Source organism: Perognathus longimembris, chromosome 28 (genome assembly GCF_023159225.1).
Source record: "Perognathus longimembris pacificus isolate PPM17 chromosome 28, ASM2315922v1, whole genome shotgun sequence".
In the NCBI taxonomy this organism is placed as follows: domain Eukaryota; kingdom Metazoa; phylum Chordata; class Mammalia; order Rodentia; family Heteromyidae; genus Perognathus; species Perognathus longimembris.
Window position 1 is genome coordinate 61546803 of NC_063188.1, and position 143853 is coordinate 61690655.

At 44.7% G+C, this 143853-nt stretch overlaps 3 protein-coding genes and 1 non-coding gene across 11 annotated transcripts in view; all 4 read right to left on the minus strand.

The window, feature by feature from the left end:
• Positions 1-32905: 32905 nt before the first annotated feature.
• Positions 32906-95409, minus strand: Dlg3 (discs large MAGUK scaffold protein 3). Of its 6 annotated transcripts, XM_048335854.1 has the most exons (21): positions 95053-95409; positions 92006-92059; positions 91696-91746; positions 91173-91297; positions 90789-90958; positions 90338-90474; positions 89838-89982; positions 89039-89198; positions 87354-87510; positions 86865-86967; positions 65204-65318; positions 44511-44687; positions 44203-44278; positions 41110-41155; positions 39220-39261; positions 37727-37777; positions 37035-37136; positions 35928-36100; positions 35412-35521; positions 34993-35084; positions 32906-33278 (listed from the first exon to the last, which is right to left on the minus strand). In XM_048335854.1, exons 1-21 carry the CDS (start codon positions 95407-95409, stop codon positions 33172-33174), a joined length of 2550 nt encoding a protein of 849 aa, XP_048191811.1. In that variant the 3' UTR covers positions 32906-33171. The 6 variants fall into 6 exon arrangements, with proteins under 6 accessions (XP_048191811.1, XP_048191812.1, XP_048191814.1 ...); XM_048335855.1 differs by lacking the exon at positions 39220-39261; XM_048335857.1 differs by lacking the exons at positions 39220-39261; positions 92006-92059 and having other exon boundaries at positions 89838-89963; positions 90376-90474.
• A 12553-nt stretch (positions 95410-107962) lies between these two features.
• On the minus strand, positions 107963-119447 carry Gdpd2 (glycerophosphodiester phosphodiesterase domain containing 2). Its single transcript, XM_048335826.1, has 16 exons — positions 119128-119447; positions 117310-117423; positions 116724-116827; positions 116335-116428; positions 116084-116143; positions 115731-115829; positions 115295-115388; positions 114997-115142; positions 114792-114874; positions 114332-114482; positions 111657-111878; positions 111292-111440; positions 108916-109063; positions 108694-108776; positions 108414-108442; positions 107963-108310 (listed from the first exon to the last, which is right to left on the minus strand). Exons 2-16 carry the CDS (start codon positions 117412-117414, stop codon positions 108258-108260), a joined length of 1620 nt encoding a protein of 539 aa, XP_048191783.1. The 5' UTR covers positions 117415-117423; positions 119128-119447; the 3' UTR covers positions 107963-108257.
• Positions 119448-126208: 6761 nt separating this feature from the next.
• The window catches only part of Kif4a (kinesin family member 4A), a 100283-nt gene continuing 82638 nt past the window's right edge, over positions 126209-143853 (minus strand). The window contains exons 23-31 of one of the 3 annotated variants that reach the window (XM_048336237.1): positions 143447-143576; positions 141484-141654; positions 140897-141004; positions 139843-139920; positions 139060-139155; positions 138329-138532; positions 128053-128169; positions 127128-127250; positions 126209-126903 (exon numbers count right to left, since the gene is read on the minus strand). In XM_048336237.1, coding sequence (XP_048192194.1) covers positions 126703-126903; positions 127128-127250; positions 128053-128169; positions 138329-138532; positions 139060-139155; positions 139843-139920; positions 140897-141004; positions 141484-141654; positions 143447-143576 — 1228 coding nt within the window. In that variant the 3' untranslated portion in view covers positions 126209-126702. The remainder of the gene's footprint in view (positions 126904-127127; positions 127251-128052; positions 128170-138328; positions 138533-139059; positions 139156-139842; positions 139921-140896; positions 141005-141483; positions 141655-143446; positions 143577-143853) is intronic. The other 2 variants (XM_048336238.1, XM_048336239.1) reach the window with 2 other exon arrangements.
• LOC125344428 lies at positions 142737-142857 on the minus strand. Its single transcript, XR_007209542.1, has one exon. It is a non-coding gene; the product is annotated as a small nucleolar RNA SNORA26 (small nucleolar RNA).

Consider the following 143853-nt stretch of genomic DNA (forward strand, 5'->3'; position numbering starts at 1 on the left):
GTAAGAAGTGGCTTTCAGCATGCCGTGTTCTTTCCCCCACATGTAGAGAGGCTCAGCAGGCACCAGAATATGTGTCAATAGACATAAATATATATTTTAGCCTTCCAAAAAGAGCGTAGTGGGTTACATCAGTCTGCCAGATAACATTGGGCTTTAGGCCTCTGGGGTTAACCCCAGGAGATTGCAGGGGAGGGACTTGCAGGAAGGGCATACATGATTTGCAAGTCCTTATAATCTTTTTTAAGTCTTTTATAGGAATTGAAGGAAATCTCTGATGTAACCCTCTCCAATTTAAATGAGTATGCTCATGGAGTCCTTAGGCCATTTGAAGGTTTTGAGGTTGTACAATGGCCAGAGATATAATGGTTCCATTAGTGGCCAGCTGGTCAGCCATACGATTACCTTGTGCCAGGTCCCCAGGCAATCCTTGGTGTCCACGAAGGTGCTGTAAAAATATAGGCTCACCCCGCTCTTTTAACAGAGACCTGACTTGGATCATCAGAGGGGTGATTGGGTTTTCATCTAATTTAATGTATGAGAATACCAGGTTGGGTAGCAGATTAACCACATACAGACTATCAGAAAACAAGTTCATTGGCTGTTTGACATGAGTCAGTGCCAGGGCGACTGCATACAATTCCTTAAACTGCGCAGATCCAGTGATTGCTTCAAAGTAATGGGTGTTTTCTTTCCCACCGGCAGGGGGCGAGGCGGAGCGTACCACTACGGCAGCCCCTGCTCTTCCCCCATCTGTAAACACATTGGCAGCATTGACAAGAGGCCTGGTAGAGAAAAGTACAGGAGGTGTCCATTGTAGCCTGGAAAATGTGGTCACCCACCTCGAGGTGCCATAGTGGCAATCTACCTTTCCCATATAGCCCTCCAGGGCACTGGACACACATGTATTATTCCTTCTGACCCATTCAAAATCTGACAACCGGTAGGGAATGGTTAGCACATCGGGATCTCTCCCATAATGCCTCAGGGAAGTATCCCTGCCCTTAATTAGCAAGTCAGCTAGCTGGTCTAGCTGGGAATAAACTCTGGGAGCTCCTCCCACTGATGTGTGCACCCATTGAAGGGGCTCGCCTGATTGGGTAATAGCGGCTGAGTAAAGCTCAGACCCGGGGAGGATCCAAAGGCAAAGTGGGCACTCAGGCTTGTAGCGTGCCAGCTGTGCCATATTTAGGGCCATTTGGATTTTCTGGAAGGCTGTCTGAAGTGATGGAGTTATTGTAATAACATCAGTGGGCGCTTTGCCCTTTAAAGAGTCATGGAACAGAAGCAGCTCCTCTGTAGGCAGGTGAAGCCAGGGTCTTAGCCAGTTAATCTCCCCCAACAGTCTTTGCATCTCCACCAGAGTATAAGATGACTGGAAGGATAACTGGGGCTTAAGGGGGCACACAGAGTCTAGTTTAAGTTCTGTCCCCAAAATCTTAAAGGGGTATACTTTCTGAACCTTGTCACTGGCTATATGCAGTCCTCCTCTTTGTAGGAGTGTTTGTAGCTTGCTACAGGCAAGGTCTAGCACTTGAACATCTGCTAATCCAATAATAATTTCATCCATATAAACATATAAAATAATATCTGACTGGTTCTGAAGAGGTTGAAGAACTTGTGACACATAATGTTGGCAGAAAGCAGGACTATTAACCATGCCCTGAGGTAAGACTACCCACTCATACCTCTGGTCTGGCCCCTGATAGTTAACTGAGGGCACAGAGAAAGCAAACTTCTCACAATCCTGGGGGTCAAGGGGAATGGAAAAGAAACAGTCCTTGATGTCAATTATAATGAAATTAAGATCCCGAGGAATAGAGGGGATCCATGGCAGTCCCCGTAAAGGAGTGTCAGCGGGGATTATCCGCTCATTAATCTTTCTTAGGTCCTGTACCATCCTCCATTTACCTGAGGCCTTTTGTACAACAAATACAGGGCTGTTCCATGGGCTCAGCGAAGATCTAATATACCCTAGGGACAGTTGTTCTGATACTATTTCCTTTAACTTTTCTAATTTGTTTGAGGGAATAGGCCACTGTTCCACCCAAATTGGGGCACCTGGGTGCCATCGAATGGCAGGGACAGTAGGAACAGTGGCCATTAGGATTGGGGGTGAGGCCCTGTAGAAAAATTAGGAGCCTCCTGCCCTGAGGCCTCAGAGGGAGGCGCTTTTTGGCAGCCACTTGGGCCACCTGACAGGTCCTGGCCTGTGATGACCGCGGCCTTAATTTTTCCCAAGATATCCCATCCCAACAGGTTATCTGGTGAGTCTGTCATTATTAAGGGACGCACTACCCCCTTTCCACCGTTCATGTCATCCCAGGGAAGCCAGTCCCTGGTTGTTTTACTCTCAGCTGTGCCTCCCACCCCCGAGGCCTGGGGTCCGGGGATTAGGTCCCACCGTGGAGGCACTAGTTCCTTCTTTAATATGGTCCAATCTGTTCCGGTATCAATTAAGACTCGGAACTTCTTTCCAGCTATGATAATTTCTGTCTTTGGCCTCATCTCCAGGACAATGGGGACTGCGCAGAGGGTCTTGGCCTCAGGCTGTTTACTGGGCCTGTCCCGGGATTGATCACCTCCTTCGGGTGACAGGGCTGGAGGGCGCCCCATTAATCGTTTAAAGACCTTCCCTTAGCATCAAATCTGGACCTACACTCTCTTCGCCAATGAAATCCCTTTTAGCAGCGGGGTGCAAAGTCTTTTGGGTACCTCCTTAGCCATCCAGCTTGGGGACTGTCCCCTCAAGGTGCCAGATCTTACAGGGCTAGATCTTACAGGGTTAGAGGGACAGACCCTCTTAGTGTGACCCCAGCCACTGCATATGTAACAGTGCTCCCTGCCTGCCTCACTCGTGGGGGCAGGGGCGGGCTCCTCAGTAAGCAGAGTGGTCAGCAGCTGCGCCTGGCGGGCTCGCTCGCTGATGCCCCAACAAGCGTAAATCCGGCTGTCCACAGATCTCTCCTTTACTCCTGCACAAGCCAATCTGCATTCTGATGTCATCCCTTCCCATACCAGGGTCCTTAGAAATTGATTTACCTGGGACCCACGGAACTGTCGGTGGAGATTGTCCCTCACTCGGCCAACGAAGGCAGCAAGACTCTCATTGGTTTCTTGGGTAGCTTTTATTGCCGGGGACTCTAGGGACCCCTCTCCCAAGCCACGCCATGCGGCCAGTCCCACAGCCTGTACCTGCTCCCGGTAGGGGGCAGGGAAGGCAGCCCGTTGGGGGCGGGTGGATCCAAACAGCATGCCAAAGGTTATGGGGATTGGCGGATCGGTGGCCTGATTTCTCTCCGCCTGAGCATAGCACTCATATCTGAAAAGGGAACACCACTCCTCATACATTGTTCTATCAAGCAGTGACTGGGCCAGGCTTCTCCACTCCTGAGCGGTAGAAAACCGGTGGGCCATACCCTCGAGTAGGCTCTCCCCCAAGCGGGTGTTTGGTCCCTCTTCCTCGAGGACTATTATCCTGAATTCTCTGAAATCTTGTATCTCCTGGGGCCGCCACGAGGCTGAGATGGCTACCAGGTTGAGATTTGCTGAGTTGTCTGAGTTCGGTGAATGCGTACAGCCACTGGGCTGCTGCTACCCCTCAGCCGGGCTCCTTGAATCAGCATATATATGGAGCCGAGCCGGGCCTCCGGTGGGGGAGGGGTAGCGGGCCGGCATCTGTGTGTGTCTCTCAGCTGCCACAGGAGCGACGTCTGGATTGGGGTCCCGGGGGTCAAGCTCGCGCTCGTCCCTGGGCCTCTCAGAGTGGGGCGTCAGGGCCCTCTCCGGAACAAAATTCCCTCCGGCTGCCCTCTCCTGAGTCCAGGGACTCTCCCCTGGGTCCGAGGAGAAGCAAGCCTTGAGGGTCTTAATAGCCTGCAGGGCCACGAGTGGGAGTTCTTCTCCCCATTCTGCCTCCTCTAACTCCCGCTCTAGTCGGTCCCATGTTTCCCACGAGAGTGGGTTGGCCTCAGCGAACCACGGGACCCTATGGGTCAACTCCTCCCAAACTCGTGTAGCACAGGGTTCCAAAATACTCATTCCCGTGTTTTGGAGGGTGAACCTCAGGATTTTAAGGGGTGAATTACTTCGCCGGGTAAAAAAAAGACAAACAACTACAAAAGCAATACTTGCAAAACTGTTTGGTGTAAGTGAAGTGAACACCTCGGGGGGGGAAGGGAAAGGGGGAGGAGGGAGGGGGGTATGAGAGACAAGGTAACAAACAGTACAAGAAATGTATCCAATGCCTAACATATGAAACTGTAACCTCTCTGTACATCAGTTTGATAATAAAAATTTGGAAAAAAAAAAAAAAAGAAAAATGAGAGGAAAAGTGAGTGAAGAGCACTAAAAGATTGGTACGGGCTACTTAAGATTTTAGGTATGAAGGAAATTTGGCTGCAAGAAAAGAAAGAGTAGTGAATGATGAAACAAAGAGGGTATTTGACAGTAAATTTTTTCAGAAAGTGTATAAGGAATTTAAAGCGATTTCTTGATCATTGTTCAGAGTAAAAATTCAGAAGTAAATTTATTTGCTGAAACAAAAAAGAAAAATGTAAACACTAAAAACTATATGAATGCTAAAACAACTCATCTTAAAAGACAATAACATATAATTCCAAAAAAGTTGGAAATTGACACATATACTTTTGTATGTTGTACATTTACATTTGATTGGGGAAATTTACTTTTAAAAATCGTATTTAATAGTTTGATAACTTATTTCAGGATATAAATAAAATAAAGTAAAATAAAAAAACACTGTCTAGAGAGTACCACTGCTGCCTTTGTTCACCCTTTGTGCCTCCATTTGTGTGCCCCTTTACCTTTCCAAACACAGATAAATAAACAAGCAAGACAAAAAGAAAACAACAATGGAGGAGAAAACCTCTTTTCCATTTCTTGGAGTTCATTTTGATCAATATTATTTTATATGATAAGATGTATTGCATCTTTGTGTTCCTCCCCTAAGAATATCTTCCTTTGGTCTCAGTGTGTATGAATGCCTATAGTCATTGTATTTGATTTGATCTTTAGTTTAGAGACAGTCTTGCTGTGTAGCCCAGGCTGGTATTGAACTCTGGATCTACTTGCATCAGCCTCTTATGTGCTGGGTTATGTGCTCCGTTTTCAATCTAATCCCACTGTATTTATTTTTGCCCTCTCTCCTTTTAGTATTGTAACTCAGCATTGAGAAACCTAGTCTTCATTAAGCTGAAATATTTGCTTATTTGTCCATTCTGTCCATATGACCAATCTCCTGGGCATACAGCCTGTCTCCTCAATCCTAACCCTACCATCTTGACCAAGAGGCTTGCCCCTTTGGATGAACCTCAGAGATACTCTGGCCAAATCATCTCAGAGCCCTGAGCCCCAGTCCAGAAAGCAAGCCAGACAAACCCCCACCTCAATACTGAGCCCCCACCTCAATACAGCCCCTACCAAGGAGAACATCCTAGGGTCCAATCTAGCATTTAAACAGGCACTTCATTTTCTGGTCTCTTTTGAACTGCTGTTTACCCTCCTCAGTCTTCACCTGTGTTTCCCTCTTATCTTTGGGAAGGCAGCTCACATGTCAGTTCTATAGAGCAACCTTCCTTCCCCGAATAGGTCCAATTTCTCTCTTTCAGTATGCTCTCAGCATTCGATTTGATTCTTCACTTTGTGAATATACATTTGTCTGTGGAATAACTTGATTAATGTCCATTTCCTCCAATAATTTTTAAACTTCAAGAGGATAGACAATTTTCAATAGTGTCTAGTGAGTAGCACTGCTACATTTTTTCACCCTTTGTCCCTCCATTTCTGCGCACCCCTGTTGGGCTCTGGCTATGGCTTTAAGGGGCGGTCCTGAGAGACCTGCCTCTTCTTCCCCCCTGGGGCTGCGTGGCTGTTAGCCACTCCTACCCTCTTCCGGGTCCAGAACCGGAAAGGGTGACTCTAACCAGCCCCGCCTCCCACCTTGGACCGCGTGTATGCCAAGATGGCAATGGGCGGAACCCAGAGGGCGGTCCTGTGGGATGTGACGTTAGCCCATGGGGGAGGTCCTAGGACGTCACTCTTGGATGGACAGCTTATATCAGCCTATCACTGTGCCTAGTGAGCCACTCCAAATCCCTCCCTTTCCTGCCGCCATTACTGCTATATAAACCCCGCCCTGAATTAAAATCTTTGGATTTTTGCGCGACGTGATCCCTGAAACACCTGGCATCCTGAGTCCATTATTTAAATGTAAGAGGACTGGGTGGGCATATTCGCAACTACACACCGTCCATAGCTTCTCACACTAGGGCACTCCCCAGCTACTCTACCCACGGGATGGGAGAGGACACGTGAGGGAGCGAGGGCCCTGCATACCCCCTTACCTTCCCAAACATAGATAAACAAAACAAAAAGAAAAAAACAATAGAGAAAAAACTCATATTTCCATTTCTTGGAGTTCATTTTGATCAATATTATTTTATATGATCTGATGTATATAGGCATTGCATCTTTGTGTTCCTCCTATATTCAGAAAGTGCTGCCTACATGAATCAGCTAGCCTTCTAGTTCATTCAGAGACTCTGGCACTTATAATATTGTTCAAAGAATTACTGAAAATTCCCAAGACTATTTTTCACATACACTGCCATTCATTAATCTTGCCACTTTTTTCATGACGTAATTAAATTTATCAGAGGCCAGACACTGTAGTACACACTTGTAGTCCCAACTCCTCAGAAGGCAAAGACAGGAGGATTGCTAGAACTCAGGCTTTTGAGATCAGTATGGGCAACACAGCTAGACTCAATGGAAAAAAATAGGAAAGGGTGAAAATAGTCATAAAAACCAGTGCATGTTCTACAAAATTAAGGGAATTGAGGAAATAAGTGAGGTTGAGAAGGATGGAGGAGTATTATGGAAGGGGGGAAAATGATCAAGTTTCATTGTATTCATATACTTCTACTTTGCTGAATGGCAATTCCTTTGTACAATTACAGATAAAACTAAAATAGGTGTTGTTAGGGCTGGGAATATGGCCTAGTGGTAGAAGTGCTCACCTCGTATACATGAAGCCCTGGGTTTGATTCGTCAGCACCACATATATAGAAAAAAGCTGGAAGTGGCACTGTGGCTCAAGAGGTAGAGTGCTAGCCTTGAGCAAAAAGAAGCCAGGGGCAGTGCTCAGGTCCTGAGTTCACGCCCCAGGATTGGCAACAAAAACAAAACAAATAAAATAGGTGTTGTTTTTGGTTTTTGCCTGTTTTATTTGTTCTTTTTCCTGTCTTTTGAAGGGGGCACAGGAGCACAGAAACGGAGGAAGGAAGGGTGAAAAATGCAGACATGGTATTCACTAGACACTATGTGGAAAATGAACTATGGGACTTGTGGGCAGTGACAGGAAGGGGAAACTGGGGGAAAGCGAAGGAATGGATGACATTGTTCAAAAAGAAATGCACCTCATAGGTGGGCTCCGGTGGCTCACACCTGTATCCTAGCTACTCAGGAGACAGATCTACGGATTGTGGTTCAAAGCCAGCCCAGACAGAAAAGTCCCTGTGAGAGTAATTAAACACTCAAAAACCAGAAGTGCAACTGCGGCTCAAGTGGTAGAACACTAGCCTTGAGCACAGATAGACTCAGGGACAGCACCCAGGCCCCACAACTGACAAAAGAAAATTTAAAAAGAAATTTACTCATTACCTGACTTATGAAATAACCCTTCTGTATAACACTTTAATAACAATAAAATTATTTTTAAAATAAGAACGATTTAAATAATAAAAATAAATTTAAAATAACTATGTCAGTATGGAATTGCACTTGCCAGGGGGTCTTTTGGATAATATCTATCCTTAGTATGATATTATCTCTCTCAAGCTCATTTATCTGCATTTGTGCTCAGTATGCCAATAATGACTTGAACTGAATATATATATATACATATATATATATATATATATATATATATATATATATATATATATATGCTGAATAGGGAGCCAGTAGTTCACAGCTGTAATCCTAGTAACTCAGGAGACTGATATCTGAGGATCAAGGTTCCAAGTCAACCCAGTGAGGAAAGTCCAGAAGACTCATTGCCAATTAATTAACCACCAATAACTCTGGAGGTGGAGATGTGATTCAAGTGGTAGAGTGCCAACATTGAGTGAAAAAGCCACGTGCTCAGGCCCCATATTCAAGCCACAGGACTGGCCAGGAGGACTGAGCAGGAGAAGGATAGTTCATTCATGCAGGCAAGCACTTTCTGAGGTTCCCCTACAGATCAGGCAGTGGTATTAAGCAGAGGAAAGACAAAATCTCCCCTTCCAAAAGCTTATGGTCTAATGGGAACAACAGAGAATAGGCCATTATACAAGACAACTCAAAATTAGCAGACTTTGGGATACTACTCATTTGCTTACTCAAAACTCCCTGCCTGATGTTGGTGGTTCACATTTCTAATCCTAGATACTCGGGAGGCTGAGATCTGAGAATCATGGTTCAAAGCCAGTCCAGGCAGGGAAGGCTATGAGACTTTTATCCCCATTTCAACACCAGAAAACTGTAAGTGGAGCTATGTCTCAAAGTGATAGAGTGCTAACCTTGAGCACAAAAGCTCAGGAACAGCACCCAGGCCCTGAGTTCAAGCTCCATGACTGACAAAACAAAAATACAAAGAAAAACATTCTCCCACCTTCCCCAAGGATATCAGCAGTGATTTGTCAATGACCTGCTGGAGCGCAGCTACACTGCTTCAACCTTCACCAACTTTTCCATCTTCCCTGAGTTACTCAGCTTAACGCAAGCTCAAGGATTGTGTAAATACCTTATACTCCTCCATTCTCTCATATAAACCATCCCTCCCAGTCACATATTCTAGAAACTTATCTGAGATGAAGATCTAACTACCTGTCTACAGCTTGTGGAAATCAGCTTCTTCTCTTTAGAAAAGGAGCATATTAAGCTGGGCATTGTGCTGCATGCCTATAATCCCAGCACACAAGGAGGCTGAGACAGGAGGATTCTGACTTCAGCCAGCAGGGGTTACACAGTGAGTTCCAGTTTCAGAAACAAAAATAAAATTAATAATTATTATAATAGAATAACTGAAAAGATTAAAAATAAAATAATATGTCTTTCTCTGGGTTTCTAGTATCTCTTATTCCCCAATTCCTAAAGGTCACAGAGACTAGGTCAGAGCAGCTTCTCCCAATACATCCATATGATGTGACTGGGCCAAGAGGCTCTCAAAATCCATTTCCACACGTGGGCACTCCCTTGCAATTGTCTTCCCAAGTTCATCAGCTGCCTCCATCCACAGTGTCTCCAGCCTAGTGGACAGTATGAATGACAAAGAAGACTAAAGCTATGCAGATTAGAGAATTACAGTGCTCTTTCTTGGTTGTCTAGTAAGCATGACAGCATTTTTTTGGTGTCTGCCCTGGGGCTTGAATTCAGGGCCTGGACATTGTCTGTGAGCTTTTTTGCTCAAGGCTAGAACTTTAGCACTGGAACCACAACTCTACATCTGGCTTTTGCTTGTTAATTGGACATAAGGGTCTCATGAACTTTCCTACCCAGACAGGCTTTGAACTATGATCCTCATATCTCAGCCTCCTGAGTAGTTAGGATTACAAGTGTAAACCACCAAGTCCAAGTGAAAGATAGCATTTTATACCTTGTGTGGAATTATTTTCCTGCTGTTTAGAATTGAGTTTACTTTTTTGAAAAAAATTATTGCTATTATAAAACAGAGAGGTTACCATTTTATAAGTCAGGTAATGAGTATATTTCTTTTTGTACACTGTTGTCTTTTCCTTTATTCTCTCCCAGTTCTTCCCTTCTGTCACTGCCCACAAGTTGTGTAGTTCATTTTCAACATAGTTTCCACTAAATACCACTGCTGCACCTTCATTTTTGACCCTGCTTACTTCCCAAAGACAGAAAATGAGCAAATAAGATAAAGAAAGAAAAACCTGTTTCTATTTCCTGAAGTTCATTTTCATAAATATAATTTTGTATGATCAGGTACATATGGTATTTTGCCTTTCTCTTCCTCTCCTAAGAGTATTTTCCTTTGTTCTCACTACTTGTGAATGCCTAGAGTCCTGTATAATTTGGCATGTACTTTAGATCTAGTTTTCACATATGAGAGAAAGCATGCACAATTTGTGTCTCTGAGCTTGACTTATCTCACTTAACAGGGATTTGTTCTAGGTCCATCCATAGTACTATTGGCTGTGTAACACTCCATTGTGTATAGGTACCACATTTTTTGGGTCCACTCATCTATTGTATCATCTGGGCTGTTTCCATATCTTGGCCATTGTGAATAGTGTGGCAGTGAACATGGATGTGCAAGTGTCTTTATGACATCCTGGCTTATGATGTTCTGGGTAGATGCCCAAGAGTGCTATGGTTGGGTCTTAGGGAAGATTTATGTTTAGTTTTTGGAGGAACCTCCAGATTACTTTTGAGAGCAGTTGTATTAGTTTACATTCCCACCAACAGTGCACCGAGGTTCCTTTTCTCCCACATCCTTGCTGACATTTCGTGTTGCTCAAATTCACAAAGTTGGCCAATCCAACTGGAGTGAGATGGTATCTTAGAGTTGTTTTGATTTGCATTCCCATAATGGCCAGGGATTATGAGCATTTCCACATGTGTTTCTTTGCCATTCTTTTTTTTTTTTTTTTTTTTGCCAGTCCTGGCGCTTGGACTCAGGGCCTGAGCACGGTCCCTGGCTTCTTTTTGCTCAAGGTCAGCACTCTACCACTTGAGCCACAGCACCTTCTTCTGGCCTTTTCTATATATGTGGTGCTGAGGAATCGATCCCAGGGCTTCATGTATACAAGGCAAGTGCTCTTGCCACTAGGCCATATTCTCAGTCCTCTTTGTCATACTTAACGCTTATTCTGAGAAGTCTCTCCTTAGTTCCTTTGTCCATTTAGTAATCGATTTACTAGCTATATTGGTGGTTAGTTTCTTCAGCTCCTTGTATATTTTGGATATTAGGCCTTTGTGGGATGTATTTTTCATCAAAATCATCTCCCAGTTTGTTGGCTTCTTTCTTAGTTTAATAACTGTGTCCTTTGGCCTAATATCCATCATCTACAGAGAGCTCAAGAAACTAACCCCCTCCAAACCCAGTAAACCAATTATTAAATGGGCAAAGGAGCTAAAGAGATACTTCACAGGAGAAGAGATAAAAATGGCAAAGAAATGTTCAACATCCCTGGCAGTAAAGGAAATGAAAATAAAAACAACCCTGAGATACCACCTCACTCCAGTTAGAATGGCCTATACTCTGAACTCAGGCAACAACAAATGCTGGAGGGGGTGCAGGGAAAGAGGAACCCTTCTCCATTGTTGGTGGGAGTGCAAATTAGTACAACCACTTTGGAGAACAGTATGGAGGTTCCTCAAAAAGCTCAATATACACCTACCCTATGACCCAGCCATACCACTCCTAGGCATCTATCCTGAACAACAGGTCCCAAGATATCAAAAAGACATTTGTACTTCCATGTTTATCGCGGCACAATTCACAATAGCCAAAATATGGAAACAACCCAGATGCCCCTCCACAGATGAATGGATCCAAAAAATATGGTACCTATACACAATGGAATACTACACAGCGATTAGGAATGGTGAAATAATGGCATTCGTAGGGAAATGGTCAGATCTTGAACAAATAATGTTGAGCGAGACAAGCCTAAAACAAAGGCACATGGTCTCCCTGATATGTGGTTGTTGGGGTGGGGGGTGGAGAACAGTAGAGAGATCATGTCTGTAAAATGACAAACTTCTTTTCAAATGGTATTTCCACATGTTTTGGTCAGTGACTTTACATCATGTCTATAAAACCAAACAATTACTAAATAACCATAAAAAAGGTCTAGGATAGACCTATCAGAGGATCACAATAGCTCAACAGTTAAGTACGTATGATTATATAAGATGAGGCTAAGCAAAACGAATTCCAAGAGACAGAAACAGGAGGACTTTATTGTTGTCATTATGTTTAATGTAAAAGGTGAATTTTCTTTGGCGTACCCCCTGTGGTCACTGTATATGATTTTGGTACACTGGATATATATGCTTATCTGATCTAGGGAAGGGAAAGAAAAATGAGGGAAGGTGTAACAAATAAGACAAGAAATGTACTCACTACCTTATTATGTAACTATACCCTCTCTGTATATCACCTTGTCAAAAAATTTTAATTTAAAAAATAACTATGTCCTTTGCAGTGCAGAAACATTTTATTTTGATGTAACCACATTTGTTAAGTCTCTCTCCTATCTGCTATGCCCCTGGGCCTCTTTTCAAAAAGTGTCTGCCTATGTCTATAATGTTTCTCCTACTCCCTCTTGCAGTAATTTCAGAGTTTCAGGTCTGACGTTGAGGTCTTTGATTTACTTTGAGCTGATATGAGTGTATGGTGACAGACAGGGATCCACTTTTAGTTTTCTGCATATGGATGCCCAGTTTTCCCATCACCAGTTATTAAAAAGACTATCTTTTTTTCCACCATACATTTTTTGTTTCCTTGTCAAATATCAGTATTTGGTTTTATTTCTGGATCTTCTAGTTGGTTCCATTGAACTTTGGGTCTATTTTTGTGTCAATATCAACCTGTTTTTGTTATTGTGGCTGTGTAGTACAGCTTCAGGACTTGGATTGTAATACTACCAGCATTGCTCTTTTTTTTTGCCTAAAATTCCTTTGGCTATTCAAGATCTTTTGTTGTTCCATATGAATCTGTGCATTGTTTTCTCTATCTTAGTAAACAATCTCATTGAGATTTTGATGGGAATTGCATTAAATTTGTAGATCGTTTTTAGCAGGGGCTATTGGAATTTTTTTTTAATTAGAATTAAAGCATTCTCTCTGCCCCCGTCCTTAGGCTTGCAGGCTTCCTTGATTTGCTCTCAATGTAGCAAAAGCATCAACAGGGCCCTTGCTAACTCCTGCAATTCACTCCCTGTGATGAGACCTTCCTGACAGGACTTGGGACTTGGGACTCCCATTCAGCCTCACACAGATGCTCTCCTGGCACATTGTTTTGGTGCTGCAAATCAAACTAGGGGCTGGCGCTCACACATATGCACCTTGCCAATGCATTCAGGCCCTGGGCTCCCTTTCCACATTTTTAATGGTTCATCATTGAAGACCTGCATTTGTATCATTCTCTTCACATACTTCTCTTCATCATTACGATTCTATGGTCAGAAGTTTTTAAAGGGTCTTTCAGATGGGGGCTGGTGGCTCATGACTGGAACCCTAGCTACTCAGGAGGCTGAGATCTGAGGTTCACAGTTCAAAGGCAAGAAAGTCTGTGAGACTCTTATCTCCATTTTACCATCAGTAAAACAAGAAGTGATGCTGTGGCTCAAAGCAGTAACCTTGAATGAAAAGCTCAGGAGCAGTGTGTCCACACCTACAGCACCACGGCCAACAACAACAAAAGTCTTCCAAGCCAATTGGGAGGGCAGCTAAGTAGAAACTGCAATACAATTGACAATGAATAGTTAACTGCTAAGCGCCACACATATGCTTTGTCAAAACTGTGAACAGGTGAGAACATTCCTTTGTTCATTTCATTCTCTCCTCCCTTCCCATCCCTCCTCTCCCTCTCCTTTCTCCCTCCATTCACCTCTTTCCCTCTCCTTGCTCCTCTTCCCTCTTGGCTTCTCTCTTCCCTCTCCCTCTCTTTTGCCCTCTATTCCTCTATCCCCTTTCCTCCCCTCTCCTCTCCTCTCATCTCTTACCTCTTCTCTCCACTCCTCTCCTCCCTCCCCCTTCCCCTCCATTCTCCTCCACACACTCCTTCTACTCCTCTCCCTACTCTTCCTTTTTTTCTTCTCATCTTTCTTCCCATCTCCCCTCCTCCTTCCTTCTCTTCCCCTTTTCTCTTCTCTCCTCTCCTCAATTTCCCTTAATTTCCCCTTCCACCCATTGTCTCCTCTCCCCTTCTCTCTTCTCCCCTTCTGTTCCCCCCTCTCCTCTCTCTCTTCTTCTTTCTCTATCCTTCCTTTCCCCCCTTTCTCCTATTATTCCATGAAATCTGAAATTTGTGTAGCTTAACCAGAGAAACATGGCTCATCCACAGCATCACTACCATTTATAGTCTGATCTATCAGAGCCATGTTCTTTCTTTGCTTCTATGTTTCCTTTAATAATCGCTGAACTGTGGTAGAGCAGACTGCTTGAAGTCAAGGCCACATCTAGCTTTCTGCTCTCATATTCTCTGACAGAAAATGGTCAATCTTCAAGTTTCTACTTCACCCATCACATATTCATCATGAGTCAGATTTAGGGACTGTATTAGCAATACTTGTTGATTTCTTTACTTTCTGAAATGTATTATAGTAAGGGATTTCTAAGTGTGCTACTTTTAGGCAAATGAACCTTAACAGCAACTTTAAACAAAGTCACTCATTGCTGTTGAATCCTACCCTGTGCCAGTTTTTGTGATTTATATCCATTCAAATGTCATTAGCCGTTTGTGACATTCCATAGGGTGGTAGCAAGTGATGTGCTTCACCGTAGAGCTTCGCTTCCTTTCTCTTTGGAACTACCAATACTCTAGCCTCACCTTCATGGAGGCACAATGCCACTTCTCATTCTAAAAGATATCTTCCTTTGTATTGGACTCAAGGCAATGTTCTCTTGCTTGGCTTATTTTCCCTCTAGGCTGGAGTTCTAGGACTTGAGCCATACCGCCACTTCTTATCTTCTTAAATATGTAGGTTTTGAAGAGGTTTTTTTTTTCCTTTTCTTTTTTGCTGTTTTGTTTTCTTTTTATTTTTTCCCTTGGTCCATTTATATGATTTTGAGGTATAAGGGAAGCACAGAAATGGAGGGACAAAGGGTGAACAAATGCAGCAATGGTACTCACTATACACTATGTTGAAAATGAACTATACCACTTAGGGGTGGGGTGGGAGGGGAAAACAGAGAGAGTAGGGGAAGGGGTAAATTGTCCACAAAGAAATGTACTTCTTTATCTGACCCATTACTGTAACCCCTCTGTACATGACCTTTACACTAAACACAAGATATTTAAAAAAAATAATGTGGATTGTTTTTGTAGCATTGAGATTTGAACTTGGCTTTGTGCTTGATAGGAAGGTACTCTACCACTTCAGTCATGCTTCCAGTCTTTTCTTCTGGCTACATTTTTTAATGCCAGTACTGGGGCTTGAACTTGGGTCCTGGGTGCTGTTCTTGAGCTATTTTGCTGAGGACTAGTGCTCTACCACTTGGGCCATGGTTTCACTTCTGGTTTTTTGGTGGTTAATTGGACATGAGAGTCTCATGGACTTCCCTGCCCAGGCTGACTTTAAATACAATCCTCAGATCTCAGCCTTCTAAGTAGCTACGATGGATGTGCAGCCACTAGCATCTGAATCTTCTGGCTAGTTTTGAAATAGTATCTCACTGTTGAAAACAGGATCTCCCTGGATGGGAATGCTCCCATTTACACTTTTTGCCATAGCTGGGATGACAAGCAAGCAGCATCACATCCAGCTTTTACTGTCTACATGGGTGTCTTACAAACTTTTGTTGCCTAGGCTAGCCTCAAACTATAATCCTTCTGATTTCCACCAAGTAGGTGAGATGATAGGGGTGATCCTGATAATGTGCTTCCTCTAATGCCAGAGTCTAACTGTAAGTTGCATTCCTCCAAGTCTTAGTGGCTCCTGTTATCACTTTTTTTACTGGTAGGCTGAATCATATGAAGGTTCTCTTTTTCATTCATTTCTTTATTGTCAAAGTGATATACAGAGGGGTTACAGTTTCATACGTAAGGCAGTAAGTACATTGCTTATCCAGCTTGTTACCTCCTCCCTCATTTTTCCTGTATTCCCCCTCCCTGTTTGCCTCCCCACCCCCTGCCATGAGTTGTACAGTTGGTTTACACCATATAGTTTTTATTTGTCTTTTCTTTTTTGATACTGGGGATTGAACCCAGGACGTTGTACTTGCTAAGCAAGCGTGTTGTCACTGAGCTACATCCCAGCTCTACACCATATAGTTTGTCCTTTTATCTATTTTTAGAGGTCAAAAACTGTTGAGTGTTGGCAATTTCTTATGATTCAACTTAATGTATGTGCAGTATCTTTGTACCAGTCCTGGGGCTTGAACTCAGCTCCTGGGCACTGTCCCTGAGCTTCTCCACTCAAGGCTAGTGCTATTAACCCACAACTCTACTTCTCTGGCTTTTTGGTGGTTAATTGGAGATGAGAGTTCCATGGATTTTCTTTCCTGGGCTGGTTTTGAACTGTGATCCTCAGATGTCAGTCTTATGAGTAGATGTGAGCCACCAACCTCTGGCTGTGCTATATTATCCATTAATATAGAAACAGCTGAAGCTGTTCTATTTGTGACTTTTCCCAGGCATATTCTTCTGTGTCTTCATGCCCCTCCCATGCTGCTCTTGGTGTTTTATCTGATATCATCCATAACAATAAATTTTAATGTTATCAGGTGCCGGGCCTCACTATACCCCCCATCTGCGTGGAAGGGGGTCCTGGGCTTGTCTGTCTCTTCCGTGTGGGATCCATTCTCGCTCTCTCATGCCTCCTGGCCAGTGGAGGTTAATCGCGGAAACGGGGTCCCAATGTAGCCTCAGCTCACCTGTGGTTGCAAGACCCCATGCCCGCCAGCCCAAGGAAAGACACGGGCACGTGGGAGTCTCGGAGAAAGCCTCTGGGGCATTCTGTTTACTCAAATGAGGAGCCAACAGATATACCCCCAAAGGTGGGCACAGGAGAGGAACTGCTGGTTGGCTACAAGGGCTGTCCCTCAAGTGATGTCAGGGGACTTCTTCTATGGGCGGAGACCCAGCCCCCCAAGGCCTGGGTTCTGGGGTCTCGGCCATCATACACGTGCTCGACCCCAGGGGCGGGGGCTTCTCTTCCTGTTAAAGGTGGAAGAAGAGGAGATGGGCTAAAGCCATCTGTGGCCTCTTAAAGGCACAGCTGTCCCCAATATCTGCTCCCTTTTTTTGTTGTTTTTTTTTTTTAAATTAGCAGGGGATGTTGTAAACATATAGCATATGTAGGCATAAGGCAAATGCTGACATAAGACATATATATATATATATATATATATATATATATATATATATATGGCCTTTTCCACAAAGGGAAGGGGTAGGTAAAGTGGCCATTCATTTGGCTCTGTCCAGAGAAGTTGGAGTCCTTATCCGGTTTCTGCCATTCAGGATAAGTGCAGACATCATTCCTCTTTCGGCGGTGAGGTAGAAGCAGGCTTAAGTTCTGGCATCTCTGGTAGTCCACCACTAGTAACTTAAACACACATGTGGTTAGTAAAACATTCTTTTTATATAAACATTGAAGCGAAGGTGCTAAACCTTTGTGCTTACTTTTTAAAAACATTTTTATCATGAAACTTTGAGGTTGAGTGTCAAAACCTTCAGCTCCTACTTCCCTCTAACGGGATCCCCCTAAACCAAACAGTAGGGGGAGAGGAGAGGAAGAAACACGGTGCAAAATTTCTTTAGTTTTTGTACAAAACTGCAAGTGACATTGCCACAGCGAAATATTGTGCCACGAGAAACGCCCAAGGAAGAGTTTAGAAAGCAAACAAGGAAGGGAAGCTGGCTGCTTTTTTACTGCTACCAGTGTTGTATGCGCTGTTGTATATTCTCTTTGGAAGAGCAGAAGAAATCCAGTATGGTCCTTGTTTTCCTGAAGAGAACAAGAAGAGACATTTCTCCAGAGCAAGTGCTCTGGGTTTAGTTTCCTAATCTGTAAAGGCATATACAAGGCTCTTTCCCACTGTTTTGGGAAGATTTAAAATTTCTTAAGATATTTAATATAAGCATAGCTATCCTTACCAATCATGGGGGCTACTTCCCCCTCTCTCCCCCTTTTTTTTCAATTTTTATTTTTATTTATTTATTTATTTTTCCTTATGACATGGCAGGGCACCAGGCTGGGCTGGAGATAAGGGTGAAGGTCTTTCTTCTAGAGCTACTTCCTGCTGAAAGGGGGCGAGGTGGTCAAGGGCCCCTGGCCAGCCTGGCACCGTCCAATGTGGCTGGAAAAAGTTCCATCATTACTACGAGAATGGAATGGCCATCCGTGCCAATGGGTGTCCTGGTCTCCTCTGGCCACCCTGTAGCTTGGCACAGCAGTATGGAAAAGATGATGGCCTTGAACCGCAATTTTCCAGGTGGTGACTTTAGGGAGATGTTACTCTGTTAAAAGAGACTTTTGAAAAGATCAAGCAAAGTATTGACAAGTTCTCAGAGCTGGTTGGCATAAATGACATAAAATATATCCTGGGCATAAGCTAGAAAAGTAGACTGGTTAAGGATATTTAAATCCCCCAGCATATTTTGGTTGGTTTCTGAGTATTCCCTGGCCTTGTAGGCAGATGCCCTTTTGGCTTAAGCAGGGTAATGATTTTAAGAGATTTTCCTAGTTATAAAATCCCAAGATAATTCTGTGGCTTTTAACAGCTACAGTGCCTTTGATCTGGCAAATGTTGGCACTTTGATTGTTTAAATTTCCATTTAGGAATGTACTTTCAGGCCTTTGTCTTAGCCTTGTTTGCATCCAAAAGACCCTGAACTCAAATGACAATTTTCTTAATGCAGGAATCATAATTACAAATTTAGAGGCACTTATTCATTTAGCTTTTTAATAAATTAGTGAGAACCATTAACTTATTTTGCCATACTTTTATATACATACAGGGTTAACGAGAGTTTACTCTTATCCCCATAGTTAATTAAACATACTTTAAACGCTTGCCTGATTATATATAACTCAAGATAGGAGTCTCACATGGAAATTTAGTATAGACTGACAATCCAAGATAACTTAATCGTGTTTACCAGGATTTAAACACAAGGGATTTTGGCCTCAGCCTTTTGCTTTTTCTAATATCTCCAAATTACAAGAGTATCGCAGGATCAAATCACTTCAGGCAAGCAAACTTTTTAACCATCCAGAAAAATTCTTTCAATTTTTAGTATCTCTGAGCTGGTAATTACTTACAGGAAATCCAACCAAATTACTTATTGCTGTACCAGAACTGTTGTTCGCCTTAAAATATCTCCAATTACTCCATCTTTAGTCAGAAATCTGGGGCTTTTTCTTGTTCTTCTCTCACTTAGCCTGTAGCTGCGAGTTTAACAGAGAGAAACCGTGCAGGCAGACCCCAGCGGGTTTTTTTTTCACAGACTGGACAGCAGGCTCTAGCCCCGGCCAGCTGCATCAAAATCGTTGGAGGGAGGTCTGTCAGTCTCTTCAGTCCCTGCCCAGCTGCGGTGGCGGGAAAATTTGGAATCTCTTTTGTCTGTTAACCAAGTTTAGAATTTAGCCCACAATCTCAGAATTAACGAATCTCTGACTAGCGAACATTGACAAAAAACTGAGAACCCCTTTGTCTCCTTTAAAGCAGATTATCCAGCCTTCCCAGGCCTCAGAGGCGGAGGGAGGGAGCCAGCATAAAGAAGTTTCCGCCAAAACCGCCGCACGCCCACCAGCAAGGGTGGGGTGGGAAGGAGATCATCTCGACTTAGCAAGCACTGATAACAGAAATCTAAGATCCTGTCTCTTTTTTCCAGCAGCCACACAATCCAACCCAGTAGGTTTGGGGCCGGCTTTGGGGGTGGAGAGAGCACACGAAGCTCTGCGCCCCAGGACGCTGCCGCGCTCAGTGCTGCCCACAGCTGTCGAGGGCACCAAGCTGCTCCAGCACTCGCGAGCCTCCGCCGGGCCGTGCTACTGCCGTTCTTGTTACTCGGGCGCAGGCGCCAAGCCGCCGCTTTTGGCGGCCCCCAGAATCGGGAAGAAAAGCAGGGGCTGGTGTGAGGGCAAGCTGCTCCAGGCGCCCCGCGAGCCTCTATGCTCGCCATGTCTCAACATTGCCGGGGCCGCGATCTCTCGCGGCGGGTGCAGAATTAGCGCTGCTTGTCCCGGGCCCCAAGCATGAAGCTGCCGCTGCCGCTTGGCGCCCTGAGACGTGTAAGACTGCGTGCCGCTCCGTGCGCTGCAGAAATCTCTCGGCCCTTGGCCCGAGTATCCCAAAAAATTTGATCCGTTCTCTTAGACACAGATTAGTTCTGCCCCACCTCTTTCTTTCAGTGGGGACCACATGCCCGGAGAATTCATTTTCTCCAATTTTCCCGAGGGCTACCGACAGCCGCGGACTTACTCCCATGGGCTCTGCGCCCCCACGTTCGGGTCGCCATTTGCCGGGCCTCGCTCTACCCCCCCCATCTGTGTGGGAGGGGGTCCTGGGCTTGTCTGTCGCTTCCATGTGGGATCCATTCTCGCTCTCTCACGCCTCCTGGCCAGTGGAGGTTAATCGCGGAAACGGGGTCCCAATGTAGCCTCAGTTCGTGTGTGGTTGCGAGACCCCATGCCTGCCAGCCCAAGGAAAGACACGGGCACGTGGGAGTCTCAGAGAAAGCCTATGGGGCATTCTGTTTATTCAAATGAGGAGCCAACAGATATACCCCCAAAGGCGGGCAGAGGAGAGGAACTGCTGGTTGGCTACAAGGGCTGTCCCTCAAGTGATGTCAGGAGACTTCCTCTATGGGTGGAGACCCAGCCTCCCAAGTCCTGGGTTCTGGGGTCCTGGCCATCATACACGTGCTCAACCCCAGGGGCGGGGGCTTCTCTTCCTGTTAAAGGCAGAAGAAGAGGGGATGGGCTAAAGCCAGCTGTGGCCTCTTAAAGGCACAGCTGTCCCCAACATCCAGGCACTTTTCTCCTTTCCTCCTGTACTTTCAATTTCAAGATCTCTTTATCAGATCAACAAAGCTCTGAGAAACACATTTTTCTAGTTATCAAAGAAAGACCCATCCATAGCCAAGAGCCCCACAACACTGTATTTTAAACCATGATCCAGACAAAACAAATCCATGTTAAAATTCCATCACTACCAAAAAATATTTTGAGCTAGGTACAGTGGCACCTAATCTTAGCTGTGTTGGAGGCATAGGTAGGAGGACTGTAGTCTGAGGCTGACCATGGCAAGTCTTTGAAGCTGTATCCAAACAAAAAATATCTAAAGCAGACTGGGTTGGGTTATGGCTCAAGTAGTAGACTGCATGTGCCTAGCAAGCACGAGGCCTTGAGTTCAAACTCCAGCACACCAAAAATAAAATAAGAAGACAGCTATTTCATCTTCTATATATTATTTATTATTCCAGAGTGCCCATTTTATTTTGTAAGAAAAGAAAACAAGGTGGAGCATAAACAGTACATGCTTGGAGCCACAGTACTGGAGAGGTTGAGGTAGGAGGACTCCAAGTTCTAGGACAGCCTGGACTACACACTGAGACCTTCTCTAAAAAAAGGGGAAAGGGATCTGGGTGCTACTCAGGAGGCTAGGATCCGAGGATCAGCGTTCCAAGCCAGCCAGAGCAAGAAAACCCATTACTCTTGCTTCTAAATAAATACACAAAAAGCCAGAAGTGGCGCTGTGGCACAAGTGACAGAATGCTAGCCTTGAGCAAATAAGCTCAGGGACGCGCCCACGCCTAAGTTCAGGCCACTGACTGGCACACAATTTTTTTCAAAAGGAAAGGAGAAACAAAACATTATCTGGTCCCCTGAAGTCCTTGAATTTATTTTTACCTACAAGTCCATTGTCCTTGAGAATTATTTCTATCTCCTTCAGTGAGACTACTCAGGTTGGTGAGTCTACATTTGTTAGAATAAGAAGGGGAAGAAAGTGGCAAAGAGGAGCATGTTTGATTTGCTAGCCTCGCCTCAAGCCCTCTGTGGAATGGCAGTGGGAATACATGATGTATGGTGACACTTGTGGGTATACAGTGCCTCAGTCCCTCTGTATCATCAGTCAAGAGAAGTTGGTGATGATTCATCTGCACATTTATTCTTCTGTCCCTCTATCCAATGAGTGACTGGTTTAGGTCTGGATCTTGCCTGCAGTGAGCTTATGGTCTAAATAGGAGAAGAGATTGGGCCTTTATTTAGTGGGTTAGAGCCAATACAATATTTAAGAAAATGAGTGTTATGACAGTGAAGAAATGGGCTAGAGGCATGGCTCAGTGATACAGCACCTGCCTAGAAAGCATAAGTCCCTGAGTTCAAACCCCATTGCCACAAAGAAAAATAAATTAACTTAAATATGAAAATATCTGAAAAAAAGTCTGAGATGCCAAAGGGAGACACTGGAACGAACATGCTTTGTACAGAAGAGTGAACTGGGCTTCAAAGCTAGATGATTTGAGCCAAGCCTGGTGGTGCCCATCTGTAGTCCCAGCATTCAGGAGGCAGAGGCAGGAGGATTTCTAATTCAAGGCCAGCCTGAGATACATAGTAAAACTGTCTCAAAAAAGAAAATAGGAAAGAAGGGAAACGAATACATATACATACATACATGCATACATACATACATACATACATACATACATACATACACACATATATAAGAGTTGGACTTATAGAATTAGGGAAAGGGTTTTCCCAGGAAGAGAAACATCAGGATAAGGGCATGTGGTCCTTCTTCATGGTAGACAGTGAATAGTTCAGAGTGCTTACAGTGGAATAGTGAAGGAGAGATTGTAAAGGTAGGCTAGCACATGTCTACTATCTGACTATAGAGGTATGGACTATATTGCATAATCCCTGAACGTTTTTCCTTTTATTAACATGGTCTCTCCATGCTGCCCAGGATGGCCTCAAGCTCCTGATCCCAAGCAATCTTCCTGCTTCACCCTCCCAGTTAGTGCACACTTTGACCTTAACTATTAAAGGAATTTGAGCTGGAAGTGACCTAGGTCAGAATTGGCTCCTAGAAATGTTGGTCTTTCTCAGTTTTTTGGTATTTTTTGCCAGTCCTGGGGCTTGAACTCAGGGCCTGAGCACTGTTCCTGGCTTCTTTTTGCTCAAGGCTAGCACTCTACCACATGAGCTATAGCGCCACTTCTTGCTTTTTTTATGTGGTGCTGAGGAATCGAACCCAGGGCTTCATGTATATGAGGCAAGCACTTTACCACTAGGCTATATTCCCAGCCTGAAATGTTGGTCTTTTTGTGTGCATGCTAGTACTGGGGGTTTAACTCAGGGCCTCATGCTCTCACTTGCCTTTTTTACTCACAGCTAGGGCTCTTCTACTTGAGCCACTCCTCCAGTTCATGATTTTTGCTGGCTACTTGAAAATAAGCCTCCCACATTTGTCTGCCTAGCCTGGCTTTGAACTGTAATCTTCAGATCTCAGTCTCCTGGGAAGCTAGGATTACAGGAGTGGGCAACTGTTCCCAAACAGGAATGTTCATCTTGACCACAGCAGAGAAACAGGAGAAGGAACATGGATTTTGAAGTCATTGTAATTTCCACATTTCATCCTTGAAAAAAGCCCCAGGGTTTCCATCAACAGCACTTATCTGTAAATAGAATTTATTTGTGTGATTGATTGCTACCATATGATTCACCTCTGAAACTGTGAGTGGTTTCAGGGCAGAAACCAAGTCTGTTTCATTCCCCATTACTCCTCCTCCTTGCCTGACACACACTGCCTTGTTTGGGGAATAGATGACAATAACTGGAAGACTAAGCTGATTGTAGTGAAATGATGGGCAGGGAAGGTCAAGGCAGTTGTGGGGACACAGGAATGTTGCAAAGGTTTTGAGTCTGGGTGAGGCTTGAAAGTTGGAAATGGTCAGTGCTTTGAATGTGAAGAAGAGCAAGAATGAATGTAACAAACATTTAAGCAAGGAGGTAAAAAATGAATTACAAGAGGCAGAGAAGGAGAAAAAGGACGTACATGGGAGAACCAACAAGGTAGCATCACTGTCACAAAAGCCAATGAGATTGTAACTAGTAGTGGCAGATATGCAGAAAGGGTGAGGGAATGAAGTCTGTGGCAGTGTGAGATCTAGTAAACATGGAAATCAGTATTTTTGTGTCTGCCGGTTCTGGGCATGAACTCAGGGCTTTTCTACTTAGCTTTTCTACTCAAGGCTCTGCCACTTGAGCCATACCTCCACTTCTAGCTTTTTTTTTGCTGGTTATTGGAGATGAGAGTCTTACGGCAGGAAAGCCTGAGCTGGTTTTGACTCACGATCCTCAGATCTCAGCCCCCCAAGTAGCCAGGGTTACAGGCATGAGCCACTGGCGCCAGCTGGAAAGTCACTTTTGAGAGCACAGTTGTACCAGTATGGTGAAGGAAATGTAAAATTTCCGGGAAAACCAGAGCAGGAGAGTGATAGCAGAAGAGGTTTTCCTTGTCCTGCAGCAGAACCGTGTGTTCGCCCGACACAAAGACAAAGCTAGTCATCACTCACTGCAGGACATTAGGCAGGTCCTTCACCTAATTAGTCTCAGCCAGTCTGCCACCTCCTCGCCATCCTCCCACCAGATCGATAGCCCCCACTCACTCAGACTAGGGAGGTACCACACCTTGCTGTAAGAGGGCATTTTGGGCACTTTCTGCACTTCCCTTCCCCTTTTTCCACAGCACCATTTCTTGGTCCAATCTCTAAGAGTTGGTTATATTCCAGTTTCCTATTTTTTTCAGGCTGTCCTGGAATTCAACCCCTCTGTCCAAGTGGAAAAAAGGTTATTTCCTTCTGGTCCCACTAAAGGCATGTCCCAGGGATTCTTTGCTCCCTCGCTTCAGGCACTAAGCCTGCCAATTCCTAATGTTCAATTGTGTGGAACTGAATGTGCTCATGTGCCATGTTCTTTGGCAGCTGTATTGAAGCCTTTTATGTCATCTGGCTCATTGTTATTTTTTTGTAACTGCAAATTCACAAAAGGCATGAACTGTCATTTTGCAAAGAGAATTGCATAGAACGTGTGCTTTAGAATTCAATTTTGTTATTAAATAAATGTTAGAGTTGGGAGGGGGCTGTGGACAGTGTTTGCCCAGTTTTATCATGTTTTCAAGTAAGACAATGGGGGGAGTTGGACAAACATTTATGGAGCATGTGCAAGGCATGTATTAGCTACTATGAAGGATGGCAAGACACACCAGATATGTGTTTTAGAGTGGCTTCTAGAAGCCTGACCTTTTAGAAGCTGTTTGTCTACCTGGAGAAGAATATTATGGGCCAACAACCACCATGCAAGGAAGAACAGAGGATGTTCATGTAATCACTTGCATGGTGCAAGAGGGCAGAGGAAGTCTTCCAGAGTGGTCAGTGAAATCATCGTGGAAGTGTCATTTCAGCCGGAGCTTAAACAGTTTCATTAAAGAAGAGCTGGAAGTCAGGCACCAGTGACCCATGCATGTAATCCTGGCTACCAAGAAGGCAAAGATCTGGAGATTATAGTTCGAAGACATCCTGGGAAATGTCTTTGAGACTCTCATCTCCAATTAATCATCAAAAGGCTAGAAGTAGAGATGTGGCTCAAGTAGTAGAGCACCAATCTTGAATTTAAAAAGCCAAGTAAGAGTGCTAGGCCCCGAGTTTAGGCCTCAGAACTGGCACAAAAAGAAAAGAGAAACAAAGAAAAGAGATCGTATGAGAGGTCTTCCTTCCTGGTAAAAAGACCAACACTTTACTCTGGCTAGCAGAAAAAAAATATCAGGAGCCAATGGTATGAGCCAACTTGGCCAGGTGCAGTGCAAGATGTTTCATATGCATCTATTCATGTCCCCTCCCTCCCAGGCTGCTCCCACAGATCCTATAGATCTCAACCTGAATGTCAGCTCCTTCAAGAAGCCCTCCCTGGGAGCCTTATCTAAGCAGATCCCTATGGCAGTCTGCATCTTGCACATTTCATCTTCCTCATCTTCACCCTAAGGTATAATTCTGACCTCAGTCATTTACTTCCTTGGTGCTCCCTCACTAGATCCTAGGTAGGCTCATTGGGACCAGTAAAGGACTACTTGAAGATGTAAATAACTAACCATGTTAGTAGAGTGTAAGTGGTGGTTTATAAGGAGACAGATCAGTGTTGGGGGTGGAGATAGGACAATGACACTTCCTGAGAGGGAAGGATCAGATCAGAGGTGGAGGCTCAGACACCCCGTGGAAGAGGACAGGTGGGCATGGAGAGAAATGAAGCAAACAGGGAATGAAGGTCACGGCATGTCTGTTTCTAGACTCCTTAAATTTTCGGCCGGGAAGGTATTAAAACTAGGAAAGTGAAAGGGAATACCAAAATCAAGAGACACAGGATAAAAAGACAAATGACTACAAAAGCAATACTTGCAAAACTGTTTGGTGTAAACCAACTGAACAACTAATGGGGAGAGAGGAATGAGGAGGAGGTAACAAACAGTACAAGAAATGTATCCAATGCTTAACGTATGAAACTGTAACCTCTCTGTACATCACTTTGACAATAAATAAGAAAAAAAAATTCTGCTGGGAAGGTAAGGTCTGATCCTCAAGAACTTGCAGATGCCCATAACCTTGTGTTTAGGAGAACAGAGAAGTTGGACAGTCAGGTCGGGGCAAGAAGTGACCAGAATGAAAGCAAAGAAAAGGACCTAAGTGGGAGTTGAAGGAGAAAGGGAAAGGAGGCAGAGGATGGAGCTAGATCCAAGAAAATAAAACTAGAACTACCACATGATCTTCCTATACTGGGCATATATCTGAAGGAATGAAAGTCAGCATACAGCAGAGACCCCTGTACACTCAACCGCACTGTTCACAATAGCCAAGCCATGGGACCAGCATCTAGCCTATCACTTGATGAATGAAAATGAATGTACAAATTTTTAAAATACAGGGTATCTTCTGAGCACTGGTGGGTTATATCTGTAACCCTAGATACTCAAGAGGCTGAGATCTGAGGGTCACAGTTCAAAGCCAGCCCTGGGCAGAAAAGTCCATGAGACTCTCATCTGCAATTAACTACCTAAAAGCCAGAAATGGAGGTGTGGCTCAAGTGTTAGAGTGCCAGCCTTGAGTGAAAAAAGTCAAGCAAGAGCTCAAGACCCTGAGTTCAGGCCCTAGAATTGTGACAAAAAATACACAGTCGAACTTTACTGAGCCATAAAGACAGAAAATTACATCATTTGCAAGAGAATGGATGGAATGGGAGATCATTATGCTGAGTGAAATAAACCAGGTTCAGAAAGACATTTGCATATGCAGAATCTAAATCTAAAAAAAATGACAAACTTGAGTGCTGGTGGCTCATGCCTCTAATCCTAGATACACAGAAGTCTGACATCTGAGGATCTTGATTTGGTATCAACCCAAGCAGGAAAGTCCCTGAGACTCTTATCTCCAACTAACCACCAGAAAACCAGAAGTGGAGCTGTGGCTCAGTGTGGTAGAGCACTAGCCTTGAGCAAAGCTTTGAGAACAAATTTGGGACAGTGCCCAGGCCCCAAGTTCAAGCCCTATGACTGACAGAAAACAAACAGTGATATGAACATAAGAGTGAGAGTTTGCGAGGAACTAGCAGGAGCTAGAAGGGTAAAGGTGAGGATTATCGAGGAAGTGAAAATGATCAAAGTACTCTATATGCATTACGAAAATAGAATGAAACCCATTAAATGTAAAAAAAGAGGGAAGTGGGAATAAAAAGTGTAATAGAGGAGGTGAGTTAGATCAAAACACATAATATGTATATAGAAATGTTAAAAGGAAACCTCTTCATACAATTTTTGCCAATTAGAGATTTTTGTGTGATCTCAGTTTAAAGAGTAAGGAGTGTGGAAAAGAAAGCCATGCAGTGAGCCCAGGCTCTAAGCCAGTCAGCTCCCTGCTTCATAGCTGAGCCAGGCTCTGCAAATTCTTCGTTCATCCAATACCTGCACTGGGACAGGCATTCCAGGGATGTGCAGCTGAACAGGGCCCAGTGTCCACTGTCAGAGTTGGTCAGAAGATGGATGTGGAGATAAAGGCAGGACAGTCTCTGGTGGTCAAGTGACAGGCTGCTGGGGTGCTTAAGGGTACATTCCTTCAGCTACATGGCCGGTTTGACTGTTTTCTCAGGTGGAAAACAGGAATCCCATGTGCACCTACTTCATCCATGGAAAGGCATGCAGAAAGCACTTGGGTTAGTGCCTGGCTTGTGGTAAACAGGAACTACATGAGCTGTGATCGTGGTGACAGAGGAGCACGAAGACAAGGTCCATTCTACCTCTGAGTGGGAGGTGGAAGAGGTGATTCTGGAAGGCAGCATCGAAAGGAGGTGGGGTTTTTGCACCTCGTTTTGACATTTGAAGAGGAATTTTCTAGGTGAGCATGAAGAGGCTGCATTGAAGCCATTTAAGGGTGGGGAAAGAAGCTAAGTCCCTGGGGAGCTGCATGTTTGTGGAATCAAGCGGCTGAAGGGAGGGGCACACAGCAGGAGATGAGGCAGGAGGGAAAGGCCAAGGTCTGATGGCGGAAGGGCCAGGCCAAGGAGCAACATGCTGGGCAGGGTGGAACCATTGGCCCATAGCATCCATGGGGTGCATGGACAGCCCAGGCTGACCACAAGGCAGACAGAAACATCTCCTTGCCCCTTCTTGTCCCTAGGATAATTCATGAGCCACCATTTGCGAATTGTTGGAAGTGGTAGACACTTGCTGGCCAGGAGAGGGTGGCATAGGCTATGTGGCTAGTTCACTTGGTCTAAGGAGGAAAGTCCATTAGTGGGTATTATTACTGTACCCAGAGGCATTGAGTGTAGTAGGGGTTTCATTGTTGAAGTGCTTCTGTTTTCCAACAAAGCTCAGATAACCATACTTATTTTTCCTAGTTCACTAACCCGAAATATTTTAAGTTGTACATTTAAAACACTGCTTTCAGACACGGGCTACAAAATGTGTTGAGCCTGGACCCAAGGTATCCAGAAGCCAGTTTTGCTGTTTCTTGGAAGTGATGAGGGAAGAAAAAGGCTTTTGAGGAAATTGGAATTTGAGCTTCCCAAGTTCTTTGCAATGAACAAAATGACCTACAAGTGCCAAGGAAATGACTGAATGGATGAAAAGATTCATGGAATGAAGGCCATGAAATCCTAGATAGAAACAGGACTGACAAACGTGACTGGGAGTAATGAGCCTCAGTATCCACTGGCCAGCCTGGTGGGTCTGCATTGTACTTTTCAGCACTGGCTTACTGGCAACCTTGAGAAAGCTAATGGCTCTGGACTCCTCATCTGAGTGCCACGAGGCTTTCTTGATGCTTTGGCTTCCAGTGCTTGATCCTAGGCAGGTGCAGAAAAGGCTCTGGTAGACTTTGTAGCTTGACCTTTTGGCTCAAGCCCAAGGCCAGCTCACAGGCCCATCCATCCCAGTCCTACAGTTCAAACCTACCTTCTGCATCCAGATTAGCTTCATCCACTTGCTTTGAGGAAAACTTGGCTTTCATTAGCAAATTGTTATTGGTGGTGGGGCTTGAACTCATGGCATGGGTGTTGTCCCTGAGCTTTTTTTGCTCAAGGCTAGTGTTTTACCACTTTGAGCCATGGCACCACTTACAGTTTTCTATTGGTTTATTGGAGATAAGAAAGAGTCTTACACTTTTCTGCCCAGGCTGGCGTTGAACTGCAATCCTCATATCTCGGCCTCCTGAGTAGCTAGGATTACAGGTGTGAGCCACCAGCTACATTAGTGATTTCTAGAAGCACTTTCAACTTTTTGTGTTTGAACGAGGATTTTTTTTGTCAGATGTTGGGCTTGAACTCACGGCCTAGGTGCTATCCCTGAGCCTCTCTGTGCTCAAGGCTAGTACTCTACCACTTGAGCTAAAGCGCCACTTCCGGTTTTTGAGTGATTATTCGAAGACGTGTCTCACAGGGACTTTCTGCCCAGGCTGGCTTCAAAGGGAGATCCTCAGATCTCAGCCTTTTGAGTAGCTAGAATTACAGGCATGAGCCACTGGCACTGGGCTGAACAAGGATTTTTGTCAAGAGTATCATCCTATGGATCTTTCAAAGTTTGATCATTTTGAGGATTTTTTCCTCTTCAAGGTGAGAAAATTGAGGCAAACTGGGCAGCAGACCTGAAGATTGTGTCCCTCCCAGTGAGGATGTGGCCCCGCCCTGTGGGGGACAGGTCTCCTTTGGGAGTTTCTTTGTGGCTCAGGTTGTCTTCTCATGCTGGGGCTAAATTTCCTTTGGCAGAACCTTCTCTATGAGAAGGTAGATCCTTAGCACAGCAACAGGACTGTAGCCACAGGAGAAACCTTTGTCCTCTTTATACTGAGGCGAGCTCAGCCCCTCAGCGGCTCAAGGAACCCTCAGAGGACTTCTTTTTGTTTGGCTGCCTTATAGAAAGCCAAGAGCTTGCTTGTGATCAAGCCAGCAATGGTTCAGATGTCACATATTAGGGGTGCTCATTCATTTGATTGTAACTTTTTCTTTGGTGGGGCTTGAACTCAGCCTAGACATTATCCCTGACCATTTTTGATCAAAACTAGCACTGTACCACTTAGCCACATCTCCACTTATGACTTTTTGCTAGTCAGAGGTAAAAGTCTCATGGACTTTTCTGTCTGGGCTTGTTTTGAACATCTCAGCCTCCTGAGTAGCTAGGATTACAGGCATGAACCACCAGCAATTATAGCAGCAACTCTTCAGGCTTCTTGACATAAGCTTCATGACATTACCTGCTCTAAGCACTTCTTCCAAGGACCACAGTGGTGAGTGTGGCTCTCTGCAAGATGGACTCATCTCACTTCCATTCTTGGAAACTAGCAAGCTGGAAGGTGGCCTTCTCTTAATTGTTTTTCTCCATCAGTTCAATACTAGGCTATGCTGCTTGCTCTAACATTCTTTTTACAGTATCATCCATCCTGGGCACTTTTTTTAATCACCTAGCATGCGCTTCCCTATGTCTAGTTGGTGCTGTTCAAGGCAGCATGTATGGCATGATGGTCTCCTTGGTCTTCAAGCACCCAGCTTTTTACCACCTGCAAGATCACACATATCCCAAGAACTTCCTGGCAAATCACCAATCAAGGAGCAAGCCCTCTGCCCCTCCCCCAGCAAAGGTCTGACCCCTTCTCCCTGCTGCAGTGGCTCCACCCTCCCTGCTCAACTCCTTCCAAGAACAGCCCTGAGCCATAGTTCATTGCAACTATCATTTATTAAAAAATATATGTCTCCTTGGAAGGAACACTGGTAAACCAACTAGTGTCATGCTTACTTTGAAATCTTTGCTTTTCATCCCTGTGAGGGAGGGAGAGAGGAGGGCTTGCACATCATTGTTCATACATGTCATTGTTACCTTCAAAGAACCACCACTACCTGCTCACCCCCCTCATCAGAGTCACAGTCAGCCATCATGCTATCCTTCTTTGCCTTCAATCCAGTGTACTGCCCAAGGGAAAGCTGCTGCCTGTTCTTTCCCCTCACTTCTGGGCCCCACACTTTACAGTTAGCCTCATTGTGCTGTTAGGATACCTATGAACATAGTTCCTGCTAGTGGCTGGTAGTGCTTAAAGCATCTTCAACTTTGTGTCATTTGCACTGGTCCTAACCCAGTGGGCTCAACTCGAGGGCCAAGTTTTTCTAGGTTCTCCCCTGCGTCATCCCTCCAGTGTGGAGGTGAGGGAGGCACATTGGCTTCAAAGGAGCACAGTGGGGTGGGGTAGGGCCTGGACCACACTTGCTGCCTGCATGGGTGGCAGAAGGAAAACTCCCTGGACCCATCACTGCCATCAGACTCTGGGAAAAGCAACAAGGTTTCACAGCTCACCAGTGAGTGAATCTTAGATCTACAGCTCATGTATAGCATTGAAAGTCTACTTTCTTCTTGAAGAAAAAGTAAGCTACCAGCTGCTGGTGATGGGGCTGGGGTAGGGCAAATGGAGCAGCTGCAAAAGAAAAGAAAAGAAAAGAACCAAATCTAACTCACTACATGGCTGGCCATGCCTGGTGCTGTTCCACTGTCCTGGCACTGGGCCAGAAGGCAAACACCTCCCTGTCCTTGTCAATGGCCCTTTGAAGGGCCCCAGCTGAATCCAGCATGTCCTCGGTGGGTCAGTGGAGGCCAGCATGCACTGCAGAGCCCCAGCTTTCCTTCTGGTGACTCCACAGATGACCACACCTGGTCACCTACTACTTCTGGGGCCTGGTTCCCTTCAGAACCTTGCAAGCCTTTAGAACACTGGCAAATTGGATTCTACGCATTCACTTAAATAGTAAAAGTAAAATTTGGAAGAATGAAAAGGCTGATACAGTAGCACAACATGGTTTTGGTTTAACAGCAGCTTAAAAATGAACAAAAAAAGGAAAGCTCTCATGCAGACACATCAGGTGGTGTAAAACAATAGGCATTTTTATCCGGAGCATCAGTTACCATTCTCTCTTCCTATACAGGGAGGGGCTGGCTGCACCTCATGGGCAGCAGCTGCTCTCTCTGGTCTGTCAAGTCTCCAAACCTTCTGTCCCCCAGGCAAAGCCTCTTCTCTCAGGCCCCAGGCTGACTCCACCTGGAGCAAACCTTAGTTCTCAAGAGAATGACCAGAATGCAAGTGAGTGCCCCTGGCATGGCACTTATTACTATTCTCAATCCCTTCCCAACCAGGTGGGACAGAAGATGCCATCTGATTGGAATATGAAAATTAAAGCATTTCTCGAATAACATAGTACCATTGATGAAGTCTCCATAGATTTTTCTAGTCCCCATGTAGGTGAGTGTGTGTGTGTATATATATATATATATGTGTGTATATATATATATATATGTATGTATGTATATATATATTATAAGAGAGTATATAATATATATATAATAATTTCTATATATTTTATATAAATTACATATATATATCTATATATAAATAAGATACTTTCTGTTGCCATTACGTTGCACCGTTCAGAGCTGCAAGCTAGCAGTACAGGTGGGTAGAAATGCCCAGGAGCACCTCATCACGTGGTGCTTTTAGCTCACTTCACAAGCCGTGCAGCTATCCAGAGGCTGGCTTTCCATCAGTCCTCCTCTCTTCTCTTCGCTTCTGCTGGGTGTTATGAAAACAATGGCTCTGATGGATTCGCACCTGTGCTAGCGCTTGGGAAAGGTCCATGCAGGAATGGGCACAGTCACATGATGAGTGAGATGGCATCATCCCAAAAAATAAACTAAAACAAAACCAATTTTTTTAAAAAAAGGAAACAAAAGAACAGGACTAGAAAACTCAATTTTTGACATATCTCAAAAAAGGGGACAAGAACAGTAGTCATTTGTTCTCCCCATGGGGACAGGAATGAAGAGGGAGGAGGGAAGAGGGACTTGATTTCTTCTGTTCACAAGAGAATGGTTGGAAGGGATTCTTCAGAGTTTTTCAGGGGATGGGACCCAAATGTAGTGCCCAGACTGGTCCTCAATGATTTGTTTGATTTTGTTATAAATCTCTTCCAGTGAGTCACCCTGTACAATGGCTGAAGTGAAGAGGAAAACAAAATTATTACTGTGGTTCACAACATATCCTCCCACCTCCCGGCCATCCTGCCTCTCCCATCCATCATGTGATGTTCCCTGTGCACACACAAGGATACACAGGGAAGTGTGGGTTTGTGTTGCTACTCAGCTATCTGTGAGTTCAGGGCAGGAGGGAAGCTAGCTAGAGGCCTCAAGTCCAGGGCTAGATGTCAGCTCTTTGAAATAGTGAGATTAGGCAGCAATGAACAGGAAAAATGTATTGATTCAAAAGATATTTAATGAGCCACCCACAACATGCCAGACATTGCAGTTCATGTTGCTCTTGGCTGCCATAAGGCCAACAGTTTCATTCAAAGACTTGGAAAATCCCAATTATCCAGAGGAAGAGAGGAAAGCCACAATTCCTGGCAAGAGGCAGTGCTCCTAGGGCCATCACATCTGCTCTGTGTCAGAGGTCAGCCCAGTGAACAAAGACATGGATGCTGACAGGAAAGGAAGCTCCAAAGACTGATGGTGTGCAAGCGTATTTCTGAATTTTGGTGGTGTTGGTGGTTTTTTTTTTTTGTGAGAACTCAGGGCCTGGGTGCTATTCCTTAGCTTTTTCACTCATTGAGGCTCTACCACTTGAGCCACAGCTCCACTATACGCTTTTGCTGCTTACAGGGAGGGAGTGTCTTGGATTTGTTTGCCTGGGCTGACTTCAAATCATGATCCCCAGATCTCACGTCTCCTTATAGGTGTGGGCCAATGGCACACCCAGAATATTTCTGATTTTTTTACCAGGTTAACCTACTGGCACCACCAGCTGGAATTTACTCAGCATTGCCCTGAACACAAACATAATGTGTCACTGTATTTTTTTTTTTTGCCAGTCCTTGGGCCTGGGCACTGTCTGTGAGCTTCTTGTGCTCAAGGTTAGTGCTCTACCACTTGAGCCACAGCGCCACTGCCAGCTTTTTCTGCGAATATGCTACTGAGGAATCAAACCCAGGCTTCATGCATGCTAGGCAAACACTTTACCACTAAGCCATATTCCCAGCCCTGTCAATGCATTTTTAAAAGGTGAGGGACAATTAAAAAGGAATATCTGCAACATCTTAGGAACTGACTTACTAAAATAGATGACCACATAAACACACACACACACACACACACACACACACACACACACACACACAGATAACTTGAATATCACACCAAGAAATCATCATCATCAACAAATGTTTATTCAGTACCTAAAACATGCAAGGCAAAGAAAGGATGGGGGAGGAAGATCTGGGTAGGAGGGAAACAACATAGGGATCTGCAATCTAGCAGAAACAAGAAAACAGAATGAACTAGGAGAGAATGAAGGAAGGGGTGATATTGTCCAAAAAGAAATGTACTCTTTACCTGACTTATGTAACTGTAACCCCTCTGTACATCATCTTTATAACAATTAAAATATTTTACACCCCCCCACATGAAAACAAAATGAACCAACCAATAGTTCAAGGCACATTTGGGGAATAGTTTGTGAGAAATTGGCTAAACTATGACCAGATGGGTGGGAGAAACTTAAGTGCTTAGAAATGCTGGCGTTCAACAGCTCTAATGCATGCAGTAGCTCTGTGCAGGCACTCTAAGGCCTGCCTACCCCTCTCTGAGCTGAGTTCAGGAGCATGTGTCTGGCTGGTTTCATGGAACCTCCAGCAGGGTAGTGGGGATTCTTACCTGTAAAGTATTCTCCAAATTCCTGCTCCAGTTTCATGGCTTTGTCATAGATCTTATTTGCTTGCTCATATGTCTGTCGTCGGTTCATTTCCCTGTCAAAGACACAGAAGAAGCAACATTGTTCCAAAGGAGATCTTTTTTTCATTATCAAAAGAGAGTGCTCCAAGTTCCCTGAAAAATCTGCCAAACTATCCTCTCAGGGCAGCCCCTAACTCCATCTTCAAAGCTTACAGGTCTGAAAGCCCAATTGAAACAACATGCATACACAGGCACTCAAACAGAAAGGGCAGCAGTCAGAGCTGGGCTGGTTTCCTTCTGTATCCACCAGGTCCTAACTCCACCCAACCAATCACTTTATTGTCCATTTCTGTCCCAGCAGCCCATCCTAGCGGATGTGTCTGACACCAGCAAACACTTACATAAGTGCTTCAATGGACTTGGGCTTGATGAAAATGGCAATGGGGTAAAGTTGTGCTTGCTGTAGTCTCTTGATAGCATTGCCGGAAACATCTAAGATGCAGTGCTTGCCCTGAGGAAGCAGATTTGTGTCAGTCCCTCTCCTTATCCACCCAACCTCACACAGAAATCTAATGGCATTCCAAATATTCTGCAGGAGGAACCTAAGGACACCCAGAATGACCCAGAATACCTTTTCTCTGACATACTCTGGCATTATGTTTTGCTTTTATTATCCAGAAAAGGCCACATCTGCCTAGGGGGACCCCAATTTCCCAGTGGATGACAATCCAGTGTGACATACAGGAGGGATAGGCACCTCCACCCAAGGGCTGGAATCTGTAGAACTGCCATTGCTTTGGTCAGCAGGACCACTGGATAGGCTCCATGGTATAAAGATGAGGATACAGGTGGAACTGAACCTGGATATCTATCTTGCCTCTAAGGCTCATGGGAGGTCAGGCTACCTCTCCACTTACCCTCTCTGCAACTGCTCGCACTGACTGGATGCTGGTCCCATAGAGATTATCATTGAACTGGCCTGCCTCAATGAACTTGTTGTCCTGGATATCCTTCTCCATCTGTTCCCGGGACACTACAAAGTGGTAGTCTTGTCCATCCACTTCATTATCACGCCGAGGCCGAGTAGTATCTGAAGAAAAAAAAAGGAACACCATAAGTCAAAGTCAAGGGCAATGATCTGCTCTAGGTCACAAAAGTGGACTTGGTTATCCCTCACCTGGGAGAGTCACAAGGTAACTTGATGCTTTTTCAGATAACTGGGGGGGGGGGGGGGAGTAGTTGGGAGAAGTCACTTATTTTCCAACCTCCAGATGTCATACAAGGGGTCTATTCACTTTATGTTCAACTGTACCAGAAAAGTAGTGCTTCCTAAACCAGGGCCTAGCAGAGGGTGCATGGAAATCAGTGAACCTCACAAATAATTCACCAAGTCATCCTTAAAGCACTTAGCACAAGGCCCTATGTTGGATCCCCAGCACTCCTCTCTCCAAAAAACAAACAAACATCACAGCTGGGCATTGGTGGGTCAAGCCTGTAAGCCTAGTTACTCAGGAGAAAGAAATCTAAGGATCACAGTTCAAAACCAGCCTAAGCAGGAAAGTCCATAAAACTCGTCTCTCCAATTAACTACCAAAAAGCAGTGAGTAGGGCTGTGGTTCAATGGTAGCAAAAATAAGCCAAAAAACTCAGAGATAGCACCCAGGCCCTGAGTTCAAACCCCAGGACCAGCATATATGCACACATGCACACACGCACACACACACACACACACACACACACACACACTCACACACCTAAGTAATCATACAGTGCTTAGGTTGTGTCTCCATATTTGTTCAATTATTCCTGACTATTGCCTTGCCAATTTCCCAGAGCACCCAAAGTGGGTATCGTAGTCCTCCCAACCCCATTTACTCTTGGGACTTCTATCACGTTGTACTCTTTTCAGATATATCCTCTTCCCAAAGGGCCTATATCTGATCCTAGCCACTTTCCACAAAACACTACAACAGCAGTTCCCAGGGTACCAAGCCTTGCTTGTTTGGGCCAGACTGGGTTCTTACGTGGCACACAGGATCCAAATTTATGTGGGAACTCAGAGATCAGGTCATCGTTGACTCGGTCCTTCATTGGGCCCAGGATGATCACGGGCCTGGCATAGTGAACTGGGGATGGAGAACATTGAGACAGTGAACAGAAGCCCTGCAGAGAAGTCCATCCCACCTTCAAGTCAGGCTAGAACATATTAATTATGGAGCTACCACTCAGAGTAAAGTGTCTACAGCCATTCTCTGGTTCTTCACTACAAGAACATCAAAGATCCTTTCAATGGATAATATCTAAGTCTTAAAGCAAGTTTGAAGCCAGGAGCTTCAGATTCCCTGTCCAACAGATTCAGGAGAGAATTCTGTATGGACACCAGCCACCCAGCAAAGAGTTTACAGGGCAAATACCCAAAAGAGGAATCTGCCTCTCCTTTCTGCAGTGGCTACCTCCATTGAGACAGATCTTCATTATAAACCTGCCCTCTCCTTGGAAGACCTCCTAACAACAGGCAAAAGTATAGCAAGAGGTGTGTACTGGCTGGCCTCCAAGTCCTCCACGATACAAGAGGCGGAAGAGCCCAGGTTCTGAATGCATACAGAGCTGAGTCTTCCTCTTTCCCTGCACCTTCCCCTGTTGCTCTAGTACCCACTGCATTGAGCCCCACAATATGAGACTAATATGAAGGCAGGACTCTCAGAGGATGGCTTACTTTCTTGCCGTATCACTGGCTCATATGATAAAATAGCATCTTCTTGTCCTTCTGTAACAAAAAGGAGACAGGTTAGCACTGTATGATTTACCTTCCTGTGTACAGCATTCACCATATCCCACTGCAAAAAAAAAGCCTGATCAAATGGTGTTTGCTGCTGCCTACCCATGCTGTGGTCTAGTCTGCTTCCATTGGCAAAAAAGGCTTGAAAAGGGCTGGGGATATAGCCTAGTGGCAAGAGTGCCTGCCTCGGATACACGAGGCCCTAGGTTCGATTCCCCAGCACCACATATACAGAAAACGGCCAGAAGCGGCGCTGTGGCTCAAGTGGCAGAGTGCTAGCCTTGAGCGGGAAGAAGCCAGGGACAGTGCTCAGGCCCTGAGTCCAAGGCCCAGGACTGGCCAAAAAAAAAAACAAAAAAAAAGGCTTGAAAAACCATCCTCTGGCCCCAGGCAGGATTCAGTGTGTTTTTTCATTCAGTGAAATACTGTTGGTCAAAGAGCCAAGGCCCAAAAGTCAGGAAACCACCATAGTTTCTATCAGAACTATTCTTACACTTAAGGGTTGGTTAGGATCAGTGGTTCCTTTGCTCTGGAAAGAACCCTAGAGAGGCTTCAACTGGCCAGGACATGTCCAGCTCCTTCCTCTTACCTGTAGAAGCAGTAGCCCAAGTACTCATGCTGATCTCCAAACCTGCAGCCTAACCTTTTTAGGGTCTACTTATTCCCCCTGCCTCTGGAAGAAACATCCAGAAAAGAGGTGCATGGCTAGAATAAGACCCCAGTGGCTGAGCCTGCCCATGCAGTGTGGCAATAATGAGGTTTTCCGAAACCAGTCAGCAACCCACATGGCACCGGGTGCCTGCAGGTCCCAAAGTAGCTGACAGTAATGCCAGGGAAGGCAGTGGTACCTGCACTGAGTTACAGGGTGCTTGCTAAAGGGTTTCTTCTAAGACTCCTACGTAGATTTTTGAAGGTTCCCCAAAGGCAATATTTCTAAAGTTTATCAGGTTTCAGTTATGGTTCTCTGGTGTAGTCACAGAATTTCCAAGGAAAACCAGGTAATTTCCTTTCTGACCATATAAAACAAACCAGGAGGTAAGGAGTTCCTAGCAACTAAGAAAGGCAGATTTGGTATGCTATCCCATAGGAGCCATTTAGCTTTTGGTCTCTGAGCTAATCTGTAAACCTGGCAGCAAGTACAACCTGCAGTGCTCATGGCAGGGATTTTCCCACTGGCAGTGCACCCTCCCCAGGCCCCTAGGGATGCTTTGAAGCCAGGCTGGGCAGGGCTTATACTCTCCATTGGACTAATTCCACCCCACTAGGAGAGTAAACAGACCATAGTATCTCCAGGGGCTCAAAGTGTACGTGGCTCAAAGGAGCAGCAGCCTCTGAGCAGGAATGGCAGCTGTGTGACACTGAAATGAGGATGGCTGAGAGACATGGTGGAGCTATATGACAAGGGGATGGAGGAATTGACACACACTTACTGGAACTGCTTTCGCTGTCACTGGTGTTGGATGTCACTCCCTCTGCAAGCCAACAAGAAAGAGACTCCAATTCAGAACACACCACTGAGAGGTCACATGCAGCACAAAACTCAACTGCTCCAGGCGTGAGACACTGATCTGCCAACTGAGTCAGGCCACAGGAAGCCTGCCACATCCAGACCACCTAGTGGGCGGCACAGCTTCAATCCTGATGCCCTGGCCACCTTCTATGTGTCCCCAGAGCCCTCTTCAGTCTGCAACTCCTTCCCTAGGGACTACAAACCTTCCTTCCTTTTTCCCTTCCTTCCTTCCTTCCTTCCACAGCATTTTCTTCATCTCAAACCATCTAACTTGGAAGGTTTCCAAATCTTATCTCAAAATGCACCTCCCAAAGCTAATGGCAGGAAAGAAGAGATAGGGGACAGTTGCAGAGAAAAAGCCAGGGATTATGCCACTCATACAGACCCATGTGGTACATCACACCTAAGAGTTAAAGCACTGGACAGGATGAGCAGGCACTAGGGAACACTGCTCTGACTTTCAGCAGCCACTTCTGAGGACAGCTTAGCTTGGGTGGTAAAGGAGGGAATGTGCCTCCATCCACCATCAGACAGACATGTCAAAACACAGAGACAACAAACCAACAGGAATATCTCAAGGACAAGACAGCTGCCATGTCTCAGGCAGCTGGGACCTGCCCATCTCTGAACATGGGCAAAGGAAACTCAAACAGAGAGTCACATTCACAGGAGGCACAAACAAACCCAGCCCTCCCCCAGACAACAGGCAAATGGAGATGAGATGAACAGATCAAACCATGGAGAGACGCTGCTCATTTCAGCCAAGACCACATTGTTCCAGATCATGATATGTTGTACCCCCCTCCAGCTCCAGCCCCCAGGACTGAGTTGCCACACATGCCTAGTTCCTGAACACTCCTTGCTGGGAGTCACTATTCAGCCTAGGTTCTTTATTGAAGGAGAGTATATATACACTGACAGAAACCCATCAGTGGGGCCAAATATCCATATACCTGCTTGCAGCAGGGGTGGCTGCTAAGGCCCTATCATATTGATCCTTCCATTTTTCTACTTGGGATTATTTTCCAAAATGGAATGATTATTCAAAAGTTTCCTGGGATAAGGCATGGCCATACACGGTGTATGAGTGGTACAGGTGTGTGATGTCCCCGCCAGACCAGACCAGCACCTTAAAGACACTCTATTAGAAACACTCAATTTGAGATATTCTATGGACAGCTGGTCATGCCTGTTCATTGACACCTTGGATCTACTGGGATAGACCAGGTACAGGATAAAGATATTCATGGCACCCTTGCTCATCGTTGGAGGAACTAGAATATCTGCAATGTCTAAGTTCAACTTATTTTTGAAGGTAAACAGAGTGATTTTATTTGAAAGTGAAAGGAAAGCCATGATGAAAGGAAAGTAGCAAAACTCTCTGAAGAGAGAGACCACAAAGAGGAGACCCTCAACTCTTTAGTGTGCTACCAATAGGAGAAGAATCCAACTAGCAGGCACCCTGCCCCTGATAACAGGTTAGCCATTCACTGTGTCCTTTGCCCTGGAGACATAGTCAGACCCACCTCACTTCCAAGGGGGATGGCAAGCTCATGTCTTACCACTTGGTGGTATAAAAGAAAATCACAGGTATGAGTATTGGGGATTTGTTACAGTTACCAAGGGTCCAGGGCAAAAGTGTGACTTTCAGAGCCACAAGTACTTCCTCTTGCCATGGGAACAAAGTTCTCACAAACAGTGCTTTCCCCTCCTCCTCCCCCTCCCCCATATCCCAGATACCCCAATCCCACCCTTCTCCACTCATGCCACAAACACAGTTTAAATGTGTAAATGTGTAAATTTGACTTACTCAGGTTCTTTGCTCCATAATAATCGTCACTTAACCCAGAGAAGTCCTGATTTCACAGACAGCAGAGACAGAAAGAGAGAGGAGGGAGGGTAGGAGGGAGAGAGGGAGATATGGAGGGAGATAATCAGGGGGAAGAGAAAACACAGAAAAACAAGGGGAAGGAAGAATACAGAGGCAAGTGAGCATTAGTGATAGAAGTATGAAGTCCTATGAAGCCCTAGAATTACAAGGAGGTGAAGAACTTTGCTGCAAAGAACATTCCAGGTCAGATAAAATACTGGATTTGACGTCACTCAGTTTGTTGTCAGAGGGCCATGGAGTAGACTAGCTCTTTCTGAGGTAGTCTCTAGCCCCATGAGTTGTCAGAACACAATAGGTGACACACCAAGGTTTAGAGTACTTGCTTTGACCAAATTTGTAGTTGTACAGTCCAGGTGAATGCTTTACCCATGAAATCACCATTTCCCTCTGTGGCCAGATGAAAGAGACATATATCCCTAGGTGCCAGGTGGCCAAACAGAATTACTGTCCACTCTGGGGAGCTTTTGCCCAGTATGGACTCACTCTGTCCAAACTCGTCAGGTAACACTTTCTGCCATCTGAGGTGTGGCCACCAAGGCTGCCCTGAGTTGCTCAGCTTCTGAAGCACAGGTACAAGGTACTTTCAACTCTTTTCAACTCTTGTTATCCAATGGGCACAGTCCACTGACTAGGCCACTGAGCATTGACACCTCTCCTGGCCAGATTCTTGAATGGAGGTTCTGGGACTTATCTGGTATAGTTTTGTGACAATATCTCAGATCTGTCTCAGGTAGTTTTCCACTACTGATGAGTAGAACAAACCAACTCCCTCTATCATCTGTCATGAAGAACGCCCAGAATGATGAGCCCTGGCCTTCATCTGGACAAGGGCACCTTGTATCTGTCAGGTCCACCTCAGACAGCCATAACTAAGAAGGCCCAAAAAGCGCTATTTCCTATTTGAATGGGACAGTTTCCTGCCAGTTCCCATGGCTGGAGAAGGCCAGATCACTCCATGCAATGTGGGAGGGGTGACTGGGAAATGAGATGTTTACAATTCACAATGAGACAAATGAAACCCTACTGTTCGAGCTTGACCTGATGTTTAAGTTTAGGGTCAGAGCAATTAATTTCTGAGGCACAATGTAGGATAAGATTTAGCAGGACTGGGTTGGGCACTGGTGCCTCAAAACCTGTAATCCTAGCTACTCAGGAGGCTGAGAATTCAGGTTCAAAGCCAGCCAGAAGAGACAAATCCAAGAGACTCATCTCCAATCAACCATCAAAAAGCCAGACATGCAGGTTTGCAGGTTTGACTCAAGTGGCAGAATACCATCTGTGAATAAAAAAAGAGAAAAAAGCACCAGAACACAAGGCATGGAGTTCAAGCAGCATTCAAGCTCCAGTGCCAACACACACACACACACACACACACACACACACACACACACACACACACACACACACACACACACACCCCAGATGATAGATAGATAGATAGATAGGACAGACAGATAGATATTTACTGACAATGGTTATTCATATTGTTCAGCATTATAGCCTTTTCAACCAAATCAGCTTTGGGGCTCTCAATAAATCGTTATTTAGAATAGGTTGAACATTGCACCCATATCAAGGATTTTAAGCAGTAAAGGTTTACTTACGGAATTTGGCTCTACAAGTACTCTAGATGACAGTGATCCTGAGCCTACAGAGAGTCATGTAGATATTGTGTGTCCTTATGTATGTGTGCGGAATTCCAGAAACAACCCAATGTCAAGTGCCTGTGAAGGCTAAGCTCTTCTCTTGACATGCATGAATGAAGTTAAGGAAAGAAAACACAAAAGGCAGAAGCCAGGAGAGCAACAGTCTTTAGACCTTGTTCTCTTGAAGAAAAAAACTAAAACATTTTGCTAACCCTGACACTGACTAAAAACTGCTCCTTACCCCCACAGCAGAGCTCCGTCTGGCACTTCCAACACCAGTGCCAGGGACATTCTGGAGGCTGGAACTGGGACCAGCCCCACCTCAGAGCCTCTAGCATTCATTCCAAGTGAGGAGCTGGACAAACAAGCCCAACATTCCCCTGTGCAGAGCGATTCTGCCCTGACTTTGCAAATAAGCAGGTGCACGCCACAGGCATTCGGGTGGCCACACATGGCAGTGTCTGGACTCCTCATATGAGTAGGGGCAACTGAGGAGAAGAGGATGGGGCTGCGGTCAGTCTGCACTGTGGACTCTGCTGCTACTTACGTTCCTGTATGCTGCTCTCCTGGGCCATGTTTTCTTTGCTCTTGTAAAATGGAAACTTTCGAGAGAGGCGAAAACTCTTTTTACGTTTCGTTTTGATCAACTGTGAAAGAACATGGAGATGGAGGGGAAGGACAGAAGAAAAAAAAACAATGGATTTTAAAGCATGCAAGAAAAACTAAAATGGAGACAATGATGAGCTAAATAAAAGACCATCTCTCACAAATGGAATCTATGAGATTAAATGAAAGTTGATGTAAGAGGAAAATTATGTTTACAGGAAATGTTGTAGGAATGTTAGAGGTTTCTACCTAGCCCAACCTCACAGCACTCACTGGCACTTCCTAAAGAACAAAGGTCACGGTAGCCTCCTGGACACATGCCCTAAGATGCCACTGATTAGAGGCAGTCATCTATTCCATGCCTTTCTTTCCTCTACTGCTCCGGAAGTTCTTTGGCCTGTGAAGCTCACAGAAGAAAAGGAGTGACTGGAGAGCCCTCATGCCGCACGTGGTCTGAAAGGAGGTGGAAGCTGTAACCAGGGAGAAACCCATGAGTGGTTTCCATCTTCCCCACCAGGCAGCCAATTGTGACACATCTTCCAGAGCCAGTTACCCAGAGGAAGGGCCCAGACTAGCCATGGGCTTTTCAGCACACCCTCTGCTTTCTGAAAAGCAGTCATTTGTCTAACAGGACAGAGTCAGCCCCCTGAAAAAAAAAGACATTCTTTTGTACTCCCCAGTTCTTCTAGCATCACATCAAACTCCAAGACGCTCACCCCTCTTCATACCCTGACTGATTTCCTTGGGGATCACCACTTACCCTGTTAGACTCAATCATCCCTGTCCTGGCATGAAATTTGACAGTTTTCAATCGAGCTCGCTCTTTCTTTTCCACCCTGTTTGAAAGTCAGAAAGAAGCATGGTTACTGCCGAATCTTGGTCTTCACAGCAAGCACAGAAGCTACTGTGGCTCATTCAGTAAAAACCTTGTCCTGAGTACCAATCCTTTAACAGAAATCATCACAAGACACATATGGTACCCTTAAGCCACTTACAGTGCAATAGGAAAACAAGGCAGAAACACAGCGAGAAGCAGAAAAGGCCTCACTTGTGATGATGACAACTCACCTCTTCTTACTGGGGATGACGCCGATCTGCTCACTTTCTCCATGTGGGGTCACCAGCCTTGCCTGCCACCACTCATCATCAGAGGCATTAATGACATGCAGAATGTCTCCATAAGAGAAGCTGAGCCCCTGGCTTGGCAGGCAGCTGTCCCGAGTCCGGTCATAATCAAACAGGGCCCTGAAACACATGGTGAAGAATAAAGTGCTCATCCCACCCCTAAATTCCTAGAACCCAGAATTCAGAAAGAACAGCCGAAGAAGGCTGGCTTGACAGCATGGACACAGCAGCCTCAGAGCAGAAAGGAGAAAGAAAGAAGTCCCTTAGTTAGAGATGACATCCTTCTTTTAGCTCCTAATTGGTAAACATGGATGTCCCTCTCAAAGAAACACCTCCATTCACCCAAGGGGTGTGAAGGAAAATCTTTTACAGTTCTCATCGCCTCCTGACTTCTGGTCACAACTGCTGTCTGAAGTAGGACTGCTCTCTGGCCCTCTCCCTCACTCTCACACTAGAAAACATATCCATCAAGGAGCTCTCTCAGTTTGCAAACATATCTTTGAAAAAGAGTTGAGACATTACAAATCAAAGCAGTTAACTCGAAGTAGAACTGTGGCTCAAGTGGTAGAGCTAGTAGCCTTCAGCACAAAGAGGCTCAAGGAAAATGCCCAAGCCCTGAGGTGAAGCCCTGCAACCCACAAAAAAAATGTTAACTACAATTCCAAAGGAAGAAAGAAAGGTAAATGCTGCAGAAACATTAAAGAAAGAACCTTGTATCACAAGGCAGCCAAGGAAAAAAGCTAAGGGTGCCACAGACCACACACATCCAGTGGACACGTATAGGGCTCTAAAATTTAAGTCAGGGTGACATTGTCCAAAAAGAAATGTACTTGTTACCTGGCATATGTAACTGTAACCCCTCTGTATATTATCATCATAACAGCAATCAAAAAATAAAAATAAGTAAATAAAATAAATTTTGAGAACATAACACAGATTAAGTGCATAGCTTGGGAGGGAGGGAGGGAGAGCAAAAGAGGAAGGAAGGGAGGGTAGATGTTAAAATTAATTAGGAGCCAGGTATGGTGATACACATCACGAATCCCAGCATTTGCAAGGTTGATGCAGAAAGGTAGCAGGTTCCAGGTCAGCATGTGCTACAAAGGGAGAATTTCTCTAAAAAGTAAGTAAAAATTAGGAAAGATTAGGGTGAGTATGAAGGAGAAGAGAAGGCAGAATTTATTTATAATATACTATATGTTTTAACACTTCACAGAACTATATTTGACCTTTGAAAGCAGGGATAGAGAACGAGGAAGATGGCGCCGCCACAGTAGGGAGGCACCCCAACTCGCTCCAACTGAATAGTGAGCTGGGAACTCCAGCACCCAACACCCCATCAAGAATCCAGCAAAACCAGCAGCCAGAAGCAATCGAGAAACGCAGGAAACAAAAAAAAAACAAAAAACAAAAAAAGAAGAGCCTATAACCTGCACGGAGCCGGAAAATCTCCGGGGTACCCTCCCCCCACCCGCCGACCCTGGCACGAACAGGGCCAGGCTGGGAAAGGGGACCCGGCGCTAACAAACCAACTGCCGAAAAGTCACGCCAGGAGTGCAGAGTCCAGACAGCAAAAGTTCCACATACCACAGGGAGTGCGTGGACCAATTGAGACAGGCGGCGGCGATGGGAGGCACGGGACCGCATGGGCAGGATTGGACGTGAGTGGCGGGGGAACCGGGCGGTGCAGAAGGGGAGAGCCGGGGCTGCCACCACCAAACGGCCGATCAACACACCCCAGCACCCTACCCCCGAAGGGCCAACAGCAGCGCGGGACACACACACAATCCAGGACCAGTAAGTTCCCCATTACCCCCTCCCCCAACGGGAGACCAGCTATCAGAGACCCAAACCCTACAAAGAAGCTAGATCTCCCTCCCTCCCCCTCCCCACCCCTAGGGAACAAAGAACCCCCAAATCAGGTGGCAAAAGGTCCCTTCAGACTCTGGGAGGACACAGGAGCTAGCAGGAGCCGAGCAGCGCCAAGGCAGCAGAGAAGCCTGAAACAGCCAGACCGGCCCCGCCCCCTTCCCAACAGGGGCCCAGGGACCGGCAGGCATTGGAAGCCCCGTCTGAGGCGCCGGGTCCTCCTGGACTTTTTGAACAAAAGTCACAGGCGCGCTGGTGGGCAATACCAGCCCAGCAGGGACACCAGGGCCCGATCACACGCCCCCCTTGCAGTGGAGGCGCAGTCTGTGGGCACCAACCCACGCCTGGGCACTTGATCCCACTGGGGCCCACACATACCGCCCCCCACAGCAAACTCGCAGGAGGGCACAAGCACACCCCAACAACCCAGGGCTCACTCTGGTAGGCATACCCCGCACAGGTGGGCAGGGCCCACCAGCGGCAGCGCCCACTCTGATAGGCGCACGTGCACAGGAGGGCAGAGCCCCCCAGCAGCAGTGCCAACTCAAATTGGCAAATTTCACACAAGTGTGAAAATTTCACACAAATTTCACACCCCTTAACAACACCGGCACAGGACAAACCACACAGGAGGGCGAACCGCCTGAGAGGTGAGGTCCCCTGACCAAGATACCAAGTGGATAAAAGAACCAAAGAAGAGAAAAGCCTCCACGCCACGCTGAATCAGCAACCAGCAAACCCCCACCAGGGGCATGCTGGGGTCAGCACAACACAGCGGCAGGACGCTATCCCGCAGAGAAAGACACAGAACCTACCCACCCCCAAGTGCAGTGAGGGTGACCACCTCGGCAACAACTGAGACGGTCATGCTCACCCATTGAGCAGTAAGGTTCAACAGCCAAACTCAAACCCAGAGCCAGGACACAAACAAGTCTCCCACTGATGGACCAGCGGGAACCAGCACAAAGCCAAACCAGGGAAGCCACCCACAGATCTCCAGATGCGCAAATCACAAAGAAATATAACAAATTTTATCAAAGGGCAGGCCAACTCGCCAGCTCCAAAAAGCAGCATGACTGAAGAAGAGATGGAGAATAAAAGAACAACTGAGGCTACGTTAGCAGAAATGATGGAAAGCCTCAGAAACGAAATCAGAAAATAATTCCAGGAGGTTAGAGTGGAAGTCGCGAAGGATATCCAGGAAGCCAAGAAAGAAATGGAAGCAAAAATGGATACAGTGCAAACCTCCATCAAACAAGACCTTAACATCCTGAGAAGTGAAATGCATGAAAAATTAGATTTAAAATACAACTCTTTAAAGGAAGAAATTTCCACGATCAGAGCTGATCTGGTAACCATGAATAGCTCTCTGACATCCATAAACTCCGCACTTGAATCCACAGCACAAAGAATTGACCATATGGAAGCCAGAATCTCTCGCTTGGACGATGATGCAGCTGATAAGGACCAGAAAATTGCCACACTCCATGAAATGGTAAAGTTCCAGGGCAGACTAATCCAGGAGCTAGTGGACAAAGACAAGAGATATAATCTGCGCATAATTGGAATAGAAGAAGGAGCCGAATACCAGAGCAGAGGGCTTCAAAATATTCTCAATGAAGTGATTGCAGAAAACTTCCCCAATCTCACAAGGGAACCCATCCAGGTAACCGAAGCCTATAGGACACCTGGCAGGCCAGACCCCAGAAAAGCCACCCCAAGGCACATAATATTCAAGACTTCAGATCTCAAGAATAAAGAGCAAATTTTGAATGCAGCCAAAGCGAAGAAAGAAATTTATTACAATGGGAAGAGGATCCGAATAACAGCAGGCCTCTCCACACAAACCTACCACGCACGAAGAGAATGGAAGAACACCATCCAAGTCCTACAGGCCAACAATTGCCAACCTAAAATAAAATATCCAGCGAAGCTGGAGTTCATATTCGAGGGGAAAACCAGATCTTTCCATAGCAAAGAGGATCTAAAGGAGTATGTGAATAAAAAACCAGCCTTACAGCAAATTCTAAGAGGGGACTCCCACCCAACAGAAATCGTACAGGACACACAGACAGAAACAGAAAGAAACTACAATAGCCAAAGCCCAACAGAAAGAGCAGCTCACTAAAGACAAGAGAAAAAAAAAAAAGAAGAAAAACAGCCCAACAAGAAAATGGAAGGAGAAAAAACACTCTTATCCTTGATCTCTTTGAATATAAACGGTATAAACTCTCCGATAAAGAGGAGCAGACTGGCAGAATGGATCCGCAAACAAAAAGTTGCCATCTGTTGTCTACAAGAGACCCACCTTACAGCAAGGGATAAAAACAGGCTCCGAATGAAAGAATGGAGCAAGATCTTCCAAGCAAACGCACCTACCAAAATGGCAGGAGTAGCCATCCTGATCTCAGAGAAGCTGGACTTCTCATTAAAAAAAAAAAACTCAAAAAGACAAAGAGGGTCACTACATTTTAATACAAGGAAAAATCCAGAATCAAGACATCGCGGTGATAAATGTATACTCACCAAACAAAAGAGGCCCTACATATGTCAAGCAAATTCTCACAGAACTACAGAACAAGATAGACCCAAACACAATTATAGTGGGTGACTTTAATACCCGACTCTCTCCAAGAGACAGATCCAACAGCCAGAGGATTAGTAAGGGGGCTGAGGACCTAAGTAACACCATATCCCAAATGGAGCTGACAGATCTATACAGAATTTTTCACCCTACAGAGACCCAATACACCTTCTTCTCAGCACCCCATGGATCATACTCCAAAATAGACCATGTCATAGCCCACACAAAGAACCTCTGCAAATACAAAAGTATTGATGTCATCCCATGTATTATATCTGACCACAGTGGATTAAAGGTAACCCTCAATAACAACGGTTACCACAGAGGCTCTACACAATCTTGGAGGCTAAACCCACACTGTTATCCAACACTTGGGCCACAGACCAAATTAAAGATGAAATTAATGAATTCATAAGCCACAATGACAAAGAAAATACACCACAAAGAAACCTATGGGACACAGCTAAGGCAGTACTGAGGGGCAAGATCATTGCCCTCAGCACTCACATTAAAAGAATGGAAACAGAGCAGGTGAATAACCCCACGAACAAAGAAGAAATAAATCAACTAAATAAACCAATAACTTACAGCAAGATACAGTGGGTAATCAAGAACCTCCCAACAAAGAAAAGCCCAGGCCCAGATGGATTCACCAACGAATTCTATAAAACCTTTAGTGAGGAGCTAATACCAACACTCCTCAAACTCTTCTGCAAAATGGAAACAGAGGGAGAAATCCCAAACTCATTCTATGAAGCTAATATCATACTCATTCCCAAACCAGGCAAAGACCCAACAAAAAAAGAGAACTACAGACCAATATCACAATGAACACAGACGCAAAGCTCCTCAATAAAATATTAGCTAAAAGGATCCAGAAACTGATCAAGAAAATTATACATCATGACCAAGTAGGCTTCATCCCACAGTCACAAGGATGGTTCAACATCCGTAAATCAATCAATGTAATTCACCACATAAACAGAACTAAAATCAAGAATCACATTGTTATCTCAGTAGATGCCCAAAAAGCCTTTGACAAAATACAACATCCATACTTATTAAAAGCTCTGGAGAAAACAGGAATAGATGGAACATTCCTCAAAACAATAAAAGCCATATACAACAGACCAACTGCTAACATCGTATTAAATGGAGAGAAACTAAAATCATTCCCCCTAAACTCAGGAACAAGACAAGGATGCCCACTCTCCCCACTTCTTTTCAACATAGTGCTGGAATCCCTAGCCATAGCAATAAGGCAAGACGAGGACATCAAAGGGATCCACATGACGAGGACATCAAAAGGATCCACATCGGCAAGGAAGAAATCAAGCTATCGCTATTTGCAGACAACATGACCTTATATCTGAAAGACCCAAAAAACTCAGTCCCCAAACTCCTACACCTAATAAACCATTTTGGCAAAGTAGCAGGATACAAAATCAATCCACAAAAGTCAGCAGCTTTTCTGAACACCAACAATGTACAAGCAGAAAAGGAAACTATGGAAACAATTCCATTTACAGTAGCCAAAAAAAAAAAAAAAAGGACCTAGGGATTAACCTAACCAAGGACATGACAGACCTATTTAATGAGAACTATAAAAATCTAATAAGGGCGGTCAAAGAAGACACAAGGAGATAGAAAGACCTCCGATGCTCATGGGTAGGCAGAATCAATATAGTGAAAATGGCCAGATTGCCCAAATTGTTATACAAATTCAATGCAATCCCTATCAAAATCCCAGTCACATTCTTCACTGAAATAGAGAAAGCAATCGATAAATTCGTATGGAACAGCAAAAGACCTAGAATAGCCAAAGCAATTCTAGGCAAAAAAAAAAGCAGTTCAGGAGGTATCACAATACCAGACTTAAAGCTCTACCATAGGGCCATCATAACAAAAACAGCCTGGTATTGGTATAAAAACAGACCGGAAGACCAATGGATCAGAATTGAAGATCCAGAAATAAAACCGCACTCTTACAGTCAGCTGATATTCGACAAAGGAGCTAAAGACATACAATGGAATAAATATAGCATCTTCAACTACTGGTGCTGGGAGAACTGGGCAGCCATATGCAGAAAACTCCAAGTAGACCCAAGCCTATCACCATGCACCAAGATCAATTCAAAGTGGATCAAGGACCTCAACATCAGACCTGAATCCTTGAAACTACTGAAGGACAGAGTAGGAAAGACGCTAGAACTTATAGGCACAGGAAGGAACTTCCTGAATATAGTCCCAGGGGCACAACAAATAGGGGAGAGACTCGATAAATGGGACTACTACAAATTAAAAAGTTTCTGCACAGCTAAGGATATAGCCACCAAAATAGAAAGACAGCCAACGATATGGGAAAGGATCTTTACCAGCACAGCAACAGACAAAAGCCTAATATCTGTCATCTACAGAGAACTCAAAAAACTAAGCCCCTCCAATCCCAATAAACCAATTAGGAAATGGGCAAAGGAGCTAAAGAGAGACTTCACAAGAGAAGAGATAAAAATGGCAAAGAAACATGAGTAAATGTTCAACATCCCTGGCAATAAAGGAAATGCAAATAAAAACAACCCTGAGATACCACCTCACTCCAGTTAGAATGGCCTATACTCTGAACTCAGGCAACAACAAATGCTGGAGGGGGTGCAGGGAAAGAGGAACCCTTCTCCACCGTTGGTGAGAGTGCAAATTAGTACAACTACTTTGGAGAACAGTATGGAGGTTTCTCAAAAAGCTCAATATAGACCTACCCTATGACCCAGCCATACCACTCCTAGGCATCTATCCTGAACAACAGGTCCCAAGATATCAAAAAGACATTTGTACTTCCATGTTTATCCCTGCACAATTCACAATAGCCAAAATATGGGAACAACCCAGATGCCCCTCCACAGATGAATGGATCCAAAAAATATGGTACCTATACACAATGGAATACTACATAGCGATTAGGAATGGTGAAATATTGTTATTCGCAGGGAAATGGTCAGAACTTGAAAAATAATGTTGAGCGAGACAAGCCTAGAACACAGAAAACAAAGGGGCATGATCTCCCTGATATATGACTGTTAAGATGGGGTGATGGAGAGACAGTAGAGACCAGGTCTGTGAAACCAAAAACTGCTTGTCAAATGGTATTTTCCACAGGATTGGGTCAGCAACCCAACATTACAAACAAACAAACAAACAACCAAACAACTACTCAACATATAAAGGTCAAAAATTGACCTCTCAGTGGAATACAATAGCTCAAAAGCTATGTATGTACATTCATATAAGACTACTGTCGACATATTGTCTAATGTCAACATTACATTTAAAGCCCTAGGCAAATTTTCTTGGGCATAGGCCACGTGGCTACTGTATATGTTCTTGATACATTGTATATTGTATATATGTCTACCTGACCTAGGGAAGGGAAAGAAAAACAAGGTGTAAGATATCACAAGAAATGTACATACTGCCCTACTATGTAACTGTACCCTTTTTGCACAACACCTTGTCAAAAACTTTGTGTTTAATTAATAAATAAATTACATAAAAAAGAAAGCAGGGATAAGTTGGAGAAATGTTACTGTTGATGTAAACATATTTTTTGGATGCCCAAAATCCAATTATTTGTACTTTCTAAGCATCTGATGATAAAACTAATGTAACAATATACTTCCAAGATAAATTTCAAGAACTTCAAATTATTGAAATAGATGGGAACATCCTAAATAAAAACAAAATAAACACAGTGCAAAGTCAACAAGAACACCAGCAGTTATCAGGTCATACTGGAAATTGTACTGTTTGATTTTTTTTTTAAACACAGCAAGTGTTTCTTTCATAATCTTCAGAATCTTTTGTGTGGATACTGGGGCTGGAATTCAAAGCATGGGTGCTGGCTTTGAACTTTTAAGCCCCGGCTTAACTAGTAGCTTTTTGGTAGATAGAGAGAAGAGATTTGCCAGGCATCAGTGGTTCACGCCTGTAATCCTAGCTACTCAGGAAGCTGAGATCTGAGGACCAAGGTTTAAAGCCGGCCCAGGGAGAAAAGTCCCTAGAAGACTCTTATCTCCAATTAACCACTCAGAAATTGGAAGTAGCACTGAGGCTCAAAGTGGTAGAGTGCTAGCTTTGAACAAAAGAGCTCAGAGACAGTGCCCAGGCTCTGAGTTCAAGCCCTGTGGCTAACAAAAAAAAAGTCTTCTAGACTTTCCTGCGTGGGTTGGCTTTGAACCACAATCCTCAGATCTCAGCCTCCTGAGTAGCTAGGATTACAGGCATGAGCCACTAGCAACCTGGCAATTTTCAGAAAAATTTTAGTCAACTAGTAAAGTATACCAAGCACTGGCTTGAGTCATTTGCTTCAGGAGATGCTCCCTAGTAAACAGGCAATAAAAGATAGTTGTATAATTCCAATTTCCCAATAAAAATGGTACCCAAGTCCATGTGGATTTTGTTTAATAACTTTATGAATGATGCGTGAACAATTTTACAGGCAATGTTTTTCAGCTATGATTTTGTTAAGGACATGAAGGCATAACAACTGAGTTTGAAATGTTCAAATATATTATTCTCAGTTGTGAATTCAAAAGATTAGGAATTTCTTTTTCAATAAATTAAAACTTCAAAGGTCTCAGAGATCCCTTTGCCTATATCTTATCTAATAAAGGAAACTCCTCAGTCTCAAAGTTTCTTTCTACTCTAGCATTTCATAAGTCCAGGTTCTTCCTTACCAAGCTAATGCAATTCTTTCAACAATTCTTTCCTTTGTTATGATTTTTATCTGTTTTCCAAAACCATGATATGGATTTTCTCTAAATCCGTTCTCACTTTTCCTGTTGAAATTTTGTTGTAGTAAGAAGTGAAAAACTTCCTCATCAACATAAAAAATAGGTCTACATATATGCAAGGCCCCATTTAGAGCTGTGTCATATGCAACATCCAGACCAGGTCTCTCAAATCTCCTAAAATTCACATGTACAAAAAGAAAAGAAAAGAAAGGAAGGAAGGAAGAAAGGAAGGAAGGACTAACATACCACTTGGCTATGTCTAGAAATTACTGCTCTTCTATCATTTAAATAGAGTCTTCTTGGTGCAGGGCCTTGTGGTAGACAGACAGTAGACACAAAAGCAAAATAACTCCCTGTCCCTGAGTATGTTATAGAAAGAACAAAAGGAGAATCAAGGCCCAGAGCCTCGTGGGGAGTACAGATTACATCTGGTTTGGAAAAGCTACAAGGAGGAATTTCGTTTTTTGTGCTAGTACCAGGACTTGAACCCAAGGGCTCAAATACTGTCTCTTAGCTTTTTCTGCTCTACCACTTGAACCATAATTCCACTTTTGGCCTTTTGCTGGTTAATTGGAGATAAGAGTCTCATGGCCTTTCTTGCCTGGGCTGGCAGAACCACAATTCTCAAATCTTAGCTCTTGAATAGCTAACTAGGATTACAGGCATGAACAACTGGTACTCATCTAATAATTGTTTTTTGAACTGAGCCTGCAGTATAGGTTCAGGATTTCCAAAGATAAAGATGGTGAGAGAAAGAGAGAGGTCTTTCCAGCTAGATGAACCAAGTAAGAAAATGCTTAGAGGCAAGAAAAATACTGTGTGTTTAGAGATCACCAGTGTACTCTAATCTGGCTGGGCCCAAGATTAGCAGAATGGGGCTTAGGTGTGGAAAACCTGGATTGTCCAGGTTTGTACTTTATAAGCATCTGAGGATTAAATAAAACTAATGTAGGCCTTGGTAGGCCTGTGGGATTCATTTCATTGCCTTGGCTTTTTAAAATAAGATACGGAAATGAACCCAAGAGCGAGTAGGCCAGAATATTCAAGTCAAACTGTCTCTTGTATGACATATACTTCCCATACTCAGAAAAGGTGTGTAAATTAGACTTTAATAAATTTTAAAATATGTCAACTATCTTCCTAAGATCTTTGAGAAGCATATTAAATTGTGGCCATTTATCTGTTTGTTGGGAACAGGCCAGAATCCTAATGAATTGACTGTGTTGGGAACCTCCTGTTAGACTGACATCCTCCTGTCTCTGACATCTCTCTATCCCTCGTTATACTCAGGGCAAGCACAAAGGAGGCCAAGGCAGATACTACACCTTTGACGCTACACTGAAACACGGTTACAGAACCCAAATCCTCCACATGCAAGGCCCAGATGACACAGAAACCAACTATTTCAACCTTATTCAGGGGACAATGAGCAGGAAAAAAGAAAGCCAAAGCCAGGTCTCACACCTGGAATCCTAGCTACTCAGGAGGCTGAGATCTGAGGATCACAGTTCAAAGCCAGCCCAGGCAGGAAGACCCATTAGACTCTTATCTCCAATTAAGAAGTGAGCTCAAGTGGTACAGCACTAGCCTTGAGCACAAACACAGTGCCCTAGACACTGAGTTCAAGCCCCAGGACTGGCTCACACACATACACAAAAGCCAAACCCATTTGTGTAAAGAAGAGCTATAATTAACCTATCTGCCACCTTGGTTCTTCTCTTTGTACAAGGGGAAAAGTTAACCCCGCTTGGTTTACCTGATTAGAGGATATATTGGGAGACTAGAAGCCTCAGAAACCCCTTATTCTTTCTGGGTCTAGATAAAAAGAATCTCATGGAGCCTCTGAGTTAAGAACTGGTGAGGTAAATGGGAAATGCTGTGTCATGAGAGGACGAGGTTTACAGAAACATTGCCACTGCCAGCCCACAGCCATCATGCTCCTCGTACACAGGAGGAGATGATTTTTTCAGCCCATTAATACCCCCACCCCTCAAGTCATGCCCATGTGCCTAGAAGAAGCCAGGTTGACCCAGACCCTGGGTATTCCTGCAACTTTTCAAACATGGAGACCACACCAGAAAAACAGCATTACTTTACAATTGGGAGTACAGAATGGGGTTCAGTTAGGCGCTGGTGGCTCATGCTTGTAATCCTTAGGAGGCTGAGGTCTGAGGATCACATTCAAAGCCAGCCAGGACAGGAAAGGCTGTGAGACTCTTATTTCCAATTAACCACCAGAAAACCAGACGTGGAGCTATGACTCCACGTGGTAAAGCGTTAGCCTTGAATAACAGTCAGGTCCTGAGTTCAAGCCCCATGCTCAGCAATAACAACAGAAAAAATAGTGGGGTTCAGTAACATATAGGCACCGAAGAAGCTTTCCAGTGCTACCTTATCACTAGGAGCAGTGGATATAATCACTTCCCCAAAAATGCAGTTTCAAGTTCCAGGCTGGTCTTCATGGTAGCTTTCAAGGCCACTGCCTAGCACCTCGCTAAGGAGACAATATTTTCAAAGGTCTTGGGAGCCACGCTGCTTAAGAGGTCACCTTTCAAATATCCCCCTAGGAAAAGCATGCATACTACCACAGGGATAATGCACGTGCTCTGGGGAACTTTGCCAATCTTCTTTCAGCTGAGCTTTCTTTGCTGGATGGAAAAGCAAGAACATAATCAGCTCTAAGTAAACAGATTACCCAGCAAAAGCCTTTGTATTTCAGGTCCAAAATTGTGAGGTTTGGGTCTGAAAGAGCCAAAGAAATCACAAACACCTGGCACAGCCCTGTGGCATCTTAGCAAACAGGAGTGCTATGAGTATGGCAACTAGCAAGGAAACTGGTCAGGCAGGTTTCTCCATGCAAAGCAAACAAGAACATTTTTTTTTTCAAAACAAGAACATTTTAACACTAATAGCCTCAAAAGCAAAGGGCAGCTTCAACACAACTCACCAAGGACGGTGCCCACCTCTCGTTCCGCAGGTCAGGCAATCTGCGTAGCCTGGGATGCTCTGTTGGTCCCCTCAGTCCTCTCCACAAATCCCCATGGCCTAGCCCAAGTGTCTCCCGGCTTTGTGATCCTGCCCATGACAAATTCCCTTCCTCTAAATTCATACCAGGCATTTAGTGGCAATCTTACTTGAAAATGTCTATTGATTGCAATTGAATTCTTGCATGATTCTGTGAGCTTTCGGATGATACCAAGCCCTTTGAGGATTTGAGATCATGTCTTATGCTACATATGAGGTTAAGAATGTTTGCAAATGGTGAAGGAATCCAAGATATTCCACAGAATATCCTACATGTTACTGTTCCTTAGTGTTCTGCTGTGTTTCCCTCTCAGAGAAGAAAATACTGGATAAAGGGCAAATATTATTTGAAGTTCAAGTAGACAGTCCACTGCATGACTGGTATAATGCAATCACAGAAAACCATAAAGCAGCAGCCACTCACTAGCCCTTGACCTTAGTAAAAAAAAAAGCTCAATTTTCCAGAGGCTTTTCATAAACAGTCTAAAACCCAAACCCAAGCTCTCAAGGAGATACAGAGTGGGTTGTCAGGATGACAGAAAGTGTTGCTAGCACCAAGTCTGCCCTCTTGGCACACCCTGAACATGGCTACATGCACAGCAAATAAGGACATTTTCTCCCCAGTTAATCTTAAAGATTCAGGCCCTAGAGGGCAACTATTAAGTTAAAAAGATATGTGAACAACAGACAACTCACAATGAGTGATGGTCCAGACTCACAACACCTACAAATGATGGGGCAAACTAAGGGATTACAAGTAGAGGCCCGGGACTAGCTAGCATCTAAGGACAGGTAGCTCCAGAAGTCACTGCTGTAGGAATCTCTGCCTTACCCTTACATACATTGTTGATACTTTTAAAATACTTATTATTGGCCAGGCACATGCTCATAATCCTAGCTACTCAGGAGGCTGAAATCTGAGGCTGAAATCTCTGTTCTAAGCCACCAAACGCAGATAAATCTAAGACTCTTATCTCCAATTAATCAGCAAAAGGTGGAGACATGGGGCTGGGAATATGGCCTAGTGGCAAGAGTACTTGCCTCGTATACATGAAGCCCTGGGTTCGATTCCTCAGCACCAAATATATAGAAAAAGGCAGAAGTAGCGCTATGGCTCAAGTGGCAGAGTACTAGCCTTGAGCAAAAAGAAGCCAGGGACAGTGCTCAGGCTCTGAGTCTAAGCCCACTGACTGGCAAAAAAAAAGGTGGAGACATGGCACAAGTGGTAGATCATCAGCTTTGACTGAGTTGAAGTCCCAGTACCAGCACCAAACAACAACAACAAAAAAAACTTATTACTACATCAGGATGTAACTCAGTGGTAAAGACGGGGTTTGCCGTGCATACACAAAGCCTTGAGTTTTATCTCTAAAATCACTAAAATATGTATTATTGGGCTGGGAGTTCATCTTCATAGTAGAGTGCTTGCTTAGCAAGTGAAAGGCTCTGCATCTGATTCCTAGCAGTATAAAACATAAAAATACAAGCCAGATGCTGGTGGCTCATACTTGTAATCCTAGCTACTCAGAAGATCTGAAGAGGGCTGAGAATGGCTTAGTGGTAGAGTACTTGCCTTGCATGCATGAAGCTCTGGGTTCGATTCCTCAGTACCACATAAACAGAAAAGGCTGGAAGTGGTGCTGTGGCTCAAGTGGTAGAATGCTAGCTTTGAGCAAAAAGAAGCTCAAGGACAGTGCCCAAGTCCTGAGTTCAAGCCCCAGGACTGGCAAAAAAAAAATGAAGATCTGAAGATCATGATTTGAAGCCAGCCTGGGCAGGAATTCCAGGATGAGACTCTTATCACCAATTAACCAGCACCACCAAACAAACAAACAACAACAAAAGCCAGATGTAGAGCTATGGCTCAAGTGGTAGATGGTTATCCTTAAGCAAAAAGGCCAAGGGCAGCACCCAGGCCTTGAATTCAAGCCTCAGGACTTGTATAGAAATAAAAATAAAAACAAAAACCATATTATCACTTCCCTCAAATTCTGCCAGATTGCCTTGTTGGCATCATAACCCAATACTTTCACCTCACTCACTAATGAGTAAGACCATGTCAAACTCCACCAAACACCACCCTGGGCAAGGCACATAGTAGTTGCACAATTAATGCCTGCCATTGACAGAAGGGAACACACTCTGGCCTTCTTTGATAACCAAGCTAGTATTTTTAACATTATTTCTTGACTCAACTGTACAGTTGTTCCAATGTAATTTCCATCATAGAATAGAAGTTAGACTGGCATGGTAGATTGCCAGCCAGGACTCCCAGCCTGCCAGGATACTGTCCTGGAGCTGTAAGAATGTAGCCAATCTAGCCTGAACAGACTTTCAAGAGCTTCTTAGCAATCTTTTTTTTTTCTTAGCAATCTTTTTGGAGGACAAGGGTTTTTTAATCCATTCATAGATAAAAATCAAAGTCATCTTTCCAACTGTACCCTGCCATCTGGAAATGTCCTAAGTTGAATGAATACCTTATCACCTTGTCCTAAAGTTTAAAAGGTGATTTCTGTTGTCTCTTCCAAAGTAACAGCACAGCAATAGCCCTAGGCTAGGTACTCAGAGGGGGCTCCACTCACTGTGTTCTTTCCTTTAAGTGATGAGTCCAATATGGAGAAGGGTAGGAAAGGTGTTGCTCACAAAGGCCTGAGTGACATTAAAGTCAAGTTCTATTTTGCAAACCCTGTTATCTTTCCTTCTTCTCTAGTTTCTTGATCTATAAATCCCATCACCCTCTACGGTTAGTACAGCTGCAGCTCTCTAGGCTTTCACCCACTGTAGCCTCAGTGCAGCCTTAAGAGGGTGTTATTTCCTTCAAAATAGCTTTGTGAAGCCATGCACGCTTGAGGGAGATAGATACTCAGGGGAAAGGAAGAGAGGAGAAACAGGTCAGAAGAGGAAATAATAGCAACATGAATTAGAAGCAAGGGCTGGGAGCATGGCTCAAGTAGCAGAGTGCTTCTCTAGCAAGCCTTGGGTTCAATCTCTAGTATCAAAAGAAAAGAAAAGAAAAAAAAACAAAATGAAGAGTTGAAATCCAAACAAAAGGGTGCCTTCACTTTAACCATATGCTGCTCATTCTCTCATGGACAAATGGCAAGCTGTCAGAAGATAGGAGCCATGCTGCTGCTGCTTCCTTGAATACACTCCAACAGCCATGCCCAAGTTCCTTAGCTGTGTACCTGATTAATTTCAGATTAGGAGCTGTAGTGGGGGAAAATGAAGGAGGAGGTGACATTGTCCAAGAAGCCTTATACTTATAACCTGACTTCTGGAATGACAACACCTTTGTACACTGCTTAATAACAATTTTTTTAAAAAGAAGGGCTGCAAACAGTACACTAAAAAAAAAAACCTCTTGTTTCCATATCTTGGAGTTCATTTAGATTAGCATCATTTTATATGGTCATTTGTACATAGCTATTGAGCTCTTGTGATCCTCTGCTAGGACTATCACAGGTATAAACTAATTATTACAAATGAGGCAAACCATGGAGTTTATGTTTGAGTGTGGCTTACTTCTGGTACCCTTTGTCTTGTATATAAGTTTATCTAATTTGGAGAAGGGAAGGGGAGTCACAGAAATGGTGGGACAAAGGGTGAACCAATGTAACTAGACACTATGTTGGAAATGAACTTTACGACTTGGAAGGAAGGGTGAGGGAGGGGAGAGAAATCAGGAGAAAATGATGGAAGGGATAACACTATTCAAAGAGAAATGTACTCACTATCTTACTTATGTAACTATAACCCCTCTGTACATCACCTTTTACAATATAAAAAATAGGAGCTGAAAAAGAAGACTAGTGTTTAGTCAAAGATCAGGTTCAGGTTGTTGCTTTAGGCTCAACTCCTGTACAACACCTAGGCAAATGGTTCCCAACTTCTTCTGTAACCCCTCCAACCACAAAAGGTCAAATGTACTCTTTCAGAAGCAATCCACTGTTTCACCCAGCTTTCATCATGAGTTTTTTCTTCCTTACATTGAATTGAAATGTGACTTGGGTGACAGAACAAATCAAATCCCCTTTCCACATGATATGGTGAGGCAATTAACTTAAGGAAAGTGAGGAGGAGGAGGAGGAGGAGATGCTAAAGGCTGACCATTTTGAACATGTTGCTTGTCTGAAGCACTGGAAGGACACATAACCAGCAAGTTTTTGATAGGCAGGCTTAGAATACAGTAAGGAGATCGAGTGTCATTTACACAATAGTAAGATTTGAAGCTATGAAAATAAATGTCATTGTTATTTCAGGGCTAAAGATACTGGGGATGGTCAGCAAGGTAGGCAGAGAGCTTTCATAGAAGAAAGTAGGTAACGTGTGGAAACCCATATGATGAAGAGAGCAGAGAATCAGTAAACCAACCGGTCACTGAATTTGATGACCAAGAGGTCACCACTGATCCCTGATAGAGTTGAGTTCCTGTTCCTCTGTTACCCTCCAGAGCTGCTCAGGAGCTGTACTGCCATGCTAAACAAGCTGATGCTCACTTCTTTTCTTTTTTTTTTTTTTTTTTTTTTTTTTTTGGCCAGTCCTTGGCCTTGGACTCAGGGCCTGAGCACTGTCCCTGGCTTCTTTTTGCTCAAGGCTAGCACTCTGCCACTTGAGCCACAGTGCCACTTCTGGCCATTTTCTGTATATGTGGTGCCGGGGAATCGAACCTAGGGCCTCATGTATATGAGGCAGGCACTCTTGCCACTAGGCCATATCCCCAGCCCCCTGATGCTCACTTCTTATCAGGCCACTGAACCAGAAGTGAACGGAAGTAGAAGCAGCAAGTACAGATAAGTGCAACATTCCAAAGCCTGGTGTTAAGACAGGTTTCTCCAAGTGACACCCATGTCACTATTTTAGGAGTACAATACTGCCTAGTGGAATCTCTCCTGGACACTAATCATGTAAAGAAATCCACTTTTGCTATTAAACCTGTATTTGCCCAACCAGCGAAAACAACTATTTTTCATATAACACTATGTTTTTTATTTTTTCACAGTCATGGGCCTTGAACTCAGGGCCTGGATGCTGTCCCTGAGCTCTTTGCTCAAGGCTAGCACTCTACCAATTCAATCCACAGCTCCACTTCTGTTTTTCTGGTGGTAAATTGGAGATAAGAGTCTCATGGACTTTCCTGCTTGGGCTGGCTTTGAACCATGATCCTCAGATCTCAGCTTCTTTTTTTGGGGGGGGCAGTCCTGGGCCTTGGACTCAGGGCCTGAGCACTGTCCCTGGCTTCCTTTTGCTCAAGGCTAGCACTCTGCCACTTGAGCCACAGAGCCACTTCTGGCCGTTTTCTGTATATGTGGTGCTGGGGAATCGAACCCAGGGCCTCATGTATACGAGGCAAGCTCTCTTGCCACTAGGCCATATCCCCAGCCCAGATCTCAGCTTCTTGAATAGATAGTATTACAGGCGTGAGCTATAAGCACCCAGCTATTAACTATGTTTCTATTTGTATGCTGATATTAGCACTCGAGCTCTGGGCCTCATGCTCTCACTTGGCTTTTTCAAGGTTGGCACACTATCACTTGAGCTACACCTCTACTTCTGGCTTTTTGATTGGAAATAAGAGTATCCTGGAGGCTGGGAATATGGCCTAGTGGCAAGAGCGCTTGCCTTGTATACATGAACACCTGGGTTCGATTCCCCAGCACCACATATATAGAAAATGGCCAGAAGTGGCACTGTGGCTCAAGTGGCAGAGTGCTAGCCTTGAGCAAAAAGGAAGCCAGGGACAGTGCTCAGGCCCTGAGCTCAAGCCCCAGGACTGGCCACAAAAAAACAAAAAAACAAAAAAAAAAAGAGTATCCTGGACTTTTCTACTCAGCTGGCATTGAACCATGATCCTAGGATCTCACTCTCCTGAGCTGCTAGGATTATAGGCATGAGGCACTTGTGCTGAGCTATATAATACTATTAATACATAAAGGAAGTAGTATTTTCTGGCCGAAAATTTGGAAAACGCAATGAATAAAGGAAGAAAGACAATAGTTTAAGGGACTGTTAGTATCAAGGGATTCTTAAGAATAGAAGAAATCAGGTACCAGTGGCTCACGCCTGTAATCCTAGCTACTTGGTAGGCTGAAATCTCAGGACTGCAGTTCAAAGGACATTCCTGGGGTAGGAAAGTCCACGAGACCCTTAACTCCCACTAAACCACCTAAAAACTGTAAATGGAGCTGTGGCTCAAAGTGTTAGAGTGCTAGTCTTGAGCAAAAGAAGCTCAGGGACAGCACCGAGGCCCTGAGTTCAAGCCCCACGACCGACAAAAAAAAATAGAATGTAAGAAGTTGTGTATGATGGCACCTGCCTGTTATTCCAGCATTCCAGAGACTAAGGCAGGCAGATCCCAAGTTCCAGACCAGTCTGGGGTACATAACAAGACCTTATCTCAGAAAACCAAAAGAAAGGAACAAATACATTTACATGCAGAAGGAAAATAATCATTTGTAAAGTAGGAAGGCTATACAAGAGTAGAAAGGAAGAGAGCAAGCTGAGTTCAGACTCTGGGGTAAGCTCAGTAAAGAGCCTCAGCTCACTGCTAGAGCCAAAAGACATTATTTCCCCTGATTGAATCTAATGATCACAAAAAGTTCCTATTCTGAACCATATCTACTTTGCTCAGAGGACAAAGATGTTATCTAGACAAGGCTAAGGGCAGATTATATAAAACCCATCCACTACAAAGAGCATCATGGTCTCTCCCCCTCCTCCCCGGAGAAAACTTGAGCACATCCTTTGCCTGGGTATTCCACATCGAGAGTCCATGCCCCACTCCCCTGCCCAGGTGGGGAGAGCGCTAGGACAGGATACACAGAGCAGGGAAATCTAAAAATAAAGCTCTCTGAAGAAACTGTCTTGCTAAAGAGCAGCTTCCCACGCACACTGGAGTGCCACATCTGCGGGGGCTGGAAGCACAGGAACAGAACCATCCTGACCAAGTCACATAAGTATTACCCACTTTCAGAGGGTGACAGGACATTTCCAGTTTTCCTACCAGTGGCCCAGTGTCTAGGCCGCAGACCTGGAGAAAGGTGCATTACTAACACCAAGTAGGGTTTTCTTTTTCAGAAAGGAGACTGGAAAGATGGCTGGGTCTTGTCCAACCTCTCTACACTTTGCCTTCTCACACAGTGGGAGGTGAGTGCAGCAAATGCTCTCCCCATGCCACGAGTGGAGTTGAGGGCTCACTTTAGGAAAGAATTTAAAGGGCTCTAGTGGGCTTCAGGCTGAGATGGGCTTCCTTGGCTACACTCCCTGCAGTAGGCTAGTCAGGGACTACAAACTGGGGGAAAAGAAAAGCAGGGCTGTAAGAACTGCAATTAGCATTGACATCAGTTAGCTATCAGCATCTCACACCCCAAGGACAAAGCAATTGTCATGTTGCCAGGCAACTAGCAAATGTAACTTCCCTACCCCCAGCAAGCATTGGAGGCTACCAGATAAAGTTCAACTGAACTGGGGTATCCCAGTCCTTAAAAGCATTAGACATGGCTGTAGCTACTCCTGGCTCTGGGGAGTAATCCACAACCTTTTTCTCTAAGGGCTTTGACCTTTGAGAGATACAATGTACTGGCAACCAGACTATCAGGAGTTTTGCCAAGAACCTGTGGCAGGAAGAAGGAAATGGTCCCTAATTCTAAGAGGTGTGCCCAGTGTTCCTTTATCAGTCCACTACCCTGAGAGGTTTGTACTTTGACCTGATAGTATTATACCACACGTCAAGGGGCAGAAGCTCAGCCTCCACAATATCACCCAATAGCTTTCCACAGTAATAAGTTCAATGTTCTATATCTGCCCCCCACTACCCTAGGGAGTATATGTCCCATGATTCACAGACACAGCAGACCAGTGAGTCCAACAGTGCAAGAGGAAGATAGCAACACAATGAAACACCCAGAATGAAGCAACCTGTCAGTTCTTTGGTCTCTTTAAAGAGACCCTGTACCAGAACACTGTGATAGCTGGTATGCTCCCATACAAATCTCAAGGTCTATTATGCATGTGTGGAAGGGGATGGGGAGGTGCCAAGTTTTCCCCTCAAAGCACAGATTGCTAGTAAAGTACTTTGAACATTCAAATGCTATTTAAATGCTGATTAGCAACAATCACCCAACAGTCTTATACAATTAGAGCAAACTGAAATTTTCCCATTCTGAGTTATTCATGACCAAAAAAAGGAAGAAACTGGCTCCCTAAAGAGAGGAGAAAACTGGCCATAAAATATATAACCTGAGCATACAGTGTGAAGTGTTATTTTAGTGCTGGGAGTACACACTCCCTACCTCACTAGTTAAATAAGAAGGGCTGGGCTGGCAAGGAACTGCCTTCACCCAGCACCAGGCCTGGTACGCAGAAGGGCAACTTACCTGACATACAAAGACCTCTTCTCACTTGTCCGGAGGGACCCAGACCCAGAACTCATGCTGCTGTTCATCATTTGTTCTCGCAGATCATGTATCTTTGACTCAAAGCGACTGTACTCTGTCAGGGAGAGAAGTAAAAAGACAGGGAAAGTGTGAGCCCAAGGAGCATCCCCATGCCCGCATGCCCTCAGCCAAAAGCCAGAAGGACACTTGGCTTCAAAGCAGCCGTGGCCAGTCCAATCTTGGCTTCTCCTCCAAGCAGAGAAAAAGTCCCCTCCCCATGCAACCTACTAGAAGGAAAGAAAGTCCCTGGAAAGAGGAGTGCCATTCAGGCATGTCCAATAGAAACAGATTTTAAGGGGGGAGGGGGGTATGAGGGACAAGGTAACAAACAGTACAAGAAATGTATCCAATGCCTAACGTATGAAACTGTAACCGCTCTGTATATCAGTTTGATAATAAAAATTTGAAAATAAAATAAAAGCTCTGGAGGGAAAGAAAAAAAAAGAAACGGATTTTATCTGCTTCAAAATCCCACCAATCTTTTAAAAAACAACTGGAAAGAAGTTCCAATGCAAACACTAAGGCCCAAGGAGAGCAGATGGGCAAGGAGACTTTCCCAAAAAGCGGACTGCAGAGAACAGATGGCCCTGAGATGTGGTGGGCCTGGGGGGTGTTCTATCACTGTTAGGTGAGGACAGCATTTTTCTAGGAATGCCTTCTTTGGGTTGGGGGAGTTGGTAAGGAGACGGTGGATCCCAGTATAATGGTTAAAAGCAAACCTCAATCATTTGAGGAGAATTAATAGCTAGAACTCTCCTGGTTATTTTCCCCTCCTAACAATCTCCTTAGCTTTGGTAACAATCAAACATTAAAACACAAATGCTTCCAGATTTCAAAGATGGCTGACAACCCTCATCTGTAAAATCATCTAGTCAAGTGAGGCCATTCCTGCCTAGCCAGCCTTGCAGCCCTCAGAGACCATCCCCACTGTCTAATGCAGTCCTACCATTCAGGAAAGGAGGCTACAGGCTTACTGCCTAATTGAGAAAAATCTGACTGAGGTAAATTAACTCTAGCCATACAATTATTATAAAAGGCTCTTTTTTGTAGGGCTGCCTTGCTATGACATTCTACGAGTACATTTAAAATATGCTATACACACACATGTAACATTACACAACATTTTTCAAGTCTATAATTGCTGTATAAGATGGGGTATATCTAAGGCACAGGGTATGAAAATGGCAGAACACAGGGCATATTTCACTGTGATAAGCTGACTTTAAAGGAAGTAAAAATGTATACTAGAGGTTGAAGGCTGACAACTGCTTTATAAAACCAAATACACTTCCAGGGGAAAAAATTCCACAAAAGCATTTTCATGCACCATAGAGGGCTGGCAAGAAGCACCCCACCTAGCCTGTGTGACTCAGCAGGAGAAAACAAAACACCTGCTCTAACACCTGCCACTCCCTCTGCCTCCCTGGGCAAAGCAACCTGACCTTCATTTCAGCTTCATCTGGGCTTAAAGGGAAATGCTAAGAATCCTTAAGGGTATGTGTGTGTGTGTTGCTGGAAGTCAAGCAAATAGCTTCTTCTCAGTAAAGTTTCTTTTTGTTCACTGTGATATCAAGGAAATCAACTGGTTAAATTCCCATGTTCTTTCACTCATCACGTACCCATGTTATGGTGATTTGTCCTCATTACCTACTCCAGTCCCTGAAATCCGGAGGAAGCAACTGAGTCCCTGACTCACCCATTAAATGTTGGGGCGGGGGAGTAGAGAGACAATAGCTGGACAATGTCCTTAGTCCTGGGGTTACAAGGGAGCACATACCAATGAAGAGTCCTAATCTAAAAGTAAAGGGTAGTGGCTGACCTGTTATATAGAAGCCCTGCACTGCCCGAAAGTACAGCAGTAAGCCAGTTCTAAACAAATCCAGGCACTGGCTCTGCCCCCGGGCTCCACATCTAGCCCTGGCTGGTCGGGGATCATTTTTCCCCACATATTTAATTAGTATCAATTAAAGGAAGTTTCATTTTGAATGTCCATATATGCATACAATGAACCTAGATAGACTCATTACCCCCATCGCTCTCCCTCATTTCCCCCCTCCTTTCCAAACCAATCTCAACAAGCTTCATTGTTCCATTTTGACGAGTGAACAGAAGGTCTTCACCATGTTCACCCTCCTTTAACCATCTGTCTGCCCTCCCTCATCCAACTAGTATGCACAGTCCATATAGAACCTGTTTTACATTTTTATATTTTTGGGTATGTATCCTAGTCCCGGGGCATGAACTCAGGGCCTGGGCACCGTCCATGAGTTTTGTGTTTGTTTTTTGCTCAAGGCAAGGGCTCTACCACTTGAGCCACAGGCTCCACTTCTGGCTTTTTTGGTGGTTAATTGGAGATAAGAGTCTCACAGACTTTCCTACCCAGGCTGGCTTTGAACCATAATCCTCAGATCTCATGCTCCTGAGTAGCTAGGATTACAGGTGTGAGCACTGGTGCCTGGCTTACCTTTTTTTTTTAAATTTGTTTTATTAGTTAGTGGATGTCAGTTGTTCAAAGGATAATTCTTTAGATTCCCTCACTTTCTCTCACTTTCATCACCCCCACTACAAGTGAGTTTCATCATGTCTTGGTCCTTCCTTTCTGGCTCTCCTTGAAACTCATTCATGAAGGAAGAACCACATGTAACAAGGAAGATGTATAAGAGGACTATGCATAAAACCCCAAACCAAAAAATACCCAGTCTATCCATAAGCTATTTCTCCACTCTTGAAACCTGTTTACATATTGGAACTGACTTGCCTACTGAACTCCAACTTAACAGTAGGTCATGGCAGTTGCTTAGTAACTACATTTCTTTAAAAATCCTTAAAATAAAAACTGAGAGAGCAAGGGAAGGGGGTGGCATTGTCCAAAGAGAAATGTACTCATTACCTGACCTATGTAACTGTAACCTCTCTGCACATCTCCTTCATAATAATAAATAAAAACAAAAAATCCTTAAAAAACAAAAAACACCAAACCACCATTTCTTCAAAGCTCCTAATTCAAGGGCTGGGGATATAGCCTAGTGGCAAGAGTGCCTGCCTCGGATACACGAGGCCCTAGGTTCGATTCCCCAGCACCACATCTACAGAAAACGGCCAGAAGCGGCGCTGTGGCTCAAGTGGCGGAGTGCTAGCCTTGAGCGGGAAGAAGCCAGGGACAGTGCTCAGGCCCTGAGTCCAAGGCCCAGGACTGGCCAAAAAAAAAAAAAAAAAAAAAAAGCTCCTAATTCAAGTTGATAATTCCGGGTCAGAGACCCACTTAAAATAAGCCACCAAGAGAACAAAAGTATTGTTTTAAAGAATTCATTCTTTGTTTTAATATGCACTACTAAGATTTCAAGTTTATTAAACTGTATTTTATTCACCATTTCCCACTCAGATGATAACCCCCCTCCTAGAGTTCCAACTACTTATCAGTTTCTATTTGTAGAGTTATCTAACGTCCATTAGGCACAAAGCAGCCTCGGACTAAATGACTGCTGGGTAAATGAGGAACAATGTAAAACGCTGTCCAAGTTGAAGCTTCTGTTCTCAAACTAATAAACTTAATGGTTTATTTAACTGATAGCTGCCAGTTTCACTGACAGTTTCCACAGGTAGTCAAGAACTCCCATTTACATTTGTTTTGGGGGTTAATTGCTGCAGCTACTAAGGTTGACATTTTTAAATATCCTTTGAGATGTTAATAACTCACATTGGGCATACAGTTAACATAGTGTACAACAAAGAAAAATAATAATTATAAGATTTAATGGTACTAGAGTTTGAACTCAGCCTGGGAGCCCAGAGTCCTCCATTATTGACTCATACCTTATGTGCCTAAGTGCACTGGGACTGAGACTTGAACTTAGGGCCTTGTGCTCTTGCTTGGCTTTCTCTTTTGATCTATTTCTTGAGCCACAGCTCTACTTCCTGCTTTTTTTGTGGTTAGTTGGAAAAAAGCGTCTTGGGGGCTTTTCTGCCTTAACTGGCTTCAAATCTTGATCCTCAGATCTCAGCCTCCTAAGTAGCAAGGATTACAGGTATGGGGCACCAGTACCCAGCTTTTACTGCTATTTTTGAGATAGTGTCTGCTTCCTTCCAGGGCTTTTTAGGCTTCTCATTATTTTTGGAATGACAGGGTTCCCCATTGTGTCCAACCTTGGTCCACTGAGATGGATTCTCATGGACTGGGTTGATTTGGAATAACAATCCTTCCAATCTCATCTTACCAAGTAGGTAGGATTACAAGTTCGAGCCACCAGTGCTATACTAAATAATTTTTTGTGTTGGAAAAAAGTTTGAATTTTAAAACTTCACAAGAATTTTTTGTTCCTCTCCATTTGCCAGACTAACATAGTCATTGCTGAGGGACAGCACTTAGGCTGAAGTCACTGTGTAGGAAGCCCACTTGACCAGCTTTCAACTGAGAGGGCCCACTTCAAATAGGCTACTTTAAAGAAGCACTTATTACTAAAATCTCAAGTCTATTAAACTGCACTTTATTCATTTGTTCTCATTCAGACAAACCCAACCATTTATGACCCACAAAGATATCCACTATGAGTCATACTTTGCTTCTTCCTTCCATGTTAGCAGCTGCTAATCATGGAGAGAGAAATGAGTCAGAAAGAGCATAACCAGAAATCGGTACCAAAAAGGTTTTCTCAATGACCATAAGATACCTTTAAAACATCAGGGTTTGGGGTTGTGCTTTGTCTTCAGTCCCCACAACTGAATCAGAATCTGCTGAGCGAAACTCAGGAAAGTGTACCAAACCACCATCAAGCTGATTCTGGTGCCTGATCAAGTTTGAAACTGCTAAGCTGGGGGCTGGTGGCTCATGTGTGTAAGCCTAGCTACTTGGGAGGCTTAGATCTGAGGATCGTGGTTCAAAGCCAGCCTGGGCAGAAAATTAGCTCCAATAAATCACTCAAAAACCAGAAGTGGCGCTGTCTCAAGTGGTATACTGCTAGCCTTGAGCACAAAGAGGCTCAGTCCAACCACCACCAATAACAACAAAAAAGAAGAAACTGCTGGTCCTGACTTTAGAGAATTAAGTTTTGTTAGTTCAGAGAAAAGGATCTGTATAGTGTCTCAAAAGGAAGGCAGGGCAAGAGGGTTGGGGAACTCTCAGAAATGAAACATGGCAATATAATTGTAAATCTCTTGGGAAAGGAAAGTGCAAAAGAGGCCACTATCCAATCAATGTGACAGCCAAGAAAGTAGATGAGCTTACACTTTGTTAAATTATGCCAGTTGCTGGTGCTATTAGCTATTAGGAGGCTGAAATCTGAGGATCACAGTTTGAAGCTTGAAGCCAGTCCAGGCAGACAATCCAAGAGACCCTTACCTCCAATTAACCAGCAAAAGCCAGAAGTGGAGCTATGGCTCAAGTGGAAGAGAACCAACCTTCAGTGGAAAAGATAAGGGACAGGACTCAGTCCCTGAGTTCAAGCCACAGTAATCACAAAAAAGTAACACATTTTAAAAATTATTTGGGGGGCGGGTAAACCAAACCAGACCTTGACTTAAAACAAGAAGTAATCACTAATAGTATATGTCTTAGGCTTACTTCCATGCATACATAATTTATGTGCATGCACCCACAACTTACACAGATTCACATATATACCTTTTTAATTCTCTGATATGTCATGGGTACCCATCCATGTCAGTATAGATACTTCATTTTTTAAATTGCTACAAAGTATCCTATGTTATGGGTAGATCATAATTTATTCAGTTCTACCCTGATTGGTGTACATTTAAAATTTTACAATTTCAATATTACTCAACACTGAATTTGTGTGAACCTGTCTGTAGCATTGATTTCTAGAAGTGAAACTGCAAGGTCAAATACTCAATTAATGCACATTAAAATTATGAAGCCAGAGGTGTAGTTCAGTGGTACAGCACTTGCCTATCATGTATAGAATACCTGGGTTAAACCTAATACCACAAAAAGTTAATCTTTTGATTAGCACTACCAAATGGAATCCCACCATTTTGAAACCTTTCTCACTAAGTTCAGAGGATGAACTACTATTCTAAAACTTCCAGGAGCATTTGAGTTTCTGAAGTAGAGGCAGAATTTATCTTTGTGCACAGATTGATCTGCTGTTTAGAGAAATACACTCTAATGATCCTTTTGGTTATACAAAAGTGAAGCCAAGTTTATCTTCTGGAATGGATAGCTGTCCTCTTGGTGGGTGGAGTTCCTGGTGTTACTTCTTAATTCTAGGTTTAGACACCCCACCTACCTCTATAAGCATTGACCACCAGACTCGACCACTTTGTCCCCCCCTACAACCTGAAAGCCAAGCCTTTCTTCCTAATGTCATTACTTCCCATTCTACAAATGACACACTCTCATCACAACCAGTGTGTGTTGTCAAACTTTGCTGTTTTCCTTCTAATTACTTCCTCAATCTGTCTTTTTCACTGTCATTGCCTTTCTGTTGATTTTTGCCTCCTAACTTTCTCTTGACTGGTTTGTTTCTTATGATACAAGGCCTTATTTTGCTCAAGCCTTTCTGAGAGCTTGAGAGCTTGGATTTTCTAAAGATACAATCTTGCTTTATTAAGCTATAAGCTGCTCCCTTATATGGCCTTTGTTTCCTTCTCAACGTTTAGTGTGGTGATCTGTACTCTTGTTGAGTTAATACACTACTCAATGTGTTAATTCAATATGGCAATCTGACTAGACAAACCACAATTCTCAAATTCTGGCTCCTCAGGAACAAGTGCAAGAAAAAAGAATATACACTTTCTCCTTCTACCCAGCCAAACATGCTAAAAACTGACCAACAAAACCACAAACCACTTCTGCAAAGCACAGACCTGTCAGAGGTTTGTTTCAAGGTACTGTTAACTGCCCAATAATGCACTAAAGGAGACTGAAAGTCCAGGGTACACCAAGGCAAGCTGCGCACATACCCACCCATGCCTGCAAACCCATCTTCCCTCTAATACTTTGCTCTCAAATCCACATACCACCTTCTTGACATCAAGGAAAAAAATTGTCTTTTCAGATAACAAATGACATTTGTTATGAATTTGGATAAGTTGAAAGGTGCTCAGGTTCTCAATCTATTCTAAATTTATTTGGTCCTACTTGATTAAGGGCAGAAAAATGTTCAGACAAGAAACAAATGGCAGGAAGAAGGCACTTATTCTGCATGCATCAGAGATTACCAATGATTTGAGTGAAAGTATAAAAGGGGAAAACTACAAGACAATAAAAGCCATGCCTATCAAATTTAGAAACGACTGGGGAGACAACTGGATGCAGACTTCAGATGCACAGGTTGTGACAAGAGCAATCAGAGGATGCAAACAAAAATAAAGGAAAATACAGAACTACAACTTCCTGACCTTGAGGTCTCATGCAATCACTGAGTAGGAAAGACATGGCTGAATAATGGTTCATGTTTTGTTTAGTTGTACACTCAAAATTAAATCAACAGCTACTCAAAAAACTCATTCTTAGGGAAGTACAGATGTTCAAATCTCAAATTTATACATCCTTCTTTTGCCAACTTACAATCTCACAAGGGAGCTACAGATATTTTTTAGCAGTGCTGGGATTTGAACTCAAGATCTCACTCTTGATAGGCAAGCATTCTACCACTGCAGCTATGTCCCCCATAGTCTCAAACTTAAATCCTCTCAATCTCTACCTCCTAAATAGCTGGGATTATAAGTGTGATGCACCATGCCTAGCTTGATTGGGAGTCACAGACTGTGATGAATATGAATTGCTTTCATTTTTAATAGTTACCCTTATAGGATAAAACTTTGGTATATGTTTAAATTACAAGCTGCTATCTCAACGCTACGGCTCATATCTTCAAAAGAAATGGGTGGATCTGGCAGTAAATTAAGTCCATCAAGATACCTGTTACTATGGGGTATATGAATTGCCAAATAAGTAGCAAAACCCTCCTTGAAATTACAAACTTACCTCCACAAAAATAATTCAGAAGACTATTATTATTAATTAAAGAACTCAACATCTCTAAAACTAGACAATTAGTAAGGTCCCTTCTAATCATGACATGATTTTGTGACAAAACAGTTTCATAAGGAATTGAACCTAGGACTAGTCTAATTTGTTTAACATAACATAGAAGAGGGAAATCTTCTATCTACAAATAACTGTAAACTGTTTGGACCAAAGTAATGCCAAATCAATAAGTACATATTGAAAAAACTAATTATTGAAACTATGTGAGAGAGTAGGAAGGTAGCAAACAAGCTTCAACACGGGCAAATACTGTTTGAGAAAAAATAATTTCATATCTACTTTTAGAACAATGGCTCAGACATATGACTAACCCTGAACAGAAACGTGGATGTCACTATCCTGATCCCTGCAATCACAATGTACTTCCTCAGCGCGCGAGTGCGCGTGCGCGCACACACAAGTGGGAGGAGTCTAGATAGCACCGTGAAGGATAATGGGGATAAAACAGAAAATCAGACATTATAGATCAGCATGTCATTAACACTCCAGTGTATTCCTATCAGCTGGTTGTTTCTGACTCCCAAAAAGCTTAGAGAGGATGCAGGATTCAGGAAGAGGTAGCTGCTAGACAAACTGCTGTATAAAGTAGTATATGAAAGTTTGTTACATTCAGCCATCTGGTCTGAAATGACTGGAATAAAAAGTACCCTTGCCAGGTGCTCTGACTCACACCTGTAATCCTAGCTACTAAGGAGGCTAAGTATCTGATAATCCAGATTAGAAACCAGCCCAGGTAGGAAAGTCTGTGAGACTCTTATCTCCAATTAACCACCAAAAAGCTGTGGCTAAAGTGGTAGCGTGCTAGCCTTTGGCAAAAAAAAAAAAAAAAGCAAATAAACCCTCATAGACAGCACCCAGGCCCTGAATTCAAGGCCCAGGACTGACACACACAAAAAATTACATTGATTTAATGTCAAGCTTAGAGAAAGTATGTACAGGACTTTGCTAATAGTCCTCCTCAGTTACTCAATTTCACCCAATAGATCAAGGTAAAAAGCTTTCCTGTATTTCAAAATAATTTCATATAGCATTTCAAATGAAAAATTAAGAAACCTTTAGGCTTCTTTAACTCGTAAGCTAAAGTATACGCAAAGGTACCCCCAAACAAAATACCTAATGTAGAAAACAGAAGGATTAAGAAAGAATTGCACCATTTTCTTGCTAAGTGGTGAGCATCCCTTTTCAAAATAACCTACTTAACAGTGATGACAGAAGATAGTGACTAAATCACACACATCTCTTGCCAATTTGAGCAATTTTGTAACCAGTTTCTATATTTTATGGGGCAAGAGGGTTTCAATTTAAATGCTCTCCATAATAGTTACTCCCATAGAATCACAAACAGACAATCTGTATTGCATGTACCACCTGAATCATCTTTAGGTTGAGTTTCTGTGGAAGGAATTCAGTAAATGCAACTTAAAGATACTTCTAGTTTATAGTTGTCAAAACCTGTGGTCATTTTTTAGTAATGAATAATCTCAGAGTAAAATATTATAGAACAAGAAACTCAAAATCCAAATCATGTGTGTGTGACAGAGAGAGAGAAAAGAGAGAGAAAAAAATTTTATTTATAATAAAAGTGGCTCTTCAACACAGCAGGGCTGTGATGGATTATTTAATAAATGACACTGAGGTAATTCATTAACATTTGAAGCAGAAATTAAATTAGTACACTACTTTACATCATAAATATACTCCAGAAAATTTAAGGTTTTAAATATAAAACAACATTAGCTAAAGTAAAACACAAGTAGGTTTTTATCTGCTCTTAGAGTAGAAAAGGCCCTTCTAAATCTGTGGAAAGAGGAAAACTAAACATAAGAAAACACTGAAAAAAAGATGGGCATTATAGGACAGATCTTGTAATCCTAGTACTTGGGAGGCAGAGGCAGGAGTTAGTAAGTTCAAAGCCAGCCTGTGCTTCATTTGAAGACCTTGGTCTAAAAAAAGAAAAGAAAACACTGGAATATTTAACTATATAAAAACATCAAACATCTGTACATTAAAATAAAATAAACAGGGCTGGGAATGTGGCTTAGTAATAGAGTGCTTGCCTAGCATGCATGAAGCCCTGGGTTCGATTCCTCAGTACCACATAATCAGAAAAAGCCAGAAGTGGCACTATGGCTCTAGTGGTAGAGTGCAAGCCTTGAGCAGAAGAAGAAGCTCAGGGACAGTGCTCAGGAGTTCAAGCACCAGGACTGGCTAAATAAAATAAAATAAGCAAAAAAGGGCTGGGTGTATAACTGAGTGCTAGAGTACTTGCCTACCATACTCAAGGCCCTGAATTCAATAGTCAGCACTAAAAATAAATAAAAACAAAAGACAAACTACAACCTGGGAAAAGTCTTTGAAACATGTCTACCAAGAATCAATATTCTGGCTGGGAATGTGGTTTAGTGGTAGAATGCTTGTCTAGCATGCATGAAGCTCTGGGTTTGAGTCCTCAGTACCACATAAACAGAAAAGGCTGGAAGCGGCTCTCTCTAGCTCAAGTGGTAGAGCACTAGCCTTGAGCACAGAGAGGCTCAGGGAGTGCCCAGACTCTGAGTTCAAGCCTCAGGACCAGCAAAAAAATCAATATTCTAAGTATATTAGAGCTTCTATATGTCAGTAAAAATGAATAAACACACTCCAGTAGGGAAATAAGTGGGAAATCGGTAAGCCTACTAGACATGATAGGGCATACCTATAATCACAGTACTGAAGAGGACAGCAAGTTCATGACCAGCCTGGGCTACATTAGCAAAATTTTTACTCAAAAAAATGAAAATAAATAACATTTTCCTATCAAATTTTCAGAGGTCTTCTTTAAAATAGTCCATATTATTGAGAATCTTAAATATTCTTAAGGGTGAACAAATGCAATAGTGGTACTCACTAGACACTACATGGAAAATGAACTATACAACTTATGGGTAGGGATAGGAAGGAAAAACTGGGAAAGAGCAAGGGAAGGGGTGAGATTGTCCAAAAAGAAACATATCCTTTATCTGACTTATGTAACAGTGACTACTCTGTATATCATCTTTGTAAGAACAATTAAAATTTTCACAAAAAATATAAATAAACTTTCTTTTCTACTGCTAGCAGAAGTGAAGGCCAATTTGACAAAAATAAATAAAAAACCTTAAACATGCTCATACCCTCTGACCTAATAATTCCACTTAAAGGAATCTAACTTGAAGAAATGGTAGATTCATAAAAATCTATGTACAAGAATATTGTTAAAGTGTTCTATAAGATCAAAACACTTGAAAGAACCAAAATGTCCACAGCCACCAACAGGATACAATATTTTTAAACTATTACAATTTTTCAAGTAATATATAAGATCTGGAAAAATATTCATTACACAGGCAAAGTTAATGGAAAAATATATAACTTCTTCAATACAATCTCCTCATCTTTACTGAGACCAAGTCTTACAATATAAAGGAGGAACTTTCTATCCTTAGCCTATGGAGTGTTGGCTGGAATTACAGGCATGTAATACCACATCTGGCTACTAACCCATTAGTAAAATAGTTATAGACATATTATATGATATATAAGATATAAAAATATAAAAATTTGGAAGAAAATACACAAGCACAGATAATATTTATCTCTGGAGTTAATTTTACAGATAATTTGAAATTTTTCTACCTTGTATTTTTCTGTATTTTTCCATTTTGCATGAATGCAAGACTTTGCATCCAGGAGAAAATAAATATTCAATTTGGGATGGGAAGGCCATTAGAAGACACATCAGAGTGGACCCAAGGACAAAGTCATGGTACACTTGAACTAGAACCTTCTTTCCACATTGCTCTTGGCTCACTATTTTACTTTGGTGCTGTTACGGGGTACGAAATGTTATGGGGTCCGAGGAAGGGGATTCCCCGTCACTCCAAGAGTCCACCACTCAGAGACAGTCTCAAGCAAAGACTCAGGAGCTAAACTGTGACAGTGAAAAGTGGGATGACCGGCCAAGGACACAGTGCAGACTCGAGAGCTAACATTGCGACCCCGGGCAGTCCTCAAATTGGGGTTTATAAAGGTAAAAGCGTAGCACAGATGTAGGGGCTTGATGCAGGGGGGTAGACCAAGCAACAAACAAGTTAAGAAAGCCATTTACAGAAGCAGAATTTTGGGGTCAGGTTGACCTAATCTACTCCCTCCAACATTTCCTACCATTTTTCCCTAATCAAGATGGAGTCAGCTCTAAAACAGTCCTAACCATTCAACCAGTTCTAGATGAATCCACATAAATATATTAAGGCCATTATCACCAAGTCATTTTACACAAAAATGAACCAAAGCAGCCTTGTCAATGCCTTATTGAAACAGACATACTTTCATAGTCCAGCCATCTTGTCAACTGAGAAAATTTGATTTGGCTGACTTGTTTGACCTTGGGGAAGCAAGGTTATAAAAACTGTCAATAATCCAGTCTGGAATTTAATAACCCTAGACTTGCAAATTTATTTTTCCTTTTGCAAATCCAGATGCCTAAAATATGTATATAAATATGCTAATTTTCTTCCTTTGGTCTAATCAATTTTTATCACTTAATTTCATCAAGTACAAAAATTGAAAAATCTCTTAGGACCATTACTTTTTAAAAATATCTAAGTCCAATGAAAAGTGAACAGAACACCATATCAAGAGGAAAGATGAGGAAAAAATCAAGGCTGTTAGTAGTTCAAATGGGCCGGAAATGTGGCTTAGTGGTGGAGTGCTTGCCTAGCATGCATGAAGCCCTGAGTTTCATTCCTCAGTAGCACATAAACAGAAAAAGCCGGAAGTGACGCTGTGGCTCAAGTAGTAGAGTGCTACCCTTGAGCAAAAGAAGCTCTGGGACAGTGCCCGAGCCCTGAGTTCAAGTGCTGGGACTAACAAAAAGAGAGTCTAGGTACAAAAAGAAATTTGTAAAATAAATTCATAACTCATTTCTATTTACCTAACACATAAGTTCAGGTAGAAAACCACATCAGTGATCCCTTCATTTTATAGGTCAGAAACCTGAGCCCCTAAGAAGTAAACTGACTAAAGTAGTATTATTCATCTACTTAAATTCAGAACCGGAACCCAAGGCCTTGGCTTCTCTGACAAATATCCATATTCTTATACAAAGGAAGCACAAACAATATATTTTTTAATTTCAGTAACACTGATAAACCCAAATAACTCTACATCTACTAGTCCTCTACTTAAAATAACAAAATAATTATCTTATTGTAGAATATAAGACTAAACCTTTATTTTATTTATTTATTTATTTTTGGCCAGTCCTGGGGCTTGGACTCAGGGCCTGAGCACTGTCCCTGGCTTCTTTTTGCTCAAGGCTAGCACTCTGCCACTTGAGCCACAGCGCCACTTCTGGCCATGTTTTGTATATGTGGTGCTGGGGAATTGAACCCAGGGCCTCATGTATACAAGGCAAGCACTCTTGCCACTAGGCCATATCCCCAGCCCCAAGGCTAAACCTTTAAACAAAGCAACAGTGTCACTATCAGGGTCAATATTCAACAAGCAATACATTAAATTAGAAGGAAACTCTAAAAAACTATAATTACATAAAAAAGAATTCATTCTCATTATTATATATTACTCTGTTCATTCTGCCCCATCAGAATGGAGAAACTGATGTTTTACAGATACCAAAGCTCCTAGGATTTTGACTTGAACTGCCTGCAAGGACAAGCAAGCACCTGTCTAGCTAAGTTCAGAATATTGTGCCAAATGTAAATGCCATGTCCTTGAGTTGCACTCTGATAGAGGGAAGCCCAAGAAGACAACATACTCTTGAAGGTGCAGAGGACAAATCTGTAAAGAATTAAGCTAAGCTTATAAAAAACAGGGTGGGCCTGACAGGTTGGAGCCGCTTTGGGAAAAAGTCTGTTGTTACCTTCTGACTGGGCAATTCTGCACCTCAATGGGAACCAAAGAGAAATGAAAGAACATATTTACACAGGAAGTTGTCTATGAGCCTTCACAGCAGAGGCATTCACAACAGGGAAAAAGTGGAAATGACCCATGTGCCCATCAGCACAAAAATGCATAAACAAACAGGGTACAACCCCAGAATGGAAGTACCCAGGATATGGTACAGCATGGATGAACCTTGAAAATATTACACTTAAGGAAAAGAAGCCAGACACAAAGAGCCACACATTGCAGGATTTCATTTATATAAACTAGCCAGTAGAGGCAACTTTAGGGAAACAGAAAGTAGATTAGTAGTTGCCTAGAGCTAGGGGAGGGAGGAGTTGAGGGAAATGTGGAGTGACTGCTAATGGGGACAATGCTTCCTTTTGGTCTGACAAAAAAATGTTCTAAAATTGATTGTGGTGACAACCGAAAATTCTAAAAGCCGCTGAGATGTACATTTTAAATGGGTGCATTTGTTATATGGTATGTGAAGTAAATTTCAATCAGCTGGTTCCAGGGGAAATGGTGGGTCTTATCATTTTCATCAGGTCAGTATTTCTAGCTAAAACTACACCCAAGTCTTAAAACCCTCCAGCAACACAGATGGTTCTTCTCCTGGTCCTTATAGTCATCTGAAGAATAACACAGTTGGCTTGCTCAGCTCTGGAGTCAATTTGGAAATAAGTGAGAACCACATCAGGGGACTGAAAGAGCAAAACTGAACTATTAATAAGCAGATGAAATATACTTATTAGTAGCCATATAGAAATGCAAAACTATAGTGAAGTATTTACACCCACCAGGATGGCTGGAATAAAAAAGACTGACACTAACAAGTGCTGAAGAGGATGTGCAAAGTGGAGCGCTTACTCATGGCTGGTGGAAATGTGAAATGGCACAGGCCCTCTGGAAAGCAGCCTGGCCAGGTTAGATACGGAGTAGCCATCTGATCAAGCAAGTTCACCTATAGGGATGTTGCATGCAGGAAAAATGCAAGCATATGTCCACACAAAAACTTATATAAGAAATGAATGACAGGAAAGTGAAACAGGCTCAGGTTGGGGGGAAGATGCAGAAATGCAGAGGACAAGCAAAGAAGGTAAAAGTGGATGAATATAGTCAAAGTTTATTTTGCATGTTTAAAAATAGAGCAATGAAATCTATTGCAAATGTTTTAAGAAGAGGGAGTGGGATGGAAAAGAATGATAAAGGAAGTGAGGAGGTTAATCAGGATAGGATGTATACATGTGTAGAAATATCATTACAAAAACCAACATATGTGCCGGGCACCAGTGTCTCACATCTGTAATCCTAGATACTCAGGAGGCTGAGATCTGAAGCTCAAGGTTCATAGGAAAGTCCAGTGAGACTCTTATCTCCAATTAATCACCAAGAAGGTAGAAGTGAAACTGTGATTCAAGTGGTAGAGCCTTAGCCTTGAGCACAGAAACTCAGGGACAGCGCCCAGGATCTGAGTTCAAGCTGCAGGACCAACACACATACACACACACACACACACACACACACACACACACACACACACACACACACACTTGTGGGGCTAGGAATATGGCCTAATGGGAGAGTGCTTGCCTCTCCTATATGAAGCCCTGAGTTGATTCCCCAGCACCACATATATAGAAAATGGCCAGAAGTGGCGCTGTGGCTCAAGTGGCAGAATGCTAGCCTTGAGCAAAAAGAAGCCAGGGACAGTGCTCAGGCCCTGAGTCCAAGCCCCAGGACTGGCAAAAAAAAAACCAACAACAAAAACTTGTACCCTGATATTCATAAAGCATTATTAATAGTAGCCCCAAAGTGAAAACAACTCAATGTTCCTCAACTGACAAAATGTGATATATACATACAATGGAATACTATTCAGCCATAAAAATGAATTATTGATATATTATTATTGATTGTTACAGGTGAACAGTAATGATCTCATGCTAAGTAAAAGCTGTCCCAAAAGACCACATACTATATGATTCTATTTATATGAACTATTCATAATATAAATCCATAATGCCAGAAAGGATATTTGTGGCTATTTAGGACTGAAGGGGATGGAAAAGTTTCAGGATGACAAAGTGATGGTAAAATTTTAAAAATCAATTGTACACTATGAACATTGTATGTATAACCTTACAGATGAACTGTTAAGGTCATAAAGGATGAATTGACAAGCCTCAGGGTAGAATTCAGTGGTAAAGCCCAGCATGGAGGAAGCCCTGTGTTCCATCCCTAGCACTGCAAGAAAAAAAAAATTCCATTTCCAATGAAGAAATGAGAAATGCCTAGTTACTACATTAATATTCTTAACCATGCATACATTTGCTATTAAGTTGAGCAAACTAGCTCCCACCTTTAGGCTCCTTTTCGGAATCCTACACACTCACAGTATCACTCCCTGTAGTAAAGTCACTTCCCTTCTGCAGGAGAAAGTCTCCCTTTGGCCAGGCACCCATGGCTCACACCTGTAATTCTAGCTACTCAGGAAGCTGAGATCTGAGGATCACAGTTCAAACCCTGCCCAGACAGGTAAGTCCCTGAGACTCTTACCTCCAATTAGCCACCAAAAAGTGGGAAGTGGAGCTGTGTCAAGTGGTAGAGTGCTAGCCTTGGGCAGAAAGGCTGACAGACAGTGACCAGGTCCTGAGTTTGAGACCCAACACTCACTAAAAAAAGAAAAAGAAAAAGAAACCCTAAAAGGAAAAGAAAGTCTCTCCTTGGCTTCCAACAGCTACCATGCCCTGCCCCCACTTGTTTTGGAACAGCAGTTTGTGGCCATCAGGACAAAAAAAGCTGATATTTGGATGTTGGTTTTACACTATATATTAATAGTTTTTGGCACTTGAACAGTCACAGAGTGGTATCTGCTGATTTCAGATGTATCTGGGTAGGGAAAGAGGGCTCATAAGTGGCTAACAGCAGTGGAAGAGTTGTAGACTAGTGGCAAAAACCCTAGATCCAAAGTTCACATAAAAATCTGCCTTCAAACATGCATTCTGCCCCTTACTGGCTGTTTGACCCTGAACAAATCATTCAGACCTTTTTTTCCCCTCATCTATAAAAATGGGGACAATAACATCAGTCCCAAAGGAATACCTTGAAGATTACTACTTACAAGTTTATCGAGAAGATACAAATCACTCAACAATTCAATTCAATAACTATGTGCCAATCTCTAGACTAGATGCTGAGGACCCAGAGACAAATATAATACTAGCTGCTTTCAAGTTATCCACAGTATATCCCTCTTTTATGATAGCCATAGGAGCTTCAGTTTCAGGACTTTCTTTTGTCTTGATGCAGTTTCACCTCAGTACTCTCTAGAGATCATACTGGTAGGGTAGTATTTATGTTTATATCCTTCACTGTCAAACTCTGAGATAGTACTTAATTAAACATTATGAGGGGAATATCCCTTTATACTTTCAAATTATTGTCAACACGGTTCCCTAACTCTTCTAGATCTTATTGAAGGTGTTTCCAGGGTGAAAGTATGCTTATTCCACACCTTAAAATAAACTATGGAAAAATTCACTCTATCTCAGTGTACCCCCACCCTGTCTGGATTGACATTCCAGTTGAAAAGGCTGTTCACAAAGGATCAGGTCCCAGTCTAGCTACCCCAACAACGAATTTGGGGCTCACTTCCTGATTTGAAGATCAGGGTCTTCTCTAAAAACAAAAAGACTTTCCAAAATAATCCTAGCCAAGTTTATAAGCAGATGTTGTATCTGTGAGGGAAATGTAGGAAATTTGCAAAATGTTCTAATAGCAAGCCCATCCTTCCCTTAGTGGAGCAATTCCACAAATCACACAAAAAAATTTGTTTATTTTAGAATAGAGTGGAAGCAATACTTTTTCAAGAGCCAGTTGTTTAAATTTTCTATTTGAATTTTAAGCAGGATTATATATGCCCAAGAACATAATGCTATTTTTAACTAATAGGTAAGATTGCTGTGTCCACAACCGTTTGGAGCAATCAGGAGTGAAACTATTAAAACAGCATCTCTCATTGTGGTACTTTTGTCATTTGGCACTTCTATTTCTATTTTAATATTTTTCCAAAGCTTCATCGTAAAAACACTGTAAAGCACCCATGCTAAGGACCATACAAAGCCCACAGAAAGGCATAGTTTCTATGCTTCATTATGTTTTAATCCACATTAAACAAGCCAGCTATATAAAAGAACCCAAAGGTTCGAGCATTCTCAAGTTGCCATCTAGCCCCTAAGTGCCCAGGGGAACTACATTAGGAAGAAAATATCTCCTAAACCTACCACCTTTCCAATGTTTGCCCTCTTTTATATATGAAAAAGAGAGAGGTCATGACAATGTTCTGAAATTTCTATGGCAATACAGGCATGATCTCAGTCATTGAACTCTGGACCTCAATAGGGGAATAGAATGCTATATGACATGTCTCATGAAAGACATAAAAATAAAGACATAAAAATGTTCTTAGTCTGATTGTTCTAATTAGTCAAAGCTATTTTTAAGCTTTCATGCTAAAGGCTGCACTGGTTTAGCAGTAGTGCCTATACATAGTCCCTTCCCTTATGTATTTTCTTTCTCACATCCCTTCCCTAATCTTCCTTTATTCTGCCAATGCTTTTCCTGTTTTCCTTCTACTCTGACCTAGGTCTTAGGTCTCTCTGTTATAGACATAGTGTGTGCCAACTGATGGACTTCAGGATTAAATGGACTGCTGATCCTGGGCACCTTGCATTCATGACCTTAGTGAAATCCCATTCTAGCTCTCCTGTGGTTGTTCTAGTGCTCTTTTCCAGCTCTTAATGTCCATGGGGGAAAACCTAAATAATGAACACTTAGTTGTCAGATAACGTGCAAAGTCGCTGTCATTTTTGCCAACAGACATATATTTGGATTAATCATTTTGTAAATATCCGCTCTGATGCAATCTTCCAAAGAAGCACATTTATTTATAAAATGATCAGTATGGAGTCCTTATTTAAAAAAAAAACAAATACTTAAAGGACATCCAGAGCAGAGAATGCTTGGTAGTTTCTCTACAGCAGATTCTAAGGGTCCTCTTTCAAATGAAACAAAACCTAACAAAGCTTTTGCAGGTTGGGGCCCTGCTGGATTTAGTAAACCAAAAGAAAAAAAAACACTGATTGCTTTTCTAGGATTGCCTTAGAAGTGATTCAACTAAAGCCTGAGAGAAGAAAGGCTTTGTGGAGCAAGTGTTAGAAAGACCTGACACAAGACAGCGCCTCAACCGAAAGTATAAAACTCTAGAAATGCTCAAAGAGCAATGAACACTGCAAGAATCCCTGGATCCCAGACAACTTGCAGTTTCCTATGCAAATAAGTTGCATTCCCCCAACAAAAGTCACAGAAACATGTAGTCACCAGTTTCCAACATACCACCACCAGACCGACTTCCAGTGTTGTTTCCATTTGTGCCCAACAACAGAGAATAAAACCGAAAGAAACATCAATTTCTCCTACACACACACACACACACACACACACACACACACACATACGCACGGACAAGAAGTATTTTCTTTGCAGAACCTGCACTACTAAGTTGTAGACACGAAACGGATAAAAACTAGTTAGTTGCTAATAAAAAGTCCAATGGACTGTTCTGAGATCAAACCACACTCATGTACATCATAAAGACAATAACCATAAGGTGCGCTTTTTGCCAGGAGAAAGAAGACCAAATGTGCACAGAAATGACTCCAAAGGTCCATTTGCATCCCTCTTTCCCATTACCTCAGAGCCATCGCTCTCCTGGTAGTTACCTCCCGGACTCGTCCCCATCAGAGAAGCCTCGTGCAAAAAAGGTGGCAGGGAGGGGGGAATGAGGGACGAGGTAACAGTACAAGAAATGTATCCAATGCCTAATGTATGAAACTGTAAACTCTCTGTAATTCAGTTTGATTATATATATATATATATATATATATATATATATATATATATTTTTTTTTTTTTTTTAAAGGTGGCAGGCCTTCTCTAGGTGGCTTCGCACTCGGGGGGCGGGGGGAGGCCCCCGCAAAGGACAAAAGTGGGTGGTTGGTCACCGGGATCCCAGCCTGGTCCTTCTCCTGGTGGAACTAAACACCTGCCAGGTACAGTTCATACCTCCACTTCAGGAACTGGCCCGCAGGCCTAAGTAAGGGTTCAAGGAGCCTAGGGCGCTGCAGCCCTAGGGGACAAAGGCCAGGCTTACGAAGGGAGGGGAGTCAAAAGAAGTCGGACACAGAATGAAACCCTTTGGAACAAAGAGGAGGGGGACACGAGACTCTCAAGCTAACTGCGAGTGTTCTCCGAGGTTGGGTAAAGAAATGCGCATGGGGGGTGATGGGAAGATTTAGAGCATTCCTCTGGGAAAAGGTACCCGGGCGCCTATTGGGGTGCAGCAGCGACCAGGAAGGAGGCTGAGGGAAGGACTGAAGCTCTGGGGCACGAAAGGGACACAGACTGGGTGAGGGGAGGTGATGGCAAAGAGGTGGAAAGCCAGGCAGGCCCCACTGGAACCCCACTTTGCGCTGCTCAGGACCAGAGAGGGACTCTCAGGAGGAAATCGGAAAGGAACTCAGAAAGGGGGCTGCGAATACACTGCGAAGGCATTGGGGGAGAGTGCAGAGTTGGGGACAAAGTGTTGGACAAGAGGTTGAGAACAGAACCGTAGAGAGGCCAGGGGGACTGCAAAGGGGCCTGACCTCCGTCCGCCCCACCTCACCTGGCGTCGGATCGGAGTCCAGGTCTCGTGCTGAGGAAGGGCCAGCTCCAGCTAGCTCCTCTGGCCAGCGCGGGAGACCACGGACACAAAGCGGGGAGCGCGGGAGGAGTGGAGGAGAGAGGAGTGGGGGAGGGGAGACAGGAGGAGGAGGAGACGCCTGAGGCCCGAGGGGGGAGGGGAGGGGCGCCCCGCCGCCCTCCGCCTGGGTCAGGAGGCGGGGCGTACGGCTGGAGGGCTGCGTTTGACCCGCCAATCGTTATCCTGCCGGCGGTCAGGCTAAGGCGCGCCTTTCTGCAGCTCACCTCGACACCTGAGTCTTAGCTGCCCCAGCCAATCAAATGTGTTCATTTGCATGACTCGCCCCGCCTACTCTTCCTAGCAGAGGGCTGCTTTCTCCGAGTACAAAGAAAGCCCTGCTACGGAGAGGGGAGGGTCCACTCTAAATCCCCTACGCCAAAACGTAGTGTCACCTTTTCATCACGATTAAGGTCTCATAGGCATTTGGATGAGGGGAAAGAAATAGGGGTCATAGAGATTTGGTGCAAGGTCTTTCAGGGTGGATTTTATCCACCCTTGAAGTCCACCTAAAAGCTATTCTTCCATTCCGGATCACACAGTTCCCCAATCTTTGCTTCGGAGCCCTTCGCCTCCCCTCCCCTTTTCCAATCGCCCTAATCTCAGTGCTTCTTCCCGTAGGCTGCTGCCCACTACTGGTTTTCTGCAGCACTGCAGCCCTTAGCAGGCTTGGAGCACAACTTTGATTGATGCTCCCAAGCCAAACCAACCAACCAACCCCCTTTCCAGAGATGGAAAAAGAGAGGTTACTGCACTAGGGTAGCAGAGACCTGGCCAAGTGGCTTTGTTACATGTGGTGGAAAGAGCCAATATTTCGTATAAATTGTAACTCCTCTGACATCATTTCTTCCCACCTTCCCTTCTCCTACCTTCAGGTCTGTACTGGGCCACAATGGTGACTGACTGGCCAGCTCTTTTTAGAGCAGCAGCAGCCTGCTCATGTGTTGCACTCCTCAGGTTCACTCCGTTCACCTGCCCAAAGAGAGAAACTATAAGCCACGCCAAAGGCTAGAAAGAGTCCTCAGTCATAGCAGTTTGAAGAAATGGGTAGCCCATCTCTCAGCCTACTTGGCTATTTTTCCCAAAATTCCATACTTGCTCTGCCAAAATGAGGCCTAAAGGATGTGGCAAAATATCCCAGTATAATAATTATCTTTGTGGAAGTCAAATGACAGTCAGGGTTAAGATCTTAGGGAAATCTATTTCTTCCCCAAGGAACTCTATAAAGACAATTGAAAATTTCTCCAGTTATTAACCCTTCTCTCATCTGAACAAGCCTTCCTTGGAGGAAGCAAGGATTCCCCTCCTCTCTTTTATACTGGCACAGCTCCCATCCTCCCACCTCGCCTTTGTCTCACCGATAAGATCCGGTCTCCCCTGCGCAGCTCCCCACTCAGGTCGGCTGGGCCTCCTGTCAGGATGAAGGAGACAAAAATGCCTTCTCCATCCTCTCCTCCTACAATGTTGAAGCCCAGGCCTGTGGAGCCTTTGTGAAGGATGATCTTGCGGGGCTCTCTGGTGGGAAAGGATTGAAAATATGACAGTGACAGAAAGTATTGTTGCTGTGAGGGCCAAACTGGAACAGGACCCATACTCACTGTAAGAAGTCAGAGTTTGGTACCTATGTGTGATACCCTGTTCCTCCCTTCCTCTCTTGAAACCTGCTCGGCTGCTGTTTTGTATCAGGTGCCAAGTTTCGGTTCCTCTTTCCTCCTCCTTCCTAAATTCTTGGAATCAACTTCCCAATGGACAGTCCACGACGCTCTCAGGTCTACCAACCCTTACTCTGAAGTCTAGAACCCAAATCTCGGAGCTCCCCCCACCCACCATTGCATCTCCTCTTTCCCAGAGTCTATCAACAGTGATATGTGTACTAAATTTATACCAGTGCCTCTACATTCTCAAAATTCCACACTCCAACTCTGTTCTTCCTACCTTCCCCAACAACATATAGGATTTGGTCAGCAGAAATCACTGTGTAGCTGTGCTAAGTCATGGGGGGACTGAGATGAAGAAATCCCAGATTCCCAAAAAGTGTTTAGGCAAACTGAATAGAAGAGACAAGGCCATGAAAATTCTGGCTAAAACTAACCGCATTCAAGGAACCTATCTCTAAATGGTCAAAGTGTCATCAGATAAGAGCAAATACCTGCACTTGAAGATACACAATATAGCAGCCCACCACCTTCACGGGTTCCTCAGAATAGCCCCAAGTGCCAAGCCAGACTCCTCCTCTGTCACTCCCAGTTTCAGGTTCAAGTCTCCCTACCTGGCATCCCCTCCGTGCCGCAGGGAAAGGAGCGGCCAGGCCCACCTCTGCGAAGCCCTTCTCCAAGCCGAAGCCGAGGCCGAGCCCAAGCCCAGGGCCAAGCCAGAGCCTGAGAACTTTCCGGTCCTCTCCATGGCTCCTCTGGTTGTCCCCCGACAACCTACCCTTCTGGCTCCACTGCAGCCCGCCCAGCAGCCTCTCAGGCTCCACCCCGCAAACCTGTCCCCCGGAATCCCGGCCGGCCCGACCAGTTCCACTGCAGCCTCCCCCCCACTCCACCTCCCCCCCCCCCCCCGCCCCGCGCCGCAGCCGCCGCCACGGTGGGGCGGGGCAGGTCCCTGCGTGGCACCCTTGAGGGCCAGATTCTGAGTGCCACCAACCCCGTGGGCTACATGGCCTTTCAGTTATTCAGAATGGCTGCAGCACAGGGGGCTGCAAAGTGTCCTAGGGCAGAAAAGCCTGTGGCCCTTCCACCTCTTCATCACATCCCCCCTCCGCCCCCAAACCTCACCCCACCCTGGATCTGCACTTTTGGATCCGGGCCAGTCGCTTGGCGCTCCCCCTGATGGTGGAAATTGTCTTTGCAGCCATCCCTGCCTTCTGGTGCCCCAAAGGGTTGACATCCAGCCCCTAGACCTCCCAGCAGGGAGTGATGAAGGCCTAGTCCTCTTCTCTGTCATATTAAAAGGAAGTCTGTTATCAGCCTGAAACAGATTCTTCTCCCTCTCCCCGCCCCCGCCTTCCCGGGTGGGTCCAAAGAGCTGCAGAGCTTACCTGGTGAAGTCCTCCTCCACCAGCATGTGCCTGGGGATAGGAGAGTAGCGGGTGGGGGGAACCTGAGGAGGAGCAGGGTAGCTGACCTTGCTCTCCACTGCCCCAAGATAACCCAGGCTGGAATTATGGCTTATGTGGTTGTCAGCCAAGGCAGTAAAAGCTGGGGTCAAGAAAGGGAGAAGAAAGTTCAGACATGTTCCAAGCAGTTACCCCCTTCCAAGCAAGCATTTATCCCATTCCCCTCTTTTCAAGGACTTTTCAACTCACACCCCACTTCACATGCAAAAAAGACCAAGAGAGGTGGATTCCTCAGGCCGCTCCTCCCCACTCCATCAACCCTGTCCCCCCTCCCCCACCCCCCTGGGTTCCTCCTCCGCAGCCCCTTTTCTAAATCCTGAGCTCACTCCTGTGACTCTTAGAAAGAGCTGAAGTCAAGGCAGTCTACAAAGAAAGGCATGACTAGAGGTGTGACTAATAATAATCCCTCACATCTCTGTAGCCTAATACAGTTTTCCAAGGGCTTTCTCATCCATGATCTCATTTGATCCTTTGCACCAGTCCTATGAGGAAGGCAGCACATATATCATTAGCTCCTCTGGGCCAAAGAGGAAACCAAAGAGGTTAAAAGGACTTGTCCAAGGACATCCAGCTCCAAGGGCTAGCTGAGACCTGACAGGTGAGACTCAGTTATGAACACTATGTTTTGCACTTGCTCCTTTAAGGAGGGCCTGGCTAGTTCTCCCTCCCAAATACAGGAAACAGGGCTTTGTGGGAGGGGCAAGGGCTGGTTGGTACGTACTGCTGGCGTAGTCAGGGGGAGCATACATGTCGTTGAGGTGGAGGCTGCCTGGCTTGGCCACCTTCAGATAGACCATATCAGATGTGTTCTTCAGAGAGGCTACGGCTTCCTCATGCCTTACATCCTGAAGATTGGTATTGTTCACCTAAAAGAAGAAGATGCTTTGGGCTAAGATTTGGGAGAAAAGAAGATACCAGGGAAGCCTGAGGAATGCTGCCCTTTCTGTGAAATTCCACAGTGTTCTAATAGAGGTCCAAATATAGTATCATAAAGACACAAGACAGGCAGGAAGTAGGGGGTAAGGGGAGGTGAGGGTATCCCTGCCATGGAAAGAACTCTGGCCATGGTATCTGGGTAAATACAGCTCAAGGTGATATTCTTGACTTTCCCTAACGTACCTACTCCTTCAGTGAGATTTAGGTGGAATGAGGGTACCAGAACTCCCCCACCCTATCTCCCACACAACTACCATTTGGGCATCCCTATGAAGGCTGTCTCACCGCCAGCAGCCGGTCCCCAATCTGTAGGCGTCCATCTTTCTGAGCAGCTCCCCCCTCAATGATCTTGGTGATGTAGATGCTGTTGTCTCCTGGGATGTGCTGGTTGCCAATACCCCCTGCAATGCTGAATCCCAGGCCTAAGTGACAGCCAGCAGAAAGTGGGAGATGGCCACAAAGAGAGGTTAGTATTCAGTTCATTTCAGAGCCAACTCCCCTCCTCAATATGTCACACATCCTTCCCTCCCTACTACCATCCCCCCCCCTACGGAATTCCAACACTAAGCTGGCTAATAAGGGTGAGACCTGAATCCAGCTGACCTGAAGCCTGAAAGACAGCTGTAAGCTGTAAATGGGGTTGGTGGGAGAGTCATGCTAGGAGGGGCCAGCCAGAACCTAGGTTGTGGGAGAGGGGATGTCTGCGGCAAGGGCACAGGAACATGGAGGGCCGCACCTTTGGGCCCTTTGAGCAGATTGACCTCCATGATGGTCTCAGGTGGAGGCTGTCGCCTCCGAACCACCAACCGCACCACCGGGCCTGCCTCCTTCAGCGCCTCCACAGCCCTGCTGTGTACCACCTCCGACACGTCCACCTCATTCACCCGCAGCACACAGTCATTCACCCTGCGGGGGGGAAGCCCAAGAGGCATGACACTCTGCCACCACCCCTCCACCCTTTCTCCCACATCCTCCCCCATCTTCCCCTCCCTTCTTCCTCCTTCACCCTCTCCCCTTGCAGACCTAATGGAGAGGAAAGGTCATGCTGCCAGACTGGCCTTCCTCCCCTCATCTCCATCCTGCCCCTGTCACCTACAACCCTACTTCCAGGTCATCTCACCCTAGCCTCCCATCCATGGCAGCTGCTCCACCAGGGATGATCTTGGTAATAAAGATGCCAGGATCATCAGGGACATGGGGGTTGTCAATGCCACCTGCAATACTGAAGCCCAGGCCAGAGTTGCCCTGCAAAAAGAGGTGAAAGGGCACAGTTATTTCACTCTGAGCACAATAAGAGGGTCCTGGGCACCCCATTTCCCTCTATGTCTCTGAGTAGATTTGCCAGGTCCTGGAGCTCATTCATCAGAAACCTGACAGTTTACCAGCCCATGTTGACCATTCTGGTCAGGAGGCCTTGCAAATCCATCCTCTCCCCTATTCCCCGGGCTTCGGCAAGCAAGATCAATTAATATTTGTTAGCAAGTTGATTGACTGATGCAGTGATGCGGCTTCCAAAGGCCTCTGTTGCCCTATTCTCTCAATGCAGGCTCTCTCATGATGCTTGAAAGTGCTATTCAGGGGCCTCCACGCTCCTGGATCCAGCCCTCTCTTACCTTTTCTGTCATCCCCACTGGCAGACTCACCCGTTCGAGTACTATCTCCTCATACTTGAACATGCCGTCGCTGCCATTCACCTAGGGAAATACATAGGCGCTTTCCTCAGTGCTTTCTGCCCCTCCCCCTAGCCAGTTTCCCACTGGCCAGCCTGCCCCCTTCCCCACTCCCACAGAGATTCCAAACACACCCAGGGCACCACTAGGCCAAAGATGGGAGCAGGCTGACTCCCAGGGGTCCACTCCCCTCCCCTTGTTTCCAACCATATCAGGCCAAACCCAGCTGCTCATTTAGCCCAGATCAATTATCTGGAACTGAGCCAGCCAGTGGTGCACTCACCGAGAGGCTGGGCTCCAGGGCCTCGGGGTTCACTAGGAGGGGTGCAGGGCTGGCCTAAGGGGGATGGCAGAGATGGAGCATGGAGGGCAAACCACACCACACCCAGCATTCATAGGGGGCACCCAAAAGCCTGGCCGAGGAAAACTCCCCTTCCAAACCACAGCTTTCCCCACCATGGGAGTCCTTAGACTCCTACCATATCACAGCTGAAAGGACAGCGTTCACCATCTTGTCCAACTGTTTCACATGACATCTAGTGACACTGAGATCCAGTGAGTGTGGAATGTGCCTAAGCATACACTGGAAGTTAGTGGCAAGGGATGAGATTATGGCTTCTCAGATTCTTTTTGGAAGAAATCAAGCTTCAAGGACACTGATGCTTTGACCACTCCTTCTCCCTCAGAAGATCTTAAGGGAAAAGGAGTACCTTAGACGTACTTTAGAAGACCTTAGGAATCCTCATTCTACCCCTCCTTCAAGTAGCTTCAAAGACTCAATTCTTCAAATGGACAGAAGGAGTCAAAATCCTAATCCACTTTCTACCAAAGGACTTTAGATCCTGAACATTTTGTGTGTCCAGTAGAAAGAGCCAGGGGTAGGATCTGATCAGGAATCTGAAGCCAACCCAGGGGAACATTAGGAGCAAGGTGGACACAATTCCCTATGAGGGAGAAATGAACGACCCATGGATGCTGAATTAGCAGCAGAGCCCATGGTGTTCAACACACAGTATCCATGGAAAGAGAGGCAAAGAAGGGGTCAGAAATACAAGATTGGTTTAATCAAACCACAGAGGTGGCCTTTAAGGTAGGACATACTTGTGGACATTTTTTTCAAGTGGAAATCTGACTCTGTTCCTATCTGTTCCCTGATTTCACAAATCTCCAAGAATGGAGGAGCTCTTGCCTCTCATCCCAGGTATTCTGGCATGGTCCCCAATCTTTTTCTGGCTGTGTTGTCCTTTTCCTGACCCCTGGGCCCAGAAGAAGAAAGCTGGAAATCCAGCATGGGAGCTTTTCCACATGTCCTACTCCCCTTCCCCCTTTCTTCCCTCACCCTATACACCTTTAGCTTTGAGAAGTATAGAGAAGATGGAGGGCGGGCTTGCTAGTCATAGCTCCCCCATTTCTGGGTCTCACTCCCAGGACTTCATGCTCTATAGCCCTAGGAGTTAGTGGACGGACTCTAGCTGCAGTCTTGCCCTAGTCTCTCATCCCAGCAGGAAAAGCCTAGGAACCTTCAGGAACTCCTAAACCAACACAGCTGCCTAAAATACCATGCAGCAGACACAAGGTAAAGGATATTCATTCAGCTCTCATATGCATCAGGTGTGCCAGGTGTGCCCACATGTGACAAGCCATGCTTCAAGTGCAGTTCAAGTGGTACCCAGAGGCTCCCAGATCCTAGTGGTTCACTCTCCAGTCCCTGCCCCATCCCCACCTTGCTCACAGGGCCAGAAGCCATCCAGGGATTGTTCTTGGCAAAGAAACCTTAGCCAATTGGCTTAACCCTATGATTGACACCCATCTTCCAGCAGGGTAGGACAGGGATTAGGGGTTACTTGTGAGGGGAGGATTGAAAGACAGAGAGGGCAAAGGATAGGGAAGGACTCACTGGAGAGGGCAAGGAGCCAAGGCAAGAGACAAGGAAGCGGTAAGCATGGATAGACAGAAAGCCAGAACAGAGGATGTTTCTCCCCATGAAGTCCCCACCTTTGCTTCTGAGCCAGAACACATCCTATCCTCAGAGGAGGACAGAGGCGACCAGAATGGTCACCAGCTTGGGGCAGTCAGCACCTGCCCTCGACAGCAAAGCCTCTTCCTCCTCTCAACCCACACTGGGGGCTGCAGAGCAGAATAACCAGACAGGCCCTCCGCCATGTGAGCCAGGGACCTGGCTCTGCCGGCCCAGCCTCCATTTTGCTGCTTCTCCCACAGATGCTCCTTCCATTTTCTAAGCTGGCAGTTTGGGCTGAGAGTGGAAGCCAGAGTTATGCCCAGCACCCAGGGGTTCCCAAGCTGTGCCAAGTCAGGTCCGGGGAGGCTAAGCTTGCTCACATCTGGGGGTACCTAAAGGGGACTGTCCCCACTGGGGCCAGCTCCTACACCAGGACAGCTGCCCTTTGCCTGGTGCCTGCTCTGGAGCAAGGAAGCATCCATTGCCCCCTACCCCCCCTCAGCATACACACTTCAGAGCTGCTTGGACAAAAGAGTCCATCCTTCTCAGCAGCTCTCAACCTTGCTTGGGACGTGTCTCTTACCTCCTCTCCCTCCCCTCCCTTGCCTGTCAACTGCCTCTCACAAGAGACAACACACACATACACAGAGGCACACGCATGCACACTCTTGCAGCCACATGCTCACACACATATATACATGTAGCCATACATATCCAAGCAAACCCAGCTATCCCTGCAGCCTCATCTACACAGGACACCTCCATGATTCAGAGAGACAGCCACACACGTCCATGTGCACATCCACACACAAAGGGACTAGGACTGAGAGGGACTCATGGCATTGAGGGATGAAGCTTAGCAAGCAGGCACATGGACTCCTCTACATCTATTCACATGAGCTCTCCTGCCTCCTTCCACACACCCTAACATACACACACGTCCCCCCTACGCAAAGCACCATGCCCCCTCCTCCCCTCTTGTAGAGACACACACCACACACAACCCCCGCAGAACCTCCCGCCCCCTGCCAGACACAGAGACACTGCCAACCTTCCCCTGCCCCCCTACTGAGACAAGCCCAATTCCCCCACACAAGAAAATGTGCCCCATCCTCCATACCTTCACCCCTTGAAACACACACAGCTCTTCCCAATCCCCTCTAAATGGAGACCCCTCCCCCCAAACAGACACACAGGAAACCACACATTTCCAGTCGCCTGTCTTTGCCCAACTGCAGTGCTAGAGCTTAGGGTCCACAAGCTTGGAGCCCGAGTAACCCCTCTGCACCCCAGGCCTCTAGGCCCCCCACTCTCCAACCCTCCTGGATTGCCCCACCAGCCCCCCGCCCCCACCGTCTGCTAGTCCATACCTGCTCATACCAGTCCCGGTTGGTACAGGTGCACTCGGGCCACCAGCTGGGGCCACTGCCGTTGAGTTTGGGGGTGCTCTTCCCTGGGACTGGCTTTGGAGGCACTGGCCCCACATCTCGGCCAGTGGGGATGAGCTTGGCCTTGGTGCGAGGGGTGGGGGTGGCCCCTGCTTGCGAGGGCAGGGTCTGCGAGCTATAGCCCCCGTAACTGGAGCTGGCCCCGTTGCCCCCAGCTGGCCCGTAGGGGTCGGGCACCTGCCAATCTCCATAGCCAGGAGGCTCCAGACGCCGCAGGGCGGCCAGGCGGGTCACCTCATAGCACTCAGGGCACTTACAGCAGTGCTGGTGCTTGTGCATGGCACTGCCTCCCGCTGCTCGGACCCCCCAGCCCACGCCAGTTTCCACGCCGACGCCGCCACCGCCGGCAGGCTCTCGGGCACACTCACACTGCTCCGACCAGGAAGGGGGGGGCACCCGTGGGGGCGCCCGGGCGGAGCGGGGCCTGGGGCCGGGCGGGCGTCCCGGGGCTTCTGCCCCCACGCTGCCCCGCACCCACGGCTCCCCCTCCAGCACTGGCGGCTCCGTGTCGCCCGTCGTGGCTCCTGGGCCGAGGCCCAGTGGCAAAGAAGAAGTGGGAACCCAGGCAGTGGCTGGATGCAGCGAGGACCGCTTCTGCTCTGGTCCCCAGGATGAATCTGAGTGGAGTCAAGAGCATCTCTCCCAGGCTCCCTTCTCAGTTGATTCCAGCCAATCAGCGCGCAGAATCAGGCAGCGGCAGAAGCAGCGGCAGGAATGCTAAACAGCCGCTCCTTAAAGGAACCAAGACAGAGGCGACCCCAGGCTCAGCCCCAGCTCCCCAGGTCTCTGGGGTACCCCCGACCATGAAGGTGGAATGGAGTATATGGGTCACCAGAGAGCTCAAACGCACGACTTCGTGCCCTTATACCCTCAATTTCAGCCCGTCTTCTGCCCACTCCACCCCGCCCCACTTCCAAGAGGGAGTTGCAGGGAGATGCTCAATGGGTCCCTGGGCTTGCTCTGAGCTGGAGCCACCAGAAGTAAAGACTTGAGGCAGCAGAACAGGCCAAATGAACATTGGAGCAAGAAGAGAGAAAGAGAGGGAGAGAGAGAGAGAGGGAGAGGGAGAGATAGAGAGAGGGGGGAGAGAGACACACGCACAGAGACAGAGAGAGAGAGAGACAGAAAGAGACAGAGACAGACAGACACACACACACACACACACACAGAGAGAGAGAGAGAGAGAGAGAGAGATTTTCTCTACTCTGAGGAAAAGGTCAACATATTAAGTCTTTGCTACCGTCAGTGCATTCCCATCAGAACCATTGTTCTCTTCTCCTCTAGGCCCTGAAATGACTGTGACCTCATCGTTGACCTTCTTAAATCCATCACCAATGTAGGACTCAACCCTAGAACAGGCAGTTGTAGAAAACAACTTTTCCATGGCTCACACACCTGTCTCTACTGGATCCTCATATGGTTATGTTGGGGGAAGGAGCTTCAGGATTCTAAGAGTCTAAGTGAGGAGGAAAGGTAAGAAGAGAACTAAAGTGAGAGAAGCCATTACATGGTTCTGGGGACCTTTCCTAGCTTAGCCTGTTGGGGAGAGGAGAAAGAAGGATAATAATCCAGAAAATGCAATCTTGTTTGCTTATTTATTTAGAGTCCTTCTATAGTCCAGGCTGGCTGAAGCTCCCTTTCCTCCTATCTCAGCCTCCTGAGTTCTGAGTTCTGCAGGGGTATATACCACCATGGCTATCTTTTTGTTATTTTTGTGTTGTGTTTAGCAACCTATAACTGAGTCTTTTAAAGTCTTAAGTGTTTTACATGCAAACAAAAAGTCACCAAAGTAATATTATTATTGTCTTAATTTTACCAATGAGAAATGAAGTCTGAGAGATGTTCACATGTCTAGGTAACACTGTTGAAAGTGACAAAATTGGGATACAAATCCTTGCAATGGGAACTCCAAAGTCTATGCTCTGAAGCAATTGAATACAATTGGTATACATTGCAGTTCTCCTCCATAATTTATATCTCAGTTCAATCCAACAAACATCCGCTAAGCTCCTACTTTGTTCAAGACCTTGATGTAGGTGCTAGGAATACAGAAATTCAACATATATTCATGCCATATACTGCCTGAGGATTTGGGGATATCCCAACTTACTGAACAAAACAGAATAAAGAAACCAAATCTCTGCCTTCAGTACTTTAAATACTTGTGAGGGGGCACAGACAAAAATAAGTACAATGGAAGTGGTGGTGTGGTTCAAGTGGTAGAGAGCCATTCTTGAGCCCCAAAACAAAACAAAACATGTAAGAGTGCAAGGCCCTGAAGTCAAGTCCCACTAGCAGCACATACCCAAAAAGTACAATAAATAAGTTGATTTAGTACCTGTAGACAAAAGGTGAGATGCTAACAGAAGACCAGGTTTTAATAATGTTAAAGTATTATTTAGCCCTACCTTTTATATGAAAATTTCCAAACATATAGAAAAAAATTGGAAGAAATTTATAGTGAATGCCAAGATTCACAGGAACATTTCACTACACTTTTTTTTTAATTACATATCTATCCTTTATATGTCCTTTCAACTTTTTAAAAAAACAAAATGTACCAACACACAAAGGTCACAAAATAGTACAATGATTGTTCAAAAAGAAATGTACTCTTTATGTGTCTTATGTAACTGTAACCCCTGTGTATATTATCTTTATAATAACAATAAAAATTTAAAAAATAGTACATAAAATCAACAAGTGGCAATAGTCTCTTATATTTGCTCTGTTTGCTTATCTCTCTACTGATACATTTTTCTGCTCCATTTGAATGTTTCATTGTAGTTCACCGTAAATACCTTAGAATGTATATCTTGGTAATAAGGATATTGTTCCCCTACAACCATAATGTTACCTACAAAAGGTAACAATAATCCTATATCACCAAGTATCATCTAATATTTAGTCTATAATTTGTTTGCCAAATTTGACTTTTATGGGGTTTTTTGTTTAAAAAAAATAACAATTCAATCAAGATTCTCATATTGGGTTTGTGTCTTTAGCCACTTTTAATCTTGAATGGCCTTGAGCTTCAAAATTTATTTTGTTTTTCTAGGCAGGTGCTCTACCATTTGAGCCATGATCCCAGCCTTCAAAAACACTTTAAACTTTAGTGCTGCCAAAAAAGAAATTTTAGGGCCAGAGGCATGGCTCAGCAGTACAGTTCTTACTTAGCAAGCTTGAGGCCCTGAATTCATACCTCCCAAAAATATCCCCAAAACTCAGTGACAAAAATGCCTTGGAATATTTGTAGATTTATATGGAATTGAAGAGATAGTACAGAAAGGGCTTGTGTATCCTTCACTCAGTTCCCCTCAATGATTGCATCTTATGTCATTACAGTGCAATGTCAAAACTTGGAAATCCACATTGATAACATATGTATAGGCTGTGTGTGTGCATGTGTGTGACTCACATGCTAGGACAGGGGCTTTAACTCAGGGCCTTGCTTGGCATTTTTACTCTGGGCTGGTGCTCTACTACTTGAACATGCCTTTACTTTTGGCTTTTTGCTAGCTATTTGAAGATAAGAATCCTGTGACTTTGTCTGCATACATTGGCTTTGAACATCTAGGCTCACATCTCAGCCTCCTTAGTAGGCATGATTACAGGCATGAGTCACTGGCGCCTGGCAAGTATATATTTTAATACTACTTAACTACAAGTGTAGAGTTCTATAACAATACCACAATCAAGATTCAGAACTGTTATATCACTATAAAGACTCACTGATGTCACAATTTTCCCATGTGAAGAAAGAGTAGAAATCTGACCTCCCATTTGGTCCCTTTCATTCTCTTCCCATTTGTAGTATGGTTATGTTAAATATTTCCTCTGAGTACAATAAAATCCTTGTCAGACAATATTATAATTGTTGCTTCAAGTATCAAACACAATTTAGACAACTGAAGAGGAGATGGAAAGTCTATTGTATTTACTCATATTTTTATTCATTCTATTCTCTATTCTTTCTTCCTGACATTCCAAGATTTCTTTCATCATTTCCTTTGTTTTGTGAATTTCCTTTATCATTCTTTAAGAGTGGATCTGCTGACATGCATTCTCTTAAGCTGTTCTTTGTCTGAGAATGTCTTAGTTTCCTTCAAATTTCTGAAGAATATTCCGTGTGAGGGTTATTCATCTGTTCAGTTTCTTGAGCCTGTGTGTCGATTTATGTTTTTTGCCAGTTTTGGGAAATATTTATCCATGGTTTTCATTGCTTGGAATTAAACCCAGGGCAGAGAGAGGGGAGAAAGAGACAGAGAGAGGAGAAAGAAGAAAGAGATAGAGACACAGGAGAGAGACAGAGACAGAGAGACAGAGAGTAAGAATTTCAGGGCATAATGCCTGCTAGACTTGCTCTATGACTGAGCTACATTTCCAGTCTTAAACCATTATTTAGTGAATACTTTCTTCAGTACCATCCTCTTCTTCTAGATCTGCAATAGCTAAAATTTAAATGTCTTCTATTATCATCTCACATGACTCTGAAGCTAAGTTCATGTTTTTAAGTCTACGTGCTCAATGTAGTTCAGACTGAATAATTTCTAATGTCCTGTCTTCAAATTCAGTACTCTTTCCATTATGTTGTTAATCTTCCTTTTTTAGTTTAGTTATTATAATTTTTTTTAGTTATTATAATTTTTGTGTTACAATATCAACTGTTTTCTTCATTTTATCTCTTACTTCCTCACAAAAACTTTATAATTTGTTTCAAAATTGCCTTTTTTTTTTTTTTGCCAGTCCTGGGCCTTGGACTCAGGGCCTGAGCACTGTCCCTGGCTTCTTTTTTTTTTTTTTGCTCAAGGCTAGCACTCTGCCACTTGAGTCACAGCGCCACTTCTGGCCATTTTCTGTATATGTGGTGCTGAGGAATCGAACCCAGGGCTTCAAGTATACAAGGCAAGCACTCTTGCCACTAGGCTATATCCCCAACCCCTCAAAATTGTCTTTAATTGCTCATTGAAGCATTTTTTACAGCATTTCTTACGTTGGCCACTTTCAGACTTGTCAAATAAACCTCTGTCATCTCAGGCTTACTTTCTTCTGATCATTTCCCATTCAGCTTGAAGACCTCACAGTTCTTGGTATAATTCCTCTCCTCCCCCCCTCCTTTATTTGTAAGAACCAGGGGCCTTATGTACTTGTTTTGCTTGCTTGCTTATGGATGGGGCTCTACCATTTTAACTCATACCTTCAGCCCAGCTTTTTGCTGGTTAATTGGAGATGGAGTTTTGAGGCTTTTTCTTCCCTGGGCTGGCTTTGAACTTTGATTCTCTCAATCCCAGCCTCCTGAGTAGCTAGGTTTGCAGTCATGAGCTACCAATGCCTAGCTAAATTGTTTTGTTTGGGTTTTCTTTTTTTTTTCCTCATCTTGAGAATTGTTATGAGACTCGGGATTGTATTTATTTATCTACTATCTCTCTTACATTAGTTATACAAGGAGGTTTTATTGTTACATTCCCACAGGTTTACCATATATTCCAATTAATCTCACCTCCTCTATCACTCCCCCTTTCCCCAAATAATTTCAGCAGTTTTCACTACTTTCATAATTACAATCTACTTCAATAGTATTCCTCTTTCATCCTCATTAGCCCAACCCTCTTTCACTAGTATCACCACTCTACACTGTACACTCTATACAAGGGAGAACAGGCCTCATGACCCTAGACCCTCTTTCCTAGGTACCATCCATCCCCCTACTGACCAACAATATTCATTGAGGTTCTTATGCTATTCTCATATACATATATATGTATACATATATACTTAAAATGTATTTATTATAAATATATGTATATAAATATGTACTTGCAATATATTTATATACAAATATATGTGTTTATATATCTTTTTATATTTATAAATATATACTTATGTATTTATACTATATATATATGCAGTACATTTCAAAATTATTTACCCTCTTTCTTTTTCCCTTTCCCCCTTCCTTTTTTTTCCTGAGTAGTCCTTAAATTATATTCATATTCTGTGTTGCATTTTATTTGAATCTTTTGGTAAGCTAAAAGTTCTAGTCCCAGTTCTCAAATAGTCCTTGGTTGATACATGAGGAAGGGGCTACTTCTTACTGCTGGGTAGCAGTGGAGATTCCAATTCCCTGCTAGGTCTCTTCTGATACCTCCTGGTGTGAAGGTTGAAGTGATTCTTACTGTTCCCTGGGTAAAGCATCCACTGACACCTCAGACAGGAGGCAGAAGAAGTTGAGGAGCCAGGCGCCATGGCTCACTTCTGTAATCCTAGCTACTCAGGAGGCTGAATTCTGAAGATTGTGATTCCAAGCCAGCTCAGGTGGAAAACTCAGTGAGACTCTTAGCTTCAATTAACTAGCAAAAATCCAGAAGTGGAGCTGTGGCTCAAGTGTTAGAGTACTACTAGCCTTGAGTAAAAATGTTCAGAAACAGTGCCCAGGCCCTGAGTTCAAGCCTCGAAGAAGAAGGAGAAGGAGGAGGAGGAGAAAGAAGAAGTTGAGGGGATGAGGAGGGAGAGACCAGAGGCTTCATTAATGCTTCCTTGAGGTGAAAGTTTTAACTGTACTAGGCCTCTCCTGACAGTGTGAATGCACACCCCAGTGAAGAGTGTATGAATGCTCTGTGGGGCTGGAAATCTGGGCTCTTCTCTTAGCTTTCTATGTGCCACTCCAAAGTCAAAGTCTGGATTCCCTACTTGGCCTTTACTGGCTTGGGTGGAGTTGCATATTTCCTGTGGTTCTTGTTAAAGAGTTTTCTTTCTGGATAAGCTGGTCTTTTGGTCAGAGAGAGAAGCCTGGTGTTTGCTCTCTTTCTCTGCCATCTATTTACAGTGGCATTTCTAAGCTGCTGGCTTCTCTAGCCCCCAGTGTGTGATAGACAAAGGGAAAACCTGCGAGAACTTACCACCATGAGTTTGGGACATTAGTGTTCCTAGCTAGTTTGTCCTTTTTTCCTTTCAGAATCATATGGTTGTGTGTGTAATGTTTAAGGTTTTATCTGTACTTAGTGTGAGGAATAGGGAAAAGTGCGTGTCATTCCAGTGGAGCCAGAATTGGAAGTACATCATCATCTTTGTTTTGTTTATTTTAAAATCAATTATGTTAACTTTTTGAAGAATACAAAGGAAAACAGGTCTCACTACCCTGAGATGATATTTGTATAAAGTCTTGAGAGGTAAGAACTAGGCATCAGTGACTCAACATCTGTAATACTAGGTACTCAAGAGGCTGAGATCTGAAGACTGTGGTTTAAAGTCAGTCTGCACAGAAAACTCCACAGGACTCTTACCTCCAAACAACTAGCAAAAAGCTGCAAGTGAGGTGCGTGTTGGTGGTTCACGCCTGTAATCCTAACCTCAGATCTGAGGATCGTGGTTTGAAGCCAGCCCAGGCAGGAAACTTCATGACACTCAGAAAAAAGCTGGAAGTGTGCTGTGGCTCAAGTAGCACAACAGTAGTTTGAACAAAAGAAGCTCAGAGACAGTGCCCAGGCCATGAATTCAAGCCACAGAACTGGCCAAAAAAAAACAACCTGAAAGTAGAACTGTGGCTCTAGTACTGGAGCCAAGAAAGAAAGGAGGTAAGGAAATGACCCCCAGGGAACAGCTAGTGCAAAAGTCCACATGTCATGTGTAAGGAACAGAAAGAAGGACCATGTGGCTGTAAGAGGGTGAAGGAGTAAGAAAGTATCAGGAGGTAAGATCAGAAATTTAATTAGGAATCAGATTGCTTGGGCCTTGGAGACCATTATAAGGATTTTAGCTTTGCTCTCAGAGAGATGGAGAATCACTGGAGGGTTTTGTGCAGAGAACTAATGTGGCATGGTGAGGTTTTGTTAGGACCAGTCTGGCTTCTTCACAGATAACATGTCACACTAGACAATGTTCAAACTAGGGAGACTGGTCAGGAAGCCATTTGAAATGATCCAGCGGAAAGGTTGAGTGGGGCTTGGATTTTAGTTCTAGCACTGGAGGTCATGAGAAATGGTTGGACTCTGAGTATATTCTGAAGAGATAGCTGGCAGGATTTGTTGATACACTAGATACAGGTGCAGATTCAACCTTTTCTTTCTTTCTTTATTTTTCTTTATTTTTGGGAGAGTAGGTCGTGGGACTTGAACTCTGGGCCTGCGCACTGTTCCTGAGCTCTTCAGCTCAAGGCTAGTGCTTGAGCCATAGTACCACTTCAATTTTTGGGTTTTTTTGGTTTTGTTGTTGATAATTGTAGCTTGAACTTGGGGACAGCGCAGGGGCTGGGTGCTGTCCCTGAGCTCTTGGGGTCAAGGCTAGTGCTCTACCACTTAGGGTCACATCTGCACTTCTGGTTTTCTGGTGGTTACTTGGAGCTAAGTCTCACAGACGTTCCTGTCCAGGCTGGCTTTGAACAGCAATCCTCAGATCTAAGCCTCTAGATTACAGCTAGGATTACAGGTGTGAGCCACCAGCAACAGAAAAGGTTACAGTTTTCTATATGCTTAGCAGGTTGACAATAGAGAGTGCCAGACTCCTTTCTACTCAGGAAAGAAAGGCCTTACCAGCCTGGATCTTTTGAATTGTAGGGAATGGAGATAAAAATTGCCCTCCCAATTTCATCGTGTTCTATTGCCTTGGTTCCTTCCTCTTACCCTATCTCTTCCTGGTCCCCTTTTGTGGTGCTGGTGTGGGGGAGGGATCAAACCAAGGAGTTTGTATCTGAGCTACATTCCCAGTCCCACTCTTTTGGGGGGGACACTGCATTTGCTAGGCAGCCACTATCATTGAGACATGGCTCCAACTCTTTCACTTTTTTCCCCCCAAACATGGCCTTCCTAGGTAGCCCAAGCTGGCCTTGAACTCTTGACCCTCCAGCCTCCACCTACGAAGTACTGGGATTACAGGTGTTAACCTGCCAAGGCTCAGCATCTTCTTTTCAGTTTTAGGAATTTAAGAAAAATTCATGGTGAGCTTCTTCCCGCTCCACTTCTCCCCGCTCCACGGGCACTCTCACACTCAGAAAAGACCCGGCTGACAAGCCTGGGAGGAGGTCTGCAAAGCTTAGCGACTTTGACATTTATCAAGGAAACCCCTCCCAGCTGCTAGGACTCCAGATCCAGGCCATAGAGAGATAGGCGCCCCCTACTGGTCAAAAGCAGCCTCCACCCACCCCCCTGAAGGCAGCTGTGGTTGCTAGGCAACGGGGCTGCCTGCTCTTGGACTGAGATGCGGGAGTTCGGAGAAGGGATTTTTGAGGAGAGACGATTTTTTCCCCCTCTCCTTCCGCAGCCTCTCCCGCACCCTCAGCAAACAGACAGGATAGGGGCGGCGCTGCTTGCTGCTGTCTCATAATCTGAGCTCATTCTTGAAAATAGAGCTTCATCAGGTGACCTCAGTCATTGTGTGTTGAGAAACAATCTCCCTCGCCCAAAACGTGGTTTCCATATGGGGATTGGAGACCCAGGTCGTTGAAGGCAGGAGTTTCTGGTTTGAAAGGGATGGGGGAAGGCCTTGTGGGCTGCATCCTTAGTCAATGGGAATTCCAGCAAATTGGGATCGAGTGGGAATCATTTTGGTGATTAGTCCAATTCAGTGTCATTATTTATCCACCATTCTCAATGCATTCACTGGAACATTCCTACTTTAGTCCATTAAAATAGTTTCCATAGGTTTGAGACTATCTAAAGGATCACTCATAGCTCAGTGGGGACAATTTTCTCAGTGGTTTTCATAAATTGGGTTTCTCTTTCTATCTGAACGTGTGTGAGTAGTGAGACTTGAACTCAGGGCCTCCAGCTCGCACTTGACTTTTTCTCTCCAGGCTGCTGCTGTACCACTTGAGCCACAAGCTCCACTTTCCAACTTTTTGATGGTTACTTGGAGATAAAAGTATCATGGACTTTTCTTCCCAGCTGGCTTCAAACAGATCTCAGTCTCCTCAGTAGCTATGATTACAGGCTTGGGCCACAAGCACTCAGCCTGAATCAGGTTTCTTTATAGAGAAGGGAGAGATCATGCAGTCTGTAGGATGTTGTGAGTAGAGACACAGACCAACAAGAAATACAAAGAATGGAAGGAAGGAGATTCCTAATTTTGTATCGGGTTTTCCCCCTCCCCCTCTAGGATCATACTAAAGCACCTTATGTTTATGAAGGTCTTTGGAGCGCAGAACTCTACTTTTGCCTCCCAGGAGACTAGCATTCTGGCCCAGGAATAGGCCCAGATGGGCCAAGGCCATGGCCACAATAACCTCTCCCTTGGAACTTGCCTCTGCCTAGTCAGCCAGGACCACAGAAAATTCATTGAGGCAGAGTCCAAAGGCATGGCAAGCTTGTGGAGAGTGGTGTCCAGGAGTATCCTGTGGGCTTTCCCTCAAGAGTTCCAAGGCAGTGCTACCCGGCCGAGAGACCTGGCAGCTAGAAAGCATTTGGCCCAGCCACTGCCCTGTCAGTCTACAACATCCCCCAAGGCAGGATGTCAAGGGGAAGCTTCTTGCTCCCTGTGTTTCCAAATTGAACTGGGTCGGGGCTGTGCCTTCGCTCTATTAATAGCCCCCCAGCCCAGCCTGCTAGCCCCAAACATGGATGCCAGGAGCTGTGTGAGTCAGCAGCTAAAAATAAGAGCAACTGCACCAGAACCCCAATAGCAGCTCCCCCTGGCCCTCAGCCTTGGAGTTTTTGTCAGTTTCCAGTCCAGGGAGTCCTAGAGGATCCAATCATCCTAGAGCAACAATGGCTGGTCCAGGGTTGAATACTCAGGCCAGGGGCTGAAAGTAAGGGTCAGGGCTGGGGGCTGGCACTCTGGTGGGGTGTGCACATTGAGGTTAGAGTGCTACAGCTAGGAGCTTGAGAGCAAGGAGACTGAGGTGGTAGGGGTGGAGATGCTCAAGGTGGCCAAGGTGAGCTCGGAAGGGGGGTTCGGAAGGGGAAGGAAGAGGTAAGGGGGCTATTGAGCCTGAGCGACTGACAGAAAAAAAAAGGGGACACACACACACACACGGTAGGGAGAGGAGGTACATGCTGAGAGGACAGCCCAGCAGTGCCAGACAGGCTGGGGACTCCAGAGCTTAGGTCAGTACTTGGCCTGACCGAGAGAATGGGAGTGGGGATGGGAAATCAGAAATCGGGGAAAAGCAAGGAAATGCCCAGCAGCAGGACCAGGGCAACTGCCGCTGCGCCTCGGGCCTCTGGAGAACCGTGCGCTTTGTCCCCGGCCCTCCGTGCCAGCTGCATGCAGGCCAAGTTTGTCGGTGTGGAGCACGGCTTGAGCGTGCGTGTGCCAGCGTGCCTGGGGGGTTAGTGGTGGTGGTGGTGGAGGGGCGAGGCCGAAAAGAAGGGAAGGGGCGGGCCCCGCAAGGCGGAGAGGGCCGGAACATAAATTCAAACTCGTCTTGTCAATCCTGGCACCGGAAGTTGCAAGAGGCAGCCTGGGAATTGTAGTTCTCATGGCTGCCCTGCCACCGAGGTGCTAAGTGCTGCCTAAGATCCCAGGATGGCAGGAGCAAAGGAATCTAGAATCGAGTCTCCGGACTTGGCCAACGCCTTAATTTGACAAGCCTTTGGGTGGAGGCACGAACTAAAACATAGTTCCGTATAATAAAGGACCATAGAGACAGCCAGAATCCCTCCGTGCCCATTTTTTGCCTTAACTCCCTCACCCCCTGTTGGCTGTGGTAAAGTCATCCTGCGATGGCTGGCATTCTGGCTGCCCAAGTTCCGCCCAGCTGCTTGTATCTCGGTCGCCCTGACCTGGCCTGATCACCTGGCCTGACCACTAACGTCAACCCTCTCACAATCAATTTCTCACGCACCCCTCTTACCATCAATTTCCCGTACAGAACGCTGACTCCCACTTCCCCACCCCTTTAGGTTTACTCCCTACCTCATTCCTACAGGTCCACTTCCCTATAATTACCCCCTTAGCTTAACGGCGATCGCTGTTCTCTATCCCGATGGAAGCAGCCTGTCAGCTTCTCTGACATTAATTAAACCTTTCTCTCCCTGGATGTGCGTGGTGCGCTTTATTCGGTCGTTACGTCGAACACCCCTTTTCATCCTAAACCAGCTTCACACTGGCCCTGTGTCTCAGTCTGGGGACTCACAAGCAAAGGACAGTAGGGAACTTGCTAGCTGAGAGGAAGGCTGGGCCGGTAATGCACCTCAGAGGACAAACACTTATGGAAATCAGACTGTGCCATCAGAGTCTGGAGTCAAGGACACAAGTCCTCAATCGATCTGGAAAACTGGTGGCATTCATCAAATGTCACTGTGACTATGGCCCGTGGCCCTCCTCTTGGGGGACCACAAGGTGGAGCTACAGTGCAGCCCTGCACTTCATGCCTGGGCCACCACGAAAGTCTTCTCCCCGCGGCCCCCCCCCCCCCCCCCGCAGCTTGCCTATGGCAGTCCTGCATTGCAGGTGCTGCTACTCCCAACACAAAAATCTTTGCACGATGACCCCTCAAAATCAGGTCATATCCAACACAAAATGGAAAGTGCACACTCCCCATCCAGCACACACACCAGAAAGATTAGATTATGACCAAGGGAGATTTGAGTTCATTCAGTAACAGATTAATAGACAAGATAGGGGAACCACCCAATCTTGAAGAAAAGGCTGTGCACAACAAAAAAAGGCCACCTGTAGGCAGAGAATTACAAGGCTAAATGGGCTATTTAGTTTCTAGCCTCTAGGCAGGAAACTAGCTAAATTGTGTGGAAACTGTCATCATCATCTCAGAGTTCTCCAGAAAAACCCATTTCACCATCTCCTTGGTCACTGTTCCAAGCAGTCCCACCTTGGAACACCCTGCGCCTTCTACCCAAGAACATGTGCCCACAAGTTATCGAGAAATGCACGTGAAACATTATCTTAGCAATATCTTGTTTACTTCCTGGTTTGAACTATTTGGGGGAGGTAATTCTCCACATTCACAGGCTTCCCAAATTCTTCATGCCAGAATCCCTTCCCCCCCCCAAAAAAAAAACTGTAGATTTCATTTCAGCTGAGGCTTGCCAACTGCAAAACTTCCTGTTGATAAAGTCCCCACATACACTGCAACCAATTCCCTGGTGCTATCCCATTTCAGCCCTTCTTCTTCCCTTGCCATTGAGCAGTGCAAGGCCTTGGAGTCCAGCTGGTGGTGACTTAAGATGAAGCATTCACTCCATGTTGAAATTACTGATTCTGGTCAGCAGCACTGCAGTTTCTAAGCCTGGGAAGGAGGGATGAGGGTGGCTCATGCAGGAAGTGAGCACGGAGATTGAGCTGGGAGGAGTAAATTAGGTGCATGGTGAGGAGTGAGGGGGTTGTCTTACCATTTCTTTCACTTTCCTTAGCACATTTCCTATAGAGAGAAAAGTTTTCCATTGTCAGTTCAGCCAGTTTGTAGCAAGACATTCCACCCTGGGGTGCTCCAAAGTGCCTTTCCCAAGTTCAAGCCAATTTGGTGGTGTAATAAGGAAGGGCCTAAAATGTTCAAGAAGGGGGCAGACCACACCTCTAGCTCTAGGCAGCAATGTGAATTTGGGAATCAGACTCATGATTAGGAGCCTGGGGAAAGGAAGAAGCCAGAAAGCTGGGGCCCAAAGCACTCACCTTCGGAGGAGGAAAGTCCACAAAAGCAGCAGGATGGAGACAGAGTTGGTAATGAACCATATCATTAAGTAGGTTTGAGGGGGCTATGGGAATAAGAAAAGGCCCCTGTTAGTGGCCAGAGCCCTAAGAGTAGTAGGTAAGGGGAAATAGGAGACAAAGGGACAGGGATAAAGAGAACCAGAGATTGGAGAAGAGGAGCAATGACAGTCCCAGAGTCCTTACAATAAGCCAGATGGGGTAACGCATCTGCTGCAGCAGCTGGCAGTCGTTGGTGGTGACTGAATCCACCCCTGCACACCAGAGCAGGGAGAAGAGCCAGGGCTTGTTCACTACAAATAGGTTCACTGACACATTATCTTGGTGCAGTGCCCTGTGGGAGCAGGAAAGAAATGGAGAACATTCAAAATTGTGCTGTACAATGCACGGCAGGCAGTCCCAACAAGTGCCTGAATCTACAATGTCATTGCTAAGTGGTATTGGTTCTAGCAGGCCCTGACCAAAGGTGGTAATCGGTAATCCTCTCTCTCTCTCTCTCTCTCTCTCTCTCTCTCTCTCTCTCTCTCTCTCTCTCTCTCTCTCTCTCTCTCTCTCTCTCTCGCTCTCTCTGATGGGAATATATTTTGATATCATAACTCAATATTGCTCCCAGGATCTTGAATTCAGGGCACTGTTCCTTAGCTGTGGCTCTACTCCAGCTTTTTGGTGGTTAATTGTAGATAAGTCTTAATGGACTTTCTTGCCTGACTTCCTTGTCCATGTGGAACTTCACTATCTTCAAATCTAGCCTCCTGACTAGCTAGGATTACTGGTGTGAGCTACCAGCATCCAGCCAAAGGTGATTTTCCTATGCATATATGAACTTTGTTTCCTAGTGGGATTCTATCCACAAGTCCCAGCTTTTCTGTCTGAGGCTATGCAAAATGTGTCTCTACCCTTTGTCCCATGACAGCCCTTCAGAGGTCTGAAGACGTGAGGCCCCATCTCCTTGAGCTTTCCCTTCTACAGACTGAACAAAAAGCCTTAGTTCCTTCAACCATTCTGGTGGGGACATCACTCATTATTTCCTTCACTAGCCAAGCTTTTCTAATCTGTCCATACTCCAGTTTATCAATGCCACTTTGAAAATGTGCCTTTGAACATAATACCTCAGATAAGCTTGGGACAGCTTTGAGTAGAGCAAGATGATCTCCTGCCTCTGGACACTGCCTGCATGTTAGTCTTTTGCAATGTTATCTCCCACTGTTGAGCCTCTAGACCACCACCAATGTTCCATTAAAGCTCTGGGCTTTTCCACACATGGTTCTACTGATGCCAGTGTTTCCTTTCTTTTGCTTGTACAATTGTAATGCTCTCCTCCTCTCTCTCTCTCTCTTTCCTCTTCCTCCTCCTCCTCTTTTTGAGACAGTATCTTGCTACGTAAACCAGATTTGTCTTGAACTTGTGATCCGCCGTCCTGTGTCAGACTCTCAAATACTGGGATTACAGGTATATGCCACTATACCTGGCTATAATCGCAATTTTTCTCTCCACGGTGATAGCTTGGTAAAAGATTCTTGTATAAAATACTTATAATAACTGAGCTATCATTCAATTCACATTTTTCTGTGTGACCATATGTATATTCTAAGATACCTTGGCAACCTCATGTTTGGAAATGTAACATGTTTGCCCACTGGGTCAGCTTCTGGGGACTCTCCTACATCTCTCTCCTCTGGACCTATCCCCTGTTCTCTGATCTCTTTCATGTAGAATAAAAGGTGAACTACTTCTCCTGGCTTATAAGGCTTACCCAGTTTAGCCCTTGCCTACCTCCCAGCTCCACCTTCCATTTGCCATTAGCCTACCTCCCAACTCCACCTTCCATTTGCCATTAGACTGAGGAAACCCTGACCCTTGCTCTTTGGCTGTTCTTCCTATAGTCAACTGTGTTCCAAGACCTTCCCAGTTAGATATTCCTAGATCTCAGCTCAGACATCACCTCTTTAAATACTTTCTGACATAGTTGCCTGGTTTCCACACCAACCCTTAGCTCAAAAACCCCATCACTAAGAGATCTCCATTTCATTTTCATAGCACCTATCACTACCTAATATGCATTATTTTAATTGGTTTATTGTCTATCTTCTTGTGTGTGTGTGTGTGTGTGTGTGTGTGTGTGTGTGTGTGTGTGTGTGTGTGTGTGAGCTTTGGGTCTTGAACTCAGATCCCAAACTTTTTTTTTGTTCAAGGCTAGCGCTCTATCACTTGAGCCACAGCTCCAGTTCCAACTTTTTGGTGGTTAACTGGAGATAAGTCTCACAGACTTTCTTGCCCAGGCTGACTTTGAACCACAATCCTCAGATCTCAGCCTCCTGAGCAGCTAGGACTATAGGAATAAACCACTGGCACCCAGCTTTGTCTATTTCTTTTACTAGTACCTTAATTCTATGAAAGCAGGAACTTGATTTGTGTTTGCACCCCCAAAGCCTGCAACAAATATTACTTGATTAACAGCAAGTATCCAATCAATATCCATTCTGTGAGTGAATGAAGGAATAGCCTCTGCCCTTCCTGCCCTTAGCTTTGGGTTCCCTTTGCTTCCTTTTCTCTGGCACTCACTTGATGTTCAACAGTGGCAGTTCTTGATATGGAAGGTTGAGAAGTTGGGGCTTCTCAGTTCTGTTGCCTCTCTGCTGTCCATATATCTGGCGCATTTTGGGTGCTCGTTGTTGGACATTTGCCCGATCTTCATCTGGCAGCCAAAGGACCTGTATTCAGGAAAGGTAGACATGAAGCTGAGAAGACCTAGGGATTCCATGGATAGAGGCAGGGACAAAATAGTTTGGCCCTGATACAGGGTATGTAAGCTGAGAGGAGGGGCAGAGCACTGGGGCAGGAAGTAGCTCTGAAATCACCATGGCCCAGGGAAGGCAGAGTGGGCAGAGGGACAAAAGGGGTTTCATTGGGAGCCCTGGCATTATCACCATGGTTTGGGGCACCCTTGCATTCAGCACAGTCTCCAGTGTTTGGTTCACAAAGGTGTCATAGTAGGTGTGGTTTTTGGGGGGTCGACGCAAGTCAAACATGATGGAAAGGTTGAGGGCTGCTGCTTCCTTCAGTAAATCTTCTAATGCTGGTACTGTCTGATTCCCAGCCTCTTTCTGATCAGGGCCAGATAGGTGTTTGGCACCCCAGAAGGGGTATCTCTAAAAGAAAGGAAAATAGGAAAATGAGTAGGTCTCCTAGCTTTCTCCCCATCTTCATCTTCATCCACATCTTCCCCCACCCTCTTGGTGCTCAGCTCCTGCCTCCTTCAAGTTAGGGTCTCTGAACTGTGGCTTGCTTCTCAGTAAGGCCTTTACTCAGTGACCTCAACTTCCTACTAGTTTCCTGACTTCCTGTCTAGTTTCTTAGCTTCCCGTTTCCCACTAGGTCTCTCCAGTCTCATGAGCTCTTAAAACCTTTGGTTTCCTCCCAGTTTATCAGCCATCACCACCTCCTACCCCCCACCCCCCCCCGGTCCATCCAGAGCTCAAGAGACTTTTCCACAGTGCCCTTAACTCTCTTCCTCCTCCTTCTGCCTTACAACTCCCAAACTCTGATTCAATCCAACAACTGATGACCTCCTCCACTCCTAGAGCTGTGGCCTGAGTACTGCCATGGGCAGATGCTGCTCAGGATCGGAAGCTGCTATTTAACATTTAATAACTATGTACTAGGTGCAACTCAGTGTTCTAAGTACTTCTGTCTATCCACTCAGTAACCCTACAAGGTACAGTGTTGTTATTATACCTATTGTACAGATGAGGAAACCGAAGCACGGATTGCCTAAGGAATGCTACCCAGAACTCGCAAGTGGTAGAGTCAGGGTTCAAACCTAGACATTTTCAATTCTTAATTACTCTCATATGCTAGCATATAGAATTATATTCATATTTTTAATTGCAAAAGTCTGTGTCATGTTCCTATTTGTGCAAAATTAAGATATATATATATAAATAAACACATACAGTTGGATATATATCTGTTAAAAGTCAGTATTTAGCTGAGCACTGGTGGCTCACACCTGTAATCCTAGGTACTCAGGAGGCTGAGATCTGAGGATCATAGTATGAAGCCAGAAGTCAGTACAGGCAGACAAAGAGACTATTTATTCATTCATTCATTTATTTTGCCAGTCATTGGGGTTTGAACTCAGGGTCTGGGCTCTTTTCCTGAGTTTTATGCTCAAGGATAGTACTTTACCACTTTGAGCGACAGTTCCATGTCTGATTTTTCTGGTGGTTAATTGGAGATAAGAGTCTCATGGCCTTTCCTGCCTGGGCTGGCTTCGAACCATGATCCTCAGATCTCAGCCTCCTGAGTAACTAGGATTACAGGCATGAGCCACCAGTGCCTTGCCCAAGAGACTTTTATCTACAATTAACCACCAAAAAGCCAGATGTAGAATTGTGGCTCAATTGGTAGAGCAGTAGGCTTGAGCACAAAAGCTAAGGGACAGTGGCCAGGCCCTGAGTTCAAGCTCCAGTACTGGAAAACACAAAAAAGTGAATACTTCACACAATATGGATTATGGGAGGCTTCATTTTCTAGGTTGTCTGATGTTTTACTCTGTGTGTGTGTGTGTGTGTGTGTGTGTGTGTGTGTGTGTGTGTGTGTGTGTATGTGCCCATAGTGGGGCTTGAACTCAGGGCCTTGGCATTGTTCCTGAGTTTTTTTGCTCAAAGCAAGCATTCTGCCACTGAGCCACAGTCACTTCTAGCTTTATTATTATTGTTGTTGTTGTTATTTTGCTGGTTAACTGGAGGTAAGAATCTCATGGAGGTCTGGGAATGTGGCTTGGTGGTAAGTAGAGTTCTTGCCTAGCATACGTGAAGCTCTGGGTTCAATTCCTCAGTATCACATAAACAGAAAAAAAACAGAAGTGGCACTGTGGCTCAAGTGGTAGAATGCTAGCCTTGAGCAAAAGAAGCTCAGGACAGTGTCCAGGCCCTGAGTTCAAGCCCCAGAACTGGCAAAAAAAAAAAAAGAGTCTCACAAACTTTCTTGCCCCGGCTGCCTTTTAACCACATTTCTCAGAATTCAGCCTCCAGAGTAGAGAGGATTACAGGCGTGAGCCACTGGGTGACGAGGCTAGCCTCAAACCTCAATCCTCCAGATCTCCATCTCCTGAGTAGCTGGAATTACAGCCATCAGCCATTGCATCTGGCATGGAAACATACCTTTTCATTTTATGACTGTTACCTATACTTGTCCTTCTGACTTGAGTTCCCTATTCCAAGGGCCTGGGTGTTGCTCAGTGGTAGAGCACCCGTCTAACATGCGTTCCATCTCAGCTTGACAAACAATTCCCCATCCTTGTTTTACCCATCTTATGAGCAAACTCTCATATCATATGCTTCTCATAATCTTCCTCTAGGCAAAGCCACTCCTGATCTGCTAAAGAGTGACCTCTCTCTCCTCTCTGCCCTGGAAAAGTATTTTTATTACACTAGGTTTCCTATTCTAATTATTACCTAGGCTTGCTTCCTTACTCGGTGGGAGTGACTTGAGAGCACAGATTGTGTTCCTACTGGCTAGCATAAGGCTCAGTGAATGCTTATCGGTAAAATGAACTCTGCCCTTTCTGAATGCCACTGTACTCAAGACATGTCCTCACCTCTAGAAACCAAGTCCCAGCATTCAGTCTCTGCAGTTCAGCCCAGGAGAAGTCACTGCTGTGAGCTTTGGTTCGGGCTGGAAACACAGAGGCTACGTCTGTGGTCCTGCTCAGCTGGTCATCGTGCATGAGGAAGGGGACTCCATCGGAGCTGCGGGCACAAGATTTGTGACTGCTCTTAAAGGCAGTGCCGGGCCTTGAACTCAAGGCCTTGCATACCACTTGAGCCATGCCTCCAATCCAGCCTTTTGATGCTTAATTGGAGATGGAGTCTCATGTACTTTTCTTCCTGGCCAGACCTTGAACCTTGATCCTCTGGATCTCAAATTCCCAAGTAGCTAAGATTACAGGTGTTGAGTTATCAGTGCCCAACTTTTTTTGGGGGGATGGCTTCTCATTTTTTTCTTGAGTTATTCCAGTTCCCAGCCCCCAGATCTTGAACCCCCCCCCCCCATGTCACCTGACCATCACATCCGTCTCAAACACAGTTGCTCCACATTCAGCTGTCTTCCTCAGGGACATCAGGGTATTCTCCGGGGCTAACTGAGAAAGGGAATGGGTGTGAACGTTGCAGGGAAGGGTGCAAACCTGGAAATGCACAGGTCTGACTGCAACCCAGAGAAGCAGACCTTCCCTACTCTCCCAGACTTCTGCCCACTACTTACCATGGGAGCCCCTCGGTGTCCTACCAGTCTGGGCTTGGGAGGTAAGTTTCCAGGTTCCATGATGCATGGTGAGGATATGTACAAGGGGACCAGGTAGACAAATACGGTAGCTCCAAAATACAGAACCAGTAGCAGAATCTTAGGACCTGTAGATATTGAGGGACAGATATTGGAAAAAGGGCAAAGGAAGGGGTGCTTGAAAGGCAGAAGGCAGAGCGCAGGTGCAGAAACAGGGTATGAATGGTAAGAAGGAGAAGCCATCAGCAGCCAGCAAAGGTTAGTAGGGGTTGTATGGCACCTCTTGGGTGGATACGGTAGAAGGTATCAGCCACAGGCCAGGCCAGGAGGGTGATTCCAGCGACTGCTCCAATGTGAAGGAATGGGGCTGTGGCCTGTGAACAAGAGCTGGTAAGGAGAGCTCTTCCCACTGCTCCTTACATTTTTTTTTTGGTTGGTACTGGGGCTTGAACTTAGGGCCTGGACACTGTCTGTTAACTTTTTTTTTTTTTTCATTGAAGGCCAGAGCTCTAGTGCTTGAGCCACACCACCACTTCTGGCTTTTGGCTGCTTAATTGGAGATAAGAGTCTCACAAGCTTTCCTGTTCAAGGTGGCTTTGAATAGTGATCCTCAGATCCCAGCCTAGTCTTAGGGGACCAGGAAGCAACATTTGCTTTAGGATTGGCCACAGGCTAAGGCGCTCACCTAGACACTGGAAATCAGATTAGTCACTCACCTGTAGTGACAGAAATAAGCTATGCCACTCCTGGCGCCACCGGATGTCCAATCCCACAAGGCCAGTGGCCACAAGAAACATAATGAGAAGCAGTAGCACCTGGAGGGGGGAAGGATGAATGGGACCTTCTATGTCAACCTAGGCTCATGATTTATTTTACCTGGGTTGCCCTTCACTTTGTTGAGATAGGATCCTTCCCAAACCTTGACACAGACTTTCTTTCACTGGGCAAATATTTACTGGGTTTTAGGTCCTGGACTCGACCTCAAGGGTAGAAAAGGGAAGCCCTCATTCAACTGGCCACTAAATGCTGGGCCTTGGCAACCCCTCTTTCCCTGTCAATCCTGTGGTACCTTGTGAAGACCATGTAGTTGTAGAGGCTGTCCACAGAGGTGCAAGAGCAGGGCCAGGAGCTGGAGGCAGAGGGTAGGGAGACTTAGGAGGCATCAAGAGTTCTAGGGAAAGGTCACCGAGCAGAGGCTTTTGCAGGCTGGTACCTTCCACCTACACAAACATTAGCACCCTCCCCTGAGGACAAGAGGGTAAGAGTTGAACTACAAAGAAGAGCTAACATAGGGATTACGCCAGATGCTCCAGAACCCACCAATAGCAGGGATGCATATGTGACCAATAGAGAGATGATCAGCACAAATGCCAGGGACCAGTCCATCCAGTGTCCCCAGCGGCGGAAAAGGAATCTGTGGGAGGGAAGAAAATGTCCAAGTGGAAAAAGTGTCAACAATAGCCTAAGGGAGGGGGGTGGGGGTGGGTGGATCCACTCAGAAGGGAGAAAGGAGAAAGATCTTCATGGGCTCAGGGCTCTAGGATTCCATGGGAAGGATTTTCTAAGGAGGTTGGGGTAGCAGAACAGCTGGAGGGGCTAGGTAGGGGTGAAGATGACTGATGTCCTCCCCCAACACCCAGGGGGCCTGGGGTAGGGAGTAAGTAGGTGGACGTATATGCTGAGGAAGGGGTGGGGAGCCCATGACACACTCGTTGAAGTTGTGCAGGTCATTGAGAAGGATGAGCCCGATGTACAGCCAGACCAAGGAAAGCAGGAAGGTGAGGAAGAGCAGGCCAAACCAGATATAGTCACACTGCAAAGGGGCAGGAGAAAAGCTCTCACAGCCTATCCCCATTTCTGCTCAGAGGCCCCAACCATGGCAGCTCAAAAGAGCTTCTTGTCATGCATTGGGATACTGTGTTCTGAGCAGCTCTTTCCATTATTTGTGGAAGATTTTCCTCCGTGGAAGAGGAAACCTCTTCCTAGCCCTAGGTCACGCCAGTCATCCTAACTATGCAGGAAGCTGAGATCTGAAAATCATGGTTTGAAGCCGGCTGAGGCAGGAAAGTCGGAGAGACTCTCATTTCCAGTTAACCGCATGAGAAAACCGGAAGTGGTGTAGTTGCTCAACCAGGTAGAGCAAAAGAGTTGGGAAACCACATCTAGGCACTGAGTTCAAGCTCCAGGACCAGAAAACAAACAAATCCTTCCTCCCAGTGGCCTAAGAGCACAATAGACTTCCATATTCCTTCCCTCGGATCAAGCAAAGGCCTCCGGCCCCCATCCCTACGCCACCTTGCTGGTATGATTCCTCTCTTTAGGGCCTTTTCTCCAGTGGCAGCTGTACAGGCAATGGAAGCAGCGGGCCCAGATGGAGCAGCAGTCAAGGGACTCGGCCATGGTGAAAGCCTAGAGGAAGGGACACACTGCTGTCAGAGACCCTGACAGAAAGCAGCTCTCAGCCTCCCCTCCCAGTGCATTTCTGAAGCCTGGGGGAGGGCCACGAGCCTGGGCCACTGCTTGGCAACAGGGAGAAGTCACTGAGCAGGCTTGAGAACCTTAGATTGGATGAAGCCCGCAACCCTAGTAGCTCTTTTCCCTTTAATTTCAGTACCTGGAAAGCCAGTGGGACCACGGGAGGTTCAGCCTCAGGGCCAGCAGAAGGCATACCTGTGTACTCCAGCTCCTCCCTATATAACAGCACTCAGATGGAGGTGGAGTGCTGGGTGGGTCTTCAGGAGAAACTGCCTCTGGGTGAGGTAAACTTGGTTCAGCAAGTTGAGGCAGATTTGGCACAGATTTATTTGGCCTCATGCTGAGTTATCTTCCCACCCCGGGAAGCTGGAGGAACCTTAAGCAGTTCTGACCTGAGGCTAAGGGACGCCCAGCCTGGTGGTTAGTTGCTATGGATACACAGATTGTACAAATCACAAAGCCCTGACTGAAAGATTCTCTGTGTCCCCTTCCCAGGGGGTCGGGGGTGGGGCACTGCCCATAAGAGGAAGACTGGAGGAACTGGCTGCTGGGGTCACTCACAGCCTGTTAAAGGAACCTTTTTCCTACCAGCACACACCTGGAAAATCTAAGCTCTAGCACAGTAGCCTAGTCTTTTCCTGCCCAGTCACCCAGCTCAGTTACCTCCCACCCCAGCCAGAAACCAAGGCCCCACCTTCCTCCTTTCAGTAGTCTCACCTTCGGTGTTGGCTTCAGTGAAAGTACTACACACACTGGGGAAAGGTGTGTGTGTGTGTGTGTGTGTGTGTGTGTGTGTGTGTGTGTGTGTGTGTGTATGAGAGAGGGTGGGGGGAGGTGTCTTGGAACTCTGTGCTTCTGGGTCTGACTGAGATCAAGCTGATCCCCTAAACTATGCTGGGTCTGTGTTTGTGACTCCACACCAGGCATTGTGTGATTTATGACAGGTGAGAATTTTATTACTGAGCCAATGCAAGCAAGTGGGTGGGTGTAATTTATGTTAGTTTATGTATGATGTGTGTGCACTAGTGGGTTTCAAGAGAATTGAATATGTAAAGGAACTTGATGCACCCAGAGTGGTGTGTGTGTGTGTGTGTGTGTGTGTGTGTGTGTAAAGGGCTTCATGGTGTCCAGGCTCCTCTGAGGTTGTGGAATCTTAGGGAGTACAGTGGCTGTACTCCTGAAAGGAAGAAGAATGTGGCTGCTCCTCAAAGTCCCCCTGGTCTATGCATACCTTGGGAAAGCGGGGTTGGGGTAGGGGTGGAGAAGTAGGGGTCTAGGGTAGAGGGAAGAAAACTTCTATCCATCTAAGCACCTTCCCAGCAGACAGCCCACCCTGCTGAGCTGTGGTAGCTTGTCCAGAGCTCCTCCCCGGACTGGGCTGCAGTAGCTTGCTCTGAACTCTCCACACTTTCTGCCTTGCTTGAGGTCCTACCCTTGAACTCCAGACTGCCTTCCAGAGTCCCACCTTCCTCCCAGAACCGATGGGATCAGGATCTGAACAGCCTGAAAAACCCAAGCAGAGGGGATCGGACGGGGTGCTGTTCAACCACTGGACCCCAGCCCTGCTAGGGAGAGCTTATCGGCACCTCCTCCCCCCAACTCCAGGCAGTAGCCCCCAGCCTTCCCAAGCCCTCAAACCTTTTCTCAGCGCAGCTCTGCTCTCTGCTCTGCACTGCTTCCCAGCTCCTCTGGAGTTGTCTGCTTCCTCCCTCTTGCAATCCTTGGCTCAGCCCCACCAAACAGGTGGCACTGTTGCCACCTACAGGAGGATGTGTGGGTCCTCTCCAAAGGCCTGCAGCTGCTGTATGGCCTGGGCCCAGCCACGGTGGGAAGATGCGATGGGAGGGAGTGGGAGAGAGAGCAGAACTACTTCTTCACTTGCTGGCAGTCAGGGGGCTTGGGGTGAGGAATTCCTTTGTGCAGTTTTCCCCATCCCTCAGTCCCTCCTCCTGTTCCCCTCCCAGTCCTTGCCAGGCTTTGTCCTGGCTCAGAGAGGCAAGAACTGAGGACCCAGTCTGGCGGGAAGCTGGGGGGGGGGGCTGGGGGAGGTGACCACACAATTTTGCAGTGAGCAAGGAGCCCAATCAGGACCCTGGAAACACTTTCAAGTGTGTGAGAAGTTTTAAAGTGTGTGAGAAGTATCTCAAAGCTTTCTGGAATAAAGCCCTCAGTCATTAGCCTCTTGGGCTCTTATTTCCACATGTACAAGGAACAGCTATAAAATGTGGCTGCTTCCTAAGCTCTAGGTAGCAGGTTTGCCTTATTTCTGAACCAGGAGTCCCCATGAGCTCGGTGAATAACTTCCCAGCTCTGCCTTTTATGTCACTCCATTCAAGTAATGCTCATTTAGGTCAGCCTGTCTTATCATTCCCACTGAGTTGTCTCTAGGGCATGAGGGTCTCTAAGAACTCCTTGAGTATATAGTGCATTGAGGGTCACAGACTTTGAAAAATGGCACACACGCAAAGATGTACTTATTCCAGCATCAACAGGAGAAAACAGCCCAGGAAACTTCAAGCCAAGGGTTGATAGGGGCTGGGGTTGGGACCTGCCTTGATCAGCCGCCCCTTTCTGCCTTCTGACTGAAACAGTGACTTGGGGTCTGGGGCTTATAAGGTATTGGTGGGAAAGATCTTTTTGGGGGAGAAGCTGGCTGCCCCTCCCCCTCCCCTGACTGTATTTCAACCATTGAAATGGAAGACTAGCTTTGGCGGCCAAGGAGCAGCCCCCTCCTTCTCTGCTTCCCCATTGTATTCACAGGCTCCAGTTGCCAATGGTAGAGACTCCTTTGCTCCTCAGGAATTAAAATGCAAAGAGAAGCTGGGCTGTTTGTTGGCAGGAGGCCAGGGAGGGCTAGAGGGTCATCCAGTTCTTAGCAGGCTTCATTCTAGGTAGGCTGTTGTTCAATTTCCTTTGTTTGGGTTGTGGTGCATTCTACTCTTGGTTTTCCAATTTCTGGAGTGGGTTTGTTAGCTTTTAGGGGAGTGGGGGGCGTGGGAATCAGAATGTATAGATTTGAATCTCAGGGCTTGTGAGCTCCCAGAAAGATAAAAATCCAGTTAGCAGTGTGTGTGTGTGTGTGTGTGTGTGTGTGTGTGTGTGTGTGTGTGTGTGTGTGTGTGTCATTGCAGGGCTGGCTCCCTTCTAGTTTAAAAAGAAATTGGTGTTGGTACTGGTGCTTGAATTCAGGGCTTCACACTTCTCCTTGGCTTTGTTTCCCCTGAAGGCTAACATTCCACCACTTTAGCCATATCCATACTTCCAGCATTTTGTTGGTTAATTGGATGTATCTCAAGGGTTTGTCTGCCCAGGCTGTTCTTCAAACCATCAATGTCAGATGTTAGCCTCCTGAGTAGTTAGGATTACAGATGTCCTCCTTCTAGATTTTAAGCAGAGCTGGAGAACCATCATGCACAGTAATGAGCTGTACACTAGGAAGTCACACGTTATGGACAGAGGTGAGGTTTATGAAGCTTCCCTTTAAACATAGGAATAAGAATAAGAATTCCTGAACAAGTCACCAAGGTAAGAAAACATGGCAGAGCTTTATTGAGTAAGTAGTAAACAAGCAGGCAAGCAGACAGACAAAAAAAGCAGACAAACAGAAGGGCCAGGGGCACACTCTAGCAGTGTGGGTGCTACACAGGCCCAGCGAGACACACACACACACACACACACACGTACACGGAGACACCCAGAGAGACAGGGGAATACACATACAACCAGAGACAGACCCAAAGACACACACACTCTCTGTCTTTCTCTCTCTGGAGACACATAGTGTTAGCATTTCCCTAGCCTCAGGTCCTCAGCTCCTCCCACTAGCCCCCAGATCCACCCATACCTAATGAGCCACTCCTACTCACTAACTACTTCCCCTTTATCCCCAGAGTGAGAAGCTGCCACCTGGATAAGGTGCAGATGCCAAGTAGCTCCCTCTCTCGTGGGAACTATGGCCCCACTAATAAACCTCTTTATGAACCTTCTTCTCCTGTCTGTGCTTATCTCCGCATGGTCCTCTGGGATGGCTGATACCTACGCTTTTATTGGTGCCGAACCCGGGATAGGCTCCCCTGTGGATTTGCTCCCCCATTTCTGGGGGGTCCAAGCTGCCTCTGGGACCTATTCTGCTGTCCTAAACCCACCCGGACCACCACCGAGGTAACTTCTGACTGAGCGCTCTACTTCCATCCACCACGACAACCTACAAATTCGCCCTCACACCCAGGGTAAGTGATCATCTAAACGAGAGCTCGGATCCGATTTTCCAATTTACTGTAGGGCCACAGGGCCATGGCTTCTGGGCCACACCAAAAATCTTGGCGCCAAGTTCCAAGCCCCACTCAATGACCGTAGCATAGGGCCACAGGGCCGCGGCCACAGGGCCACACTCCGCACTCGGTTCGAGATAGTGATTGGAGTGACGATTCCATCGCTGATTGTCTCTCACATTTCAGCTGACCAGAGTAATACCGAGGACGCTTGGTATTGAACTCCTCAGCTGTGCTAATCACTTACCATGGAAGGAGCACAATCATCCACCACAACAAATTTGAAACTCCAACCAGGGTGAGTGACCATTAGCCGGGAGCTTGGATTTTCCATAAGGCCACTGGGCCACCGTAAATCTTGGCTCCAAGTTCTGAGCCCCACTCCCAGGGAAGGCCACTGGGCCGCCAACCTTAAGCCACTGGGCTAGGTCAAGGGAATCAGCAATTGTGAGTGTTTGGAGTCAACTGATCTCTAGTTCAGCTCTGCTGGTCACTCATCAAGTGGGGAACAGTCTAAAGCTGCTCACAATCTAAAATCTGCTTAAAGTTGTCACCCTGCTTAAACCAGTAGGGCACCAGCCTACAAAAGCCATAGTACTCGGAGTAAGCAACCAGGGAATAGTGGGAGATTTTAAATGTCTTTAACCAGTCTTGTGTAGAAATTTGCAGGCAACCCAGCAGGAGGTGTGACAATCTATCATGGGGACTCTGAGATGCCACTACAGCCTCACCCAGATCCAACTCATCTCTCCTGCCTGCCTCCATCACACATGTCTAACAAAGCCTGCTGATTCGGGATGGAAGACACAGCCACTTCGGATCCACTGAAGCTGAGACTTTTACATTGCCCTGACCCTTTGCCCTCTTAATTGTTATTCATTTGTGCTCTCTTCCACCTGCCAGTAAGGTTAAATGATATGATTTGATTTGATGGCACATGGATCTCATTCAGTCTGCTGTTCTCTAAGTGTTACATCAAAACTCTGGCAAGTACTTGTTGGTCAATTCTCAACAAGTTACAGGTAAGCTCTACTCCTATTGTTCTCCTGTTGCTTTAATTGGAAATAAAAAGGGCTTTTATGGCTAAGACTCCTTGGATTGCAGTTCGAAGCCAGCCTGGGCAGGAAAAATAAAATCCCTCTAAAACTCAATCTCCCAACTAAACTTGGCTCAAGAGAACCAGCCAAATGCTGAAAGCGACACCATGGCTCAAGTGGTAGAGCACTAGCCTCCAGCAGAAGTGCTCAGGGACAGTGCCCAGCCCTTGAGTTCAAACCATGTGAATGCCACCTGGGACCAGCTATCAAGCAATGAGCACCTAGACCTTCAGGACAAAGTCTATTCTCACAACAAGGAACTATGGAGAGGAGTAAGAGGAGATGAAGTCTCATCTTAAATGGAGTCAATTTAAACTTACCTTTTCCCAAAATTAATCAGAGCCGGGAGATCAAGAGGAATAGTTGTTACCCACCTAATGTCCATACCTGTCCATTTTCCATCTGGACAGAAACTTGCATTCTTGCCTTTGTTACTTGCTATTTGTATATATATCTATATAGCCTCTGACTGGTTACTCCCAACCAGTCCACTATCCCTAAACTTTTCCTTCCTGCCCCCAGTCCAGTTATTCCTCCCTTCCTTGTAATGGGCCACAATTGGGTTTATGTTCCAAATGGAACTTTCTAGCTTGTGCCAAGGGTGTGTTCTCCTCCCCATGTCGTTCATGTTAACTTGTCCTGGGAACTTGTCAGCCTTTTGCCTGACCATTTTCAAGTCTCTTTTAACAGGATAACATCCCTCACCCAGGACGCCACCTGGGAACTTGCAGTTCAAGACCATCCTCTTACTACACTGCTCTGCCCGGTGCAGATCTGGACCCTGAAGACCCCAGCCCCAGGGACTCCTTGATGTGCCCAAGCTGCAGGAGGTAGCCAGAGGAGACCATGACACCCATTGGCTCTGATAACCATTCTCATGGAAATGATGAGGACTTTTACCAACCAAACTGGACGGTACCCAGCCAAATGACGAATCAGGGACCCCTGACTACTTTTCCCCTTTTCAGCAGGAAGTAGTTCCAGAAGAAACAACCTCCGCCCATACTCCCAGCCTGGTACCCCTCCTCTGTTATTAATAAACAACAAATGGGGGAATGTTAGCATTTCCCTAGCCTCAGGTCCTCAGCTCCTCCCACCAGACCCCAGATCCACCCATACCTAATGAGCCACTCCTACTATCTAACTACTTCTCCTTTACCCCCAGAGAGAGAAGCTGCCACCTGGATACGGTGCAGATGCCACATAGCTCCCTCTCCCGTGGGAACTATGGCCCCACTAAAAAACCTCCTTATGAACCTTCTTCTCCTGTCTGTGCTTATTTCCGCATGGTCCTCTGGGATGGCCGATACCTATGCTTTCACACAGGATCTTGGGCTATTGGGGTATTTATATGGTAAAGTTGCGCGGGGGTGGGGGGGTGGGGGGGGTCTGGCTTCAAAGTTGTTTTTGTCTTTGCTTTAGCCACACCTGGCATTTTCCTGAGTTTCCAGGTAAGAATGTGTCCTGCCATAAAACAGATCCTTATCTTTAAGGGAGGGAGGCACCCTGCTATGGGCATTTTGGGGCAGGTGGCTTAAAACATACATCCTGTCTTATAGTTGTTGATTCTTGGAGTGAGGAATGCATCCTTCAGGGAGGAAGACATCCTGTTGTCTCTCCCTGAAGCAAAGATGGCACTTCTATGTTTCTAAATACTGTATTTCTTTTTTTTTCACTTTGCAAACTCTGTTTTTATTTGGATTAAAAAGCCTTAGAACAAACATATGACATATGTTTTAAGACTAGTTACCGGGGTTGGGAATATGGCCTAGTGGCAAGAGTGCCACATGAGGCCCTGGGTTCGATTCCTCAGCACCACATATACAGAAAATGGCCAGAAGTGGCGCTGTGGCTCAAGTGGCAGAGTGCTAGCCTTGAGCAAAAAAGAAGCCAGGGACAGTGCTCAGGCCCTGAGTTGTCGGCCCAGGACTGGCCAAAAAAACAAAACAAAGACTAGTTACCACTTAAACCTCAGATGATGATAATATAGAAATAAGAATTAATAAGCAAGTTTTAATCAGGTCTGGAAATGTTCAAACTGAAAGTCACCATTACCAATTTGGGGATGTTACATAAGTATCCTACCTCAGTTTTTCCTCATAGGAGGGTAAATACTGTATTTCTGAGTTGCCTTCCCCAGGCCTCAGTTTCCTTAAGTTATCTTGCTTCATTTCTCCTAAAATGATTATTGTTCCCTTAATCTTAAGGGAAGTACATGAAAGACCATCTCCTTCATTTGCTGTAAGCTGACCATACATCATTTTCCCTAGTTTATCTGGCTTCAGTTAGACTTGGGTTTAACTCATACCTCTATTACTCAGTAACATGGTGACTACATAAGTTACTTCTTTTTACCTCAGCTATAATTTGGATCTTAAATGTTCCCCCAAAACTCACAAGTTAAGGCTTGGTCTCTAGTCTGTGGTGCTATTTGGTAGGCTGTGGAACCTTTAACAGGGGCAGCCTGATGGATATCTTCAGCTCATTGAAGGAGTTTACTCTAGAAAGGAGAGTGGAACTCATATCCCTTCCCCTTCCTGGTTTTTTTTTTTTTTTTTGCATCCTGCCCATGAGTGGTTTTGCTGCACCATCAGTTTCCAAATGATGTGCTGTTTCGCCACAGGTTCCCAAAGACTATAACCTGGAACATCCCAAACTGTACCAAAATAAACTTATGCCCTTCATAAGCTGATTATCTTAGCTAATTGTTATAGTGATGTGAACTAACACCCTGTTTCCTCCTCTAGGAAGTATGGCCTCCTATCTACCTTGAACATTGTTTTGTAAGGAACAAATAAAATACGGCACGAAAGTAGAGGTTTCTTCTCAAATCCGGAAGCCAGGCAGGTTATAGGAAGGCAGGCAACTGGCCTACCAATATCATTCCAATTTCACAGGGAAACTGTCAAGTAATATAGAGGTATACGTCATGCTCCATACTATTCTTTGGGAAGGAATCGGGGTGTAGGTCCATGGCAGAAGGCTTCCTTAGCATGTGGAAGGCTCTGGGCTCAATCCCTAGTACTGAAATTAGAAAAGCTAAGAAATATTCTCAGAATAGGCAGAGAGGTTCAGGAACTTTGGTTTTTGTCAATCATGCAAGGCCTGGGCACTGTCCCTAAATTTCTGTGCTCAAGACTGGCATTCTGCCACTTGAACCACAACTCTACTTTGGTTTTTTGGTGGTTAATTGCAAATAAAAGTCTCACGGGACTTCCTGTCTAAGCTGGATTTAATTGCTATCCTCAGATTTTAGCCTCCTGAGTTTCTAGGATTATAGGCATGAGTCACTGGCCTCTGGCTTGAAAGTGTATTTCTTGCACTAGTGTAGAAGGATCTTTCCAAACAATCGAGGCACTAACATTTATTTATTCAACATTTAAGAATGTTTCATTCACTTCACTAACATGACATTCTGTACAAACAGTTAAAATCCAGAGTTAAGAGCCGGAAGGATCTTAACTCATTTAAGAGGTGGAGTGAGGGAGCAGAGCCGGGCCTCCGGGCTGGTCCAGGCTCATGCACTGGGTGGGAGGGAGGAAGCCTCAGCCTCACTGCCATCAGGAGACAGGCTTAATGCTCACAAAGAAAAAAAAGAGCTAGATCATTGGGAACTGCTCCCGGATGAGTAAATGAAGAGCTCACTGGCTCTTTCTTCAGTAAGAAGAAGTAATTGTCTGGGGTGGGGGACTGGACACTAAGGGCCACCATTCCACAAAGGTCCCCTTCTTTTTCGGTGACACTATCCCTTGCTGCAATCACAAGAAACCTGAAATCCACAGGAGTGGTGTGACAACCCCTCCTGGCTGGCAGACAGGGGAGGGGGTAGAGACGATACTACAAATTCAGTGAGCTTCTTCTTTGATAGGGGAACAACCAGAGAAGAAGCTTGTATTGCTGCCCAGAGCTCGCTTCTTTTTCTTCCCTGGGGCCTTATTTTCTTGTGATTCTGTTGCTATATGTTTCAGTTCTGGGAGGTCAAAGGAGAGAGCAAGAGCAGTCTTGTCTAACAGCATCGGATCCACATCACACATCTTTTTTAGGATCTAGGAAGGACAAAGAAAGTATGATTAGAACAGCTCAGCTGACCCAGTACAAAGGCTCAACATATTCCCAGTAATAGTGTCCCCTTCATTAAGAGAAACATTCCAGTCAATGCCCTCTTCCCAGTAAGCTGACTATACTTTTCCCAGTCCCCTTTCTCCCACCAGGCTCTGTCATAGTGAATGCAGAGCAGGATGTGAATACCATTTTCCCAGTACCTGCCTACCTTGCTATTGGGGGTTGTGCAGACGGGGTTGAAGAAGCTCATCCCTGGGGTTACCTCTGTGGGATCCTCCAGTTTGAAGGAGCCTTCAGAATCCTGGGTCTTATCAACAGTACCCAAACTATCCTGAAAATTAGGCAAACAGGAGTATTATAAATTCAGCTACCAGAGTTATAGAGTAGGGCTGCTGCTCAGCCAGGGAGGGCCCAGCTCTGGGTGCATGTGAGGCACCCTAGAGGGCTCGTCCTTGGAGAGGTCAGAGGGCTTAGTAAGCTGTCCTTGAAGGAAGCAATTCTTGGAGGTAGCCTCGGAAGGCAAAGGACTGAGTAGGGCAGTGGCACAGGACACATCATGGGGCGATGTCATACCAGTAGGTGTAAGGCAAAGTATAGGGATCTGGCTTGCAAGCTCTGTTCTTTTAAGGGCATGTATTGTTTCCTTGATTTGTTATTCGTGGGAACAATACAAACGAGCACAGGTATAGTGAACTTGGTTCACATCAGTGACTATTAGAAAGACCTGGTTCCCATGGAGAGGGTCTAATAACCGTCTCATGATGCAGGATTAACTTTCTTTTTGGAAGCTGCCTGCCACCTTAGCATGTGGCTTACAGTTCCAGCTAAGCCTCTGGACTAGTGTGATCCTGTATGCCTATATACCTGTAAATGTCTGCTTTCCTGTTCCTCATTCTTACCCCAGAAATAGTACAGAAGCTTTCCAGCTGAAGCTGGGGTATGGAGCCCCATCTCTAAGAGTCTCTTGGGAAAGGCTGTGGTTTCTGAAGGGTCTGTGGGCAGGTGGGCAAGGGAGGGCAAATGTATCTTTCTGGATGCAGAGAAGGAGACTGCAGGTTTCAGGATGGGAGAGCAAAAGGTGAAAACCAGTAGGAGGACTGAAGGGATGATGAATTGAAAAGCACTAATCCTACCTGGTTTTGCTGGCGGTTCCGACACTTTGTGGGGTCACAGCTGCACGCCACACTACAGTCTGACCTCTGTTTCCTGCACCCACACTGCTTGTTCCCACACCAGCCCTTGCAGGAACACTGTAAAACAGGTTTACAGAAAGACACATTAGTTAACTGCTTCCCCTTCATTTGCAAGCCTTTTAAAAGAAAATTTAAAAAAGGACAGAGCTATTATCTTCATCAAACTCTAGGCCAGAGCTATCATCTTCATAAAACTCTAGCTTCCTTTGTTTTCATGTAACAACAGACACCAAGAACCAGAGCCAGTGGGTTTACTAAGAAAAAGTCATGTAAGACAGATCCATTTTCTGTCTTGGGCAGTACATTTAAAAGAAAAGACCCATGACAATTCTATGATCAAGGGAAAGAACTGCAGGCTAGATGTAAGTACAAGGAGGTACCTACATGCAGTTTCTTCATGTCTTTTGTACTTCCATTCAGCTGTTTCTATGTTTTATCCTGTCAGCCTGAGATTTGTCCTTGGCACTTTAATCATTGAACACTTTAATGATTCGATAGCACACTGCAGTTCTTAGGACATTTTCATACATATAAATATGAATTCTCATTCGTATGTCATAGCCAGTCTACAGGGGGTAGTCATGTTTATCTGCTCTAACAACAGAAAAAAGCTGGAAGAATGATTAATAGGTAAGATGACAGAACTGTAATTAAAAAACATTTTGACACACTGGAATCATGGACTGAAAGAAAAAGATAGATCAGGGATAAATATACATTTGCTGTTTAGTCTTCACAAATCAGCTATATAAATGTAAGTGGAGTTCTGGCTTAAAAGTAGCTTGTGCAGAAAGGGCCTAGGGATTTGAGGTGTCAGAAAGCTGAGTCAAGAGTGTGAAATGGCTGTCAAAAAGCAAATGTAAGCGTGGCACCAGTGACTCAGGCCTGTAATCTGAGCTACTCAGGAGGCTGAGATCTGAGGATGGAGGTTCTCGACAGACAAGGCAGACAAATCCCAGAGACTCTTATATCTGATCAGCCAGCAAAAACAAAAGCCAGAAGTGGAGGCATGGCTCATGTGGTAGAGCATGAGACTAATTTCAAGCTCTGTAACAGGCACTAAAACAAAACAAAACAAACAAAACACCAAATGTAGTATCAAACCAAATGGTTGGAGTGAACAAACATGGGGAAAATTATTTCAATGAGGCTCTCATTTGGAACAATGTACCCTTATATTAGGCCATCAAAAATTTTCCATGTTTACATAAGCATACACTACAATAATTATAAGGAAAACCTTACTCATTCCCTCCCCAACAAGTATACTACCCTTGTCTGACTCAATTTACCTCCCAGGAGTAAACATTTTCCTGAACTAGGTATTTATCCTTCCTATGCACATATATCTTTAATAAAAATATAAAATGTCCAAAATTTTATCTACATGGCATCTTGTTATATGTTGACATATGTAGCTCTGGTTTCATTTGTTTCATATTAAGTACTTGACACAATTTATCCATTTTCCAGACTGTAATCTTTTTTTTTTTTTTTGGCCAGTCCTGGGCCTTCGACTCAGGGCCGGAGCACCGTCCCTGGCTTCTTCCTGCTCAAGGCTAGCACTCTGCCACTTGAGCCACAGCGCCGCTTCTGTCCGTTTTCTGTATATGTGGTGCTGGGGAATCGAACCTAGGGCCTCGTGTATCTGAGGCAGGCACTCTTGCCACTAGGCTATATCCCCAGCCCGAGACTGTAATCTTTTTCCATTCTCAAAAACAGGCCACAAGAATAACTAGCTAACAATGATGTGTGTCAGGCACTGTTCTGAAAGCTTCCCATGTATTAAACCTACTTATTCAATGTGGATACTGTGTGTGTGTGTGTGTGTGTGCGCGCGCGCGTGCACATGCGCGCACCCTACACGCCAGAATTAGGGCTCAAACTCAGAGCCTGTGCTCTCACTTGGTTTTCTCTGCTCAAGGCTGGTGGTTTACTATTGAGCCACAGCCACATCTGTATTTTTGGTGGTTAGAGATAAGAGTCCCTCGGATTTGTCTTCCCAGTCTGGTTTTGATTCTTGATCCTGATTTTGGCCTCTTAACTAGCTAGGATTATAGGCGTGAGCCACCAGTGCTTATCTTGAATGTTTTCTAATACACACATGTAAGAGTTCACTGTGTATGCGATTAATAAAGAAATTAAAGAGAAAAGTGGGTGATCAGAGTTATAAGAAGCAATGTTACTAGAAAAATAGTGGCACAGATAGATGCAACTGGAGGAAAGGTGTGTATGTGCCTGTGCATAGGATGGGTAAAGGGAGGCTGGATTTGATTAGTATGAATGGGTGGAAATACCACAGTGAACCCTATTAGCATGTACAATTAATACATTGTATTACAAAAGAGCAGGATGCTGGTGGCTCACGCCTGTAAGTCTAGCTACCCAGGAGGCTGAGATCTGAGGAGTGCGGTTCAAAGCCAGTCTGGACAGAAAAGTCCCTGTGAGATTTTTAACTCTAATTAACCACTCAAATGGAAGTGGTGCTGTGGCTCAAAGTGGTAGAGTGCTAGCCTTGAGAAAAAGAGCTCAGGAACAGTGCCCAGGTCCTGAGTTCAAACCCTATGACTGAACAAACAAACAAAAAGAAAAAAATGGTGGAAGAATGTGGGCTTCCTAACTAGCTTGGCTTAGAAGAGATTTAGGTGGTGTAGCACAGGATGAAAGATTAGAATCAGAAGAGGGCTGGGGATATAGCCTAGTGGCAAGAGTGCCTGCCTCGGATACACGAGGCCCTAGGTTCGATTCCCCAGCACCACATATACAGAAAACGGCCAGAAGCGGCGCTGTGGCTCAAGTGGCAGAGTGCTAGCCTTTAGCGGGAAGAAGCCAGGGACAGTGCTCAGGCCCTGAGTCCAAGGCCCAGGACTGGCCAAAAAAAAAAAAAAGAATCAGAAGAGACCTCAATGACCATGTAAAGCCTGGTTTGATGCAGGAAGTTCTCCAATATTCCTGGTCTAATTATCTAAAGCTCTATTTATCCTGAGATGACAGAGTATTTATAGAAGTTCTAACCATAGGACCCAATTCTGCTATCTGGAATGACATAGGATCAGCTGAACCCCATATTCACATAATAACCATTTAGACCTTAAGCACACTCCCCAGTTCCCTTTGTACAAATCCTTTCAAAGCTAAAGATAGGTTACCTCTGGTTCACTACATGATGTGGTTCCCCAGATCTTAACCACTTTGACTATACAACAATTTGTCAAGGCTCATCTTAAATTATGAGATCTAGAAATGAGCACAATTTCCTTAATGTGGTGTGACCATTGTGAAATGGATTGTGAAAAATGCCTCTTTTGTTACGGATCCAAAGTCTGGTTAATGAGGCCTAAAATCACAGTTGCCCCTCCTCCCCCATCACATTCTGAGTTTACAATAATAATGCAAGCTCTTAAGTATTTTTCATATGAGAACCATCACCTATGTTAGGTAGTTATAAATGTAAAATATAACATCTTTCTTTGGTAATTATGGCGATGCTAATATGTTATTTTTGTAAAACAAATTTGAAAGTCAAACGTGATTTATTTGGTGCCAGTCCTGGGGCTTGAACTCAGGGCCTAGGCACTGCCCTGGAGCTTTTTCATTCAAGGCTAGTGCTTTACCACTGGAGCTACAACTCCACTTCTGGCTTTTTGGAGATTAATTGGAAGTAATTCCCTGCTGGCTTTGAACTGTGATCCTCAGACCTTAGCCTCCAGAATAGCTAAGATTACAAGTGTGAGCCATTGGCACTTGGCCAAACATTCCAAAAGCAATACTTACAAAACCATTTGGTGTAAACCAACTGCACAAGTCTTGGGGGGAGAGGGAAAGGGAGAGCGGGGAGGTAGGGGAAAAATGAGGGAGGAGGTAACGAGTTGAACAAGAAATGTACTCACTGCCTTACATTATGAATCTGTAACCCCTCTGTACCACACTTTGACAATAAAGATAAAAGTTTAATAAAAAAATAGTGACATATATCATTTCATCATGTGGACATGTCAGTGCACTTCCCTACTGCTAAATATCAATATCTAAAGTTTTGAAAGAAATAGTTCATGATTAAATATCACATTGCAGTAAGTATCCTTGTACATAAATAAAATATAAAGTTTACCATGCTTGACAAATTCTCCATGATCTGCTTAAGTACCCCTACTTTCCCCTCCTACTTCTGAACATACTCTAGTCACAATGGCATTTTTAGCTGTTCCTTGAGATACTAAGCTCATTCCTGTGTATTTATTGTTCCTTTTCCCTTTTTTCTTTTCTAGAGATAGGATGTAGCTATGCATCCCAGTCTTGCCATAAACTTGCAATCTTCCTGCCTCAAGATCCTGCATGCTGGGATTACAGGTGTGCCCCATCATGCTTGGCTGTGCCTCTTTCCTGAAATGTTGTTCTTATGACTCTTTTTGTAACTTATCCCTTTTCTCAGACATCTTGTCATCCCAAGTTCTCTTCCCCAACCTATCATTTTCTATGGCATGCCATTATAGATTCTTTTCTTTTTTTAACATTGCCATCAACAACTGTTTGGTTTTTTTTTTGTTACTGTGTATTTCTTGTGATAAGAATGTATTTCATGTCTTATTTGTTGTATTAGCAACACGTATGAACAATACTCATTCCTGGCACACAGGTACTCAGAAATGATTTGTGGAATGAATACATCTATTTACATGCTAATCACCATTTCCTCACTATAAATTACTGCATGTATAATTTAGGAAGAAGGCTTAAAAAAAAAAAGTATACGTGCTGCTGAGGTGAGTGTGATAGGAATGTTTTAAGGCTTTTGACAATATGTTGAAGTAACTTTCCAGAAAGGAAAACCACCTCATACATCTAAGAGCAAGTGAAAAGAGTAACTATCTTACTCACTTTTGCCAACACTAAATGTTAGAATGATACCTAAAATATACCTTTGCTGCCTTGAGTAAAACAGAGAAAAAGACAAGTTCGTTTTTGTTTTTGTTTTTGTTTTTTGGTGCCAGTCTTGGAGCTTGAACTAAGGGTCTGGGTGCTGTTCCTGAGCTTCATGCTCAAGATTAGTGCTCTACCACTTTGAGCCACAGCTCAAATTCTGGTGTTTTTTTTGTAGATAATTGGAGATGAGAGTCTCACGAATTTTTCTGTTCAGGCTGGCTTTGAACCTCAATCCTCAGATCTCAGCCTCCTGAGTAGCTAGGATTACAAGTGTGAGTCCTGCTAAATGACAGTGTTCTAAGACATGTCCTAGAGACACCTCACCACGATGTCACTGATCCACTGATTGCAATAAGCTGGGTATGGACCTGCTCCATTTACAAATCACCTAAATGCTTCAAAAATACTGTTCCCATGTCCATGCTTCTGTTTTTATCCAGAGGGATAATATATAAACAATCTGAGGGTTATCATAAAGAATGATTAGACCTTCTATAGCCAAGATCCTTTGGGAGCTTGGGACAATACATTTCAGCTAACCAAGCAGCACCTTTCTATCAATTGGTACCTCACAATGAGCTGTCTTTTGAGACTGTGTCCCCTTACTCCAGTATTGCAGCAAAAAAAGGCTAGACAAATGCTTGGTAATGGTAATGCAGAACAGGCACGAAGCATATGACAGATTTGCAGTCACATGGATGCCATGCTCATGACCCACAAATGCATCCTATTTTCTCATTTCTGGAAGGAGATGTTAATGTTAGACAGGAACCATGATTGTGACACCATCATAAACTACAAATACATATCCATGTGGGCTGGGCTCACACATGTGTGTGCATATATGGATCACAACTGCTGGCAAGCCACCAGTCTGTCCCAAAAAGTAACAAAAAGATTCTTTATGTAGGGTACAAAGCACAACTGAAAGATCTCTGGGGATTTCTTAAGCCCATGGTTCTCAACTTTGGCTGCACATAAGACATCTCTGGAGAGCTTTTCTAAAAGGTCAGGTCCTTCTTTAGTCCAATTAAATAAGAATATCTGGAGATGAAAGCCCAGGCTTCTTAAGTTTAAAAGCTCCCTTTGGGATTCCAATGTACAGCTAGGGTTGAAAACTATTGCTTTGGAGTCTATAATTCTACTAGCACTGAGTTCAGTGTTATATTGTATCTTAGAAAGCTAAAACCAGTGGCTCACACCTCTACTAGTTACGTAGGAGGCTGAGATCTCAAGATCTTAGTTTGAAGGCAGCCCAGGCAGGAAAGTCCAGGAGACTCTCATATTCAATTAATCACCAAAAAGCAATTTTGTACCTGAGTACAAAAAGCTCAGTGACAATGCCTAGTTCAAACCCAGGGATTAGTGTTACGGGGTGAGAAATGTCACAGAGTCCGAGGGAGGGGATTCCCTGTCCCCCTAAGAGTCTACCACTCAGAGAAAGTCTCAAGCAAAAAGATGGGTTTACTGGGGAAGCAAAAAGCGACCTGACTGGCCAGGGACACAGTGCAGACTCGGGAGCTGCCACCATGACCCTGAGCAGTCCTCAAATTTGGGTTTATAAAGGTAAAAGCATAGCACAGATGTCGGGGGTTGATGCAGGGGGTAGAGCAAGCAACAAGCAAGCAAGAATTTGGTGGTCAGGTTGACCTAATAATCAAGATGGAGTCAGCTCTACTCCCCCCAACATTTCCTACCATGTTTCCTTAATCACGATGGAGTCAGTTCTGTTCCCAGCACAACACACACAGAGCTAATATCTGGTCAATATTTGAACTTAAAGAATATCAGGTTAAGAAAGAAAAATCAGATTAGGAATTAGCAGACTTGGGCTTTAGTCCTAAATTTAATACTGGGTATTACCTTGGACAAGTCACTTTATCCAAGTTCATCTCTACCTCTTCATCAGTATGTGGGAGAGAAGAATGTTGTTTCCCTTTTTGTTATGTCACAGGTGAGAAATAAGTGCATTTCTAAAATGCTTACAGTGCTTTACTAACCACCTGCATGGTATTTTGTCCTTCACAAGGTGCTTTTGCATATATTCTTCCTTGTAACTTCTTTAGTACTAGATAACAACATATAAAGGGAGTATCATTAAGACCCGTTTACACAACATTGGCTATTACTTTGATAAAGGACACTAGCACTGGAATGGATTTTAGACATCTATTTTAGTCTAATCCCTTCATTGTATAGATAAAGAATCTGAGGCTCAGAGAGATGAAATGACTTCTTCAAGGTCATACAACGAACCACTGGCAAGTCAAGACTACAACCTGTGTCTATCTAGATTCTAAGTTGTTCCTTTTTTTTTACTATAGCATATGATCTACTCCTTAGCATGTACTTAGCACAAGCAGGAATGTGGTTGAGGACTTTGTACAAGTCGTCATTTTTGTGCTGACCCTGTCTCCTGAATAACCTAGGACTAATACCAGCTATCCCAAGCTGGGTTGTAGCAATAATAATAAAGATGGCCACCTTCATGTGCACCTCATGCAAGCAGCTTAACCAAGAATCACCCCATCTGCACATTTTGAGGTTCCTACAGGAAAATCAGATTTTAAGTCAGCTTGCTCCCCATAAATCCCAGTTATATTCCCCCCAAATTATAAATCCAAGGCAAAAATCCTAGGTAGAATCCCTCTCACTGCATTAAAAGTAGGATCTATCATTCATGACTGCTATCATTTTACTTGTAATAGTTGCTATTTTTTAGTATCTCCCTTTTATGTTAGAGCAATAGTTCTCTAATAACTATATTAAGTTTTCTTCAGGGACAAGTATATGCATATCTGCTTTGGTCTTTTCCAGAGGTTTTAAGTCTTCTTCCATTTGTTTCCATGTATAATTTTCAGTTCTGTTGGTGACCTTTTTCAAAAGTTCATGCTGAGGGCTGGGAATGTGGCTTAGTGGAAGAGTGCATGTAGCCCTGGGTTTGATTCCTCAGTACCAGATAAACAGAAAAAGCCAGAAGTGGCACCATGGCTCAAGTGGTAGAGAGCTAGCCTTGAGCAAAAGAAGCTCAGGGATAGTGCCCAGGCCCTGAGTTCAAGCTCCAAGACTGGCAAAAAAAGGTTCATGCTGCGTATTAAATATATATATGTATACACATACACACACACACACACACACACACACACACACACACACACACACTAAAAAAAGTTCATGCTGCAGAGTGCCAGTGACTCTTGCCTATAATCCTAGCTACTTAGGAAACAGATTTAAAGATCATGGTTTATTTAAAGCCAGTCTAGGGAGAAAAGTCCTAGACACTCCAATTAACAAGCAAGAAGCTGAAAGTACAGCTCTGACTCAACTGGTAGAGAACCACCTTTAAGTAAAAAAGCTAAGGGACAGCACTCAGGCCTTGTATTCAAGCCCCAGTATTGGCATCAAAAGAAAAAAAGCAGCTCATGCTCTCCACTTCAATCATACCAGTGTCTATACATGTTTATGGAGTAAATGGAAAACAGACATATTCTGCCTCATTTTCCTTAAGTGTCCTGTATTCTGTTCTCCTATTGCCTTCAACTCTTTCCAATTTCTTCCTGTTATCCTCTTTATTACCCATTTCCATCTCATTATGTAGAGATGATCAGCAGTTGTAATGGCACCTTCCTAAACAATATCTCTTATTTTGGTTTTGAATAGCTGTTTTTTTTTTCTTCTGTCAGTCATGGGGCTTCACCTCATGGACTGGGCACCTGTTTCTGAGCTATTTTGCTCAAGGCCAGCATTCTACCAGTTAGAGCCACAGATCCACTTCCAGTTTTCTGGTGGTTAATTGGAGTTAAGAGTCTCCCAGGACTTTCCAGACAGGGCTGGCTTCAAACTGAGATCCTTAGATCTCAGCCTCTCTAGTAGAGTAGCTAGGATTACAGGCATGAACTACCAGCCCATGGCATTATGCTGAGGTTTCCCTCCCTTCTTTCTTCATTAAATTACAAGTGCTTTGGGACCAAGAAGCTCTAGCTCCTACCAGGAGCTATGGAATGCTGTAATCCTGAGGACTCTGCTGACTAAATCACATCACACAGCTTTTTTCCTTAAGACTGACTTGTTCTGGTGTTTGGCTTCACAAGGCTCAGTCCCTCACATCATATACTATCAGCTATTCACATCAAGGAAGTTTTTGGAGGCCAGCTAAGGTAATTTGTGAACTGTTCTGTGAAAGTGGAATGTTGCTGTGGGGCATAATTGGGCTGTTGGTGGTGAACTTTAGTGCCCCTCAAGTTAATGTTTTAACATAAAATATCCATGTTTAATAATTATTTAAGACTAGCATTGTGTAACTAAATAAAGCCTGGTTTAAAGTCAGATTGTTTTTAACTAGAGGTGTTTGTTCTTTTTTTCTCGTGTGCTGGTACTGAGCTTGAACTCAGGGCCTTGGCTTTTTCTGCTCAAGGATGGTGATCCACTACTTGAGCCACACCTCTACTTCCAACTTTTTGCTGGTTAATTGGAAATAACAAGTATCAGGACTTTTTGGCCAGGCTGGCTTGAAATCTCAGATCTCAACATTCCTGAGTAGCTAGGATTACAGGCATGAGTCACCAGTGCCCCACTGGGTGTTTGGTCTTAATCTTCCCCCTTCTCCTACACCTTTCTTTGCCCCTTAGCCTAGTGAGCAAATACAACTCTAATAGCCAAGGAAGATGAAGTACCTACTAAGCTGACCACAATGACTACAATGTGGTAGAAATAAGGTGGACTTGGAGTCAGAATATTTCATTTGAAGTCTTGATTATCATTTGTTTTAATGACCTTGGGCAAGGTCATTTCCTTTCTGGATCTGAAGTCTAGCTGTAAGATGCAGATAGCAAATATCTCAGTGGGCTTCCGGTGATGACTAAAAGATTACAAGACTAAAAGATTACAAGATTACAAGACTACAAGATTATGAGAATGTTTTCTAGACTGCAAATGGCTATAAAAATATGAATTATTAGAAGGGGCACTGTGGCTTAAAGTGGAAGAGTGAAAGTCTTGAGCAAAAGAGCTCAGGGACAATGCTCAGGCCCTGAGTTTAAGCCCCACAACTGACAAAAATAATATGAAAGATTGTTATGGATCAGCCTCCATGGAATGGTATAGAACACTACATATTCAGACTAGCTGGCCCAATACCCCCCAACCCCCCCAACCTGCCCTGCTTGGGAGAAGCTGAGTGCCTCTGAAGAGAACCCAAGAGGCTGAGACACAGGCCAGCACATTCCTGGATTCAGAAAGCGGTCCAACTGACAGTTCACAGAACCCTTGGCAGAGTTAAGGAGATGGATCCTACCCCTTGGATGGTCTTCCTGGACACCTTAACTAATTTGGTTGGTTTCCATTCCTCATCTTCCTTGTTGTCACTGTCACTGTCACTGTCACCATCACCATCACCATCATTCTCGTGTTCATTCACTGATTGCTCTGAAGAACACTGTAGATCCTCGATGTCCATACTTTGGTCCAGGAACTTTTCTTTAACACGAGAAGGTTTCGGCTGAGAAGTTTTAAGTGGCTATTTAATAAAAATGGAAAAAAAATCCAACAATATGGCATCCTATCTTCCTAGTAGCTGTTGCCAGCTGTATTTCTCAGAACAGAGATTTCAGCCTCCTTAAATATACTTTTGGCTTTGCCAATCTGAACAAGATTTTGCGTTAGCCTTTGGCCTTGCAGAGTCTTTGAAGAGATAGAAAGCAAACACTAATCAATCTGAAGGAGGAAGGGAGGACTTATATGTCATGGCATGAAGAGATAAGTGTCTGCAGATGGACAGCTGAACATTGTTCATTGCTCTTACTCCTCCTCACTTCTCAGTAGTGTTATATAATGTCAATGTATGGTGACAGCCTTCTGAGAAAGGAGAATGGCTATTTTCCTTAGGATTGTATCACAGCTTTATCAGAGACTCTGAGAGAGTAGAATTTGGGAACATTAATTTTTAGCCTCTTATAACATGTGATTTTAGCACACTCACCCCAAACCTGGGCTATGCAAAGGTATCACAGGCACCAAACATTTTACCTTAGGTGGCATATACTCAAAGGAAGAGTCTGGAGATTGGCGGATATCCTTAAGATGAGGGTTCTGGTTGCTGGCTACTTGGAAGAGGGCCAGTTTCTATTTGAAAAAGAGAGGTGACATTGTTCAAAAAGAAATGTACTGGGGCTGGGAATATGGTATAGTAGTAGTTTGCTTGCCTCTTGTACATGAAACCCTGGGTTCGATTCCTCAGCACCACACATACAGACAAAGCCAGAAGTGGTGCTGTGGCTCAAGTGGTAGAGTACTAGCCTTGAGCAAAAAGAAGCCAGTGACAGTGCTCAGGCCCTGAGTTCAAGCACCAGGACCGGCAAAAAAAAAAAAAGACAAGAAATGTACTCTTATGACTTGACTTATGTAACTCTAACCCCTCTGTACATCGCCTTTATAATAACAATAAAAGCTATTTACAAAAAAAGGAGACAAAGTGTATGATATAGGCAGTTTGGGGGAGTGTTTGTGTTAAATCATGAAAATTCTTAGACCTAGACTAGCTCCACTCTACACCACAGTGAAGTGAGGCAGGGTTGTAGTAGAGCATGTTGAAGGACTCCTACGTTCTAAGATCAGATGAGAATCAGGAAAGGGCATATTTTAAAAAACCTGTATTTTTAGTCCTCACCATCAAACTGAGGGTTGTTGTTCTCAAATGTCAAGCTCAGTGGCAGCAGGGTCTCCCAGTGGGGGGGGTGGTGGTGGTGTGTGTGTGTGTGTGTGTGTGTGTGTGTGTGTGTGTGTGTGTCAGACAGACAGAGACTGTATTACCTGCTTGAGGATTTCATTTTCTTCGAGAAGCTGCTGGTTTTGCTCACACAAGTCTTGCATCTTCCTAAGTTCCTCATCCTGTTTCCAGAGAGTGCAGTGATAGGTGGGGTTATTTTTGGACACTCCATGTGGGTTACCAAACAACTCCCATAGATGAAAACATGCTGCTGCCAAGTTGCTGGCAGTAGATGATTTTTGCACAGCAGGCATTGGCACACAGAAAAATGTCTTATTCCCAGCTCCCAGGTGCCCTGAATGGCACTTCTATTCCAATGCTTGCCCGCAGCCCTGATCACACCAGTAGGTACCATGGGCTGTCCAGGAGCCTTCCTTATTCTTTCCTATTCTCTATAGCCTCTTCATCCCTATTCACATCATGTCAATTTAGAAATCCACAGAAGTCAGCTTGTTTCCTGAAGTCTACAGATGCTTCTCCTAACCCTTCCAAACAAAGCAGAGAGCGTTTGACTAAATTTTCCAGCACTCAAGACAACTGGATTCATACATACAACCATAACTAAGTTTATGGGTTATGTCTTAGGTAGGAGACAGCCAAGGAAACACTAAGAGGGGCAGTGCAGGAAAAAGATTGAGTTGGACTAAAATAGTGTTCCAACATGCTACACTACTAAAGGGTGTGGTGTTCTGGAAGAAATTCAGATTCTAGGCATTTTACAAACATGTCAGGTCTCAGCTCAAGAACAAGCTCAGGAAGATTCAGTGGAATAGCCCTAGGATTCTAACTACTAGATGACTTCACTTCCTCAGTTCTTTAGAGCTCAAGGTGGATGCAGAAGAACCAGGAGGCCTCAAAGTCTGGAATGGAGTATGTGCTGGCCATTCTGGTAGCAAATCTTATTATGAGTGCAGCTACATTCTGCTTACCTCCTCTAACCTGATCAAACAGGGTAGAAATCAGTAAAAAGCTACCATTATAAGCATTTCTTCAGTAGTTAATTATGTTCTGCTGCAAGTACAATAATGTCAACGAGACAGAATTGTCAACGAGGTGCTTGAAGCTCATGTCTGGGAGAACTTTGCCTCCATCTCATACCTGACATTGCAGTCTACACAGGAGCTGCTGTCCCTTTTCACTAACTGACTCCTCCAGCTGCTTCTCGGCCATTTGACTTTCCCGCAGCTGACTGAGCAGGTACAGCATCTAGAGAGAGACACAAAAGAAAGGGAGAAAGTTCACATAGTGTCCAGACAATTCTCTTGTGGTTTAGAGGTAAACTCTAAATGCATTGAAGTAGTAAGGATAGCAATAATGTTTCTTAGCACATTTATCTTGGGGTTCAAGTGGGAGGCTAAGAGTCATCACTGGTAGATAAAAACTTAGACAAGTGAGCTTTTGTTTGAAAATGTGGAAAAGACCACAGAGCTCTTTTTTCTATGTACTGGGGCTTGAAACTCAGGGACTTTTTTCACTCTTGCCTGCCTTTATCCCTACCCACCCCTGCCCTATTGCCACCAAGGCCCCACTTCTGGCTTTTTGCTGGTTAATTGGATATGAGTCTCATAAATTTTCCTGCCTGGGCTGGCTTCACACTGTGATCCTCAGCCTCCTGAGTAGCTAGCATTGCAGGCACGAGCCACTGTTACCACAGCTTTTTGAGGAAACCCTCAGTCAGAGTTTACCTTCTCTTGGTGCTGTCTCTCCACTCCATCCAGCTCAGCCTTTAAATTTATTTCAACCTCAGCAAAGTGATTTCGCTCCTCAAACAGCATCTTCTGCATGTCAGCACAGCTAGCCTTGCTCTGTTTCAGGCTGCTTTCAAGCTTGCTGACCTGTATTTTGGAGGAGACCAGCTAGAAGGGATAAAAGGAAGATCATTGTATTTGGAGAATGACCTATTGCACCTTATTCATTATTTAGGAAAATGTTAGCTGTCTTAAAATGGTCTGAGAAAAGTTCCTCCATGTCCAAGTCCATTCTTATTTTTTCCTGTCATGTGTATACTGACACCAAATAATAACAACACTACTGTTCTCATCCTAAGCCAAGAGTCCAGATTTTTGCTGAGACATGTGTCTTAGGACTAAAAGGCCATCACTAAGGTTGGTCATTGTCTCAAGGCAAGAATAAATCTAATGCAGGCAGTATCTGACAACCCCCAAGATTCTGATATTTCAGGAGTTTTCCCCCTTAATTTTAAAGCAAAATCCATAGGACACACTTTTGTGGCCAATTCTGCTTCGGAATGTCTGTTTGCATGTCAGAACTCGTGGACACATTAGCTGAAACTGCAGATCTGGCTCTTCAGGCTCAACAGATATCCGGTGCTGGCCTACTTTTACATTCACTACTAGCCCAGATGGCGAGCACCATAAATACCAGCATTCACAAGACTAATCAGGATTCCTTAGTAGAATAAATCTGCTAACCCAACACAAAACTGTATAAAAGGGTAGCACTTGCTTGAACTTGTGGATTCAGAGTTTGTATGCTAGTCATGGTGAAAAATGCTTCAGTCACTAGATGTGTCCAAGAATCATTTCCTAGATGATGTAAGATACCATATTATTTGATTTTAAGGTCAGTGAAGTTATTTTTTCTTAAAATAAATTTTGATATGTCAAAGCTGTTTTGCCTTTCTCTTTTCTTTCTCTCTCGGTTTTCCTCCCTCCATTCCCACTCTCTTTTCTTTTCTTTCTCTTGCTAGTACTGGGGCTTGAATTCAGAGGGCCTTATTCTTGGCTTTTGTGCTCAAGGCTGGTGCTTTACCATATGAGCCATACCTCCACTTCTGGCTTTTTGTGGTTAGTTGGAGATGCGAATTACATGGACTTTCCTGCCTGGGTTGTCTTTGAACCATGATTCTCAGTCTCAGCTATTTGGCTAGGATTGCAGGCAGTTTTTCTTTTTAGATTATATCTTAAACTTTTTTTTTAGCTGTAACTCCAGACAGGATCCAAAGAGAAGTTTTACCATCTACTCTCTGGGTTTTATGGAGATTTTCTTTACCCTTCTGTGTTAGCCTCTTAAGATACAAGCCAATCTTAAAAGGGCACAGTAAAGGGCTGTACTTTTTTTTGGCTGGTCAGTCCTGGGACTTGAATTCATGCCCCGGGCATTGTCACTGAGCCTCTCTGTGCTCTAGGATAGCGCTCTACCACTTGAACTACAGCACCACTTCCAGCTTTTTTTGAGTAGTTTATGGAGATTTCTTGCCTGGGCTGGCTTTGAACTGTGATCCTCAGATCTTAGCCTCATGAACAGTTAGGATCACAGGTATGAGCCACAGGTGCCTGGCTTCAAACTTTTTGAGACTACATCTCACAGGTGTTTTAAAATGTAATACAATGCATTAGTTTATATTTAAGCTGTAGCCTTCTGTGGCATCCTGGTCTCCCCCCAATACCAACAGCAGACATGTACTGCACACTTGCCACATGCCAGGCATGATGAGTATCAACTTGTCAGTTACATAACACATTTGTAAGTGATTAGCTCATATTTGTTCATTACCAGCCTTTACTCATTAAATTACTGGGTTTCTATTATGAAAAGTAGCAATGACACTATCACACTATTCCAAGGTAGTTCATCTCAACCTACCCAGCCAGATCGCTAATAGTTGGGAGGAAGAGTGATGTTTACCTCTCCAATTAAATATCTCAGGGCGCATTTGGCTTCCAGAATTGTAGCAATAGTCTCCCAGCGTTGTTTTGGACCATCTTCACTTTCTGCATCCAGGAGCTTTTGCTGGAGATCAGCAATCTGAGCACTCCTTCAAGGAGAAAACAGCAAGCCTTATTGTGAATAGCCCCAGTATCAAGGAGGCAAAGGGCTTTGAGCAGAAACTTCAAAGTATTTTATGGACAGTGCTATCAGTCAAATAACTATGCCTGAGTCATCTGGTTAGAATTTTCACAATATCTCGAAATCCATTACAAAAGGCAACAAGAGATTATCCAATATACATATTTTATTTTACTAAATACTAGTTGAAATAAATGGGTCATATATAGTGAGACCTGGAAATGTTCATTATAAGACTTTTAGTG

Bases quoted from the DNA above. Each gene is read 5' to 3' on its own strand.
- Dlg3 (XM_048335854.1), bottom strand. From the start codon at position 95,409: ATGCACAAGCACCAGCACTGCTGTAAGTGCCCTGAGTGCTATGAGGTG. The intron at 90,959-91,172 runs GTGAGATGACCT...TCCCCCCCGCAG, and splicing joins GCCATGGATGGGAGGCTAGG to GGTGAATGACTGTGTGCTGC. The intron at 89,199-89,837 runs GTACGTACCAAC...TCTTGACCCCAG, and splicing joins TCCCCCTGACTACGCCAGCA to CTTTTACTGCCTTGGCTGAC.
- Gdpd2 (XM_048335826.1), bottom strand. From the start codon at position 117,414: ATGGCCGAGTCCCTTGACTGCTGCTCCATCTGGGCCCGCTGCTTCCAT. The intron at 116,429-116,723 runs GTGTGTCATGGG...TCCCTCCCACAG, and splicing joins GACCTGCACAACTTCAACGA to ATTCCTTTTCCGCCGCTGGG. The intron at 115,389-115,730 runs GTGAGTGACTAA...TCTTGTTCACAG, and splicing joins GCTTATTTCTGTCACTACAG to GCCACAGCCCCATTCCTTCA.